At 49.7% G+C, this 131,139-nt stretch overlaps 3 protein-coding genes across 3 annotated transcripts; all 3 read left to right on the forward strand.

The window, feature by feature from the left end:
- Nucleotides 1–3,861: 3,861 nt before the first annotated feature.
- Nucleotides 3,862–36,072, forward strand: LOC134042035 (serine/threonine-protein kinase pim-1-like; the record flags this gene model as incomplete). Its single annotated transcript, XM_062489109.1, has 7 exons — nt 3,862–3,963; nt 4,022–4,072; nt 34,503–34,598; nt 34,685–34,735; nt 34,964–35,333; nt 35,551–35,727; nt 36,002–36,072. Coding segments are annotated over exons 1-7 (918 nt in total), but the record flags the coding sequence as incomplete, so codon positions are not given.
- A 5,731-nt stretch (nt 36,073–41,803) lies between these two features.
- LOC134042036 (serine/threonine-protein kinase pim-1-like) lies at nt 41,804–85,939 on the forward strand. Its single transcript, XM_062489110.1, has 11 exons — nt 41,804–41,908; nt 41,967–42,017; nt 72,414–72,548; nt 72,635–72,685; nt 72,914–73,283; nt 73,472–73,648; nt 73,923–73,993; nt 78,602–78,728; nt 82,805–82,851; nt 85,307–85,453; nt 85,856–85,939. Exons 1-11 carry the CDS (start codon nt 41,804–41,806, stop codon nt 85,937–85,939), a joined length of 1,365 nt encoding a protein of 454 aa, XP_062345094.1.
- A 5,005-nt stretch (nt 85,940–90,944) lies between these two features.
- Nucleotides 90,945–118,360, forward strand: LOC134042037 (serine/threonine-protein kinase pim-1-like). Its single transcript, XM_062489111.1, is given in 8 exon segments — nt 90,945–91,023; nt 112,044–112,210; nt 112,304–112,354; nt 112,583–112,952; nt 113,166–113,342; nt 113,617–113,700; nt 113,703–113,752; nt 118,319–118,360. Coding segments are annotated over 8 exon segments (1,020 nt in total).
- Nucleotides 118,361–131,139: the final 12,779 nt, after the last annotated feature.

Raw genomic sequence — 131,139 nt, forward strand, 5'->3', positions numbered from 1 at the left:
CAAGGTTCAAGTCCTTCATGGTCCCTTGGCATTAAAGGGATCAAGTAAAACTCTTCTGTGCAGTAATTGGAGTACAGCTACTGTAGGGATAAAGGAAATGTTGGGAGCTGGGACATCCTTCTTGTCTCCTTTGTCTCCCCAGGTGTTGTAGCCTGGATAGCTGTTAAGATGGTTGCAGGTAAAGGAGCAGCAAGGGCCTTTGTATGGGATCCACGGAGATGTTTATTTCAGCCACTGCGTGGATAGTCCAGGGTCAGAGGCAAAGACAAAGGGGAACGTCGGGGTGAGGGTCCAGGTTGAAGCAGATGGGTGTCCTGGGCAGGGGGAGCATCAGGGAGCACTTACCAGGGGACATGGGGGTGGCACAAAGGTGGGGTTAGGGCATGGGAGCCAACAGGGAAACGGGGTGGGAGTGACCGAAAGCCTGAGAGACAGGGAGAGGGCAGGGGGCTGGCCCAGGGAACAGAACAGGGCTACATTGGCATGACAGAACAGGGCTTGCTATGAGAGAAGCCTCTCGTGTCTCCCTAACTAGGGAATGCCTTTTAGGGTCTCCACAGTGGGGTGTTTTGGGTTCAGTTTGAGTTTGGGTGGAGATACTGCTTTAGTGTAGTGGTTTTGGATTGTTAATTTGAATGTTTTTAGTTGTGAGATAGGATTAGGAGGAAGATAAAACAGGCTTAGCATTAAATGGTACAAAGACAAACTTTATTACCAGAAACTATAGGGGAAAAAAGAAGAAGAAAAATTAGAATAAAACTTCAGACTACTCTTCTTCTTTCCACACATTTGTTTTTTTGCATTGACAGCATACAAAGAACAACTCAGTTAGTTTACCATTTCTAAAATAGTCATTTACTTGTTTCTTTCAGAGAGGAGATTCTTCAGCCTATAGAGATTTTTTCATAAGAAACCATTTGTAAGTGGTCTTGCTGTTCTAGTGTTTAGCCGTCAGGGAGGATAGAGATCTGGTGATTATGTAATATTTTTTTTCTCAACTAACATTTTAATTCATAACTAATACTGAGGACCATATCAACTTATGAGGCACACTTAAAGGATTATAATAGTTGAAACAAAAGCTTACTCCACTTTTAAAAATAGAGGGTGTTTTTCTTCTTCTTCCCTAGGGAGAAGCAGGGGTTTTTTCACTATTTCAACCTAGGGCACTTACAGCAATTTTAACATTGATTTAATTTAACACCAACGCTTCTTCTTACATCTAGAGTTAGAATCTTTAATCCACCCCATATTTTTTTATGTGTTATAGGGAAACAACGGATGCTTTTCTATAGCATAAAAAAAAGGGAAGAATTTCAGTCTATGTCTTCCTTCCCTCAGCTGAGACTTGACTCTTCTTGTACTTTGAATTTGGTGCTTTTTGTGCTGTTTTTGTACATATTATCATTTTGGTTCTCTTTTTTTTTTTTCCACTGGACAGAGAATAAAGTATTTGTAAACTCATATTTTGGGCAGTGAAAAAGTTAATATTTTGCCGGGGCAGCAGAGGGTTCTGTGATTGTTTTTAGGTGGGGCGGCCGGAGCTCTTTACCATAAGGAGCCTTCTAAGGCCGCACTGGGGCCGGGCTGGGATTGTAGGGCCCGGCCAGAAAGCGGAGATGAGTTTTTTGGTTGTAAGGTTGTTTTTTGGCGTTTGCTGTATGTAGTGTTAGTGGTGGGCTGGTGGTTTTCCTTTTCCTTTTGCCAGCAGCCGAGGTTGGGGCCCTTGCCAGATCGGGGCCCAGCTGTCTCTCCCCCAGGCCGTGTGGGCGGTGAGGCAGGCCTTTTTTCCACCTTTATCTCTTACTGTTCACTTCCTCTTGCTGGAAACGGGATTGTTGGAACACTTTAGAGGAGACGGCTTATCCATAGTGTTCTGTTTTAAATTGTCTAAAACCGTGTGAGACAGATGGCTTCACATAGGAACATCCCCAGGGCTGCTGAGGGGAAGGCACCACTTTATTTGTTGTGAAGAGAAGTAATCAAAATCCGCAACCAACAAGCTGCAAGGCAGAACGGAGTGGGAATTACAGAAATAAAGGCCTTGAAAAGCAGCTTTGGAAAGCGGCTACTTCCTAGACAGTGCCAAACCCTCTGACCTGGCCTGGCCGGGCCCAGGGCTGGCTGCCCTTGGGAAGGGAAGGGAAGGGAAGGGAAGGGAAGGGAAGGGAAGGGAAGGGAAGGGAAGGGAAGGGAAGGGAAGGGAAGGGAAGGGAAGGGAAGGGGATGGAGCTGGGGTGGGGGCTCTGTGGCCATGGAAACGAGAGAACCACGGGCCAGCGCGTCACAAAGGGGCAGCCCCGCAAGGGGCTGTGAAGGTTGTGGTTGACACGGACACAGTGGCAGGAGACACGTCTGGCTCTGCCTGTCTGTGCCGACTGCTGGCGATTGGAGTCACCCCACCTTGTTCTAGGGCTGGGGACCGAGCTCCTATCGCCGTCTGCTCCGAGACAGTTCCCAAATTCAACCCCAGGTACTTCTGCGAGACAGAAGCACGGGTTCAAAGATGGATTTTACTGGAAAAGGAAAGACCACGGAAGGAAAAGGTGAGGATAGAAAGGAGCTGAAAGGCCCGAGTCAAATGGAGACAAATTCCACCAGATTTCCGGGAAAATTGGTCCATGGTGGTCAGTTCTGGCTCTGTGTCAGAGTTGGTGGCTGTGAGCTACAGGTGATCTTGCAAGGACATCCCTGGCATCATAACATTCTACCTTTAGTTTACTCTGCTTCCTGCTTTTTGACAGTAGCCAAATCACTCATACTGTCAGCCAGGACAGGGACTGTGGCCATGACAAATACAACGTGGTCATGTGATGCAAATTCTGCTTCTTTCTTTGCCATCAACGTTGGGTCTCACTACTGATAAATTTCCTGTTCTTCCTCTGCTTGGTGATTGGGTCCAACACTGAGGATGACAGGATAATATAAAAACCCCAGCAAGGCCTGCCTGCATGCTGAGAGGTCTCTGTAGCTTGCAGAAATAGCATTCGTCGCTGTGAGGGTCTTTCCTGGGTTTTGACAAAGCCAATCTCTAGAAGGGATCCTTATTCCCCTGTTATTATTGGATCCTTGCACCTTTCACTTCAGACTTGCTAACTCAATAGTGTTTGGCGGAATTAAACACAGGCTAGTCTAAGGAAAACTAAAACCAAACAATTGTTTTTAAAAATATCAAATATCCCTTAAGTGCCACACCCGTTAGACATGTTGATGCTGGGATAGAGGTGGGCATTGACCAACGTCACTTCTTCCCTTGTGAGAGTGTCTCAGCCTCCCACAGAGGTAAGGTGGGAGCTGGGCCACTCTCTGGTGGGAGGAAGGGTCTTGTGCCAGCCTGGAGAGCCTGTGCACATTGCCAGGGAGCAGTTGTGCCCTGCAGGTGTCCCCTGCCATGAGCTGTGCTGCTGCCAGTGCCCCGTGGAGCTGTGGGGCTGCTGAGCTGTGGGGCAGGGAGAGGAGCAGGAGGCTGCATGTGCAGCTGAGCCATTGCTGGGAAGCACAGGGCTCTGGGCTCCCTGCTGTCCCAGGGCAGCCCAGAGGCCAGGGAGTTCCCCTGGGAGCTCTGTGGAAGTGGCTCAGGGTGTGCCCTTGGCCTGCCTCAGGGGGCTGATGGCAGGAGCAGGTTTCCTTTTGAAGCTATTTTCCAGGAAAGTTTCCAGGAAATGTGTCCCATGAAACATGGAGCTTCAGATGCTTTTGTTTTGCTTTGCAGCCTCTTGTTACATTTTGTGTCTCCACTTTGCAGGCCTGACTGGCTACCCTCTTGCCAAGAGGTTTTCCCTGGCAAATCCTTCTATGCTCCTTCCCTCCAAGCCATTGCCTCCCATCCAGAAGGGCTCTCCTTCAACCAAGTCAAATACGATGTCCAGAGGAGAGCGGGACAATGGGAAAAATGGCACTGGCTACAAGGAGGACAATATTAGAAACAACCGGGACCAGGATTCAGAGGGAAAAGCACATAAGGTAAGGCAACCAAGATAAGTCCTGTGTGGCAGATTTTCAGTTTATGTCCTGTAAGCAGAGATCGGAGACCATTAACTGTGGTGTGAGCCTAAGGAAGAAGGTGAGCAAAGTAGGATCTCAGCTGGACTCTGCACTTCAGGCTGTCTTTGCAATGGGTGTGTAGTGCAGATTTCAAGTCCTCACTGTGTATCTATAGCAGGAGAGGGCTTTGAAAGGTTTCTGGGCTCTGTCATGGTTGCTCCTCTGTCTTGTAGCTGAGAAAACACCAACAAGAAGGCAGCGCTGCTAAAGTTGTCTGCTCCAGCTAAGCAATCCTCCTGCATTCAGTAACCCACGGGTATCTGTGAACCATATCTATGTCTTGGTGGTGGTTTCCATCAGCTCTGTCTGGTGGGGATGGAAAAAGGAGTTTGCTGGAACAGGCAGTCCTGCAAAGTCAGTTCCAGGTTGACACAGCGTTTGAGCTGTACAGCCATGGCCTCCTACACAGTTGTCTCTGATGCTATTTCTAGATTTCTTCAGCTTCTGGGCAGCTGTGTGCTGTGGCATGGCTTTGTCCAGAGAGAAGGGATGGGAGGTGGCCATGGGGAGAGCAGCCCCAAGCCCAGGCACACGATTGCCTTTGCAGCAGGGCCAGCACCTGCAGTTGTTCTGGGTTTGCCATGGGGTGCAGGAGGAGGCAAATGAGCAACAGCTCTGGCAAACAGAATGTCCAATCAAAGGCTGATGTACTTGATTCCAGCCTTGCTGAGGAAGGGCCCAGTGTATCCCTGACAGGATGTGGTCCTTTAACTGTAGTTTGAAGAGGACTTGATTTGGGGCTTTAGTTGTGCCAGAAAGGAAGGGACACTTAAAGAATGGTGTGCACCTGCCCCTCCTACCTCCACCCTCCTTCCTGGTCATGGCATGGGGGCCCTGGAGCAACTTGGGCAAGCAGAGACCTTGCAGAGAGCAGCAGGGCAGGGAGCTCTGCTGAACTTCCTAAATGCCAGTGAGCCTGAGATGATGGAGGTGTGGGAGCTGGAGAGCACGGAGCATCACGAGAGCTCAGCAGCTTCTGGGCTGAAAGGCTGCTGGGCAACTGTAAGAGGGAAGGGCAGCAGCAGAAGAAATGAGGGGCTTGAGAAAAGCAGGTTCTGACATCCTGCAGAATGGCTTTGTGGGGACTTGGTTGGTGATCAGCACTGGCTGTGAGGTGCCTAAGAGGCAGGGAGAGAACAGTGATCTGAACCCGTTCCCATACCATCCAAAAGGCCAGTGGAGGCAGTGGCACTGCAGAACATGCTGATGCCAACCATGTGGATTCCAGCTGGGAGTGTAGCTGCAATTGCAGACAAATGAGCAGGAAGAGAGAGGTGGGAAATTTGGGAGATGGTCTCTCCCTCACCAATTCCCTTTCCTATGCCACCCTTCCCCTTCCTAGGACAATCTGCTATATATGATATTGACTTTTCCTGTCAGGGCATGTGTAACTGTCTTGAGTCATGAATGAGGGCAAGGCTGGATGCTATATTTGAGCACTGTGTACCACTCTTTCCAGGCATTCTTGCTGTATCCCAGAGGTGGGGATATGAAGAAGGGGTCATTGGGGCTGCCTTTGGTCCCCCCTATACCCAAGGCAGTCAGTCCCCGTGTTGGCAGTGCTGCAGGGTCTCTGATCAGCTCTGTGCAGCTGGATGTCCAAGAGTCCCAGGAGATGAGGTAAGCCAAGGTGTCTGCTGCTCCACTCTGCTGTTCAGCTCCCTCTTGCCATCTTGTGAGGTTCCTTTGCACAGTCAGCTCTCTCCCATGTACTTAGGGAAACCTCTGTGTATTCACCATTTGGCCCATCTGTGATGATCCAGCTCCATGTCAAACCCCACACCTCATGTCACAAGGGCAGAGGTGGTGGTGGTGGGGAAGAGGAGGCAGGGCTTAAAAGCATCTGAAGATGGGTCCTCTGCTGGGCTTGGTACTGATTCCCTCTGTAATGTTTGTGGTGTCATTTGGGAACTGTATTGCATGGGTCTGTCTCCTAAAGATGATAGAATACTGTGATCCTTGAGTCTCAAGTTCAGCACGCAAAAATTACGTTTTGCCAAATATTAGCTGCTGGAGAGGCGTCTGGACAGTCAGGTGCTGCCTCTGTAAACATGCTGTGGAACTTGTCTGTTTCTTGGCCTCCGGTCTGAAATGAGCTCCCAGAGAAGTTTGGGTTATAGATGTGTAAGCCAATCAATGTTTAATGCTTAGATCTTGCCTTAAAATCAAAGAGGGAAAGGTTCTAAAGAAGTTTTATAGGATGGTACCTGATGGAAAGATATTGGCTTGGATATGTTTGAGGAAATGTAGCTGTCAAGCTTATCCGAGTGATTACAATAATGAATGAGTCACAGAAATATCATTCCTATTGAAAAGCTTAGGTAGGGCTTTAAAAGTGCAATCTGAATATCCTTGGCTATCAGCTGAGTTGGAAAAGGCCTTTTCCTTCTTGGAAGATCAAGAAGGTGGAATATCCTTCTCAGAACACTCCAGTGCTCTGACCACACGTAGCACGAGACTGGCACCAGCGCAAGGCATGAGCAGGCAAAGCCAAGCTTTGTCAGCAGAACCAAAGTAGCTGCCCTCCATACAGACTCGTGTCTCAGCTTAGCAACCTTTGCTGCTTCAGAGAGGCTGTAGGAGCCCGCCAAGTTTCAAAAGGAGAGACACCACAATTGGGGAGTTATGATGCAAGTTGGAGAATGACTGCTGTGTTTCAGCTGGAGCTTGGCCAGCTCTGTCTGACTGCAGCAACTGAAAGCTTAAGGACAATTAATCAGCTTTGCGTCTTGTTGGCTTGATGTCTCTTGCATTTCCTCCTTCATCAGAGTGAACAAGCTAGGAAAGATTGCCTCCTCTCATGCTACACCTCTTCCCTCCCTTCTCTTTCTCCCTCCTCATATGTGCTTTTGTTCTCCCTTTCTCAAGGCCAAGACCGAGCGGCAGCATCAAAGAGAAGTCTGAACATGCAGGTAGGTACAGGGCATGTCTGTCCTAAAATGACCATTGGCATATTGAATCAGAGGTGACATCTTGAAAACTTGGTTATGAACCATGGTTTTAAGAATTTCTTTAAATTTGTTTCAATTCCTTGATGGCCTCAGTGGACTGTCCCAGAGCCCAGTCACTGGGATTATGCTCCGGGGATGCTCTGAAAACTCCTCTAATGTGAAGTCTTAGGTGGCATAAGCTGGAGTGGTATCTTGAGGCCCTGGAAATGCATTGCAGGAAACAAAACATTCCTCTCCATTCTTTGCCTGCCTTTTATCTCCCTGAAGCCTTTCTAGTGTTGCAATTAGAACCAAAAAAAGAAAGCATTTAGCAGGAAATGAGAAATATTCCCACTCCTTCCTCCTGCCCTTGAAGGAGAAGACTTTAACTTGGGGTATATTCTGAGCTGAACCCTTTGAGATCGGAAGGAAAGTCATGGAAATTGCCTGGTTTTTCACTGGGAGAAATAGGGAACCCTCCTGTGAGAGAAAGTCCTTTTGAATTTTCCAGTTTTGGAGAAGGACAATTCCAAATGGATGCAGCATATGCAGGGTCTGAGTTTGTCATCCTCTGACAGCACAAGCCCAAAGCCACCTATGGCAGGTTCACCATGGCAAATCTCTTGCCCCACTGCCTCTGCCTGTGTCAGTGTTGCAGGCTGAGGCTGGGGGAGGAGATGCCTTCTGCCTTGTCCCCCTGTCCCTGCCTTGCCTGATCCCTGACAAGTAGAATTGTGCCAGACAAACTGCGGTCTCTGTTGTGTCTGTGCCAGCCAATGCCTTTGAGTTGAAAGCCTCCATCAAAGCCTGTTGTTGTTCCTTTGCCATTTTGGGGCATGTCATGATAGGAGAGTTGAGATTTGAAGAAATAGTTGTGCTGATGCAGAAAAAGGGATCAGATGCCCAGGCCCCTTTGCTCTGGGTTAGTTCTGCCAAATCCTGGGCAGAGGCCCTTTGGAATGACTCCTTAATTGGTGATATGCAGTTGGAATGCTTAATGCAGCTAGGGAGAAGTATTGCTCAATAAGTAAGGAGACATTTTTGCTGGATTAGTTCTGGACTGGAAATGAGCTGTATCATTACTCCTTATCTGGTGTGCTTTTACAAATGACCTGTTCCATCTACAGGGATAAAGAAATACAGATTTATGCAAGGTCTTCTTTTGATGATCTGCCCTATGGCATTTCCACCAAGCGAATTTGGAATTGTTTTTAACTGCAATGATCAGAAATGTTTGGATGTAGGTCTTATGTTGGGTTTTGGGTTCTCTGCAGGAAAGAATGCAGGGAAAAAACCCATGAAGCAAAACCCATGAAGCAATAAAGCTTCGCAAAAACAGAATGTTTGCAAGCCAGTGTGTCCCCTACAGATATGGGCTCCTTGAATACTGGGGACAAGCAATGGGGAGGGCAAAGCATCTTTTACCTCTAATGTGGGTTGCCATCATTCATGAGCCTGCCCTTCCTTTGTTGCAAAAGGAAATAAAAGCAACCAACAAATGCCAACCCAGAACTGAGTGGGTGTTACAGAAACAAGTGCCATGAAATCTAGCGTTGGAAAGGAATGATTTCCTAGGTGTAATTGTCAAATTCTGGAGACCACTGTGGGTTGCCAGCTGTTTGGAAGGAAAGAGATCCCTAAGTAGTGGGGTGGCAATGAGAAACACATAAGCAATGCAGTAGAAGCTCTCTTTCCTGGCTTGCTAGCACCATACTGTTCAGAGTAATTAAAGTGATACTAATTTCCTGAAAAATAAAAGCAAAGCAATTTTCTGAATAACTAAAAAGACCCCTTGGTTGCCTCATGCATTAGATGTATTGGTTCTACAGGTGGGAGTTCATCTAACTCACTTGTTCCCTTGTGAGCATGGCTCAGCCTCCCACCGAGGTAAGGTGGGAGCTGGGCCGCTCTGTGGTGGGAGGAAGGGTCTTGTGCCAGCCTGGAGAGCCTGTGCACATTGCCAGGGAGCAGTTGTGCCCTGCAGGTGCCCCCTGCCATGAGCTGTGCTGCTGCCAGTGCCCCGTGGAGCTGTAGGGCTGCTGAGCTGTGGGGCAGGGAGAGGAGCAGGAGGCTGCATGTGCAGCTGAGCCATTGCTGGGAAGCACAGGGCTCCCTGCTGTCCCAGAGCAGCCCAGAGGCCATGGAGTTCCCCTGGTTACTCTGCGAAGTGGCTCAGGGTGTGCCCCTGGCCTGCCTCACGTGGCTGCTGTTACGTGCATGTTTCCCTGTGCAGCTGTTTAGAAGTTTTGAGGAAATGTGTTCCATGGTATATGGAGCTTTAGATGCTTTAGCTTTGCATCTCAGCCTCTGTTCTATTTTATGTCTCCACATTGCAGGCCTGACTAGGTTCATGTTTTCCAAGTTGTTCCAGCCATCTCCCTCCATGCTCCTTCCCTCTAAACCGTTGCCTCCCATCCAGAAGAGCTCTCCTTCTTCTAAACCAATTAAAATCTGCAGTGTGGAGCAGGAGGGTGGGAAAAATGGCAGCAGCACCAGTGACAGTAAGAACAAGCAGGAGCTGGATTCAGAGGGAAAAATGCATAAGGTAAGAAGACCAAGATAAGTCCATGTGATAGATTTTCAGATTATGTGCTGCAGGCAGAGTTTTGAGACTTTTTCCTATGGTGTGAGGCAAGGGAAACCCCTGAGTAAAGGAAGGTCTCAGCTGGACTCTGCACTTCAGGCTGTCTTTGCAAATGGGTGTGTAGTGCAGATTTGAAGTCCTCACTGTGTATCTATAGCAGGAGAGTGCTTTGAATGGTTTCTGGGTTCTGTCATGGTTGCTCCTCTGTCTTGTAGCTGAGAAAACACCAACAAGAAGGCAGCGCTGCTAAAGTTGTCTGCTCCAGCTAAGCAATCCTCTTGCATTCAGTAACCCACGGGTATCTGTGAACCATGTCTATGTCTTGGTGGTGGTTTCCATCAGCTCTGTCTGGTGGGGATGGAAAAAGGAGTTTGCTGGAACAGGCAGTCCTGCAAAGTCAGTTCCAGGTTGTCACAGCGTTTGAGTTGTACAGCCATGGCCTCCTACACAGTTGTCTCTGATGCTATTTCTAGATTTCTTCAGCTTCTGGGCAGCTGTGTGCTGTGGCATGGCTTTGTCCAGAGGGAAGGGATGGGAGGTGGTCATGGGGAGAGCAGCACCAAGCCCAGGCACACGATTGCCTTTGCAGCAGGGCCAGCACCTGCAGTTGTTCTGGGTTTGCCATGGGGTGCAGGAGGAGGCAAATGAGCAACAGCTCTGGCAAACAGAATGTCCAATCAAAGGCTGATGTACTTGATTCCAGCCTTGCTGAGGAAGGGCCCAGTGTATCCCTGACAGGATGTGGTCCTTTAACTGTAGTTTGAAGAGGACTTGATTTGGGGCTTTAGTTGTGCCAGAAAGGAAGGGACACTTAAAGAATGGTGTGCACCTGCCCCTCCTACCTCCACCCTCCTTCCTGGTCATGGCATGGGGGCCCTGGAGCAACTTGGGCAAGCAGAGACCTTGCAGAGAGCAGCAGGGCAGGGAGCTCTGCTGAACTTCCTAAATGCCAGTGAGCCTGAGATGATGGAGGTGTGGGAGCTGGAGAGCACGGAGCATTGCGAGAGCTCAGCAGCTTCTGGGCTGAAAGGCTGCTGGGCAACTGTAAGAGGGAAGGGCAGCAGCAGAAGAAATGAGGGGCTTGAGAAAAGCAGGTTCTGACATCCTGCAGAATGGCTTTGTGGGGACTTGGTTGGTGATCAGCACTGGCTGTGAGGTGCCTAAGGGGCAGGGAGAGAACAGTGATCTGAACCCATTCCCATACCATCCAAAAGGCCAGTGGAGGCAGTGGCACTGCAGAACATGCTGATGCCAACCATGTGGATTCCTGCTGGGATGGTCTCTCCCTCACCAATTCCCTTTCCTATGCCACCCTTCCCCTTCCTAGGACAATCTGCTATATATGATATTGTCTTTTCCTGTCAGGGCATGTGTAACTGTCTTGAGTCATGAATGAGGGCAAGGCTGGATGTTATATTTGAGCACTGTGTACCACTCTTTCCAGGCATCCTTGCTGTATCCCAGAGGTGGGGATATGAAGAAGGGGTCATTGGGACTGCCTTTGATCCCCCCTATACCCAAGGCAGTCAGTCCCCGTGTTGGCAGTGCTGCAGGGTCTCTGCTCAGCTCTGTGCAGCTGGATGTCCAAGAGTCCCAGGAGATGAGGTAAGCCAAGGTGTCTGCTGCTCCACTCTGCTGTTCAGCTCCCTCTTGCCATCTTGTGAGGTTCCTTTGCACAGTCAGCTCTCTCCCATGTACTTAGGGAAACCTCTGTGTATTCACCATTTGGCCCATCTGTGATGATCCAGCTCCATGTCAAACCCCACACCTCATGTCACAAGGGCAGAGGTGGTGGTGGTGGGGAAGAGGAGGCAGGGCTTAAAAGCATCTGAAGATGGGTCCTCTGCTGGGCTTGGTATTGATTCCCTCTGTAATGTTTGTGGTGTCATTTGGGAACTGTATTGCATGGGTCTGTCTCCTGAAGATGATAGAATACTATAATCCGTGACTGCCACCTTCAGCACCCACAAGCATATGCTTGTAGAAATATTGGCTGCTGGAGAGGGGTCTGCGAATTCTAGTATTGCTTTTTTTACTTTTAACACGGGGTGCTGTTGTTCATGTTACAACATTCCTTTGTTGTAAAGAGAAATATAAACAGCACATAAAACCCAATCCAGAACTCAGTGGGAGTTGCAAATAGAAAGGCCATGAAATCTAGCTTAGGAAAGCAATTACCTCCTGGGAGTTATTGTCAGATTCTGGACATCTCTGTGGGTTGGCATCTGTTTGGAAGGGAAGGGATCCCAAAGACAATGTCAGGCATAACTTCTGTCTTCCTTGGCCTCCACTGTGAACTGAGATTCCAGGGAAGTTTTGGGTTATAGATGTACGATTTAATCAGTGTTTAATATTGAGGCCTGGATTCAAAATCCAAGAGGTCATGGTGCTAGAGAAGAGTTCTAGCACTGTACCTGATGGAAAGATTGGTTTGGAAATGTGTGATAAAATGTAGCTGTCATGCTTATCTGAGTTAGAAAGGAGGATAAATAACAAGAAAGAAGGACTCAGGAGTATCATTCCTATTGAAGAGCTTAGGTAGGGCTTTGAAAGTACAATCTGAATATCCTTGGCTATCAGCTGAGTTGGAAAAGGCCTTTTCCTTCTTGGAAGATCAAGGTGGTGGAATATCCTTCTCAGAACACTCCAGTGCTCTGACCACATGTAGCACGAGACTGGCACCAGCGCAAGGCATGAGCAGGCAAAGCCAAGCTTTGTCAGCAGAACCAAAGTAGCTGCCCTCCATACAGACTCGTGTCTCAGCTTAGCAACCTTTGCTGCTTCAGAGAGGCTGTAGGAGCCCGCCAAGTTTCAAAAGGAGAGACACCACAATTGGGGAGTTATGATGCAAGTTGGAGAATGACTGCTGTGTTTCAGCTGGAGCTTGGCCAGCTCTGTCTGACTGCAGCAACTGAAAGCTTAAGGACAATTAATCAGCTTTGCATCTTGTTGGCTTGATGTCTCTTGCATTTCCTCCTTCATCAGAGTGAACAAGCTAGGAAAGATTGCCTCCTCTCATGCTACACCTCTTCCCTCCCTTCTCTTTCTCCCTCCTCATATGTGCTTTTGTTCTCCCTTTCTCAAGGCCAAGACCGAGCGGCAGCATCAAAGAGAAGTCTGAACATGCAGGTAGGTACAGGGCATGTCGGTCCTAAAATGACCATTGGCATATTGAATCAGAGGTGACATCTTGAAAACTTGGTTATAAACCATGGTTTTAAGAATTTCTTTAAATTTGTTTCAATTCCTTGATGGCCTCAGTGGACTGTCCCAGAGCCCAGTCACTGGGAGTGCGCTCCGGTGGTACAATGAAAATTCCTGCATTGTGAAGTGTTGAGTGGCAGGAGCTAGAGTGGTACTTTGGGGCACTGGAATTGTAGTGTGGGAAAAGAAAACATTCTTCTCCATCCTGCATTTGCATTTTATCTCCATGCAGTCTTTGTAGTGTTGCAATTAGGAGAGAAAAAGAAGGAAATCCTCATTTAGCAGGAAATGATAAATGTTCCCTTTCCTTCCTCCTGCCCTTCAAGGAGAAAACCTTTCCTTTGGGCAATTTCTCAGCTGGACTCTTTGAGATCTAAGGCAGATTCATGGACACTGCCTGGTTTTGTACAGGGGGAAATCAGGAAACCTCCTATGACAGAAAATCCTGTTGAATTTTGCATTTCAGGAGAAGGAATCTTCCAAATGGATGCAGCCTATGCAGGGTCTGAGTTTGTCATCCTCTGACAGCACAAGCCCAAAGCCACCTATGGCAGGTTCACCATGGCAAATCTCTTGCCCCACTGCCTCTGCCTGTGTCAGTGTTGCAGGCTGAGGCTGGGGGAGGAGATGCCTTCTGCCTTGTCCCCCTGTCCCTGCCTTGCCTGATCCCTGACAAGTAGAATTGTGCCAGACAAAATGCGGTCTCTGGTGCGTCTGTGCCAGCCAATGCCTTTGAGTTGAAAGCCTCCAGCAAAGCCTGTTGTTGTTGTTCCTTTGCCATTTTGGGGCATGTCATGATAGGAGAGATGAGATTTGAAGAAACAGTTGTGCTGATGCAGAAAAAGGGATCAGATGCCCAGGCCCCTTTGCTCAGGATTAGTTCTGCCAAATCCTGGGCAGAGGCCCTTTGGAATGACTCCTTAATTGGTGATATGCAGCTGGAATGCTTAATGCAGCTAGGGAGAAGTATTGCTCAATAAGTAAGGTGGCATTTTTGCTGGATTTATTCTGGACTAGAAATTAGCTATAGCATTAACCCTTACCGGTTGTAGTTTTGTAATTGTCCTGACATCCTACAAGGGAAATAAAATCTTGGTATGAGGCACTTATTCTTCCCCTACTGCTTGGCTGCTACATGATTTTATCCCCTGTGAAGCCATGTAAAGAAATAGTTCTAAGAGCTGTGTTGGAGAGTATTTGAGAATGACCCGCCATTAGACAAAATCTAATTTGTCAGTATCTGCCGTGATCAGAAATTTTTTGAGACAGGTCATATCTATGTTGGGCTTGGGTGTTTCTGCAGGAAAGAAGGTAGGGAATAAAGTCCTCCAAGAGTGAAGTAGAACAAAAGTGAAACTTCTGGATGATCTCTTTATTCCCTTCAGTGAGGGGCTTGCATATTCCTGAGGACATCTAATTGGGAAAGCAAAGCTTCTTTTGCATCTAACATGTGGTGCCAAAGTTTGTGTACCAGCAATTCCTTTGTTTGAAAGAGAAATAAAGAAAACACAGAAGTGTAAAACCTAAAATAGAATTGAGTGGGAGTTACAGAAACAATGGCCCTGATAACAGGATTGGAAAACAATCACTTCCTAGACAGTGTCAAATTCCAGAGGCCAGTGTGAGTTTCCAACTCTTTGGAAGGAAATGATTCCTGGAGTAGTGGGGAGGCAACAGGCATAGAACCCATCTCTCCTGGCTTGCCAGCTCCACATTGTTCAGAGAAATTCAAATTATGCTAGATTCATGAAAAATAAAGAAACAACAAATGTTTACAGTCAAAAAAATAAAGTTTGAATTCGCTACCCATTAGATGAGTTGATTGTAAAGGAGTGAGTTCAATTAACTCACTTCTTTGCCTGTACTTGATCTACAGATCCTTCTGAGTCTACGACACAAAACCAGAGGATGAAGGGAAAGAGCTCTTGGTGTGTGACAGGAGCTGGGATGCCTCTGCTCCCAAGGAAAAACGATGAATTGCTCAGATTGGAGACCTGCATGCGGAAGCCCAGCGTTGGGAATGGAGGTGTGGGCTCCCGGCCGGCTCAGGGGGCCTTGGCCCAGGAGCCCCGGCAGAGGCAGCTGAGCAGCGCTGTCCCCAGGGTCACTGCCAGGGAGGAGGACAAGGGGAAGGACCAGCATGGCTCAGCCTCCCACAGAGGTAAGGTGGGAGCTGGGCCACTCTCTGGTGGGAGGAAGGGTCTTGTGCCAGCCTGGAGAGCCTGTGCACATTGCCAGGGAGCAGTTGTGCCCTGCAGGTGCCCCCTGCCATGAGCTGTGCTGCTGCCAGTGCCCCGTGGAGCTGTAGGGCTGCTGAGCTGTGGGGCAGGGAGAGGAGCAGGAGGCTGCATGTGCAGCTGAGCCATTGCTGGGAAGCACAGGGCTCTGGGCTCCCTGCTGTCCCAAAATGTTGATTTAAAAGCATACAGGTTTAGAACCTGGGACTACTTTTAGGAACCAGAAAGAAGATGTTTACTAAAATCAGCATAAGGGCAGATAAGAATCTCTGTCAAGAGCAATCTCCATCTCTGCCCTTCTCTATCAAACACAGAGGCTCTCCAGCAACCAGGGGCTGAGGCAGCAGGTTTCAGTCTGCTGGCCCACAGAGTAATGTCATGTCTCCTTCCAGGAGCCCATCCACTGGGAGAGGGTCTAGGCATATGTAGCTTGCTGCTTTCCTGCACCATCTCTGTGCCCTGTTAGAGCTCTGTAATCTGGAACCTGTCTTGCCTGTTGCCAAGCATGACATTTTTGGGCAATTGAAGTGTGCCAGAGATTTACAGGAACCTTTGCTTCCAGTACCAGGCCTCCCACTGAGCCAGCTCAAGGAGATGGATCATCCCAGCAGTCCTGGTCTAACAAGTGACAGAGACCTGAGAGAGGGCTTTGGAAAGGTAAGGGATAAGAACAGGGATGAGCAGACTTCCATTCCAGTGGCTGTTTAGTGCTTGGCCCAAAATGCCTCTGAAAACCATGATCCTCCACTCTTGGGGGTTGGGGATTGTCTTGGGAATATATTTGACGGCTACTGAGCAATTGCTTGGCTACTTCCAGTGGTGCCAAAGTCACTGCATGGAGATGGTGCCAAGGTCATGCCCGAAGCATTCTTTATATGCAAAGGCCATTTTAGAGAAGTTCTGATTGGCAGAGCAAACTGTAAACCAGTGAATGTGGGCAAAGGGCACCCTCAGAAGCAGAGAAGCAAAGATGCTACGGTTGAGTATAAGCAAGGCTTCAAAATAAAAACGGGACAGTTTGATGTCTCCTGGTTACCTTTCTGGCTGTATCTCACAGCCCTCTCATTCTCACATTTTCTGCTTCTTAATATCCATGTTCCTCCAAATTGTTTTCACATGACTCCCTCCTCCTTTTGGTCTCCTGGTCTCAGAGACCAAGTCGTTGAGAGTCTTCCAGAGCTGAGTCCTTCAGAAGCCAGGAAGTGACAAACAGCTGCAGTTCCTGGCCATGAGTGTTAAGCATCAGCTAATTACACCTCCTTGCTGCATATTGCACATGGCTTTTATTCTCCTGCCATGGCCTCTAGGAGCTGAACTGCCTGCTCATTGCTCATGGGAGCTCTTCCTTTGTCTTGGAGCATTCCTATGACTTCCATGTTTCAAGTAGGGTTTCCTGTCACAGTTGGAGCAGAGTAAGGCTGTGGCACTAAAGTGTTCCACCTCACTGTGTATAATTGCCAAGGTGAGGATGGGAGACATTCTCCTGAAACTATTGGAATGGATATGGAGCTGGATTAATGTCTGTGGCACTCTGTGGACTCTATGCTCCCAATGAGATGATGTGCCTGGTTTGTGTGTGTCTCTGCTTACAGTCTGTGATGTATTTCCATTGCAACTAGGTTCGTTCTTCATTGTGCAAGTTGGCTGAAAAGAAGTTAGAGCAGAAGAAAACTGAGATTTTAGAGAATGAGATGAAGAAGAGGAATGAAATTTTATCATCCTTAAAGCTGCCTCCACTGAGAGTTGAGCCCAGGGATGCAGCTGAAGCAAGTAAGTGGTGTCTACACTGCTGGTCCTTTTTGAGCTCTTCCTTACCCTCTGCACAGTGTTGCAATCAGACTGGGGGGCTGTTGCACTTGCATCTGAGTGGAAGCTTGCATAGGAATGATTTCCATTTTGCAGAGAAAAACACAGAGGCATTAATTGTCTTGCCCATGGCCTCACTTAGTAACAGAGTATCAGCTTCCCACCTTCACCTCTAAAATCTTTCAGAGTAGAAAATTCAGTCTTGGAAAGTCGCCTGCCCTTCAGACTCTGTTCTGAAGAGCAGCTTCCAGGCAATGTGAATGCAGAAGAATGCTTTTCCACCAAGGTGCAACCTGGAAGAAACCAAATTCAGCACCTTCTGATGAAAAGACCAGAGATCCTTCTCGAGCCACTCCCCTCCAAGGAGCTGGCACTGTAGAGCTGTGCTGAAGCCCTGAGGCAGTGCTTCTGTTGTAGCCCCAGGAGCAAGCAGCATTCCCCAGTGAATCCCGGCTGAGGGGCTCTGGCTGCAGCGCTGTGTGCACTGCCCCGAGGGCGGCAGCAGGGACCTTCGGGGGCAGCACTCAGCCCCAGGGCACCACCCAAGCTTATCTGCACTTTCTTTTGGGAACTTGCCCAGCCTGCCTCTGAAACAGGAAAACGAAAGCATAGCAACACTGGCTTCTCCTTGTTTCTTAGGGGAAGCATCACTGCAGTTTGATTTTTAAACTGGAAGAAGGTAGATTTAGATTAGATATTAGGTAGAATTTATTTTATAATGAAGGCAATGAAATGCTGCAAGGGTTTTTCCAGAGAAGCTGTTGTTGATTTATCTATGAAGGTGTTCAAGGCCAGTTTACATGGGGCTCTGAGGAACCTGATCCAGATGAAGATGTTCCATTTCCCAGGGGTTGGACTAGATGGTGGTTAAAGGGGACTTCCCACCAAAATTGTTGTAGGTTTTCCTGGGTGATTGTATGATCCTTGTCCCATACTAGCGTGCCAGTGTTCTACTTGAAGTTCTTTGGGATAACACAGAGATGTTACCCAGCTCCAGCAAATTTTCTGGCCCTTTCCATAGTGACCCTGTCCAGCACCCTCCACTTACAAGCTCCTCTTTGGTCCCTGCAGGCCTCAGCCAAGCAGCTGTCAATGGCACAGCTTCCAGTGTGCAGAGAAAACACCCTGGTAATGCCTTGAAGAAGAAGGTCTTGAGGAAGCAGGACAAGATGCCCTTACTGCCCACTATGCCCATCATCCAAGAGGAAGACAGTGTCCCATGCAACTCCTCAGGTAAGTCTGCTCCATGGCAGCTTTTTCCCATATAGTTATTTCCTTGCAAAAGGAGCCCAAAGTGCCTCCTGCCTCAGCCAGCACAACTGGGCTCTTTGGTCCATAGCCTGTCCTGAGAATGAGCACCAAATCCACATTTGAGTTCCTCCAGCTTGGTTGTCTTGCAGTAGTAGGTTCTTAGAGATGCATTGGAAAGTTGAGCTGAATAAAGTAGAGGTAAAGGCCTAAGCTCGGGCTTTTGTCCATCCTGATAATCCAAACTACAGCGCTGGTGCCAGGAGGCAGCTGTAAGTGCAGAGATGAGTGGGGGCAGTGTGCCAGGGTGTGCTCACTGTGCACCTACGAGTACCACCACCATCAGTTGACCACTACCCATCGGGGCCCTCTGCCTGTGCTGCTGTCTGGGTCTGCAGCCAGCTTTTCTGCTATCCCAGTAAGGGTTGTCTCTGCATGGCAGTCAGTGCCTTGGTGCAGTCGTGCTGCTGCTCCCTGAAGCGATCAATGGCTCCTGGCTGCCACCATCCCATGGCCTGCAATTCCAAGAGGGAACAAGCAGTGCCTGCTGTGTCACTGCAGCCAAACACAGTGGCTGCTGGTAGGAGGTGACAGTCAGGAGGGGCTGCCTGGTGCTCCAAGGTTGCCTGTGCTATCATCCCAACTAGGGTGAGATAAAAAGAAGGGAGCAAGGAATAATAATTGGAATGCTCTTTTCAAGTGATGCTACTTCCACGTTGAGAACTGACCAGAATTGAGCCTGGGTTGTTCCGGCTTGGCTTGGTGCTGTGGCAAGGCAGCTGCAGGAGTTTCCTCAGAGAGTTGCAGAGTGCCTCAGTCCTCAGGGCTGGGGGAAATGAGGGCGCTGGGACAAGAGAGGCCCCTGGGGGGTTCCCTCTAGGTGTAGCCATTCCCACTGGTCGTCCCTGTCTGGCAGGGAGTGGGAGCTCTGCGGCCTCAGGAACCTGCCACTGGCTGTGCTACCTGTGGCACTTGGGAGCTGGCACTGTGTGGGCAATGGTCAGGTTTAGCCTGGAGCTGTGCCCAGCTGGGGGGGGCTGGGAGAAAGCAAGGAGCCCAAGGAGGCAGACAGCAGGGAGGTGTGTGAGGCAGTGCCAGTTTGCAGCACATGGAAGCCTGGCTGGGAGCTGGGGCTGCAGGCCGCTCCATGGCGGGGTGCCTTGCCCGGGGCTGCAGCGCTCAGGGCTGACCCTCTCCTCACAGTGACCTCGCAGACGGCCACTGGTGCCGAGCGCCGACAGGAGCTGCTCCGTGAGCGTGGGCACAAGGACACAGCCTCTGCTGACCCACAGCAGTCCTTGCTCCAGGCACTCTCCTGGCTGGGCAGCGATGACTGGTAAGAAAGGCCCCGGTCACTCTGTCTCCCTCTTAGCGTTAAGGAAGCTTACAAGTGGATCTTGCCAGTGCCTCTGAGCCCCGACAGCCCAGAGGGCAAAGGACTCTGCTGAAACCACTCCAGAGCAGTGAGAGGATCAAGATTTGAGAGCAGCCTTTGCTTGGCCTCGGTCTGCAGCTGTGCTCCAGCTGCTGCCGCTCTGTGCTGCTCCCTCGCTTTGCCTGCTGCTCCATGGAGCTGCAAAGGAAGTCTTGAGGGAAGAGAGGAAGCTGTGAGATGAGATGATTTGCTGGCTGAAGGCAGCAGCAGGATGGCAGCAGTTTTGAGTGTAGAGATTTGGGTGCCTTGGGGCACTGGCCCAGTGGGACTGAGTAAGATTTCTCTCTGCTCCCAGTGCTGACAGCAATGGCAGGTGACAGGGTCTCCCTGTGACCTCCTGCATGTGAGTCCCAGAAGCAGCTCCAGGGAGTCGCTCTTTCTGAGAAATGGACTGATTTGTGCTTTCAAATCCCCAGCCTGTCTTTACTCCTGAAAGGCTCATGGCAGAAGGGAAGGAGAAAGCAATGAAACCCTCTAGGAATCTTGGACTTTTTGAATTCAACTTTTTTCTTCTCACTGCTTCATATGGGCTGGAGGTGTTTTGCCAATACTCAACATGTGTCCCACAATTAGACACAGAGAGAAGGAGGCCCAGAGGTGATAACCCTACGAATGTTAGGTGATGCTGGTTAAATTTTTGGTGATATTGGTTGTGATGTTGGGGTTAGCATAAACTCACTGTTGGATGCTTCATTCACACAGGGGTACGGACTCCATTCACAATGGGATAAGCATGAAAAATCTGCCACATGCATCTCTTTGTGCAGTCACATTTGCTTTGCAATTCTCTTCTGCTTCCTCTTCCCCCTTTTTGTTTGGTGCCCTCTGAGGTACAAGAGAGCTTCTGCAGGTGTGGGGGGTCCTGGTGACTCTCAGGGGTGCCCATGGGATCGGTCACCAGCCCTGTGCTGCAGCCCTGATGCCTCACACACCTTCCTGTAGCTCAGGGCTGCCTAGAGCAAGTGCTGAGAGACAGAGTTGTATACACCTCTTAAATAACATGTTGCTGTAGTGGGCATTGTTTTTGGTAGGGGATTCTGGGAAAAGGCAGAGTTTCAACTGTTCTTTCCCAGGCGTGGAATCTTATGGGACATCCTGCTGCTGCTTTTCTGGGGAATGTGGAGGTGGAGTGGAGTGAGTGAGAAACAAGCCTGGATTGTAGCATGGAAACTGAGCTCCAGAGTGCCAGTGCAGACTTTTATTGCTGAACTGCCTGCTGGGGATGAAAAAGAAGGAAAATGCCCCAATAACTGCCCAAGGGGATTGTGTCTTAGGGACAGGTATAGGGAGGTGACAAGAAACAGGAGCATGACCCAGTCTCACAGCTTCTAGGAAACTGTGTCATAGGGACTCCATGGGCCAGACATTTCAGAAATGCTGTCTTGTAAAAGAGCCACAAATGAAGACACTGAAACCCCTCTATTTGTCTCTTGGATTTGTGTATTCTTTTGACAGCCACAGCATCCTGCGGGAAGGAGCTCCACAATTTCATTAAGTACTCCTTGAAAAGCACCTCCCATTGTTTGACTGAGCTGCCAGCCTGGTAATTTCAGAGGGTGCTGCCTAGTTCTTGGGTGGAGAGAAAAATCCATCTTTTTGGTACTTGCCTTTCAGGGAGATGAAGGAGAAGGGACTGGTCAGCATCAAACTCCTGGCTGGGTCCCATTCAGAAGTCCTGCTTTCAAGGCTTCGTGACATTTGCTTGGCAGTTACCAGTGAGGTGAGAACACTCTTGTGAATTGTGCCCTGTACTTCATACACGGTGTGTAGAGTAGCTATGTGCTTGTTCATCTCCATGTGTGCTCAGAGACTGCCTTCATTTCTCTTTTTAGACCTTCTATTTCTAATGTCTGTCAGGTTTCTATGGGATCTGTATGTAGATGTAGTTGTATTCACTGGTAGGTCGGGTATCTGACACTCATCTTTGAGTGAGCTGCCATTATCATGAAATGTGCAAATGCAGAAAAAGATACTCTAATTATGTTATTTTCAGAGTCCTAGTCTCTGCCCGAGCTGTCATTCAACACTGCAAATTAGTCTGTAGGCCTGAGCATGTGTTTTCTGTTTCCTGGCTGAGTGCTTCAACTGCTGGTGTTGCTTTTTTAAACAGGAGCACGTGACTCTTTTATCTTTATGACTGATGCCTTTATGGTTTGAAAGCAGCCCTTACTTTAATTTGGTTCTTTGTGTTTCAAAGAAAAGAGCCTAAAGGGAAAGCAGTTGACATTAAAGAAGGCTTAAGTAGATACTTTATGAAATTTCTTATTTTTAGGCCTGTTACATGTAAGTTTGAGGCCAGATATTGGTGCCAGTGGAAGTGTCATGCTGTGCATGTGCTCTTCTGCTCTTATTGTGCTTTTATGTTCCTCTGGACACAGTGGGATGTGTTGTCATTTCCTGAGTCGTCTGTCTAAGGCAACTGGTTTTCTTTCCAAGGTCATTCTTATGTTTCCCCTTATGACTTCCCCAGGTGACCAACCTCCGCTCAAAGGTGTCCTACTCGGCCATTGTCACTCTGGGAGAGCTCTTTGTGACCTTGAAGAAGGACATGGACTCTGAGGTGGATGAGGTGGCTCGGGTCCTTCTGCACATGGTGTGGAACTCGCCAGAGTTTGTTGAGAAAGCAGCCAGTCACACCCTGGGGATCATGGTGGAGAATGTGACTCCTGCACGAGCAATGACTGCTCTCCTGGACAGTGGAGTCAAGTAGGTTCTTCTTTCAGTGATATTCTTCACCTTCTAGAGTACTTCTAGGTGGGGGAAGGGATGAGAGAAAGAATGGGAATGGTGGGAGGGAAGGGTCCTGTATCCTGCATCTTCTGTCAACTCAATGATTGGATTCTCCAATCCACCTCATTTCTTTCCTCTTGTCCCCTATTTCTGCCCTCCCTCAGCCTATGAGTTCTCAGAAAGAAAGAGCTGTAGAATATGGGAAGTTGGACGAGGCCATGAGGATGATTAAATCCAGTTCCTGGCCTTGCACAGAGCACCCCAAGAGTCACACCATGTGCCTGAGATTGTTGTCCAAATGCTTCTTGAACTCTGTCAGGCTTGGTGCTGTTGACCACTGCCCTGGGGAGCCTGTTCCAGTGTCCCAGGCACCCTGTGGGTGAAAAAGCTTTTTCTGATATGCAACCTAAACCTCTTCTGACTCATCTTCCCTCTGCTTCCTGGAGTCCTCCCAGTCTGTCAGAGTTGCCTAGATGTGGTGAATGGTGGGGAAGTGCAAGTGCCTGCAAAGGCTAAGGATAGAGCCTTGTGCTTCTGTGGGAAGAGGGGCAATTGCAGCTATGAGTGCTCTTTGATATTTCACTGCACTAAGCACAGAGGCCCTGGGAAAAAACATGCATCCTCATGATGCCATTAACTGGAGAAATAAGGAGGGTACTTGCTGGGGTATGGAGCACCTAGGGGAGAATGTGCTGGCTGTGACACAGCCTGCACAGCAGGTGCAGCTCCTGCCAAAAGGAGTCCTGAATGACTGTCCTGGCCATAGAGCTCTACTTTCTAATCAAACTGGTGTTTCATGTTAGCCTTGAGATGATGAATCACTGCACATACACCTTCACAGGCCCACTACTATGGGATAGCTGATGCAAATGCTGCCTTAAGTGTTTGTGCTGAGCCTGATAATTATCAAAAGACACTCTCTAGAACTGGACAATCTGGGTAAATTGATTGCCACACTTTCCCCATCTTTGCAATAGGATAAAACATTCAGATGTACCCCTTGCCCATCCTCACAAAAGAAACAGGCTGCATTGCTGCATATTCTGCAACTTCACGGCCCACAGAGTGTTTTCTCTGCATCTGTATTTTTCCAAAGCTCTGCAGATTTGGGGATAAATGGCTGGAATGAGCCTCAGTCCTGCTGCAACTCTGTGTAATGGGTGCCCTCTGATGGGTCAGCATGAATGGTCTTTCATTTCTAAAGAATTCATATGTAATCTATTTTTTTATCTTTCTCAGTGGAAATTGTGGCAAAGACACTGAGTATCAGGTAGTGCAGGGAGACTGAATTCCTCCGTCTTCCTTGCAGACAGTCCTTGTGTCCAATGCTAATTTGAGTTTCTCTGAGGACAGAAGCTTCTACAGGTGTCTGAAGCTGCAGGGAGAAGCCAGGCCTCCTTCCCGCACCAGTGGCAGGGAGCACGCTCTGGCCAAGGCCTGTGCTGCTGTTGCTCCTTCTCCCTGTGCCCCAGTGTTTGCTCTCCTCTTGCCAGGAGCCGCCACGCCCAGGTGCGGAAGTGTGCGGCGCAACTGCTGCTGTCCTTGATGGAGAAAATTGGAGTCACGAAGCTCGCAGGCACACCCAGGGCTGAGAGGCTGGCGCACGCGGCAGGGACGCTTGCTCAGGACTGCCACAAGGACACAAGGTAACCATCTTCATTTCACCTCCTCACACAGGAAAACTGTCTTGTGTCTGTCTAGAAAGGTAAAACCACAAAAGAGTGGTAATGAAAGGAAATATTAAGTTACCTCACGGTGTGGATAAAGGCCATAGAGGCATGGAATACCCGGAGTTGTATGGGGTCCATTGGGGCCATGGAGTCCAGCTGCCAGCCATGTGCAGGACATGCCAAGAGTCACTCCATGTGCCCAAGAGCATTGTCCAAACGCTTCTCGAGCTCTGTCAGCTTTGGTGCTGTGACCACTGCTCTGGATTACCTGGGGAAATGACTGTAGTGGGTAAGCTGAGGTTGTCCAGCAAGAAGGAGCATTGCCAACTTCCTGTGACTTGAAGGATTCTTTCCTGAGATCAAAAGAGCTCAGATTTGGCAGTCAAACAGTTTTGTTTGATCTTAGGTGCACAACACAGAGCCAAAATGTTGCCTCATGTTCATCACTGAAAGATCCAAAGCAGATCTTTCTCGTTAACTTAAAACTTTTCTAGAAGTATTTCAGGGCTAATGTATTCAGTCTGTCGAAACCTCTTCTGCAGCTTTCTAGAATGCTGTTGTCTGTGGCTCAATGACCTCTAAATTTCTTCTTGAGGAAAACTGGTTTCCTAGTGGCAAAATCAACCCAAGCCACCCAAATCCCCTTACTTTGATGATTCAATTAATAGCTGCCAAAAATACAGGAGTAACTAGCTGCTGCTCTGCACACATATAGAATAGTCAAGAGGAGGCCTGAGGTGTTTTGTGCTGGATTCTCTGCCAGTTAATGGAAGGCAAATTATTGAGCAATGGCAGCAAGGTACTTCTAATGGGATCTGACAACAAAACAGCTGTGTTTCACTTGTTCCCTGGGATCCTTTGATCCCACAGAAGCACACCCACAGTTTCAGAGTGAAATGATATTTTTCTCTCACTTTGCTGAGTAGGTAATGCCATCTCATGCAAGGATTGCAAAGGATGACATTAAGGTATCAGCCTCTTCTGTTAACAGGTTTCCTTTGTTTGTTCGATTTCCTTCCTTCCTTCCTTCCTTCCTGGAATCCTTCCTTCCTGGAATCCTTCCTTCCTTCCTGGAATCCTTCCTGGATTCCTTCCTTCCTTCCTTCCTGGAATCCTTCCATCCTGGAATCCTTCCTCCCTTCCTCCCTTTCTCCCTTCCTCCCTTCCTCCTTCCTTCCTTCCCTCCTTCCTTCCATAGGCATTATGGACAGGAGATGGTGAAGATGTTGATAAATCATCCAAAATGTAAAATGCTTTTGGAGCGATCCATTCCTGCCTGTGACCTGGAAGATATTCTGAGAAGAATTAAGAAGAAAGTAAGTGCTTGGCAGGAGAAATGTCTCCTTTGTGCAAGTATAGCCACAGCTAATAGGACATCAAACATACCTAATCTGTCTTTATCTCATTCCCCTTCTGCTCAATCATTTTGCTCCTGGGAATGAGCTGTTAATCCCCAGCCTGTTCATCTGCAGACCACAAAGGAGCTGATATTCTTAGGGGAAAAGTGGGGCTTTGAATATTTTGACTATTGGTCACAAAGAGGAAAGGGGAAGAGAAGAAAGTGGGTTTACATTTAAGCATAACTCCCCACCCTGCTGTCCCTGCTCTGCTCCCAGTAAAGCAATGAAGTGAGAAAAGTGCTTCTGAGGAGAACAGAGTCTTTGCAAAAGACACTGGAAGCAGTAGTGCCAAGAGAATTTCCAAAACTGCAGCAGATGTCCCAGTCAATCCTAATTGCTACAATTACCGTCTGTCTTTTGGGAATACTGCCCTGCTGTCAAGCCCTGTGGAGCTGGAAGAAGCTTGGTGAATCCAGCAGCATCCAGAGGAAAATCATTTGTCTTGGGGGGACTTTCATTGTTTTTATCTACATTATAGAAGGGAGCGTGTCCTTTGTGCACAAACAGGGAGAGCGAGTGTTGAACCAAATCACCTTCCAACAAAATTGGCCCACCCCAAAGAGTCCTAATTTTTCTGCTTTTTCCTATAAGATCTCTTGGTGCCTACCAGTTTCCATTATTGCCATTTATGCTCGAGACTCATGAGTTGGGGAGTTTAAACTGCTGCTCACTATGGCAGCACCCATAACCTGCCTTGGGCTATTGCAAACAAAGAGTTGGCATCACTGAATCTCTGGTCTGTTTCCTTCTGTCGGTTTGCAAATATTTCCCTAAGCCTTGGTAGCAGTGATCCTGGTTCTAACTTGTGTTTTTAAGCAGACAGTTTCCTATTCTATATTCTAAATGTTGGTGGGGTTTCTCTGTGTCCTTGTAGGGGATGGAAGAGCAGAAGGGTGAACGCCCATGTGTCAAGAGCCCTGTGAAGATGAGGAGCCATGTCTCAAAGAAGCCCCAGGCCACATTTCCTTCTAGTCAACGGTACTGAGCACTTTTGTTAGATGTGACAAAGCACACAACAAGCTTGACATTTCTCTTCCTCAGGAAAATCATTCTGGAGAGATGGCCTGTGCCACTGATTTTTTCCTTAACCTACAAATTTTCTTTGATAAAAATGCCTATATCTGCATTAATAATATTTGTAGATTGTCTCCCGTAATGATTGTCTTGCAGTCCATGCTGTTTTCAGAGCCTCATGATTCTCTAGCTTGAAATCACATCATGAGTAAAGCACCTCTGGATGTTTTGCTCACAATTATCTGCAGGTATTATCACCAACAAGCCATCATTTGGTTTTATTTTCCAGGGTGAAGTCGACCTCGGATGGACGCCTCCTACACCATCCAAAAGTCCAGGTCACGTTGCCTCCAGCTGTGGATGAAATGGAGATGCTCCAGAAGCTTGATGATCTCCTGGAAGCCAAGGGGTTTGAGACACGGATGGAAGGAGTGGCACTCCTCCTAGACCTGTGCAAAAACAGCCCCAAGCTCATCACCACAAACATTGTCCAAGTATGTAGGGTATCTTCACTGTTCCTTCCCTTCAGCTCCTCTCCCAAGCCTGTAGCAATGAAGTTAATTCAGTCTGTCTTGGCACTACATCCTGCCTTGTTGGGACAGGCTGGTCCCTCTTACCCAGACAAATTTAATTCAGGTCCAGCATGCAGGACAAGTTCTTTCAGTCCAGCTGTATTTGTCTGGCAGGTGCCTATTGATGCTGTTCATCACATGATGACAGAATTTTCCACTGCCCTAACCTTTGCTGTCTCCTACTCCCAGCTGGGTTCAATGAAAGGAATCCAGCCACTGAAAGCATGGCAATTCTTGTCTTGATGAAAAATGGCTTTGGATGGGGAAGAGAAGTATCAGGCTGGGTTGGTATAACCCAAATGTTTTTACAGAGATACTTCTCCAAACTCCATCCTGTCTTGCACAAACACAACTGTGGCTACTCGTTTCCATCCTTGTCTCTATTGCACTTGGTAAAGATGGTGTGTACCTCTCTTGGGCATTGAATGCTCATTGCTACATCCCCTCTTCAAACAAGGACATTTTAATCCAGCTTTCTTGCTGCTTGTTCTCTTCACAGATTTTTGATTATTTTGTCCTGAGAATATCTGACACGCACAAGAGAGTGAAGCAGATGGCGCTGGACGTGCTGGCAGAAATGATAGCCATCCTGGAAGATGCCTTGAACCCCGTGATTGTCCGTTTAGTGGAAGGAATACTAAAGAGCCTGAACTCAAAGGATACCGGGGTTCATGCTGCAGCTGTGAAAGCGCTGGAAAAATCCGTTTCTCATTTTGGTAAGGCTGACATGGACTCTCCTCAACTGTGTCTCTGCCTCTCTGACACAAGAGAACACTGAGTGCCATGAGAGCTCTTGTTGCCCGTGGAACACTCCAGCTGACATCCACCAGAAGCTGTGGGGGTGCAGTCCTTAGGCACCAGTCCCCCAAGAGGCTTGAATGTGCATCAGCATTTCCCACAAGTGCCAGGAGCCCTTGGCTCTGTGCTGCTTGTCTGGAGAGGAGGTCCTGGACTACAGCTTTGCTACAATTCAGAGGCAAAGGGGATTTTGGAGTTTGCTTGGACCCCATTAGAGTTCCCAAATGAATAGCTTTGCTGTTGCCATGAAGGGACACTGGCCCATCATGGCTCCTGCAGAGCAGCCCCCTGGAAGGCTCCACATTATAGGCATTAGCTGCCTCTGTTCCACCTTTCCCATTTGTCTTCTTTTTTCAAATAGGACGCTTATGATTCACCAAGTGCATTTCCTTAAAACAAGCAGATAGAAATCCAGCTGTCAGTGATGTCTTGTTCCACATGTTGTTTTCATGGGGCAGGATGGCTGTGGCAAATACCTACACAGGCAAGGACTGCTCTAAATTCCTTTGTCACAGAGATTTATGTCAGCACTGAAAATGCTGCTCGGGAGAAATATGCCTGACAAATGGAGTGTTGAAGAGGCAGATCTTCAAGGGGAGTTTCCACTTTCTCCACCTCAGCTGCTCTGTGAACTCCTGAACTGCCTGACTCTGTGCCTTTCTGTATCCCAAGTCAGGACTTCTTCCTGTTTGCTCTGGAGTTCAAAACCTTTTCACTGCTTACGTGTGATTGAACTCTTGAGGTCCTTGATCTGAAATGTTTAACACAGCTCCCGGTCTAGCAGACAACTTTGCATTGACAAATGTGAACGGAGAGGTTTTCTTTGGGAATTTGAACCCCCCTCAAGTAGGCTGGAAGGAAAGAAGTACATCAGCAGAAAATTACTTGATTTTATAAATTGGGGCTGCCCCTGCCCTTCCCCTCCCCACTCTCCTTTCTCCTAGGACCTCAGAAGAGTGAGCAGAAACGTGTGTTTCTCTTGTAGATAAAGTAGCACTGATGAAAGAGTTCAGCCACCAATGGAGTCAGCTGAGTGGCCAAGCTCTGCTGGATGTGACAGAGCGTATCACAGGTATGGCCTCTGCTAAGCCAAGAGGTCTCCCCAGGGAGCATTTCCAGGGCATTCCTGGCAATAGACAGTAGAGTAGCTGCTCCAAATCAGGAGGTGCTGAGCTTGTCCCTCCTGCCCAATGCCCATGGCAGCTGTGTTTGGCAGGTTTTCCCTGGCTGCTGCAGAGGTGTGCAGTACCTGGCACGGGGGTGGCGCTCGGCCTTGGGGCCGAGCTCTCACTGGGGCATCTCAGAGCCCACCTCCAGGAAAGGGAGGGGTTAAAAATACCCGAGCTGGCTCTTCTCTTGGGAGCTCAGGGTCATCTCTGGTCCTTTAGGGAAAATGTAGCAAGTGCTGTTTCAGGCAATCCGTTTCTTTTGTCCTCACAGAATTCTCATCTTGCTCTTGAAAAGTTTTGAGACTGAACCCTGCAGTGCCTGGGGGTCACAGCTTAGGTCAAAACTCAGCACCCAGATTAGGGGCACGGATTTGGTGCAAGGCAGCCTTTGGGGCCAGAGGGGCAGAAGCAGAGTGCTGAGGCTCCCTGCCTGTGCTGTCAAAGTGGCATTGGACTGAGCATTTCAGGGTGTGCAAACAGTGTCTTCCTGTGTCAGTGCTGTCCAAAATGCTACAAATGCAGCTGATAATTGATTCCTCAGAGGAGCTTGCTATGTCAGCAACAGCCCAGGAATGGAAAAGTGATAATCTCTCTATATAGTGGACAAGATGATTTACAGCCTTGCTTTAACGGGGTCTAAATGCACTGCTAAGTGTGCCAGCATCTTTAAATGCAAGGTTTCATAGACTTGGTGTCTTCTTCAGCAGTCTCAAATGCGCAGTGTTCGGTGATTGAGAATGTCAAAAGCGCTTGAAAGGGCATTGGAATAAAGTAGATGTCTAGGAAGAGGGAATTTAGTTTTGGAGATAATTTGATCTCTTCTTCAAATAAAGGAAATAAACATAAATTAGGACTCTTTTAGGAAGAGCAGATGTTCTCTCTGAGATTTAGTGGGAACAAACAATGTTTTCTCAAGTTCCATTGTGACCAATGTCTTGAATTGGATTTTAACTGAACTTAACACCCATTTTGAAATGGATGCCATAACCCTTTTCCTGCTTGGCAGAATTGGTTTTGGGCACTTCCAGGAAGTGTTTAAATACTGATGATTGCTGGTGGATTACGAGCATAAAGAAAATGAAGTCTCTTCCACCACAGAATTAGAAGTAGCTACTGCATAACATTTTGCCTGATCAGAAAATATGAATGGTGTCCAGAGCATTTCAGGTTTTGATGTCTCAGCCACATCTGCCATGCAAGGAGCCTGTTGGTTGTCAATTTTTTGCCTGTGTTTGACAAAGTTCAGTTCAGAAATTGAGCAGGGAGAAGGCTTCAGAGAGAAAGGGAGTAGACACTCGTGTTGTGGTTAAATTTCATTCATCTGTGTTGCATTTTTCTCTCTACATTCTACTATTCCAGTGCACATTGCAAGAAAAATGCCATTAACATTGGGATGGGGAATGACATTAAAATGTAGAGATGCACAAATGCCACAGCAATGAGGTCTGAGTAATTACCTAAGACACCCTGAGGTTTGAAGCAGCTGTTTGTTGGAAGGCACAAAAGCATTGTGCCAAAGACAGCAGCTAGTCACTGATGTTTCTAATCCAGCTGTCAAGCAGCACCCATGTCTGGTGGGCTGGAGTTTGGAAGTGTGGTCTAATAGTGCCCTTTGCTGTGTGCCACTGAGCAAAGGGAAGAGCCAGATTGGATTCTGGCACTTTGACATCAAGGGTCACAAAGATGGAATTGTCCTTTTTCTTAGAAACCTTTCAATTGAATCTCCATGGTGCATTTCCAAATCTTGTGTGGGTTTAGACAACTTCCTAATGGAAATGAAAGGGAAGTTGACATTTTAGTCATTCTTGATGTTGAAACAGGTTGTGAAATGATCCAGTAAAGGTACAAGTTCTGCCACAGGTGCAAGTATTTGTTTCGAGACAGTACTCCTGAGGTGTTGGTGGTTCTGTTTTGGGGAGGATCAGCTGCTTTGGCCATTTCTGGATCGTTGGGCTCTGTGTGCTATTTCGCTGCTCTTAGCCAGAGAGGCTTCCAAGAAGCAAATCTCGAGGTGGATCCTTGTTTGCATTAAGGTTGTTGTTTCAGAAGTTTGTGTTTCTGTCCCGGCAGTGCTTGTGGAAGGGGTTTATGCCAGGAGCCCTGAAGTGGTCCAGCGCTACGCCCTGCCCGTGCTCTGGTCCTTCCTGGAGAACAAGGCGCTGCCTGTCCGCAGCGCCAATGTGCGCACGGTGGTCACCAGGCTCGCCTCTGCCCTCTACGAGGTGATGGGCACCAAGCTGAAGAAGCGTGCTGCCAGCCAGCCCCCACATGTCCAGGAAAACCTCTCCAGCATCCTGGGCTGGTGAAGGCTTGATGTTCTCCAGCAAGTTGACCAAGTGCTGAGATGGACACCTGCGGTTCTGACCTTTTAGCTGTGCCAGAAATGACAAAATACTCAGGAAGGGTGTGCATCTGCCCCTGCTCTCTCCACTGCCCTTCCTAGTCATGGCATGCTCAGGGGCCTGAAGACAGTCTGGATTGAGGACAAAGTGAAGGACTAGCATGGCTCAGCCTCCCACCGAGGTAAGGTGGGAGCTGGGCCGCTCTCTGGTGGGAGGAAGGGTCTTGTGCCAGCCTGGAGAGCCTGTGCACATTGCCAGGGAGCAGTTGTGCCCTGCAGGTGCCCCCTGCCATGAGCTGTGCTGCTGCCAGTGCCCCGTGGAGCTGTAGGGCTGCTGAGCTGTGGGGCAGGGAGAGGAGCAGGAGGCTGCATGTGCAGCTGAGCCATTGCTGGGAAGCACAGGGCTCTGGGCTCCCTGCTGTCCCAGGGCAGCCCAGAGGCCAGGGAGTTCCCCTGGGAGCTCTGTGGAAGTGGCTCAGGGTGTGCCCCTGGCCTGCCTCCAGAGGGTGATGGTAGGAGAATGTTTCCCTGTGCAGCTATTTATGAATTTCCAAGAAATGTGTTCTATGAAATATGGAGCTTCAGATGCTTTAGGTTTGCATTGCAGCCTCTGTTACATTTTGTGTCTCCATTTTGCAGACCTGCCTGGCTCCTGTGTTTCCACCAAGTTTTCTCTGGACATTCTTTTGTGCATTTACCCACAAAGTCCTTTCCTGCTGTCCAGAAGAGCTCTTTCCTCCAAGCCCAGGAAGAAGCTGCTGCCTATCCAAAGAGCGTTTGAAGACAAGGATTTATGCATTAGCCTGTATAGTTCCAGATGTACATATGTTCTGATAGTTATCTGTAGGTTTCAATAAATATATTTTGATTGTATCTTAATAATTTTGTTGTTATATTTTTTATTGTGTATATTTTTGGTGGTATGTTTTGTTTTTTTATATTTTATAGTTTTATATTTTTTCCCATTGACATGCTAAGGGTGGCCAGGTCCTTGAGAGCTTGAGATGGGGAAGGGAGAGCCTCCCTGATTTTGTGAGTTTCTCTGGGAGGGTGGGGCCAGTGTGGGGAAGGGGGCCAAGGCCACGAGATTCGAAGCAGGTAAAGGAGGGTGGGGGGGCAGTTACTGGTACTCACCCCTTTTTGGCTCTGGAAGGAGGAAGGCAGCTGGGAAACCTCACCGCGCCATCCCAGTGCCAGGAGCTGCCTCTTCTGGTGTTGGACCTCACACCCCTGCCAGGATGCTGTCCTGCTTCAGTTTGCTATCTCCAAGCATCCTGTTGGAGCACCGGGACCGACACTGCTCCAAGGATTCGTGAGCAGAGTCTCTCCTCCACCCTTCCCATCTGAGACACAGCTGCCATCACCCCCAGCTCTCCTGCAGCTGTGCAGGGATCCACACACCTGCCCTGTCCACTGGGAACCTGCCAGAGCTCACTGCCAATGGCGATGGTAACTGCACCAGGGGGGAAAAGAGCACACAACCAAAGGAACTGTGACTGGGTTCCTGTTAATTTCATAGTTATTGTTGTTTAGATTGGCCTTGTTGTAGATTTAGTAGAGAACTGTTCTTCCTGTCCCCCTATCTTTCCCTGAGAACCTCTTGATTTCAAAATTATACTGACTCAGTGGGAAGGATTTTACTTTCTCCATTTCAAGGGAAGGTCCTGCTTTTTCCCTAGCACACACCTGTCCATTCAAACTAGGATACGGAGCATGAGGTGCAGGGCTGATGTGTGAAAGCAGGAGGATCTCCTCCAAAGTAACTTGTTTAATTGTCCATTTTATTACTTCTCTATTTACTCCACACTACTAAGGCAAGGCAAGCTTTGCTTGCAGGCAAAACAGGCATGGGATACACTAGGGTCCCTTGCAGGATCAGCAGGGCTGGCAGTGACAAAGCAGGCAATCTGCTCCATGGTGAGCCACTACACAGCCGCATCCCAATGTGGGTTTAAGTAGCATGGTATTATGGAGAACTCCTTTTCTGCATCAGATACCAAAAGAACGTCCACAGCTTCTGGTGGCAGTCAGCTGGAGCATTCCACAGGCAACACGAGCTCTCAAGGCACTCAGTGTTCTCTAGTGTCAGAGGCAGAGACACAGTTGAGGAGAGTCCATGTCAGGGGTCAGCCTTCCCAAACTGAGCAATGGATGCTTCTGCCACTAACACTGACAGGAAATAAAAAAACAAAATTTCTGTGCACACCAGGGCTACGTATGGATTAAATTATTTCTGTTTCACATCCCGGCCAGAACAACATCGTGGTCAGAATATCATTGTTCCTAGATTCTCTAACACTAAAAATATTGCTGGAGAGTTTTTGTCATTCCCATAGATTTGGTGACATCCAGACACTCTTAACAATCCATTTGGGTCCAAGTTCCATATTGCAGACGATGTCTTTGGGCAGCCTGCAAGTGTCTCAGCAGAGAATGAAAAGGGATGACAATACTGACACGATTTCTCTTTGCTACTTGAAATTTAAAAGCTCCGCTCCAGCCCACACTGGCAAAATTGTCAGAAGAGGCAATTCTTCCCAACAAAATGCTTCATCTCACTCAAACAAGAAAGCCACAAGCCAACAGTCTTCTTTACGCCTCCACTGCTTTATTTGGCTATTTCTCTAATAGGAATTAGCTTCATTTATTCTTACTTGGTTTCCTGTGTTCCACGGGGCGCGTGGCGGCTCCTCCGTTGGGTTCGCGGAGGCAACGGCAGAACGGCCGCGCGCTCCGGCGGCTCCGCAGCAGCAGCAGCAGCAGCGCCTGTCTCGATCGGTTTTCCGCTCGAGTTCCCGCTCGCCCTCCGTGCCCTTCTCCCTCTCAGACTCCCTGTGATCCCGTTCAGTCCCGTCCTTGTTGCGCCTCTCCCAGCCCGGCTCATGCCGCGCCCCGCAAGGCGGCCGTGGGCGAGCCGGCCCCCTGCCCGCCCCTGTCGGGCACGCCGCGGTGCCGCCTCCGCGGGGCTCAGTCCGTACCGCCTGTGGCACCTTTTGAAGAGCCTGTGGACGAGCTCCTCGCTGCGTTGGTGGCGGTGGTGGAGCAGCAGCGTCTCTTGGCTCCGCCTGGCGCGGGCCCTGGCGCTGGCCTGGCCCCGACCGAGGCCCCTCCCGCGGTTCCGCCCACAGCTGGCCCGCAGCCGCCCGGCTCCCGCCCCGCCGCCGGCGCATTCCCCCGAGCGAGCCTCGCCGCCCGGCAGTTCGGCCGCCGGCCCCGAGGCGCCGGAGCCCGGGGCGGCTCGGGAAGCAGCGGCGGCCGGGGCGGGCGGGTGCCCCGGGCAGAATGCCGAGAGCGCGGTGCCGTCCGCACGGGCGGAGAAGCCTCCCCTGGAGCAGCTGTACCGGGAGGGCCCGCTGCTGGGGAGCGGCGGCTTCGGCAGCGTTTACGCCGGGACCCGGCTCGCCGACGGCGTCCCGGTAAGAGACGGGGCCGGCTCGGAGCGGGGAGGGGGGCGGCGAGCGGCGGGCGGCGAGCTGAGCCCTCCGCTCGCCTTGGCTTGCAGGTGGCCATCAAGCGAGTGTCCCGGGACCGCGTCTTGGAGTGGGCGCGGCTGGTGAGTGAGCGGGGCCAGCGGGAGCAGGCGGCGGGGCGTGGCGGGCGGGGTAAGGCCAGGCCCGGCCGGGTGGGAGCCGGGACGCTGCGATGGGAGCGAGCGTGGAGCGAGCGGGGGCCGCGCAGCGTCCCGGGCCATGGGCAATGGGAGCTGCGGTGGCGCCGGGCAGGGGGTGGCGAAGGCGAGCGCAGCATCGGCGCCGCTGACGGCATGGCGGCTCCCCCGCAGCACGACGGCGCCCTTGTGCCCCTGGAGCTGGTGCTGCTCTGGATGGCGTCGTGGCCCGGCTTCCGCGGCATCGTGCGGCTCCTGGACTGGTTCGAGCTGCCCGACGGCTTCGCGCTGGTCATGGAGCGTCCGGAGCGCTGTCAGGACCTCTGGCACCTGCTGCACGCGGGGGGGTTCCTGCCAGAGCCCGTGGCGCGGGCGCTGTTCCGGCAGGTGCTGGGGGCCGTGCGGCACTGCACCAGCCGCGGCGTCCTGCACCGCGACATCAAGGCCGAGAACGTGCTCGTTGACCTGGCCACCGGCGAGGCGAAGCTCATCGACTTCGGCTGCGGCACCATCCTGCAGGACACGTTCTACACCCAGATGGCCAGTGAGCCCAAAGCCGGGGCCCACCCGGGCAGTGGAGCTTCTCCCCTGTGCTTCCACAGGTGGAACACACAGGGAGGGATGGAGGGAGGGGGAATGCTGCTTCAGCCGGCTGCAGCCAAGTTTCATTTTGGCAGGAGCTGGGGCTGGCTTTTGAGGAGCTGGCTGGGAGGGAGGGAGCAATCAGCATTGGCCTGATGAGCTGTGCCCGTGTGCCATAGGAACGCGGGAGTACTACCCACCGGAGTGGATCCTCTTTGGCCGCTACCATGGCCAGCCAGCCACCATCTGGTCCCTGGGCATCCTGCTCTATCTGCTGGTGTGCAGGCACCTTCCTTTCAAAAGCAGCGAGGACATCGTCCGGGGACAGCTCTTCTTCCCGCCCCGGGTGTCTCAAGGTGGGGATGGGCCTTCAAGGCACGGGAGCAAGAACGGCTTTGGGAGAGGGCAGGTGGCACATAAGTGTCCTGCTGTTGCAGCTGGGGAGGAGGTTCATCTCCTGGGCTGAGCTGGAGGAGGCGGCACGTGTGCTTCTGCTGCTCTCTTCCAGAAGAGAGGATGGATGGGAAGCTGTGCGAACAGCTCTGAGCACTCTTAGTGTGCTGTGGGCACTGTGAAATCTGGGAGAGCATGGACAGGAGCTGACCAGCAGTTTCTGGTTTCTCTCTGCAGAGTGCCAGCACCTGATCAGGTGGTGCTTATCCATGGACCCTGCAGACAGGCCATCCTTGGATGACCTTTTAGAACATTCTTGGGTGCAGAAGCCCCACCTGGCCCAGGAGACAGCAGAGATCCATCCCTCTGCACAGTAGGATCCAGGATGCCCGCAAGCAGCAGCTGCTCGTGTCTTGTGGCTCTCAAAGAATTCCCCAGAGCATTTCCCAGTGGCCCTGGCATGGAGCAGAGAGCACAGCCAAGGAGGTGCTTCCTCAGGTCCCCAGCGATTTGTGGAGGGAGCGGCTCAGGGCTCCCCATCCTATTGGAGAAATTGTGGCACAGTGCAGTGAAGTTGCCACAGAGTGGAAAAGGGGAAACATCCCCCTGCAGCTCAATGGCCTCGTGATGTCCCCGCGAGCCAAGGCACATCTGGCGTGTTCTTCTGGAGATCAGCGCAGAGCTGGAGAACGCCGTTCTTGAGCTGGCCACTGGCAGGGCAAAGCTGATGGGCTTTGGTTGCAGCCCCTTCCTAGAGGACACGCTCTGCACCCCGACGAAATCAAGATGAGTCCCCAGGCGGTGCAGGGGTGGGGGGATGCTTGTGCCTCCAGGCATGGCAGGGCTCAGCCTGGCCACGTGCCGGAGGTTCCCCATGGGGTGGCAGTGGACAATATTAATCTTTCTGCCAACTGCTCAGCTGCTTTTTGGTGGGGCAGGGGATGGATGTTGTGGAAGGGGAGCCGGCTCCTGGCCTCGCTGACAGCTTCTTCCTGCCAGCATGGCACAGGCTGGGGTGGGGGCATCCGGCCTGACAAAAGCATGCATCCGTGGGGATAGGGAGCAGCAGAGGGGGACGGGTTCTTTAGCCATGGCCCAGCTGCTCTGCTTTGCAGGCCCTTGAGGAAGGGGTGGGCATACAGGTGGGAAAGGTAGGGTTTTTCCCCACCACTGGAGAGATTTTAGTATCATAAAGAGCGGTCAGACCTTCCCCAGGCCCGTGAAACGGTGACAACCTTTGGTGCTTTTTCTTGTTTCCAGGTCTTGTTTTGAAATGACTTTCATGCAATTGTTCTTGTGTTTTTTCCAGAAAGATTGCAGCTTGTGTCCAGACCAGATGGAGAAGCACCGGCACCGTCCGTGGAGTGCATCCCGTGCCGGTGCTACCCGGGGAGGGTCCACGGTGTGGATGTCCCCTGCAAAAGGATGAGGACCTTGTGTGGGATCGGCTCCTCTCCTGGCAGCAGGTCTCCAGAGGTGGGTACCCGTTTCCACAGCTCGGGTGGCAGAAGGGCTTAGGGCAAATGGCAGCAGGCACACGAGAATGTCGCTCTTGCAGCTGCTGAGGAGGTTGTTGTGCCATGCTTGAGTAGAAGAGGTGGAGCGTGTCCTGCCACGCTGCTCTCCTCTAACAAGGAGGGAATGGGCTGGGAGGTTTGGGCTCTGAGCACAGCCAGCAGCCTGGCCTGAGCATAGGCCATGGTGGGACAGGGGGGACAGGAGCCTGCTGCCACTGACCGTGGCTTTCTGGTTTCTGTCCCCAGGCTACCAGCAGCTCATGCCATGGAAACGGCACCGCTCGACCTGCCAGTCTGGGAGGGCTGGACGGCAGCAGGTGTTCATTTGCTGTGAAAAGTAAATCTTTTTCTTGTTATTAACATCATCATCATCATTGGAGCATTTCTTTCATCCTTTTTTCAAGCTTTTGGCCTCCCTTCTTCCACCGAAATCTCTTTGCCTCTTTCCTCATCCACTTGGTGGAATTGGTGGGGGGGTTTAAGTAACACAAAAAGTTCAGCAACAATTCCTGTTGCCAACCGCAGCAGTCTCTTCAAGAACCTGGAGCTGGTAGCCAGGCCCACATTTCACTTGGAAAGGGGAGTGGTTTGCAGGGACAAAGATGTCCCTCTGCTGCAAAAGCAGGGAGGAAATCAGAAGCAGCAAAATGCAATTTCAGCTCTACCCCCGCCCAAAGTTGTCTGCATCTTTGCCCTCCACTCCAAAATAGGCAGGCAAGGCTGGACTTGAACAAGGTTCAAGTCCTTCATGGTCCCTTGGCATTAAAGGGATCAAGTAAAACTCTCGTATGCAGTAATTGGAGTACAGCTACTGTAGGGATAAAGGAAATGTTGGGAGCTGGGACATCCTTCTTGTCTCCTTTGTCTCCCCAGGTGCTGTAGCCTGGATAGCTGTTAAGATGGTTGCAGGTAAAGAAGCAGCATGGGCCTTTGTATGGGATTCACGGAGATGTTTATTTCAGCCGCTGCGTGGATAGTCCAGGGTCAGAGGCAAAGACAAAGGGGAACGTCGGGGTGAGGGTCCAGGTTGAAGCAGATGGGTGTCCTGGGCAGGGGGAGCATCAGGGAGCACTTACCAGGAGACATGGGGGTGGCACAAAGGTGGGGTTAGGGCATGGGAGCCAACAGGGAAACAGGGTGGGAATGACCGAAAAACTGAGAGACAGGGAGAGGGCAGGGGGCTGGCCCAGGGAACAGAACAGGGCTACATTGGCATGACAGAACAGGGCTTGCTATGAGAGAAGCCTCTCGTGTCTTCCTAACTAGGGAATGCCTTTTAGGGTCTCCACAGTGGGGTGTTTTGGGTTCAGTTTGAGTTTGGGTGGAGACACTGCTTTAGTGTAGTGGTTTTGGATTGTTAATTTGAACGTTTTTAGTTGTGAGATAGGATTAGGAGGAAGATAAAACAGGCTTAGCTTTAAATGGTACAAAGACAAACTTTATTACCAGAAACTATAGGGGAAAAAAGAAGAAGAAATATTAGAATAAAACTTCAGACTACTCTTCTTCTTTCCACACATTTGTTTTTTTACATTGACAACATACAAAGAACAACTCAGTTCGTTTACCATTTCTCAAATAGTCATTTACTTGTTTCTTTCAGAGAGGAGATTCTTCAGCCTATAGAGATTTTTTTCATAAGAAACCATTTTTAGGTGGTCTTGCTGTTCTAGTGTTTAGCCGTCAGGGAGGATAGAGATCTGGTTATTATGTAATATTTTTTTTCTCAACTAACATTTTAATTCATAACTAATACTGAGGACCATATCAACTTATGAGGCACACTTAAAGGATTATAATAGTTGAAACAAAAGCTTACTCCACTTTTAAAAATAGAGGGTGTTTTTCTTCTTCCCTAGGGAGAAGCAGGGGTTTTTTCACTATTTAAACCTAGGGCACTTACAGCAATTTTAACATTGGTTTATTTTAACACCAACGCTTCTTCTTACATCTAGAGTTAGAATCTTTAATCCACCCCATATTTTTTTATGTGTTATAGGGAAACAACGGATGCTTTTCTATAGCATAAAAAAAAGGGAAGAATTTCAGTCTATGTCTTCCTTCCCTCAGCTGAGACTTGACTCTTCTCATACTTTGAATTTGGTGTTTTTTGTGCTGTTTTTGTACATATTATCATTTTGGTTCTCTGTTTTTTTTTTCCACAGGACAGAGAATAAAGTATTTGTAAAGTCATATTTTGGGCAGTGAAAAAGTTAATATTTTGCCGGGGCAGGAGAGGGTTCTGTGATTGTTTTTAGGTGGGGCGGCCGGAGCTCTTTACCATAAGGAGCCTTCTAAGGCCGCGCCGGGGCCGGGCTGGGATTGTAGGGCCCGGCCAGAAAGCGGAGATGAGTTTTTTGGTTGTAAGGTTGTTTTTTGGCGTTTGCTGTACGTAATGTTAGTGGTGGGCTGGTGGTTTTCCTTTTCCTTTTGCCAGCAGCCGAGGTTGGGGCCCTTGCCAGATCGGGGCCCAGCTGTCTCTCCCCCAGGCCGTGTGGGCGGTGAGGCAGGCCTTTTTTCCACCTTTATCTCTTACTGTTCACTTCCTCTTGCTGGAAACGGGATTGTTGGAACACTTTAGAGGAGACGGCTTATCCATAGTGTTCTGTTTTAAATTGTCTAAAACCGTGTGAGACAGATGGCTTCACATAGGAACATCCCCAGGGCTGCTGAGGGGAAGGCACCACTTTATTTGTTGTGAAGAGAAGTAATCAAAATCCGCAACCAACAAGCTGCAAGGCAGAACGGAGTGGGAATTACAGAAATAAAGGCCTTGAAAAGCAGCTTAGGAAAGCGGCTACTTCCTAGACAGTGCCAAACCCTCCGACCTGGCCTGGCCGGGCCCAGGGCTGGCTGCCCTTGGGAAGGGAAGGGAAGGGAAGGGAAGGGGATGGAGCTGGGGTGGGGGCTCTGTGGCCATGGAAACGAGAGAACCACGGGCCAGCGCGTCACAAAGGGGCAGCCCCGCAAGGGGCTGTGAAGGTTGTGGTTGACACGGACACAGTGGCAGGAGACACGTCTGGCTCTGCCTGTCTGTGCCGACTGCTGGCGATTGGAGTCACCCCACCTTGTTCTAGGGCTGGGGACCGAGCTCCTATCGCCGTCTGCTCCGAGACAGTTCCCAAATTCAACCCCAGGTACTTCTGCGAGACAGAAGCACGGGTTCAAAGATGGATTTTACTGGAAAAGGAAAGACCACGGAAGGAAAAGGTGAGGATAGAAAGGAGCTGAAAGGCCCGAGTCAAATGGAGACAAATTCCACCAGATTTCAGGGAAAATTGGTCCATGGTGGTCAGTTCTGGCTCTGTGTCAGAGTTGGTGGCTGTGAGCTACAGGTGATCTTGCAAGGACAGCCCTGGCATCATAACATTCTACCTTTAGTTTACTCTGCTTCCTGCTTTTTGACAGTAGCCAAATCACTCATACTGTCAGCCAGGACAGGGACTGTGGCCATGACAATTACAACGTGGTCATGTGATGCAAATTCTGCTTCTTTCTTTGCCATCAACGTTGGGTCTCACTACTGATAAATTTCCTGTTCTTCCTCTGCTTGGTGATTGGGTCCAACACTGAGGATGACAGGATAATATAAAAACCCCAGCAAGGCCTGCCTGCATGCTGAGAGGTCTCTGTAGCTTGCAGAAATAGCATTCGTCGCTGTGTGGGTCTTTCCTGGGTTTTGACAAAGCCAATCTCTAGAAGGGATCCTTATTCCCCTGTTATTATTGGATCCTTGCACCTTTCACTTCAGACTTGCTAACTCAATAGTGTTTGGAGGAATTAAACACAGGCTAGTCTAAGGAAAACTAAAACCAAACAATTGTTTTTAAAAATATCAAATATCCCTTAAGTGCCACACCCGTTAGACATGTTGATGCTGGGATAGAGGTGGGCATTGACCAACGTCACTTCTTCCCTTGTGAGAGTGTCTCAGCCTCCCACAGAGGTAAGGTGGGAGCTGGGCCACTCTCTGGTGGGAGGAAGGGTCTTGTGCCAGCCTGGAGAGCCTGTGCACATTGCCAGGGAGCAGTTGTGCCCTGCAGGTGCCCCCTGCCATGAGCTGTGCTGCTGCCAGTGCCCCGTGGAGCTGTAGGGCTGCTGAGCTGTGGGGCAGGGAGAGGAGCAGGAGGCTGCATGTGCAGCTGAGCCATTGCTGGGAAGCTCAGGGCTCTGGGCTCCCTGCTGTCCCAGGGCAGCCCAGAGGCCAGGGAGTTCCCCTGGGAGCTCTGTGGAAGTGGCTCAGGGTGTGCCCCTGGCCTGCCTCAAGGGGCTGATGGCAGGAGCAGGTTTCCTTTTGAAGCTATTTTCCAGGAAAGTTTCCAGGAAATGTGTCCCATGAAACATGGAGCTTCAGATGCTTTTGTTTTGCTTTGCAGCCTCTTGTTACATTTTGTGTCTCCACTTTGCAGGCCTGACTGGCTACCCTCTTGCCAAGAGGTTTTCCCTGGCAAATCCTTCTATGCTCCTTCCCTCCAAGCCATTGCCTCCCATCCAGAAGGGCTCTCCTTCAACCAAGTCAAATATGATGTCCAGAGGAGAGCGGGACAATGGGAAAAATGGCACTGGCTACAAGGAGGACAATATTAGAAACGACCGGGACCAGGATTCAGAGGGAAAAGCACATAAGGTAAGGCAAGCAAGATAAGTCCTGTGTGGCAGATTTTCAGTTTATGTCCTGTAAGCAGAGATCGGAGACCATTAACTGTGGTGTGAGCCTAAGGAAGAAGGTGAGCAAAGTAGGATCTCAGCTGGACTCTGCACTTCAGGCTGTCTTTGCAATGGGTGTGTAGTGCAGATTTGAAGTCCTCACTGTGTATCTATAGCAGGAGAGGGCTTTGAAAGGTTTCTGGGCTCTGTCATGGTTGCTCCTCTGTCTTGTAGCTGAGAAAACACCAACAAGAAGGCAGCGCTGCTAAAGTTGTCTGCTCCAGCTAAGCAATCCTCCTGCATTCAGTAACCCACGGGTATCTGTGAACCATATCTATGTCTTGGTGGTGGTTTCCATCAGCTCTGTCTGGTGGGGATGGAAAAAGGAGTTTGCTGGAACAGGCAGTCCTGCAAAGTCAGTTCCAGGTTGACACAGCGTTTGAGCTGTACAGCCATGGCCTCCTACACAGTTGTCTCTGATGCTATTTCTAGATTTCTTCAGCTTCTGGGCAGCTGTGTGCTGTGGCATGGCTTTGTCCAGAGAGAAGGGATGGGAGGTGGCCATGGGGAGAGCAGCCCCAAGCCCAGGCACACGATTGCCTTTGCAGCAGGGCCAGCACCTGCAGTTGTTCTGGGTTTGCCATGGGGTGCAGGAGGAGGCAAATGAGCAACAGCTCTGGCAAACAGAATGTCCAATCAAAGGCTGATGTACTTGATTCCAGCCTTGCTGAGGAAGGGCCCAGTGTATCCCTGACAGGATGTGGTCCTTTAACTGTAGTTTGAAGAGGACTTGATTTGGGGCTTTAGTTGTGCCAGAAAGGAAGGGACACTTAAAGAATGGTGTGCACCTGCCCCTCCTACCTCCACCCTCCTTCCTGGTCATGGCATGGGGGCCCTGGAGCAACTTGGGCAAGCAGAGACCTTGCAGAGAGCAGCAGGGCAGGGAGCTCTGCTGAACTTCCTAAATTCCAGTGAGCCTGAGATGATGGAGGTGTGGGAGCTGGAGAGCACGGAGCATCGCGAGAGCTCAGCAGCTTCTGGGCTGAAAGGCTGCTGGGCAACTGTAAGAGGGAAGGGCAGCAGCAGAAGAAATGAGGGGCTTGAGAAAAGCAGGTTCTGACATCCTGCAGAATGGCTTTGTGGGGATTTGGTTGGTGATCAGCACTGGCTGTGAGGTGCCTAAGAGACAGGGAGAGAACAGTGATCTGAACCCGTTCCCATACCATCCAAAAGGCCAGTGGAGGCAGTGGCACTGCAGAACATGCTGATGCCAACCATGTGGATTCCTGCTGGGAGTGTAGCTGCAATTGCAGACAAATGAGCAGGAAGAGAGAGGTGGCAAATTTGGGAGATGGTCTCTCCCTCACCAATTCCCTTTCCTATGCCACCCTTCCCCTTCCTAGGACAATCTGCTATATATGATATTGACTTTTCCTGTCAGGGCATGTGTAACTGTCTTGAGTCATGAATGAGGGCAAGGCTGGATGCTATATTTGAGCACTGTGTACCACTCTTTCCAGGCATCCTTGCTGTATCCCAGAGGTGGGGATATGAAGAAGGGGTCATTGGGACTGCCTTTGATCCCCCCTATACCCAAGGCAGTCAGTCCCAGTGTTGGCAGTGCTGCAGGGTCTCTGCGCAGCTCTCTGCAGCTGGATGTCCAAGAGTCCCAGGAGATGAGGTAAGCCAAGGTGTCTGCTGCTCCACTCTGCAATTCAGCTCCCTTTTGCTATCTTGTGAGGTTCCTTTGCACAGTCAGCTCTCTCCCATGTACTTAGGGAAACCTCTGTGTATTCACCATTTGGCCCATCTGTGATTATCCAGCTCCATGTCAAACCCCACACCTCATGTCACAAGGGCAGAGAGGTGGTGGTGGTGGGGAAGAGGAGGCAGGGCTTAAAAGCATCTGAAGATGGGTCCTCTGCTGGGCTTGGTACTGATTCCCTCTGTAATGTTTGTGGTGTCATTTGGGAACTGTATTGCATGGGTCTGTCTCCTGAAGATGATAGAATACTGTGATCCTTGAGTCTCAAGTTCAGCACGCAAAAATTACGTTTTGCCAAATATTAGCTGCTGGAGAGGCGTCTGGACAGTCAGGTGCTGCCTCTGTAAACATGCTGTGGAACTTGTCTGTTTCTTGGCCTCCGGTCTGAAATGAGCTCCCAGAGAAGTTTGGGTTATAGATGTGTAAGCCAATCAATGTTTAATGCTTAGATCTTGCCTTAAAATCAAAGAGGGAAAGGTTCTAAAGAAGTTTTATAGGATGGTACCTGATGGAAAGATATTGGCTTGGATATGTTTGAGGAAATGTAGCTGTCAAGCTTATCCGAGTGATTACAATAATGAATGAGTCACAGAAATATCATTCCTATTGAAAAGCTTAGGTAGGGCTTTGAAAGTGCAATCTGAATATCCTTGGCTATCAGCTGAGTTGGAAAAGGCCTTTTCCTTCTTGGAAGATCAAGGAGGTGGAATATCCTTCTCAGAACACTCCAGTGCTCTGACCACATGTAGCACGAGACTGGCACCAGCGCAAGGCATGAGCAGGCAAAGCCAAGCTTTGTCAGCAGAACCAAAGTAGCTGCCCTCCATACAGACTCGTGTCTCAGCTTAGCAACCTTTGCTGCTTCAGAGAGGCTGTAGGAGCCCCCCAAGTTTCAAAAGGAGAGACACCACAATTGGGGAGTTATGATGCAAGTTGGAGAATGACTGCTGTGTTTCAGCTGGAGCTTGGCCAGCTCTGTCTGACTGCAGCAACTGAAAGCTTAAGGACAATTAATCAGCTTTGCATCTTGTTGGCTTGATGTCTCTTGCATTTCCTCCTTCATCAGAGTGAACAAGCTAGGAAAGATTGCCTCCTCTCATGCTACACCTCTTCCCTCCCTTCTCTTTCTCCCTCCTCATATGTGCTTTTGTTCTCCCTTTCTCAAGGCCAAGACCGAGCGGCAGCATCAAAGAGAAGTCTGAACATGCAGGTAGGTACAGGGCATGTTGGTCCTAAAATGACCATTGGCATATTGAATCAGAGGTGACATCTTGAAAACTTGGTTATGAACCATGGTTTTAAGAATTTCTTTAAATTTGTTTCAATTCCTTGATGGCCTCAGTGGACTGTCCCAGAGCCCAGTCACTGGGATTATGCTCCGGGGATGCTCTGAAAACTCCTCTAATGTGAAGTCTTAGGTGGCATAAGCTGGAGTGGTATCTTGAGGCCCTGGAAATGCATTGCAGGAAACAAAACATTCCTCTCCATTCTTTGCCTGCCTTTTATCTCCCTGAAGCCTTTCTAGTGTTGCAATTAGAACCAAAAAAAGAAAGCATTTAGCAGGAAATGAGAAATATTCCCACTCCTTCCTCCTGCCCTTGAAGGAGAAGACTTTAACTTGGGGTATATTCTGAGCTGAACCCTTTGAGATCGGAAGGAAAGTCATGGAAATTGCCTGGTTTTTCACTGGGAGAAATAGGGAACCCTCCTGTGAGAGAAAGTCCTTTTGAATTTTCCAGTTTTGGAGAAGGACAATTCCAAATGGATGCAGCATATGCAGGGTCTGAGTTTGTCATCCTCTGACAGCACAAGCCCAAAGCCACCTATGGCAGGTTCACCATGGCAAATCTCTTGCCCCACTGCCTCTGCCTGTGTCAGTGTTGCAGGCTGAGGCTGGGGGAGGAGATGCCTTCTGCCTTGTCCCCCTGTCCCTGCCTTGCCTGATCCCTGACAAGTAGAATTGTGCCAGACAAACTGCGGTCTCTGGTGCGTCTGTGCCAGCCAATGCCTTTGAGTTGAAAGCCTCCATCAAAGCCTGTTGTTGTTCCTTTGCCATTTTGGGGCATGTCATGATAGGAGAGTTGAGATTTGAAGAAATAGTTGTGCTGATGCAGAAAAAGGGATCAGATGCCCAGGCCCCTTTGCTCTGGGTTAGTTCTGCCAAATCCTGGGCAGAGGCCCTTTGGAATGACTCCTTAATTGGTGATATGCAGTTGGAATGCTTAATGCAGCTAGGGAGAAGTATTGCTCAATAAGTAAGGAGACATTTTTGCTGGATTAGTTCTGGAGTGGAAATGAGCTGTATCATTACTCCTTATCTGGTGTGCTTTTACAAATGACCTGTTCCATCTACAGGCATAAAGAAATACAGATTTATGCAAGGTCTTCTTTTGATGATCTGCCCTATGGCATTTCCACCAAGAGAATTTGGAATTGTTTTTAACTGCAATGATCAGAAATGTTTGGATGTAGGTCTTATGTTGGGTTTTGGGTTCTCTGCAGGAAAGAAAGCAGGGAAAAAACCCATGAAGCAAAACCCATGAAGCAATAAAGCTTCGCAAAAACAGAATGTTTGCAAGCCAGTGTGTCCCCTACAGATATGGGCTCCTTGAATACTGGGGACAAGCAATGGGGAGGGCAAAGCATCTTTTACCTCTAATGTGGGTTGCCATCATTCATGAGCCTGCCCTTCCTTTGTTGCAAAAGGAAATAAAAGCAACCAACAAATGCCAACCCAGAACTGAGTGGGTGTTACAGAAACAAGTGCCATGAAATCTAGCGTTGGAAAGGAATGATTTCCTAGGTGTAATTGTCAAATTCTGGAGACCACTGTGGGTTGCCAGCTGTTTGGAAGGAAAGAGATCCCTAAGTAGTGGGGTGGCAATGAGAAACACATAAGCAATGCAGTAGAAGCTCTCTTTCCTGGCTTGCCAGCACCATACTGTTCAGAGTAATTAAAGTGATACTAATTTCCTGGAAAATAAAAGCAAAGCAATTTTCTGAATAACTAAAAAGACCCCTTGGTTGCCTCATGCATTAGATGTATTGGTTCTACAGGTGGGAGTTCACCTAACTCACTTGTTCCCTTGTGAGCATGGCTCAGCCTCCCACCGAGGTAAGGTGGGAGCTGGGCCGCTCTCTGGTGGGAGGAAGGGTCTTGTGCCAGCCTGGAGAGCCTGTGCACATTGCCAGGGAGCAGTTGTGCCCTGCAGGTGCCCCCTGCCATGAGCTGTGCTGCTGCCAGTGCCCCGTGGAGCTGTAGGGCTGCTGAGCTGTGGGGCAGGGAGAGGAGCAGGAGGCTGCATGTGCAGCTGAGCCATTGCTGGGAAGCACAGGGCTCCCTGCTGTCCCAGAGCAGCCCAGAGGCCATGGAGTTCCCCTGGTTACTCTGCGAAGTGGCTCAGGGTGTGCCCCTGGCCTGCCTCACGTGGCTGCTGTTACGTGCATGTTTCCCTGTGCAGATGTTTAGAAGTTTTGAGGAAATGTGTTCCATGGTATATGGAGCTTTAGATGCTTTAGCTTTGCATCTCAGCCTCTGTTCTATTTTATGTCTCCACATTGCAGGCCTGACTAGGTTCATGTTTTCCAAGTTGTTCCGGCCATCTCCCTCCATGCTCCTTCCCTCTAAACCGTTGCCTCCCATCCAGAAGAGCTCTCCTTCTTCTAAACCAATTAAAATCTGCAGTGTGGAGCAGGAGGGTGGGAAAAATGGCAGCAGCACCAGTGACAGTAAGAACAAGCAGGAGCTGGATTCAGAGGGAAAAATGCATAAGGTAAGAAGACCAAGATAAGTCCATGTGATAGATTTTCAGATTATGTGCTGCAGGCAGAGTTTTGAGACTTTTTCCTATGGTGTGAGGCAAGGGAAACCCCTGAGTAAAGGAAGGTCTCAGCTGGACTCTGCACTTCAGGCTGTCATTGCAATGGGTGGGTAGTGCAGATTTCAAGTCCTCACTGTGTATCTATAGCAGGAGAGGGCTTTGAATGGTTTCTGGGTTCTGTCATGGTTGCTCCTCTGTCTTGTAGCTGAGAAAACACCAACAAGAAGGCAGCGCTGCTAAAGTTGTCTGCTCCAGCTAAGCAATCCTCCTGCATTCAGTAACCCACGGGTATCTGTGAACCATGTCTATGTCTTGGTGGTAGTTTCCATCAGCTCTGTCTGGTGGGGATGGAAAAAGGAGTTTGCTGGAACAGGCAGTCCTGCAAAGTCAGTTCCAGGTTGATGCAGCATTTGAGTTGTACAGCCATGGCCTCCTACACAGTTGTCTCTGATGCTATTTCTAGATTTCTTCAGCTTCTGGGCAGCTGTGTGCTGTGGCATGGCTTTGTCCAGAGAGAAGGGATGGGAGGTGGTCATGGGGAGAGCAGCCCCAAGCCCAGGCACACGATTGCCTTTGCAGCAGGGCCAGCACCTGCAGTTGTTCTGGGTTTGCCATGGGGTGCAGGAGGAGGCAAATGAGCAACAGGTCTGGCAAACAGAATGTTCAATCAAAGGCTGATGTACTTGATTCCAGCCTTGCTGAGGAAGGGCCCAGTGTATCCCTGACAGGATGTGGTCCTTTAACTGTAGTTTGAAGAGGACTTGATTTGGGGCTTTAGTTGTGCCAGAAAGGAAGGGACACTTAAAGAATGGTGTGCACCTGCCCCTCCTACCTCCACCCTCCTTCCTGGTCATGGCATGGGGGCCCTGGAGCAACTTGGGCAAGCAGAGACCTTGCAGAGAGCAGCAGGGCAGGGAGCTCTGCTGAACTTCCTAAATGCCAGTGAGCCTGAGATGATGGAGGTGTGGGAGCTGGAGAGCACGGAGCATCGCGAGAGCTCAGCAGCTTCTGGGCTGAAAGGCTGCTGGGCAACTGTAAGAGGGAAGGGCAGCAGCAGAAGAATTGAGGGGCTTGAGAAAAGCAGGTTCTGACATCCTGCAGAATGGCTTTGTGGGGACTTGGTTGGTGATCAGCACTGGCTGTGAGGTGCCTAAGAGACAGGGTGAGAACAGTGCTCTAAACCCGTTCCCATACCATCCAAAAGGCCAGTGGAGGCAGTGGCACTGCAGAACATGCTGATGCCAACCATGTGGATTCCTGCTGGGATGGTCTCTCCCTCACCAATTCCCTTTCCTATGCCACCCTTCCCCTTCCTAGGACAATCTGCTATATATGATATTGACTTTTCCTGTCAGGGCATGTGTAACTGTCTTGAGTCATGAATGAGGGCAAGGCTGGATGCTATATTTGAGCACTGTGTACCACTCTTTCCAGGCATCCTTGCTGTATCCCAGAGGTGGGGATATGAAGAAGGGGTCATTGGGGCTGCCTTTGATCCCCCCTATACCCAAGGCAGTCAGTCCCCGTGTTGGCAGTGCTGCAGGGTCTCTGCTCAGCTCTGTGCAGCTGGATGTCCAAGAGTCCCAGGAGATGAGGTAAGCCAAGGTGTCTGCTGCTCCACTCTGCTGTTCAGCTCCCTCTTGCCATCTTGTGAGGTTCCTTTGCACAGTCAGCTCTCTCCCATGTACTTAGGGAAACCTCTGTGTATTCACCATGTGGCCCATCCGTGATGATCCAGCTCCATGTCAAACCCCACACCGCATGTCACAAGGGCAGAGGTGGTGGTGGTGGGGAAGAGGAGGCAGGGCTTAAAAGCATCTGAAGATGGGTCCTCTGCTGGGCTTGGTATTGATTCCCTCTGTAATGTTTGTGGTGTCATTTGGGAACTGTATTGCATGGGTCTGTCTCCTGAAGATGATAGAATACTATAATCCGTGACTGCCACCTTCAGCACCCACAAGCATATGCTTGTAGAAATATTGGCTGCTTGAGAGGGGTCTGCGAATTCTAGTATTGCTTTTTTTACTTTTAACACGGGGTGCTGTTGTTCATGTTACAACATTCCTTTGTTGTAAAGAGAAATATAAACAGCACATAAAACCCAATCCAGAACTCAGTGGGAGTTGCAAATAGAAAGGCCATGAAATCTAGCTTAGGAAAGCAATTACCTCCTGGGAGTTATTGTCAGATTCTGGACATCTCTGTGGGTTGGCATCTGTTTGGAAGGGAAGGGATCCCAAAGACAATGTCAGGCATAACTTCTATCTTCCTTGGCCTCCACTGTGAACTGAGATTCCAGGGAAGTTTTGGGTTATAGATGTACGATTTAATCAGTGTTTAATATAGAGGCCTGGATTTAAAATCCAAGAGGTCATGGTGCTAGAGAAGAGTTCTAGCACTGTACCTGATGGAAAGATTGGTTTGGAAATGTGTGATAAAATGTAGCTGTCATGCTTATCTGAGTTAGAAAGAAGGATAAATAAGAAGAAAGAAGGACTCAGGAGTATCATTCCTATTGAAGAGCTTAGGTAGGGCTTTGAAAGTGCAATCTGAATATCCTTGGCTATCAGCTGAGTTGGATAAAGTAGTTTTCTTATTCAAAAAGCAAGGAGGTGGAATATCCTTCTCAGAACACTCCAGTGCTCTGACCACACGTAGCACGAGACTGGCACCAGCGCAAGGCATGAGCAGGCAAAGCCAAGCTTTGTCAGCAGAAGCAAAGTAGCTGCCCTCCATACAGACTCGTGTCTCAGCTTAGCAACCTTTGCTGCTTCAGAGAGGCTGTAGGAGCCCCCCAAGTTTCAAAAGGAGAGACACCACAATTGGGGAGTTATGATGCAAGTTGGAGAATGACTGCTGTGTTTCAGCTGGAGCTTGGCCAGCTCTGTCTGACTGCAGCAACTGAAAGCTTAAGGACAATTAATCAGCTTTGCATCTTGTTGGCTTGATGTCTCTTGCATTTCCTCCTTCATCAGAGTGAACAAGCTAGGAAAGATTGCCTCCTCTCATGCTACACCTCTTCCCTCCCTTCTCTTTCTCCCTCCTCATATGTGCTTTTGTTCTCCCTTTCTCAAGGCCAAGACCGAGCGGCAGCATCAAAGAGAAGTCTGAACATGCAGGTAGGTACAGGGCATGTCGGTCCTAAAATGACCATTGGCATATTGAATCAGAGGTGACATCTTGAAAACTTGGTTATGAACCATGGTTTTAAGAATTTCTTTAAATTTGTTTCAATTCCTTGATGGCCTCAGTGGACTGTCCCAGAGCCCAGTTACTGGGAGTGCGCTCCGGTGGTACAATGAAAATTCCTTCATTGTGAAGTGTTGAGTGGCAGGAGCTAGAGTGGTACTTTGGGGCACTGGAATTGTAGTGTGGGAAAAGAAAACATTCTTCTCCATCCTGCATTTGCATTTTATCTCCATGCAGTCTTTGTAGTGTTGCAATTAGGAGAGAAAAAGAAGGAAATCCTCATTTAGCAGGAAATGAGAAATGTTCCCTTTCCTTCCTCCTGCCCTTCAAGGAGAAAACCTTTCCTTTGGGCAATTTCTCAGCTGGACTCTTTGAGATCTAAGGCAGATTCATGGACACCGCCTGGTTTTGCACAGAGGGAAATCAGGAAACCTCCTATGACAGAAAATCCTGTTGAATTTTGCATTTCAGGAGAAGGAATCTTCCAAATGGATGCAGCATATGCAGGGTCTGAGTTTGTCATCCTCTGACAGCACAAGCCCAAAGCCACCTATGGCAGGTTCACCATGGCAAATCTCTTGCCCCACTGCCTCTGCCTGTGTCAGTGTTGCAGGCTGAGGCTGGGGGAGGAGATGCCTTCTGCCTTGTCCCCCTGTCCCTGCCTTGCCTGATCCCTGACAAGTAGAATTGTGCCAGACAAAATGCGGTCTCTGTTGTGTCTGTGCCAGCCAATGCCTTTGAGTTGAAAGCCTCCATCAAAGTTTGTTGTTATTCTTTTGCCATTTTGGGGCATGTCATGATAGGAGAGTTGAGATTTGAAGAAATAGTTGTGCTGATGCAGAAAAAGGGATCAGATGCCCAGGCCCCTTTGCGTAGGGTTAGTTCTGCCAAATCCTGGGCAGAGGCCCTTTGGAATGACTCCTTAATTGGTGATATGCAGCTGGAATGCTTAATGCAGCTAGGGAGAAGTATTGCTCAATAAGTAAGGTGACATTTTTGCTGGATTTATTCTGGACTAGAAATTAGCTATAGCATTAACCCTTACCGGTTGTAGTTTTGTAATTGTCCTGACATCCTACAAGGGAAATAAAATCTTGGTATGAGGCACTTATTCTGCCCCTACTGCTTGGCTGCTACATGATTTTATCCCCTGTGAAGCCATGTAAAGAAATAGTTCTAAGAGCTGTGTTGGAGAGTATTTGAGAATGACCCGCCATTAGACAAAATCTAATTTGTCAGTATCGGCCGTGATCAGAAATGTTTTGAGACAGGTCATATCTATGTTGGGCTTGGGTGTTTCTGCAGGAAAGAAGGTAGGGAATAAAGTCCTCCAAGAGTGAAGTAGAACAAAAGTGAAACTTCTGGATGATCTCTTTATTCCCTTCAGTGAGGGGCTTGCATATTCCTGAGGACATCTAACTGGGAAAGCAAAGCTTCTTTTGCATCTAACATGTGGTGCCAAAGTTTGTGTACCAGCAATTCCTTTGTTTGAAAGAGAAATAAAGAAAACACAGAAGTGTAAAACCTAAAATAGAATTGAGTGGGAGTTACAGAAACAATGGCCCTGATAACAGGATTGGCAAACAATCACTTCCTAGACAGTGTCAAATTCCAGAGGCCAGTGTGAGTTTCCAACTCTTTGGAAGGAAATGATTCCTGGAGTAGTGGGGAGGCAACAGGCATAGAACCCATCTCTCCTGGCTTGCCAGCTCCACATTGTTCAGAGAAATTCAAATTATGCTAGATTCATGAAAAATAAAGAAACAACAAATGTTTGCAGTCAAAAAAATAAAGTTTGAATTCGCTACCCATTAGATGAGTTGATTGTAAAGGAGTGAGTTCAATTAACTCACTTCTTTTCCTGTACTTGATCTACAGATCCTTCTGAGTCTACGACACAAAACCAGAGGATGAAGGGAAAGAGCTCTTGGTGTGTGACAGGAGCTGGGATGCCTCTGCTCCCAAGGAAAAACGATGAATTGCTCAGATTGGAGACCTGCATGTGGAAGCCCAGCGTTGGGAATGGAGGTGTGGGCTCCCGGCCGGCTCAGGGGGCCTTGGCCCAGGAGCCCCGGCAGAGGCAGCTGAGCAGCGCTGTCCCCAGGGTCACTGCCAGGGAGGAGGACAAGGGGAAGGACCAGCATGGCTCAGCCTCCCACAGAGGTAAGGTGGGAGCTGGGCCGCTCTCTGGTGGGAGGAAGGGTCTTGTGCCAGCCTGGAGAGCCTGTGCACATTGCCAGGGAGCAGTTGTGCCCTGCAGGTGCCCCCTGCCATGAGCTGTGCTGCTGCCAGTGCCCCGTGGAGCTGTAGGGCTGCTGAGCTGTGGGGCAGGGAGAGGAGCAGGAGGCTGCATGTGCAGCTGAGCCATTGCTGGGAAGCACAGGGCTCTGGGCTCCCTGCTGTCCCAAAATGTTGATCTAAAAGCATACAGGTTTAGAACCTGGGACTACTTTTAGGAACCAGAAAGAAGATGTTTACTAAAATCAGCATAAGGGCAGATAAGAATCTCTGTCAAGAGCAATCTCCATCTCTGCCCTTCTCTATCAAACACAGAGGCTCTCCAGCAACCAGGGGCTGAGGCAGCAGGTTTCAGTCTGCTGGCCCACAGAATAATGTCATGTCTCCTTCCAGGAGCCCATCCACTGGGAGAGGGTCTAGGCATATGTAGCTTGCTGCTTTCCTGCACCATCTCTGTGCCCTGTTAGAGCTCTGTAATCTGGAACCTGTCTTGCCTGTTGCCAAGCATGACATTTTTGGGCAATTGAAGTGTGCCAGAGATTTACAGGAACCTTTGCTTCCAGTACCAGGCCTCCCACTGAGCCAGCTCAAGGAGATGGATCATCCCAGCAGTCCTGGTCTAACAAGTGACAGAGACCTGAGAGAGGGCTTTGGAAAGGTAAGGGATAAGAACAGGGATGAGCAGACTTCCATTCCAGTGGCTGTTTAGTGCTTGGCCCAAAATGCCTCTGAAAACCATGATCCTCCACTCTTGGGGGTTGGGGATTGTCTTGGGAATATATTTGACGGCTACTGAGCAATTGCTTGGCTACTTCCAGTGGTGCCAAAGTCACTGCCTGGAGATGGTGCCAAGGTCATGCCCGAAGCATTCTTTATATGCAAAGGCCATTTTAGAGAAGTTCTGATTGGCAGAGCAAACTGTAAACCAGTGAATGTGGGCAAAGGGCACCCTCAGAAGCAGAGAAGCAAAGATGCTACGGTTGAGTATAAGCAAGGCTGCAAAATAAAAACGGGACAGTTTGATGTCTCCTGGTTACCTTTCTGGCTGTATCTCACAGCCCTCTCATTCTCACATTTTCTGCTCCTTAATATCCATGTTCCTCCAAATTGTTTTCACATGACTCCCTCCTCCTTTTGGTCTCCTGGTCTCAGAGACCAAGTCGTTGAGAGTCCTTCAGAGCTGAGTCCTTCAGAAGCCAGGAAGTGACAAACAGCTGCACTTCCTGGCCATGAGTGTTAAGCATCAGCCAATTACACCTCCTTGCTGCATATTGCACATGGCTTTTATTCTCCTGCCATGGCCTGTAGGAGCTGAACTGCCTGCTCATTGCTCATGGGAGCTCTTCCTTTGTCTTGGAGCATTCCTATGACTTCCATGTTTCAAGTAGGGTTTCCTGTCACAGTTGGAGCAGAGTAAGGCTGTGGCACTAAAGTGTTCCACCTGACTGTGTATAATTGCCAAGGTGAGGATGGGAGACATTCTCCTGAAACTATTGGAATGCATATGGAGCTGGATTAATGTCTGTGGCACTCTGTGGACTCTATGCTCCCAATGAGATGATGTGCCTGGTTTGTGTGTCTCTGCTTACAGTCTGTGATGTATTTCCATTGCAACTAGGTTCGTTCTTCATTGTGCAAGTTGGCTGAAAAGAAGTTAGAGCAGAAGAAAACTGAGATTTTTGAGAATGAGATGAAGAAGAGGAATGAAATTTTATCATCCTTAAAGCTGCCTCCACTGAGAGTTGAGCCCAGGGATGCAGCTGAAGCAAGTAAGTGGTGTCTACACTGCTGGTCCTTTTTGAGCTCTTCCTTACCCTCTGCACAGTGTTGCAATCAGACTGGGGGGCTGTTGCACTTGCATCTGAGTGGAAACCTGCATAGGAATGATTTCCATTTTGCAGAGAAAAACACAGAGGCATTAATTGTCTTGCCCATGGCCTCACTTAGTAACAGAGTATCAGCTTCCCACCTTCACCTCTAAAATCTTTCAGAGTAGAAAATTCAGTCTTGGAAAGTCGCCTGCCCTTCAGACTCTGTTCTGAAGAGCAGCTTCCAGGCAATGTGAATGCAGAAGAATGCTTTTCCACCAAGGTGCAACCTGGAAGAAACCAAATTCAGCACCTTCTGATGAAAAGACCAGAGATCCTTCTCGAGCCACTCCCCTCCAAGGAGCTGGCACTGTAGAGCTGTGCTGAAGCCCTGAGGCAGTGCTTCTGTTGTAGCCCCAGGAGCAAGCAGCATTCCCCAGTGAATCCCGGCTGAGGGGCTCTGGCTGCAGCGCTGTGTGCGCTGCCCCGAGGGCGGCAGCAGGGACCTTCGGGGGCAGCACTCAGCCCCAGGGCACCACCCAAGCTTATCTGCACTTTCTTTTGGGAACTTGCCCAGCCTGCCTCTGAAACAGGAAAACGAAAGCATAGCAACACTGGCTTCTCCTTGTTTCTTAGGGGAAGCATCACTGCAGTTTGATTTTTAAACTGGAAGAAGGTAGATTTAGATTAGATATTAGGTAGAATTTATTTTATAATGAAGGCAATGAAATGCTGCAAGGGTTTTTCCAGAGAAGCTGTTGTTGATTTATCTATGAAGGTGTTCAAGGCCAGTTTACATGGGGCTCTGAGGAACCTGATCCAGATGAAGATGTTCCGTTTCCCAGGGGTTGGACTAGATGGTGGTTAAAGGGGCCTTCCCACCAAAATTGTTGTAGGTTTTCCTGGGTGATTGTATGATCCTTGTCCCATACTAGCGTGCCAGTGTTCTACTTGAAGTTCTTTGGGATAACACAGAGATGTTACCCAGCTCCAGCAAATTTTCTGGCCCTTTCCATAGTGACCCTGTCCAGCACCCTCCACTTACAAGCTCCTCTTTGGTCCCTGCAGGCCTCAGCCAAGCAGCTGTCAATGGCACAGCTTCCAGTGTGCAGAGAAAACACCCTGGTAATGCCTTGAAGAAGAAGGTCTTGAGGAAGCAGGACAAGATGCCCTTACTGCTCACTATGCCCATCATCCAAGAGGAAGGCAGTGTCCCATGCAACTCCTCAGGTAAGTCTGCTCTGTGGCAGCTTTTTCCCATATAGTTATTTCCTTGCAAAAGGAGCACAAAGTGCCTCCTGCCTCAGCCAGCACAACTGGGCTCTTTGGTCAATAGCCTGTCCGGGAATGAGCACCAAATCCACTTTTGAGTTCCTCCAGCTTGGTTGTCTTGCCGTAGTCGGTTCTTAGAGATGCATTGGAAAGTTGAGCTGAATAAAGTAGAGGTAAAGGCCTAAGCTCGGGCTTTTGTCCATCCTGATAATCCAAACTACAGCGCTGGTGCCAGGAGACAGCTGTAAGTGCAGAGAGGAGCTGGGGGCAGTGTGCCAGGGTGTGCTCACTGTGCACCTACGAGTACCACCACCATCAGTTGACCACTCCCCATCGGGGCCCTCTGCCTGTGCTGTTGTCCGGCTCTGCAGCCAGCTTTTCTGCTATCCCAGTAAGGGTTGTCTCTGCATGGCAGTCAGTGCCTTGGTACAGTCGTGCTGCTGCTCCCTGAAGCGATCAATGGCTCCTGGCTGCCACCATCCCATGGCCTGCAATTCCAAGAGGGAACAAGCAGTGCCTCCTGTGTCACTGCAGCCAAACACAGTGGCTGCTGGTAGGAGGTGACAGTCAGGAGGGGCTGCCTGGTGCTCCAAGGTTGCCTGTGCTATCATCCCGACTAGGGTGAGATAAAAAGAAGGGAGCAAGGAATAATAATTGGAATGCTCTTTTCTACTGATGCTACTTCCACGTTGAGAACTGACCAGAATTGAGCCTGGGTTGTTCCGGCTTGGCTTGGTGCTGTGGCAGGGCAGCTGCAGGAGTTTCCTCAGAGAGTTGCAGAGTGCCTCAGTCCTCAGGGCTGGGGGAAATGAGGGCGCTGGGACAAGAGAGGCCCCTGGGGGGTTCCCTCTAGGTGTAGCCATTCCCACTGGTCGTCCCTGTCTGGCAGGGAGTGGGAGCTCTGCGGCCTCAGGAACCTGCCGCTGGCTGTGCTACCTGTGGCACTTGGGAGCTGGCACTGTGTGGGCAATGGTCAGGTTTAGCCTGGAGCTGTGCCCAGCTGGGGGGGCTGGGAGAAAGCAAGGAGCCCAAGGAGGCAGACAGCAGGGAGGTGTGTGAGGCAGTGCCAGTTTGCAGCACATGGAAGCCTGGCTGGGAGCTGGGGCTGCAGGCCGCTCCATGGCGGGGTGCCTTGCCCGGGGCTGCAGCGCTCAGGGCTGACCCTCTCCTCACAGTGACCTCGCAGACGGCCACTGGTGCCGAGCGCCGACAGGAGCTGCTCTGTGAGCGTGGGCACAAGGACACAGCCTCTGCTGACCCACAGCAGTCCTTGCTCCAGGCACTCTCCTGGCTGGGCAGCGATGACTGGTAAGAAAGGCCCCGGTCACTCTGTCTCCCTCTTAGCGTTAAGGAAGCTTACAAGTGGATCTTGCCAGTGCCTCTGAGCCCCGACAGCCCAGAGGGCAAAGGACTCTGCTGAAACCACTCCAGAGCAGTGAGAGGATCAAGATTTGAGAGCAGCCTTTGCTTGGCCTCGGTCTGCAGCTGTGCTCCAGCTGCTGCCGCTCTGTGCTGCTCCCTCGCTTTGCCTGCTGCTCCATGGAGCTGCAAAGGAAGTCTTGAGGGAAGAGAGGAAGCTGTGGGATGAGATGATTTGCTGGCTGAAGGCAGCAGCAGGATGGCAGCAGTTTTGAGTGTAGAGATTTGGGTGCCTTGGGGCACTGGCCCAGTGGGACTGAGTAAGATTTCTCTCTGCTCCCAGTGCTGACAGCAATGGCAGGTGACAGGGTCTCCCTGTGACCTCCTGCATGTGAGTCCCAGAAGCAGCTCCAGGGAGTCACTCTTTCTGAGAAATGGACTGATTTGTGCTTTCAAATCCCCAGCCTCTCTTTACTCCTGAAAGGCTCATGGCAGAAGGGAAGGAGAAAGCAATGAAACCCTCTAGGAATCTTGGACTTTTTGAATTCAACTTTTTTCTTCTCACTGCTTCATATGGGCTGGAGGTGTTTTGCCAATACTCAACATGTGTCCCACAATTAGACACAGAGAGAAGGAGGCCCAGAGGTGATAACCCTACGAATGTTAGGTGATGCTGGTTAAATTTTTGGTGATATTGGTTGTGATGTTGGGGTTAGCATAAACTCACTGTTGGATGCTTCATTCACACAGGGGTACAGACTCCATTCACACTGGGATAAGCATGAAAAATCTGCCACATGCATCTCTTTGTGCAGTCACATTTGCTTTGCAATTCTCTTCTGCTTCCTCTTCCCCCTTTTTGTTTAGTGCCCTTTGAGGTACAAGAGAGCTTCTGCAGGTGTGGGGAGTCCTGGTGACTCTCAGGGGTGCCCGTGGGATTGGTCACCAGCCCTGTGCTGCAGCCCTGATGCCTCACACACCTTCCTGTAGCTCAGGGCTGCCTAGAGCAGGTGCTGAGAGACAGAGTTGTATACACCTTTTAAATAACATGTTGCTGTAGTGGGCATTGTTTTTGGTAGGGGATTCTGGGAAAAGGCAGAGTTTCAACTGTTCTTTCCCAGGCGTGGAATCTTATGGGACACCCTGCTGCTCCTTTTCTGGGCAATGTGGAGGTGGAGTGGAGTGAGTGAGAAACAAGCCTGGATTGTAGCATGGAAACTGAGCTCCAGAGTGCCAGTGCAGACTTTTATTGCTGAACTGCCTGCTGGGGATGAAAAAGAAGGAAAATGCCCCAATAACTGCCCAAGGGGATTGTGTCTTAGGGACAGGTATAGGGAGGTGACAAGAAACAGGAGCATGACCCAGTCTCACAGCTTCTAGGAAACTGTGTCATAGGGACTCCATGGGCCAGACATTTCAGAAAGGCTGTCTTGTAAAAGAGCCACAAATGAAGACACTGAAACCCCTCTATTTGTCTCTTGGATTTGTGTATGCTTTTGACAGCAACAACATCCTGCGGGAAGGAGCTCCACAATTTCATTTAAGTACTCCTTGAAAAGCACCTCCCATTGTTTGACTGAGCTGCCAGCCTGGTAATTTCAGAGGGTGCTGCCTAGTTCTTGGGTGGAGAGAAAAATCCATCTTTTTGGTACTTGCCTTTCAGGGAGATGAAGGAGAAGGGACTGGTCAGCATCAAACTCCTGGCTGGGTCCCATTCAGAAGTCCTGCTTTCAAGGCTTCGTGACATTTGCTTGGCAGTTACCAGTGAGGTGAGAACACTCTTGTGAATTGTGCCCTGTACTTCATACACGGTGTGTAGAGTAGCTATGTGCTTGTTCATCTCCATGTGTGCTCAGAGACTGCCTTCATTTCTCTTTTTAGACCTTCTATTTCTAATGTCTGTCAGGTTTCTATGGGATCTGTGTGTAGATGTAGTTGTATTCACTGGTAGGTCGGGTATCTGACACTCATCTTTGAGTGAGCTGCCATTATCATGAAATGTGCAAATGCAGAAAAAGATACTCTAATTATGTTATTTTCAGAGTCCTAGTCTCTGCCCGAGCTGTCATTCAACACTGCAAATTAGTCTGTAGGCCTGAGCATGTGTTTTCTGTTTCCTGGCTGAGTGCTTCAACTGCTGGTGTTGCTTTTTTAAACAGGAGCACGTGACTCTTTTATCTTTATGACTGACGCCTTTATGGTTTGAAAGCAGCCCTTACTTTAATTTGGTTCTTTGTGTTTCAAAGTAAAGAGCCTAAAGGGAAAGCAGTTGACATTAAAGAAGGCTTAAGTAGATACTTTATGAAATTTCTTATTTTTAGGCCTGTAATATGCAAGTCTGAGGCCAGATATTGGTGCCAGTGGAAGTGCCTTGCTGTGCATGTGCTCTTCTGCTCTTATTGTGCTTTTATGTTCCTCTGGACACAGTGGGATGTGTTGTCATTTCCTGAGTCATCTGTCTAAGGCAACTGGTTTTCTTTCCGAGGTCATTCTTATGTTTCCCCTCATGACTTCCCCAGGTGACCAACCTCCGCTCAAAGGTGTCCTACTTGGCCATTGTCACTCTGGGAGAGCTCTTTGTGACCTTGAAGAAGGACATGGACTCTGAGGTGGATGAGGTGGCTCGGGTCCTTCTGCACATGATGTGTAATTCACCAGAGTTTGTTGAGAAAGCAGCCAGTCACACCCTGGGGATCATGGTGGAGAATGTGACTCCTGCACGAGCAATGACTTCTCTCCTGGACAGTGGAGTCAAGTAGGTTCTTCTTTCAGTGATATTCTTCACCTTCTAGAGTACTTCTAGGTGGGGGAAGGGATGAGAGAAAGAATGGGAATGGTGGGAGGGAAGGGTCCTGTATCCTGCATCTTCTGTCAACTCAGTGACTGGATTCTCCAATCCACCTCATTTCTTTCCTCTTGTCCCCTCTTTCTGCCCTCCCTCAGCCTATGAGTTCTCAGAATGAAAGTGCTGTAGAATATGGGAAGTTGGACGAGGCCAGGAGGATGATCAAATCCAGTTCCTGGCCTTGCACAGAGCACCCCAAGAGTCACACCATGTGCCTGAGATTGTTGTCCAAATGCTGCTTGAACTCTGTCAGGCTTGGTGCTGTTGACCACTGCCCTGGGGAGCCTGTTCCAGTGTCCCAGGCACCCTGTGGGTGAAAAAGCTTTTCCTGATATGCAACCTAAACCTCTTCTGACTCATCTTCCCGCTGCTTTCTGGAGTCCTCCCAGTCTGTCAGAGTTGCCTAGATGTGGTGAATGGTGGGGAAGTGCAAGTGCCTGCAAAGGCTAAGGATAGAGCCTTGTGCTTCTGTGGGAAGAGGGACAATTGCAATTGCAGCTATGAGTGCTCTTTGATATTTCACTGCACTAAGCACAGAGGCCCTGGGAAAAAACATGCATCCTCATGATGCCATTAACTGGAGAAATAAGGAGGGTACTTGCTGGGGTATGGAGCACCTAGGGGAGAATGTGCTGGCTGTGACACAGCCTGCACAGCAGGTGCAGCTCCTGCCAAAGGAGTCCTGTATGACTATCCTGGCCATAGAGCTCTACTTTCTAATCAAACTGGTGTTTCATGTTAGCCTTGAGATGATGAATCACTGCACATACACCTTCACAGGCCCACTACTATGGAATAGCTGATGCAAATGCTGCCTTAAGTGTTTGTGCTGAGCCTGATAATTATCAAAAGACACTCTCTAGAACTGGACAATCTGGGTAAATTGATTGCCACACTTTCCCCATCTTTGCAATAGGATAAAACATTCAGATGTACCCCTTGCCAATCCTCACAAAAGAAACAGGCTGCATTGCTGCATATTCTGCAACTTCACGGCCCACAGTGTGTTTTCTCTGCATCTGTATTTTTCCAAAGCTCTGCAGATTTGGGGATAAATGGCTGGAATGAGCCTCAGTCCTGCTGCAGCTCTGTGTAATGGGTGCCCTCTGATAGGTTAGCATGAATGGTCTTTCATTTCTAAAGAATTCATATGTAATCTATTATTTTATCTTTCTCAGTGGAAATTGTGGCAAAGACACTGAGTATCAGGTAGTGCAGGGAGACTGAATTCCTCCGTCTTCCTTGCAGACAGTCCTTGTGTCCAATGCTAATTTGAGTTTCTCTGAGGACAGAAGCTTCTACAGGTGTCTGAAGCTGCAGGGAGAAGCCAGGCCTCCTTCCCGCAGCAGTGGCAGGGAGCACGCTCTGGCCAAGGCCTGTGCTGCTGTTGCTCCTTCTCCCTGTGCCCCAGTGTTTGCTCTCCTCTTGCCAGGAGCCGCCACGCCCAGGTGCGGAAGTGTGCGGCGCAACTGCTGCTGTCCTTGATGGAGAAAATTGGAGTCACGAAGCTCGCAGGCACACCCAGGGCTGAGAGGCTGGCGTACGCGGCAGGGACGCTTGCTCAGGACTGCCACAAGGACACAAGGTAACCATCTTCATTTCACCTCCTCACACAGGAAAACTGTCTTGTGTCTGTCTAGAAAGGTAAAACCACAAAAGAGTGGTAACGAAAGGCAATATTAAGTTACCTCACGGTGTGGATAAGGGCCATAGAGGCATGGAATACCCGGAGTTGTATGGGATCCATTGGGGCCATGGAGTCCAGCTGCCAGCCATGTGCAGGACATGCCAAGAGTCACTCCATGTGCCCAAGAGCATGGTCCAAACACTTCTCGAGCTCTGTCAGCCTTGGTGCTGTGACCACTGCTCTGGATTACCTGGGGAAATGACTGTAGTGGGTAAGCTGAGGTTGTCCAGCAAGAAGGAGCATTGCCAACTTCCTGTGACTTGAAGGATTCTTTCCTGAGATCAAAAGAGCTCAGATTTGGCAGTCAAACAGTTTTGTTTGATCTTAGGTGCACAACACAGAGCCAAAATGTTGCCTCATGTTCATCACTGAAAGACCCAAAGCAGATCTTTCTTGTTAACTTAAAACTTTTCTAGAAGTATTTCAGGGCTAATGTATTCAGTCTGTCTAAACCTCTTCTGCAGCTTTCTAGAATGCTGTTGTCTGTGGCTCAATGACCTCTAAATTTCTTCTGGAGGAAAACTGGTTTCCTAGTGGCAAAATCAACCCAAGCCACCCAAATCCCGTTACTTTGATGATTCAATTAATAGCTGCCAAAAATACAGGAGCAACTAGCTGCTGCTCTGCACACATATGGAATAGTCAAGAGGAGGCCTGAGGTGTTTTGTGCTGGATTCTCTGCCAGTTAATGGAAGGCAAATTATTGAGCAATGGCAGCAAGGTACTTCTAATGGGATCTGACAACAAAGCAGATGTGTTTCACTTGTTCCCTGGGATCCTTTGATCCCACAGAAGCACACCCACAGTTTCAGAGTGAAATGATATTTTTATCTCACTTTGCTGAGTAGGTAATGCCATCTCATGCAAGGATTGCAAAGGATGACATTAAGGTATCAGCCTCTTCTGTTAACAGGTTTCCTTTGTTTGTTCGATTTCCTTCCTTCCTTCCTTCCTTCCTGGAATCCTTCCTTCCTGGAATCCTTCCTTCCTTCCTGGAATCCTTCCTGGATTCCTTCCTTCCTTCCTTCCTGGAATCCTTCCATCCTGGAATCCTTCCTCCCTTCCTCCCTTCCTCCCTTCCTCCCTTCCTCCTTCCTTCCTTCCCTCCTTCCTTCCATAGGCATTATGGACAGGAGATGGTGAAGATGTTGATAAATCATCCAAAATGTAAAATGCTTTTGGAGCGATCCATTCCTGCCTGTGACCTGGAAGATATTCTGAGAAGAATTAAGAAGAAAGTAAGTGCTTGGCAGGAGAAATGTCTCCTTTGTGCAAGTATAGCCACAGCTAATAGGACATCAAACATACCTAATCTGTCTTTATCTCATTCCCCTTCTGCTCAATCATTTTGCTCCTGGGAATGAGCTGTTAATCCCCAGCCTGTTCATCTGCAGACCACAAAGGAGCTGATATTCTTAGGGGAAAAGTGGGGCTTTGAATATTTTGACTATTGGTCACAAAGAGGAAAGGGGAAGAGAAGAAAGTGGGTTTACATTTAAGCATAACTCCCCACCCTGCTGTCCCTGCTCTGCTCCCAGTAAAGCAATGAAGTGAGAAAAGTGCTTCTGAGGAGAACAGAGTCTTTGCAAAAGACACTGGAAGCAGTAGTGCCAAGAGAATTTCCAAAACTGCAGCAGATGTCCCAGTCAATCCTAATTGCTACAATTACCGTCTGTCTTTTGGGAATAATGCCCTGCTGTCAAGCCCTGTGGAGCTGGAAGAAGCTTGGTGAATCCAGCAGCATCCAGAGGAAAATCATTTGTCTGGGGGGGGACTTTCATTGTTTTTATCTACGTTATAGGAGCGTGTCCTTTGTGCACAAACAGGGAGAGCGAGTGTTGAACCAAATCACCTTCCAACAAAATTGGCCCACCCCAAAGAGTCCTAATTTTTCTGCTTTTTCCTATAAGATCTCTTGGTGCCTACCAGTTTCCATTATTGCCATTTATGCTCGAGACTCATGAGTTGGGGAGTTTAAACTCCTGCTCACTATGGCAGCACCCATAACCTGCCTTGGGCTATTGCAAACAAAGAGTTGGCATCACTGAATCTCTGGTCTGTTTCCTTCTGTCGGTTTGCAAATATTTCCCTAAGACTTGGTAGCAGTGATCCTGGTTCTAACTTGTGTTTTTAAGCAGACAGTTTCCTATTCTATATTCGAAATGTTGGTGGGGTTTCTCTGTGTCCTTGTAGGGGATGGAAGAGCAGAAGGGTGAACGCCCATGTGTCAAGAGCCCTGTGAAGATGAGGAGCCATGTGTCAAAGAAGCCCCAGGCCACATTTCCTTCTAGTCAACGGTACTGAGCACTTTTGTTAGATGTGACAAAGCACACAACAAGCTTGACATTTCTCTTCCTCAGGAAAATCATTCTGGAGAGATGGCCTGTGCCACTGATTTTTTCCTTAACCTACAAATTTTCTTTGATAAAAATGCCTATATCTGCATTAATAATATTTGTAGATTGTCTCCCGTAATGATTGTCTTGCAGTCCATGCTGTTTTCAGAGCCTCATGATTCTCTAGATTGAAATCACATCATGAGTAAAGCACCTCTGGATGTTTTGCTCACAATTATCTGCAGGTATTATCACCAACAAGCCATCATTTGGTTTTATTTTCCAGGGTGAAGTCGACCTCGGATGGACGCCTCCTACACCATCCAAAAGTCCAGGTCACATTGCCTCCAGCTGTGGATGAAATGGAGATGCTCCAGAAGCTTGATGATCTCCTGGAAGCCAAGGGGTTTGAGACACGGATGGAAGGAGTGGCACTCCTCCTAGACCTGTGCAAAAACAGCCCCAAGCTCATCACCACAAACATTGTCCAAGTATGTAGGGTATCTTCACTGTTCCTTCCCTTCAGCTCCTCTCCCAAGCCTGTAGCAATGAAGTTAATTCAGTCTGTCTTGGCACTACATCCTGCCTTGTTGGGACAGGCTGGTCCCTCTTACCCAGACAAATTTAACTCAGGTCCAGCATGCAGGACAAGTTCTTTCAGTCCAGCTGTATTTGTCTGGCAGGTGCCTATTGATGCTGTTCATCACATGATGACAGAATTTTCCACTGCCCTAACCTTTGCTGTCTCCTACTCCCAGCTGGGTTCAATGAAAGGAATCCAGCCACTGAAAGCATGGCAATTCTTGTCTTGACAAAAAATGGCTTTGGATGGGGAAGAGAAGTATCAGGCTGGGTTGGTATAACCCAAATGTTTTTACAGAGATACTTCTCCAAACTCCATCCTGTCTTGCACAAACACAACTGTGGCTACTCGTTTCCATCCTTGTCTCTATTGCACTTGGTAAAGATGGTGTGTAACCTTCTCGGGTATTGAATGCTCATTTCTACATCCCCTCTCCAAACAAGGACATTTTAATCCAGCTTTCCTGCTGCTTGTTCTCTTCACAGATTTTTGATCATTTTGTCCTGAGAATATCTGACACGCACAAGAGAGTGAAGCAGATGGCGCTGGACGTGCTGGCAGAAATGATAGCCATCCTGGAAGATGCCTTGAACCCCGTGATTGTCCGTTTAGTGGAAGGAATACTAAAGAGCCTGAACTCAAAGGATACCGGGGTTCATGCTGCAGCTGTGAAAGCGCTGGAAAAATCCGTTTCTCATTTTGGTAAGGCTGACATGGACTCTCCTCAACTGTGTCTCTGCCTCTCTGACACAAGAGAACACTGAGTGCCATGAGAGCTCTTGTTGCCCGTGGAACACTCCAGCTGACATCCACCAGAAGCTGTGGGGGTGCAGTCCTTAGGCACCAGTCCCCCAAGAGGCTTGAATGTGCATCAGCATTTCCCACAAGTGCCAGGAGCCCTTGGCTCTGTGCTGCTTGTCTGGAGAGGAGGTCCTGGACTACAGCTTTGCTACAATTCAGAGGCAAAGGGGATTTTGGAGATTGCTTGGACCCCATTAGATTTCCCAAATGAACAGCTTTGCTGTTGCCATGAAGGGACACTGGCCCATCATGGCTCCTGCAGAGCAGCCCCCTGGAAAGCTCCACATTATAGGCATTAGCTGCCTCCGTTCCACCTTTCCCATTTGTCTTCTTTTTTCAAATGGGACACTTATGATTCACCAAGTGCATTTCCTTAAAACAAGCAGATAGAAATCCAGCTGTCAGTGATGTCTTGTTCCACATGTTGTTTTCATGGAGCAGGATGGCTGTGGCAATTACCTACACAGGCAAGGACTGCTCTAAATTCCTTTGTCACAGAGATTTATGTCAGCTCTGAAAATGCTGGTCGGGAGAAATATGCCTGACAAATGGAGTGTTGAAGAGGCAGATCTTCAAGGGGAGTTTCCACTTTCTCCACCTCAGCTGCTCTGTGAACTCCTGAACTGCCTGACTCTGTGCCTTTGTGTATCCCAAGTCTGGGCTTCTTCCTGTTTGCTCTGGAGTTCAAAACCTTTTCACTGCTTACGTGTGATTGAACTCTTGAGGTCCTTGATCTGAAATGTTTAACACAGCTCCCGGTCCAGCAGACAACTTTGCATTGACAAATGTGAACGGAGAGGTTTTCTTTGGGAATTTAACCCCCCCCTCAAGTAGGCTGGAGGGAAAGAAGTACATCAGCAGAAAATTACTTGATTTTATAAATTGGGGCTGCCCCTGCCCTTCCCCTCCCCACTCTCCTTTCTCCTAGGACCTCAGAAGAGTGAGCAGAAACGTGTGTTTCTCTTGTAGATAAAGTAGCACTGATGAAAGAGTTCAGCCACCAATGGAGTCAGCTGAGTGGCCAAGCTCTGCTGGATGTGACAGAGCGTATCACAGGTATGGCCTCTGCTAAGCCAAGAGGTCTCCCCAGGGAGCATTTCCAGGGCATTCCTGGCAATAGACAGTAGAGTAGCTGCTCCAAATCAGGAGGTGCTGAGCTTGTCCCTCCTGCCCAATGCCCATGGCAGCTGTGTTTGGCAGGTTTTCCCTGGCTGCTGCAGAGGTGTGCAGTACCTGGCACGGGGGTGGCGCTCGGCCTTGGGGCCGAGCTCTCACTGGGGCATCTCAGAGCCCACCTCCAGGAAAGGGAGGGGTTAAAAATACCCGAGCTGGCTCTTCTCTTGGGAGCTCAGGGTCATCTCTGGTCCTTCAGGGAAAATGTAGCAAGTGCTGTTTCAGGCAATCCGTTTCTTTTGTCCTCACAGAATTCTCGTTTTGCTCTTGAAAAGTTTTGAGACTGAACCCTGCAGTGCCTGGGGGTCACAGCTTAGGTCAAAACTCAGCACCCAGATTAGGGGCATGGATTTGGTGCAAGGCAGCCTTTGGGGCCAGAGGGGCAGAAGCAGAGTGCTGAGGCTCCCTGCCTGTGCTGTCAAAGTGGCATTGGACTGAGCATTTCAGGGTGTGCAAACAGTGTCTTCCTGTGTCAGTGCTGTCCAAAATGCTACAAATGCAGCTGATAATTGATTCCTCAGAGGAGCTTGCTATGTCAGCAACAGCCCAGGAATGGAAAAGTGATAATCTCTCTATATAGTGGACAAGATGATTTACAGCCTTGCTTTAACGGGGTCTAAATGCACTGCTAAGTGTGCCAGCATCTTTAAATGCAAGGTTTCATAGATGTTGTGTCTTCTTCAGCAATCTCAAATGCTCAGTGTTCGGTGATTGAGAATGTCAAAAGCGCTTGAAAGGGCATTGGAATAAAGTAGATGTCTAGGAAGAGGGAATTTAGTTTTGGAGATATTTTGATCTCTTCTTCAAATAAAGGAAATATACATAAATTAGGACTCTTTTAGGAAGAGCAGATGTTCTCTCTGAGATTTAGTGGGAACAAACAATGTTTTCTCAAGTTCCATTGTGACAAATGTCTTGAATTGGATTTTAACTGAAATTAACACCCATTTTGAAATGGATGCCATAACCCTTTTCCTGCTTGGCAGAATTGGTTTTGGGCTCTTTCAGGAAGTGTTTAAATATTGATGATTGCTGGTGGATTACGAGCATAAAGAAAATGAAGTCTCTTCCACCACAGAATAAGAAGTGGTTACTGCATAACATTTTGCCTGATCAGAAAATATGAATGGTGTCCAGAGCATTTCAGGTTTTGATGTCTCAGCCACATCTGCCATGCAAGGAGCCTGTTGGTTGTCAATGTTTTGTCTGTGTTTGACAAAGTTCAGTCCAGAAATTGAGCAGGGAGAAGGCTTCAGAGAGAAAGGGAGAAGACACTCGTGTTGTGGTTAAATTTCATTCATCTGTGTTGCATTTTTCTCTCTACATTCTACTATTGCAGTGCACATTGCAAGAAAAATGCCATTAACATTGGGAGGGGGAATGACATTAAAATGTGCAGATGCACAAATACCACAGCAATGAGGTCTGGGTAATTACCTAAGACACCCTGAGGTTTGAAGCAGCTGTTTGTTGGAAGGCACAAAAGCATTGTGCCAAAGACAGCAGCTAGTCACTGATGTTTCTAATCCAGCTGTCAAGCAGCACCCATGTCTGGTGGGCTGGAGTTTGGAAGTGTGGTCTAATAGTGCCCTTTGCTGTGTGCCACTGAGCAAAGGGAAGAGCCAGATTGGATTCTGGCACTTTGACATCAAGGGTCACAAAGATGGAATTGTCCTTTTTCTTAGAAACCTTTCAATTGAATCTCCATGGTGCATTTCCAAATCTTCAGTGTGGGTTTAGACAACTTCCTAATGGAAATGAAAGGGAAGTTGACATTTTAGTCATTCTTGATGTTGAAACAGGTTGTGAAATGATCCAGTAAAGGTACAAGTTCTGCCACAGGTGCAAGTATTTGTTTGGAGACAGTACTCCTGAGGTGTTGGTGGTTCTGTTTTGGGGAGGATCAGCTGCTTTGGCCATTTCTGGATCGTTGGGCTCTGTGTGCTATTTCACTGCTCTTAGCCAGAGAGGCTTCCAAGAAGCAAATCTCGAGGTGGATCCTTGTTTGCATTAAGGTTGTTGTTTCAGAAGTTTGTGTCTCTGTCCCGGCAGTGCTTGTGGAAGGGGTTTATGCCAGGAGCCCTGAAGTCGTCCAGCGCTACGCCCTGCCCGTGCTCTGGTCCTTCCTGGAGAACAAGGCGCTGCCTGTCCGCAGCGCCAATGTGCGCACGGTGGTCACCAGGCTCGCCTCTGCCCTCTACGAGGTGATGGGCACCAAGCTGAAGAAGCGTGCTGCCAGCCAGCCCCCACATGTCCAGGAAAACCTCTCCAGCATCCTGGGCTGGTGAAGGCTTGATGTTCTCCAGCAAGTTGACCAAGTGCTGAGATGGACACCTGCGGTTCTGACCTTTTAGCTGTGCCAGAAATGACAAAATACTCAGGAAGGGTGTGCATCTGCCCCTGCTCTCTCCACTGCCCTTCCTAGTCATGGCATGCTCAGGGGCCTGAAGACACTCTGGATTGAGGACAAAGTGAAGGACTAGCATGGCTCAGCCTCCCACAGAGGTAAGGTGGGAGCTGGGCCGCTCTCTGGCGGGAGGAAGGGTCTTGTGCCAGCCTGGAGAGCCTGTGCACATTGCCAGGGAGCAGTTGTGCCCTGCAGGTGCCCCCTGCCATGAGCTGTGCTGCTGCCAGTGCCCCGTGGAGCTGTAGGGCTGCTGAGCTGTGGGGCAGGGAGAGGAGCAGGAGGCTGCATGTGCAGCTGAGCCATTGCTGGGAAGCACAGGGCTCTGGGCTCCCTGCTGTCCCAGGGCAGCCCAGAGGCCAGGGAGTTCCCCTGGGAGCTCTGTGGAAGTGGCTCAGGGTGTGCCCCTGGCCTGCCTCCAGAGGGTGATGGTAGGAGAATGTTTCCCTGTGCAGCTATTTATGAATTTCCAAGAAATGTGTTCTATGAAATATGGAGCTTCAGATGCTTTAGGTTTGCATTGCAGCCTCTGTTACATTTTGTGTCTCCATTTTGCAGACCTGCCTGGCTCCTGTGTTTCCACCAAGTTTTCTCTGGACATTCATTTGTGCATTTACCCACAAAGTCCTTTCCTGCTGTCCAGAAGAGCTCTTTCCTCCAAGCCCAGGAAGAAGCTGCTGCCTATCCAAAGAGCGTTTGAAGACAAGGATTTATGCATTAGCCTGTATAGTTCCAGATGTACATATGTTCTGATAGTTATCTGTACGTTTCAATAAATATATTTTGATTCTATCTTAATAATTTTGTTGTTATATTTTTTATTGTGTATATTTTTGGTGGTATGTTTTGTTTTTTTATATTTTATAGTTTTATATTTTTTCCCATTGACATGCTAAGGATGGCCAGGTCCTTGAGACCTTGAGATGGGGAAGGGAGAGCCTCCCTTTTTTTTGGGAGTTTCTCTGGGAGGGCGGGGCCAGTGTGGGGAAGGAGGCCAAGGCCACGAGATTCGAAGCAGGTAAAGGAGCGTGGGGGGGCAGTTACTGGTACTCACCCCTTTTTGGCTCTGGAAGGAGGAAGGCAGCTGGAAAACCTCACCGCGCCATCCCAGTGCCAGGAGCTGCCTCTTCTGGTGTTGGACCTCACACCCCTGCCAGGATGCTGTCCTGCTTCAGTTTGCTATCTCCAAGCATCCTGTTGGAGCACCGGGACCGACACTGCTCCAAGGATTCGTGAGCAGAGTCTCTCCTCCACCCTTCCCATCTGGGACACAGCTGCCATCACCCCCAGCTCTCCTGCAGCTGTGCAGGGATCCACACACCTGCCCTGTCCACTGGGAACCTGCCAGAGCTCACTGCCAATGGCGATGGTAACTGCACCAGGGGGGAAAAGAGCACACAACCAAAGGAACTGTGACTGGGTTCCTGTTAATTTCATAGTTATTGTTGTTTAGATTGGCCTTGTTGTATATTTAGTAGAGAACTGTTCTTCCTGTCCCCCTATCTTTCCCTGAGAACCTCTTGATTTCAAAATTATACTGACTCAGTGGGAAGGATTTTACTTTCTCCATTTCAAGGGAAGGTCCTGCTTTTTCCCTAGCACACACCTGTCCATTCAAACTAGGATACGGAGCATGAGGTGCAGGGCTGATGTGTGAAAGCAGGAGGATCTCCTCCAAAGTAACTTGTTTAATTGTCCATTTTATTACTTCTCTATTTACTCCACACTACTAAGGCAAGGCAAGCTTTGCTTGCAGGCAAAACAGGCATGGGATACACTAGGGTCCCTTGCAGGATCAGCAGGGCTGGCAGTGACAAAGCAGGCAATCTGCTCCATGGTGAGCCACTACACAGCCGCATCCCAATGTGGGTTTAAGTAGCATGGTATTATGGAGAACTCCTTTTCTGCATCAGATACCAAAAGAACGTCCACAGCTTCTGGTGGCAGTCAGCTGGAGCATTCCACAGGCAACACGAGCTCTCAAGGCACTCAGTGTTCTCTAGTGTCAGAGGCAGAGACACAGTTGAGGAGAGTCCATGTCAGGGGTCAGCCTTCCCAAACTGAGCAATGGATGCTTCTGCCACTAACACTGACAGGAAATAAACAAACAAAATTTCTGTGCACACCAGGGCTACCTGTGGATTAAATTATTTCTGTTTCACATCCCGGCCAGAACAACATCGTGGTCAGAATATCATTGTTCCTAGATTCTCTAACACTAAAAATATTGCTGGAGAGTTTTTGTCATTCCCATAGATTTGGTGACATCCAGACACACTTAACAATCCATTTGGGTCCAAGTTCCATATTGCAGACGATGTCTTTGGGCAGCCTGCAAGTGTCTCAGCAGAGAAGGAAAAGGGATGACAATACTGACACGATTTCTCTTTGCTACTTGAAATTTAAAAGCTCCGCTCCAGCCCACACTGGCAAAATTGTCAGAAGAGGCAATTCTTCCCCACAAAATGCTTCATCTCACTCAAACAAGAAAGCCACCAGCCAACAGTCTTCTTTACTCCTCCACTGCTTTATTTGGCTATTTCTCTAATAGGAATTAGCTTCATTTATTCTTACTTTGTTTCCTGTGTTCCACGGGGCGCGCGGCGGCTCCTCCGTTGGGTTCGCGGAGGCAACGGCAGAACGGCCGCACGCTCCGGCGGCTCCGCAGCAGCAGCAGCAGCAGCAGCGCCTGTCTCGATCGGTTTTCCGCTCGAGTTCCCGCTCGCCCTCCGTGCCCTTCTCCCTCTCAGACTCCCTGTGATCCCGTTCAGTCCCCTCCTTGTTGCGCCTCTCCCAGCCCGGCTCATGCCGCGCCCCGCAAGGCGGCCGTGGGCGAGCCGGCCCCCTGCCCGCCCCTGTCGGGCACGCCGCGGTGCCGCCTCCGCGGGGCTCAGTCCGTACCGCCTGTGGCACCTTTTGAAGAGCCTGTGGACGAGCTCCTCGCTGCGCTGGTGGCGGTGGTGGAGCAGCAGCGTCTCTTGGCTCCGCCTGGCGCGGGCCCTGGCGCTGGCCCGGCCCCGACCGAGGCCTCTCCCGCGGTTCCGCCCACAGCTGGCCCGCAGCCGCCCGGCTCCCTCCCCGCCGCCGGCGCATTCCCCCGAGCGAGCCTCGCCGCCCGGCAGTTCGGCCGCCGGCCCCGAGGCGCCGGAGCCCGGGGCGGCTCGGGAAGCAGTGGCGGCCGGGGCGGGCGGGTCCCCCGGGCAGAATGCCGAGAGCGCGGTGCCGTCCGCACGGGCGGAGAAGCCTCCCCTGGAGCAGCTGTACCGGGAGGGCCCGCTGCTGGGGAGCGGCGGCTTCGGCAGCGTTTACGCCGGGACCCGGCTCGCCGACGGCGTTCCGGTAAGAGACGGGGCCGGCTCGGAGCGGGGAGGGGGGCGGCGAGCGGCGGGCGGCGAGCTGAGCCCTCCGCTCGCCTTGGCTTGCAGGTGGCCATCAAGCGAGTGTCCCGGGACCGCGTCTTGGAGTGGGCGCGGCTGGTGAGTGAGCGGGGCCAGCGGGAGCAGGCGGCGGGGCGTGGCGGGCGGGGTAAGGCCAGGCCCGGCCGGGTGGGAGCCGGGACGCTGCGATGGGAGCGAGCGTGGAGCGAGCGGGGGCCGCGCAGCGTCCCGGGCCATGGGCAATGGGAGCTGCGGTGGCGCCGGGCAGGGGGTGGCGAAGGCGAGCGCAGCATCGGCGCCGCTGACGGCATGGCGGCTCCCCCGCAGCACGACGGCGCCCTTGTGCCCCTGGAGCTGGTGCTGCTCTGGATGGCGTCGTGGCCCGGCTTCCGCGGCATCGTGCGGCTCCTGGACTGGTTCGAGCTGCCCGACGGCTTCGCGCTGGTCATGGAGCGTCCGGAGCGCTGTCAGGACCTCTGGCACCTGCTGCACGCGGGGGGGTTCCTGCCAGAGCCCGTGGCGCGGGCGCTGTTCCGGCAGGTGCTGGGGGCCGTGCGGCACTGCACCAGCCGCGGCGTCCTGCACCGCGACATCAAGGCCGAGAACGTGCTCGTTGACCTGGCCACCGGCGAGGCGAAGCTCATCGACTTCGGCTGCGGCACGATCCTGCAGGACACGTTCTACACCCAGATGGCCGGTGAGCCCAAAGCCGGGGCCCAGCCGGGCAGTGGAGCTTCTCCCCTGTGCTTCCACAGGTGGAACACACAGGGAGGGAGGGAGGGGGAATGCTGCTTCAGCCGGCTGCAGCCAAGTTGCATTTTGGCAGGAGGTGGCTGGGAGGGAGCAATCAGCATTGGCCTGATGAGCTGTGCCCGTGTGCCATAGGAACGCGGGAGTACTACCCACCGGAGTGGATCCTCTTTGGCCGCTACCATGGCCAGCCAGCCACCATCTGGTCCCTGGGCATCCTGCTCTATCAGCTGGTGTGCAGGCACCTTCCTTTCAAAAGCAGAGAGGACATCGTCCGGGGACAGCTCTTCTTCCCGCCCCGGGTGTCTCAAGGTGGGGATGGGCCTTCAAGGCACGGGAGCAAGAACGGCTTTGGGAGAGGGCAGGTGGCACATAAGTGTCCTGCTGTTGCAGCTGGGGAGGAGGTTCATCTCCTGGGCTGAGCTGGACGAGGTGGCAGGTGTACCTCTGCTGCTCTCTTCCAGAAGAGAGGATGGATGGGAAGCTGTGCGAACAGCTCTGAGCACTCTTAGTGTGCTGTGGGCACTGTGAAATCTGGGAGAGCATGGACAGGAGCTGACCAGCAGTTTCTGGTTTCTCTCTGCAGAGTGCCAGCACCTGATCAGGTGGTGCTTATCCATGGACCCTGCAGACAGGCCATCCTTGGATGACCTTTTAGAACATTCTTGGGTGCAGAAGCCCCACCTGGCCCAGGAGACAGCAGAGATCCATCCCTCTGCACAGTAGAATCCAGGATGCCCGCAAGCAGCAGCTGCTCGTGTCTCGTGGCTCTCAAAGAATTCCCCAGAGCATTTCCCAGTGGCCCTGGCATGGAGCAGAGAGCACAGCCAAGGAGGTGCTTCCTCAGGTCCCCGGCGATTTGTGGAGGGAGCGGCTCAGGGCTCCCCATCCTATTGGAGAAATTGTGGCACAGTGCAGTGAAGTTGCCACAGAGTGGAAAAGGGGAAACATCCCCCTGCAGCTCAATGGCCTCGTGATGTCCCCGCGAGCCAAGGCACATCTGGCGTGTTCTTCTGGAGATCAGCGCAGAGCTGGAGAACGCCGTCCTCGAGCTGGCCACTGGCAGGGCAAAGCTGATGGGCTTTGGTTGCAGCCCCTTCCTAGAGGACACGCTCTGCACCCCGACGAAATCAAGATGAGTCCCCAGGCGGTGCAGGGGTGGGGGGATGCTCGTGCCTCCAGGCATGGCAGGGCTCAGCCTGGCCACGTGCCGGTGGTTCCCCGTGGGGTGGCAGTGGACAATATTAATCTTTCTGCCAACTGCTCAGCTGCTTTTTGGTGGGGCAGGGGATGGATGTTGTGGAAGGGGAGCCGGCTCCTGGCCTCACTGACAGCTTCTTCCTGCCAGCATGGCACAGGCTGGGGTGGGGGCATCCGGCCTGACATAAGCGTCCATCCGTGTGGATGGGGAGCAGCAGAGGGGGACGGGTTCTTTAGCCATGGCCCAGCTGCTCTGCTTTGCAGGCCCTTGAGGAAGGGGTGGGCATACAGGTGGGAAAGGTAGGGTTTTTCCCCACCACTGGAGAGATTTTAGTATCATAAAGAGCGGTCAGACCTTCCCCAGTCCTGTGAAACGGTGACAACCTTTGGTGCTTTTTCTTGTTTCCAGGTATTGTTTTGAAATGACTTTCATGCAATTGTTCTTTGTTTTTTCCAGAAAGATTGCAGCTTGTGTCCAGACCAGATGGAGAAGCACCGGTACCGTCCCTGGAGTGCATCCCATGCAGGTGCTACCCGGGGAGGGTCCACGGTGTGGATGTCCCCTGCAAAAGGATGAGGACCTTGTGTGGGATCGGCTCCTCTCCTGGCAGCAGGTCTCCAGAGGTGGGTACCCAGTTCCACAGCTCGGGTGGCAGAAGGGCTTAGGGCAAATGGCAGCAGGCACACGAGAATGTCGCTCTTGCAGCTGCTGAGGAGGTTGTTGTGCCATGCTTGAGCAGAAGAGGTGGAGCGTGTCCTGCCACGCTGCTCTCCTCTAACAAGGAGGGAATGGGCTGGGAGGTTTGGGCTCTGAGCACAGCCAGCAGCCTGGCCTGAGTATAGGCTATGGTGGGACAGGGGGGACAGGAGCCTGCTGCCACTGACCGTGGCTTTCTGGTTTCTGTCCCCAGGCTACCAGCAGCTCATGCCATGGAAACGGCACCGCTCGACCTGCCAGTCTGGGAGGGCTGGACGGCAGTGGGTGTTCATTTGCTGCCAAAAATAAATCATTCATGTTACTAACATCATCATCATCATCGGAGCATTTCTTTCATCCTTTTTTCAAGCTTTTGGCCTCCCTTCTTCCACCGAAATCTCTTTGCCTCTTTCCTCATCCACTTGGTGGAATTGGTGGGGGGGGTTTAAGTAACACAAAAAGTTCAGCAACAATTCCTGTTGCCAACCGCAGCAGTCTCTTCAAGAACCTGGATTTGGTAGCCAGGCCCACATTTCACTTGGAAAGGGGAGTGGTTTGCAGGGACAAAGATGTCCCTCTGCTGCAAAAGCAGGGAGGAAATCAGAAGCAGCAAAATGCAATTTCAGCTCTACCCCCGCCCAAAGTTGTCTGCATCTTTGCCCTCCACTCCAAAATAGGCAGGCAAGGCTGGACTTGAACAAGGTTCAAGTCCTTCATGGTCCCTTGGCATTAAAGGGATCAAGTAAAACTCTCGTATGCAGTAATTGGAGTACAGCTACTGTAGGGATAAAGGAAATGTTGGGAGCTGGGACATCCTTCTTGTCTCCTTTGTCTCCCCAGGTGTTGTAGCCTGGATAGCTGTTAAGATGGTTGCAGGTAAAGGAGCAGCAAGGGCCTTTGTATGGGATCCACGGAGATGTTTATTTCAGCCACTGCGTGGATAGTCCAGGGTCAGAGGCAAAGACAAAGGGGAACGTCGGGGTGAGGGTCCAGGTTGAAGCAGATGGGTGTCCTGGGCAGGGGGAGCATCAGGGAGCACTTACCAGGGGACATGGGGGTGGCACAAAGGTGGGGTTAGGGCATGGGAGCCAACAGGGAAACAGGGTGGGAGTGACCGAAAGCCTGAGAGACAGGGAGAGGGCAGGGGGCTGGCCCAGGGAACAGAACAGGGCTACATTGGCATGACAGAACAGGGCTTGCTATGAGAGAAGCCTCTCGTGTCTTCCTAACTAGGGAATGCCTTTTAGGGTCTCCACAGTGGGGTGTTTTGGGTTCAGTTTGAGTTTGGGTGGAGATACTGCTTTAGTGTAGTGGTTTTGGATTGTTAATTTGAATGTTTTTAGTTGTGAGATAGGATTAGGAGGAAGATAAAACAGGCTTAGCTTTAAATAATACAAAGACAAACTTTATTACCAGAAACTATAGGGGAAAAAAGAAGAAGAAAAATTAGAATAAAACTTCAGACTACTCTTCTTCTTTCCACACATTTGTTTTTTTTGCATTGACAGCATACAAAGAACAACTCAGTTAGTTTACCATTTCTAAAATAGTCATTTACTTGTTTCTTTCAGAGAGGAGATTCTTCAGCCTATAGAGATTTTTCATAAGAAACCATTTGTAAGTGGTCTTGCTGTTCTAGTGTTTAGCCGTCAGGGAGGATAGAGATCTGGTTATTATGTAATATTTTTTTTCTCAACTAACATTTTAATTCATAACTAATACTGAGGACCATATCAACTTATGAGGCACACTTAAAGGATTATAATAGTTGAAACAAAAGCTTACTCCACTTTTAAAAATAGAGGGTGTTTTTCTTCTTCTTCCCTAGGGAGAAGCAGGGGTTTTTTCACTATTTAAACCTAGGGCACTTACAGCAATTTTAACATTGGTTTATTTTAACACCAACGCTTCTTCTTACATCTAGAGTTAGAATCTTTAATCCACCCCATATTTTTTATGTGTTATAGGGAAACAACGGATTCTTTTCTATAGCATAAAAAAAAGGGAAGAATTTCAGTCTATGTCTTCCTTCCCTCAGCTGAGACTTGACTCTTCTCATACTTTGATTTTGGTGTTTTTTGTGCTGTTTTTGTACATATTATCATTTTGGTTCTCTGTTTTTTTTTCCACAGGACAGAGAATAAAGTATTTGTAAAGTCATATTTTGGGCAGTGAAAAAGTTAATATTTTGCCAGGGCAGGAGAGGGTTCTGTGATTGTTTTTAGGTGGGGCGGCCGGAGCTCTTTACCATAAGGAGCCTTCTAAGGCCGCGCCGGGGCCGGGCTGGGATTGTAGGGCCCGGCCAGAAAGCGGAGATGAGTTTTTTGGTTGTAAGGTTGTTTTTTGGCGTTTGCTGTACGTAATGTTAGTGGTGGGCTGGTGGTTTTCCTTTTCCTTTTGCCAGCAGCCGAGGTTGGGGCCCTTGCCAGATCGGGGCCCAGCTGTCTCTCCCCCAGGCCGTGTGGGCGGTGAGGCAGGCCTTTTTTCCACCTTTATCTCTTACTGTTCACTTCCTCTTGCTGGAAACGGGATTGTTGGAACACTTTAGAGGAGACGGCTTATCCATAGTGTTCTGTTTTAAATTGTCTAAAACCGTGTGAGACAGATGGCTTCACATAGGAACATCCCCAGGGCTGCTGAGGGGAAGGCACCACTTTATTTGTTGTAAAGAGAAGTAATCAAAATCCGCAACCAACAAGCTGCAAGGCAGAACGGAGTGGGAATTACAGAAATAAAGGCCTTGAAAAGCAGCTTAGGAAAGCAGCTACTTCCTAGACAGTGCCAAACCCTCCGACCTGGCCTGGCCGGGCCCAGGGCTGGCTGCCCTTGGGAAGGGAAGGGAAGGGAAGGGGATGGAGCTGGGGTGGGGGCTCTGTGGCCATGGAAACGAGAGAACCACGGGCCAGCGCGTCACAAAGGGGCAGCCCCGCAAGGGGCTGTGAAGGTTGTGGTTGACACGGACACAGTGGCAGGAGACACGTCTGGCTCTGCCTGTCTGTGCCGACTGCTGGCGATTGGAGTCACCCCACCTTGTTCTAGGGCTGGGGACCGAGCTCCTATCGCCGTCTGCTCCGAGACAGTTCCCAAATTCAACCCCAGGTACTTCTGCGAGACAGAAGCACGGGTTCAAAGATGGATTTTACTGGAAAAGGAAAGACCACGGAAGGAAAAGGTGAGGATAGAAAGGAGCTGAAAGGCCCGAGTCAAATGGAGACAAAATCCACCAGATTTCCGGGAAAATTGGTCCATCGTGGTCAGTTCTGGCTCTGTGTCAGAGTTGGTGGCTGTGAGCTACAGGTGATCTTGCAAGGACAGCCCTGGCATCACAACATTTTCTCATTAGCTTACTCATTATGTTTTGTCATTAGCGTCCTCTTCTTTTCACAGTAGCCAAATCACTCAAACTTTCAGTCAGGACAGGGACTGTGGCCACAGCTGACCACAAACTGGACACGGTCATGAGACGCAAGTTCTGTTCCTTTGTTTGCCGCCAATGTCAGGTCTCACAACAGATAAATTTCCTGTTCTTCCTCTGCTTGCTAATTGGGTGTAACACTGAGAATGATATTAAGGTGCTATGAAAACGCCAGCAAGTCCTGCCTGCTTGCTGAGAGCTCTTTGTAGTTTGCAGAAACAGCAGTCACAGCTGTGTGGGTCTTTATTGGGTGTTCACAGAAGCCACACTAGAGAAGGAGTTTTTTTCCCCTCTTCCCATTGGAGCCATCCAACTTTCTGTTCAGCCATGGTAACTCAATAGTGTTCAGAGGAATAGTTCACAGGCTAGGTCCTTGAGAAATGAAACCTAAGAAATTTTCTCCAAAGTTCAAGAATCCTGCAAATGCCCCACCCATTAGACGTGTTTATGATAAAGATGGGACTTCACCTAAATGAGTTCATCCCTTGTGAGGCTGGCTCAGCCTCCCACAGAGGTAAGGTGGGAGCTGGGCCGCTCTCTGGTGGGAGGAAGGGTCTTGTGCCAGCCTGGAGAGCCTGTGCACATTGCCAGGGAGCAGTTGTGCCCTGCAGGTGCCCCCTGCCATGAGCTGTGCTGCTGCCAGTGCCCCATGGAGCTGTAGGGCTGCTGAGCTGTGGGGCAGGGAGAGGAGCAGGAGGCTGCATGTGCAGCTGAGCCATTGCTGGGAAGCACAGGGCTCTGGGCTCCCTGCTGTCCCAGAGCAGCCTAGAGGCCAGGGAGTTCCCCTGGGAGCTCTGTGGAAGTGGCTCAGGGTGTGATCCTGTGGCCTGCCTCAGGTGGCTGCTGTCAGGTGCATGTTTCCCTGTGCAGCTAGTTTCCAGGAAAGTTTCCAGGAAATGTGTTCTATGAAATATGGAGCTTCAGATGCTTTAGGTTTGCATTGCAGCCTCTGTTACAGTTTTATATCTCTACTTTCCAGGCCTGACTGGCTACCCTCTTGCCAAGAAGTTTTCCCTGGCAAATCCTTCTATGCTCCTTCCCTCCAAGCCATTGCCTCCCATCCAGAAGGACTCTCCTTCCACCAAGCCAAGCACGGTGTCCAGAGGAGAGCATGAGACTGGGAAAAACGGCACCGGCTGCGAGGATAAAATTAGAAATAACAGGGAGCTGAGTTCAGAAGGAAAAGAACAGATGGTAAGGAGACCGAGCTAAGTCCTGTGTGATAGATTTTCACTTTCTGCACTGTAAGCAGAGCTCAGAGAGCTTTTCCTGTGGTGTGAGCACATGGAACCAGCTGGGCCAAGGAAGAGCTCAGCTGGACACTGCACTTCTGGGAAGTGTCTGAGAACACGCTGCCTTTGCAATGGGTGTGTAGTGCAAACTTCACATCCTCAGCATGCATCAATGGCAGGAGAAGTCTTTGAATGGTTTCTGGGCTCTGTCATAATTCCTTGTCTGACTTATGACTGAGAAAAGCCCAAGAATCAGGCCAAGCTGCTTATGCTGTCCAATCTGGCCAAGCAAGCATGTTAGATTTTATAACCTACATGTATTTTTGAACCATGGCTGTGTCAGGGATATGTATTCCATCAGCTGTGTCTGCTTGCTAAGGAAAAAAGGAGTTTGCTGGAACAGGCAGTGCTACAAAGTCAGTTCCAGGTGGTCTCAGCTTTTGAGTTGTACAGCCATGGCCTTGTACACAGTTGTCTCTGATGCTATTTCTAGATTTCGTCAGCTTCTGGGCAGCTGTGTGCTCTGGCATGGCTTTGTCCAGAGGGAAGGGATGGGAGGTGGCCATGGGGAGAGCAGCTCAAAGCCCAGGCACACAATTTCCTTTGCAGCAGGGCCAGCACCTGCAGTTGTTTTGGGTTTACCATGGGGTGCAGGAGGAGGCAAATGAGCAACAGCATTGGCAAACAGAATGTCCAATCAAAGGCTGATGTACTTGATTCCAGCCTTGCTGAGGAAGGGCCCAATGTATTCCTGACAGGATCTAATCCTTCCACTGCAGTTCAAACAGGTCCTGATTTGGCCCTTTAGTTGTGCCAGAAATGATGGGATACTGAGGAAGGGCGTTCATCTGTCTCCACTGCCTCCACCTCCCTTCCTGGCCATGGCATGGGGGCCCTGGAGAAATTTGGGCAGGCAGAGACCTTCCAGAGAGCAGCAGGGCAGGGAGCTCTGCTGAACTTCCTAAATGCCAGTGAGCCTGAGATGATGGAGGTGTGGGAGCTGGAGAGCACGGAGCATCGCGAGAGCTCAGCAGCTTCTGGGCTGAAAGGCTGCTGGGCAACTGTAAGAGGGAAGGGCAGCAGCAGAAGAAATGAGGGGCTTGAGAAAAGCAGGTTTTGACATCCTGCAGAATGGCTTTGTGGGGACTTGGCTGGAGATCAGCACTGGCTGTGAGGTGCCTAAGAGGCAGGGAGAGAACAGTGATCTGAACCTGTTCCCATACCATCCCAAAGGCCAGTGGAGGCCGTGGCACCGCAGAACATCTTGATACCAAACATGTGGATTCCAGCTGGGATCATAGCCACACTTGCAGTGAACTGAGCCCAAGGAGAGAGTTGGCAAGTCTAGGGCATGAGCACGCCCTCACCACTTGCCTTTTCATTCCCCATGCTAGGCCAAGCTACTCCAGCAGTTTGACTGGTCTTTTCCTGCCAGGTCCCAGTTAAAAGCATGGCTAAATGTCTTCAGCCATCAGTGAGGAAGGGCTGAATGCTTCATCTGAGCACTCTGTACCACTCTTTCCAGGCATCCTTGCTGTATCCCAGAGGTGGGGATATGAAGAAGGGGTCATTGGGGCTGCCTTTGGTCCCCCCTATACCCAAGGCAGTCAGTCCCAGTGTTGGCAGTGCTGCAGGGTCTCTGCACAGCTCTGTGCAGCTGGATGTCCAAGAGTCCCAGGAGATGAGGTAAGCCAAGGTGTCTGCTGCTCCACTCTGCTGTTCAGCTCCCTCTTGCCATCTTGTGAGGTTCCTTTGCACAGTCAGCTGTCTCCCATGTATTTAGGCAAACCTCTGTGTATTCACCATTTGGCCCATCCGTGATGATCCAGCTCCATGTCAAACCCCACACCATGTGTCCCAAGAGCAGAGGTGGTGGTGGTGGGGAAGAGGAGGCAGGGCTTAAAAGCACCTGAAGATGGGTCCTCTGCTGGGCTTGGTATTGATTCCCTCTGTAATGTTTGTGGTGTCATTTGGGAGCTGTATTGCACGGCTCTGGATCCTGCAGATCTTTGAATACTGTGATCCTTGACTGGCAACTTCAGCACCGGAAAACTCTGTTTGGCCAAATATTGGATGCTGGAGGGGTGTCTCCGTCTTTAGGTGCTGCTTCTGTAAATGTCAGGCATAATTTCTCTGTGCCTGGGACGACGCTGTGAAATGAGAACCCCGCTATATTTTCCGGGTATAGATGTAAAATCCTATCAATGTTTAATATTTAGGTCTGGGATTAAAACAGAGAGGGCAAGGAGGTACAGAAGAGCTATAGTACTGTACCTGATGGGAAGATATTGGCTTGTATATATATGAGAAAATGTAGCTGTCAATGTAGCTTATCTGAAGGACAGCAATAATGAAGGAGTCACAAAAATGTCATTCCAACTGGAAAGCTTTGGTAGTGCATTGAAAGTGCAATGTGAATACACTTGCCTAGCAGTTGAGTTGGAAAAAGGCTTTTCCTTCTTGAGACAGCCATGAGGTGGAATATCCTTCTCAGGATACTGCCGTGTTCGGACCACATGTAGCACGAGACTGGTACTAGTGAGAGCCACAAGCAGGCAAAGTCAAGCTTTGTCAGCAGAACCAAAGTAGCTGCCCTCCCTGCAGACTCGTGTCTCAGCTTAGCAGCTCCTGCTGCTTGAGGGAGGCTGTAGGAGCCCCTTGGCTCCAAAAGGAAAGTCAGCAGAATTGGGGAGTTATGGTGCAAGTTGAGGAATGACTGCTGAGTTTCAGCTGGAGCTTGGCCAGCTCTGCCTGGCTGCAGCAACTGAATGCTTAAGGACAATTAATGAGCTTTGCATCTTGTTGGCTTGATGTGTTGCATTTTCTCCTTCATCAGAGGGACCAAGCAAGGAAGGATTGCTACACCTGTTCCTTCCCTTCTCTTTCTCCCTCCTCATATGTTCTTGTGTTTTCCATTTTTTAAGGCCACGATCAATCAGCAGCATCAGAGAGAAGAAGTCTGAACATGCAGGTAGGTACAGGTCATGTCTGTCTTAAAATTACTACTAGAACCTTGAATTAGAGGTGATATTTTGAAAGCTTTGTTAAAAATCATTCTTTTAAAAATTTCTTTAAACTCATTTGAATTCCTTGATGGGCTCAGTGGACTATCCCAGAGCCCAGTCACTGGGAGTGTGCTGCAGTGGTGTGAAGTGAAAATTCCTGCATTGTGAATCTTGAGTGGCAAGAGCTGGATTGGGACCTTGGGGCCCTGGAAGTGCAGTGCAGGAAAAGGAAACATTCCTGTCCATCCAGCACACACCTTTTATCTCCATGCAGTCTTTCTCATGTCAGAATTAGCAGAGAAGAAGAAGGCATTTATCAGGAAATTAGAAATCCTCTCACTCCTTCCTCCTGCCCTTGAAGGAGATAACATTTCCTTGAGGCAGATTCTGAACTGAAACCTTTGACATCTGAAAGAGAGTCATGGACTATCAAAGCCATTGCCTGGTTTTGCTCTGGGAGAAAGAGGGGAAACCTTCTGTGAGAGAAAGTCCTTTTGAATTTTCCAGTTATGGAGATGGAAACTTCCAAAGGGATGCAGCCTATGCAGGGTCTGAGTTTGTCGTCCTATAACAGCACAAGCCCAGAGCCACCTGTGGATTGTTCACAATGACAAATCTCTTGCCTGACTCTCTCTGCCTGTGTCAGTGTTGCAGGCTGAAGCTGGGGGAGGAGATGCCTTCTGCCTTGTCCCTCTGTCCCTGCCTTGCCTGATCCCTGACAAGTAGAATTGTGCCAGACAAACTGCGGTCTCTGGTGCGTCTGTGCCAGCCAATGCCTTTGAGTTGAAAGCCTCCATCAAAGCCTGTTGTTGTTGTTCCTTTGCCATTTTGGGGCACGTCACGATAGGGGAAATGAAATTTGAAGAAATAATTAGCTGATGAAGAAAGCAGATGAGATTTCCAGGTCCCTTTGCTCTGGGTTATTTCTGAGAAATCCTGGGATTTGCCCCTTTGGAATGAGTCCTTTGTGGGTGATATGCAGCTGGAATGCTTAATGCAGCTAGGGAGAAGTATTGCTCAGTAAGTAAGGTGACATTTTTGCTGGATTCATTTTGGACTAGAAATGTGCAATTTCGTTAAATATTACCTGTTGTGCTTTCATAAATTGACCTGTACATTCTCTATGGATAAATAAAAGATTGGTTTAAGGATGTTCTTCTTTTTATGATCTGCCGTCTTCCATTTCCATTAAGGAAAGTTTGAATTGCTTTTAACTGCCATGATGAGAAATGTTTTGATGCAGGTCTTGTTTATACTGGATTTGGGTGTGTCTGCAGGAAAGAAAGCAGGGAATAAAACCCACGGGACAAGTATTTGAGCAGAAGTGGAACATTTGAAAGCTAATTTGTTCCCTAAAGATTTGGGCTCCTTGAATACTGAGGATATGTAATGGGGAGCGCAAAGCTTCCTTTACTTGTAACATGGGGTGCCATTGTTCTTGTACCATCACTTCCTTTGTTGTAAAGCGAAATAAAAGCAACCAAGGAAACCCAACCCAGAACCGAGTGGGACTTAGAGAAACAAAGGCCCTGAAAACTAGCATCTGAAAACAACTACTTCCTAGGTGTAATTGTCAAATACTTGTGATCACTGTGGTTTGCCAACTGTTTGGAAGGAAAGGGATCCCAAAGTACTTGATGGGCAATGAGTAATACATAAGGAAAGGAGTAGAAGCTCTCTCTCCTGGCTTGCCAGCTCCATACCGTTCAGAGGAATTACAGTGATGCTAGTTTCATGGAAAAAACATCAACAACAACAAAAAACCACAAAGTGATTTTCTGATTAATTCAAAACTCCCTTGTATTCCTCATCAATTAGATGATTGTTTGTAAAGGTGGGAGTTCACCTAACTCACTTTTTCCCTCGTGAGCCTGGCTCAGCCTCCCACAGAGGTAAGGTGGGAGCTGGGCCGCTCTCTGGTGGGAGGAAGGGTCTTGTGCCAGCCTGGAGAGCCTGTGCACATTGCCAGGGAGCAGTTGTGCCCTGCAGGTGCCCCCTGCCATGAGCTGTGCTGCTGCCAGTGCCCCGTGGAGCTGTAGGGCTGCTGAGCTGTGGGGCAGGGAGAGGAGCAGGAGGCTGCATGTGCAGCTGAGCCATTGCTGGGAAGCACAGGGCTCTGGGCTCCCTGCTGTCCCAGAGCAGCCCAGAGGCCAGGGAGTTCCCCTGGGAGCTTTGTGGAAGTGGCTCAGGGTATCCTGTGGCCTGCCTCAGGTGGCTGCTGTCAGGTGCATGTTTCCCTGTGCAGCAAGTTTCCAGGAAAGTTTCCAGGAAATGTGTCCCATGAAACATGGAGCTTCTGATGTTTTAGGTTTACATTGCAGCCTCTGTTACATTTTGTTTTCCCACTTTGCAGGCCTGAGTGGTGACTTTATTGCCGAGAATCTTTCTGGGTCACCTCCCTCTATGCTCCTTCCCTCCAAGCCGTTGCCTCCCATCCGGAAGGGCTCTCCTTCCTGCAAGCCAATCATAATGTGCAATGGAGAGGAAGAGAAAGGGAAAGATGGCACTGGCTACAAAGATATCAGTAGAAACAGTGCGGAGCTGAGTTCAGAGGGAAAAGGGAGTGAGGTAAGGATACCAAGCTAAGTCCTGTGTGATAGATTTTCAGTTTCTGCACTGTAGTGATTCCTAGAGAGGCTGATCTGGAAGAGAGACCACGCATAGTTAAAGGAATACAGTAGGTGATAATTAAGAGGCCTTAAAAGGATACACCTTGGGCAGTACAAGAGCCTGGCCCGGGCTACACCCAGGAGGGATCCAAGATGGATCCCGCTCATGAGTTTTTACACTTTTATAACCTTTGGTCAACTTATATAGTAGGGGTTAATTGTCCAGTTACAGCTTCAGGTCACCAAGTCCCATCCTTCTGGTCCACTCCCGGCGCTTTCCCATTGTTTATGATTTTTAGGTAATGGTTGTCCTTGATTCTTAAGCTGGAAAAAGATTGCTGTGTCTAACTGCCCTGAGAAGAGAACCTACCAACACTTAATACGAAGTTCAGAGTCCCACACCAAGTCAGCACAGAATCTGAGGAAAGTGAAAGCTAAAACTTAAAGCATCAAGAGGAGGGAGTCTGAGAGCTTTTCCTGTGGACTAAGCCCATGGAGGCAGCTCAGCCAAGGAAGAGCTCAGCTGGACACTGCACTTCAGGCTGTCTTTGCAATGAGTGTGTAGTGCAGACTTCACAATCCTCAGCATGTACCAATAGCAGGAGAGGTCTTTGAATGGTTTCTGAGTTCTGTCATGGCTTTTCCTCTGTCATATGGCTGAGAAAACACCAAAAGCAAGTCAGGGCAGCAAAAGTTGCCCAAAAGGGAAACCATCCTTCTGCATTTAGTAACGTAAGGGTAACTTTGAACCATGTCTAAGTCTTGGTTTTTTTTTTCTGTCAAATCTGTCTGGCTGGGAAGGAAGAAGTTGTTTGCTGGAACAGGCAGTGCTACAAAGTCAGTTCCAGGTGGTCTCAGCTTTTGAGTTGTACAGCCATGGCCTTCTACACAGTTGTCTCTGATGCTATTTCTAGATTTCATCAGCTTCTGGGCAGCTGTGTGCTCTGGCATGGCTTTGTCCAGAGGGAAGGGATGGGAGGTGGCCATGGGGAGAGCAGCCCCAAGCCCAGGTACACGATTGCCTTTGCAGCAGGGCCAGCACCTGCAGTTGTTCTGGGTTTGCCATGGGGTGCAGGAGGAGGCAGATGAGCAACAGCATTGGCAAACAGAATGTCCAATCAAAGGCTGATGTACTTGATTCCAGCCTTGCTGAGGAAGGGCCCAATGTATTCCTGACAGGATCTAATCCTTCCACTGCAGTGCAAACAGGTCCTGATTTGGCCCTTTAGTTGTGCCAGAAATGATGGGATACTGAGGAAGGGCGTGCATCTGTATCCAATACCTCCACCTCCCTTCCTGGCCATGGCATGGGGGCCCTGGAGAAATTTGGGCAGGCAGAGACCTTCCAGAGAGCAGCAGGGCAGGGAGCTCTGCTGAACTTCCTAAATGCCAGTGAGCCTGAGATGATGGAGGTGTGGGAGCTGGAGAGCACGGAGCATCGCGAGAGCTCAGCAGCTTCTGGGCTAAAAGGCTGCTGGGCAACTGTAAGAGGGAAGGGCAGCAGCAGAAGAATTGAGGGGCTTGAGAAAAGCAGGTTTTGACATCCTGCAGAATGGCTTTGTGGGGACTTGGCTGGAGATCAGCACTGGCTGTGAGGTGCCTAAGAGGCAGGGAGAGAACAGTGATCTGAACCTGTTCCTATACCATCCCAAAGGCCAGTGGAGGCCGTGGCACCGCAGAACATCTTGATACCAAACATGTGGATTCCAGCTGGGATCATAGCCACACTTGCAGTGAACTGAGCCCAAGGAGAGAGTTGGCAAGTCTAGGGCATGAGCACCCCCTCACCACTTGCCTTTTCATTCTCCATGCTAGGCCAAGCTACTCCAGCAGTTTGACTGGTCTTTCCCTGCCAGGTCCCAGTTTAAAGCATGGCTAAATGTCTTCAGCCATCAGTGAGGAAGGGCTGAATGCTTCATCTCAGCACTTTTTACCACTCTTTCCAGGCATCCTTGCTGTATCCCAGAGGTGGGGATATGAAGAAGGGGTCATTGGGACTGCCTTTGGTCCCCCCTATACCCAAGGCAGTCAGTCCCAGTGTTGGCAGTGCTGCAGGGTCTCTGCGCAGCTCTGTGCAGCTGGATGTCCAAGAGTCCCAGGAGATGAGGTAAGCCAAGGTGTCTGCTGCTCCACTCTGCTGTTCAGCTCCCTCTTGCTATCTTGTGAGGTTCCTTTGCACAGTCAGCTCTCTCCCATGTATTTAGGCAAACCTCTGTGTATTCACCATTTGGCCCATCCGTGATGATCCAGCTCCATGTCAAACCCCACACCATGTGTCCCAAGAGCAGAGGTGGTGGTGGTGGGGAAGAGGAGGCAGGGCTTAAAAGCACCTGAAGATGGGTCCTCTGCTGGGCTTGGTATTGATTCCCTCTGTAATGTTTGTGGTGTCATTTGGGAGCTGTATTGCATGGCTCTGGATCCTGCAGATCTTTGAATACTGTGATCCTTGACTGGCAACTTCAGCACCGGAAAACTCTGTTTGGCCAAATATTGGATGCTGGAGGGGTGTCTCTGTCTTTATGTGCTGCTTCTGTAAATGTCAGGCATAATTTCTCTGTGCCTGGGACGGCACTGTGAAATGAGAACCCAGCTATATTTTCCGGGTATAGATGTAAAATCCTATCAATGTTTAATATTTAGGTCTGGGATTAAAACAGAGAGGGAAAGGAGGTACAGAAGAGCTGTAGTACTGTACCTGATGGGAAGATATTGGCTTGTATATATATGAGAAAATGTAGCTGTCAATGTAGCTTATCTGAAGGACAGCAATAATGAAGGAGTCACAAAAATGTCATTCCAACTGGAAAGCTTTGGTAGTGCATTGAAAGTGCAATGTGAATACACTTGCCTAGCAGTTGAGTTGGAAAAAGGCTTTTCCTTCTTGAGACAGCCATGAGGTGGAATATCCTTCTCAGGATACTGCCATGTTCGGACCACATGTAGCACGAGACTGGTACCAGTGAAAGCCACAAGCAGGCAAAGTCAAGCTTTGTCAGCAGAACCAAAGTAGCTGCCCTCCATGCAGACTCGTGTCTCAGCTTGGCAGCTCCTGCTGCTTGAGAGAGGCTGTAGGAGCCCCTTGGCTCCAAAAGGAAAGTCAGCAGAACTGGGGAGTTATGATGTAAGTTGAGGAATGACTGCTGAGTTTCAGCTGGAGCTTGGCCAGCTCTGCCTGGCTGCAGCAACTGAATGCTTAAGGGCAATTAATGAGCTTTGCATCTTGTTGGCTTGATGTGTTGCATTTTCTCCTTCATCAGAGGGACCAAGCAAGGAAGGATTGCTACACCTGTTCCTTCCCTTCTCTTTCTCCCTCCTCATATGTTCTTGTGTTTTCCATTTTCTCAAGGCCACAATCAAGCAGCAGCATCAAAGAGACGATGTCTGAACATGCAGGTAGGTACAGGGCATGTCTGTCTTAAAATGACTATTGGAATCTAGACTCGGAGGTGACCTTTTGAAAGGTTTATTAAACACCATTCTTTTCAGAATTTCTTTAAATTTGTTTCACTCCTTGATGGGCTCAGTGGACTCTCCTGGAGTGCAGTCACTGGGAGTGTGCTGTAGTGGTGCAGTGAGAATTCCTTCATTGTGAATTCTTGAGTGGGAGGAGCTGCAGTGGGACCTTGCGACCCTGGAAGTGCAGTGCAGGAAACGGAAGCATTCGTCTCCATCCTTCACATGCCTTTTATCTCCATGCAGTGTTTCTCATGTCACAATTTGCAGAAAAAAATTATGCATTTTTCTGGAAATTAGAAATATTCCCACTCATTTCTCTTGCCCAGTAAAGTGAAAAAACCTGTCCTTGGGGCAGATATTCAGCTGAAACCTTTCAGATCCATAGGAGATTGATGGTCATGACCTGATTTTGCTTTGGGGGAAATATGGAAACGTCCTGCTATAGAAAGTCCTTTTGAAATTGCAGTCATGGTCATGGAAACTTCCAAATGGATGCAGCCTATGCAGGGTCTGAGTTTGTCATCCTATGACAGCACAAGCCCAAAGCCACCTGTGGAATGTTCACCATGACAAATCTCTTGCCCCACTGCCTCTGCCTGTGTCAGTGTTGCAGGCTGAGGCTGGGGGAGGAGATGCCTTCTGCCTTGTCCCCCTGTCCCTGCCTTGCCTGATCCCTGACAAGTAGAATTGTGCCAGACAAACTGCGGTCTCTGGTGCGTCTGTGCCAGCCAATGCCTTTGAGTTGAAAGCCTCCATCAAAGCCTGTTGTTGTTGTTCCTTTGCCATCACTGGGCAGGTAATGATAGGAGAGATGAAATTTGAAGAAAGACTTTTGCTGATACAGAAAAAGGGATCAGATGCCAGGTCCCTTTGCGTAGGGTTAGTTCTGCCAAATCCTGGGTAGTGCCCCTTTGGAATGACTCCTTTGTTGGTGGTATGCAGCTGGAATGCTTAATGCAGCTAGGGAGAAGTATTGCTCAGTAAGTAAGGTGACAGTTTTGTTGGATTTACTCTGGACTAGAAACGAGCTATGTCATTAAACCTTACCTGCCTTTCTTTTATAACTCAGTAGAACATTCTACAGGAGAAATCAACCCAGTTTAAAGAATGTTATTCCACTCTTATTGCTTGGCTGCTACATGATTTTACCCCATGTTTAGCCACGTAAAAATGATTAGTTGCCTTATATCTAACAGCTCTGTTGAAGAGTATTTCAGAATGTCCTGCCCTCTGCTATTTCCATTTTGAAAACCTTCAGTTGTCAGTGTCAGCCATGATCAGAAATGTTTTGAGGCAGGTCATGTTTATGTTGGGCTTAGGTATCTGTGCAGGAAAGAAAGCAAGGAATAAACCGATCAAAGAGTGAAGTAGAGCAAAAGAGAAACTTCTGGATGACCACTTTATTCCCTATAACTATGGGCTTGCAGAATACTGGGGACGTGTAATTGGGAAAGCAAAGCCCTTTTTGCATGTAACATGTAGTGATCTTGATTGTGTACCACCACTTCCTTTGTTACAAAGAGGAATTAAAAAGATCCCCAGAATAAAAAACCCAGCCTAGAACTGATTGGGAGTTACAGAAACAATAACCTGAAATCTACTTTTGAAAACAATCGCTTCCTAGATAGTGTCAAATTCTAGAGACTACTGTGAGTTTCCAACTCTTTGGAAGGAAAGGAATCCTGTAGTAGTGTGGAGACAACGAGCAGCACATCAAGTCATAGAACCCATCTCTCCTGGCTTGCCAGATCCACATTGTTCAGAGAAATTCAAGTTAGTTAGACATTAGTTTCATGAAAAATAAAAAAAACAACTAATCATTTCAGTAGCTGAAGTGCTCTTTGAATTCCCCACTCTTTAGATGGGTTGATTGTAAAGGAGTGAGTTCAATTAACTCGCTTCTTCTCTTGTACCTGTCTACAGCTTCTTCTGAGTCTACAACAGAAACGCAGAGAATGAAGGCAAAGAGCTCTTGGTGTGTGATAGGACCTGGGATGCCTCTGTTCCCAAGGAAACTCGCTGACGTGTTTGGCATGCAGACCTATGTGCGGAACCCCGGCGTTGGGAATGGAGGTGTGGGCTCCCGGCCGGCTCAGGGGGCCTTGGCCCAGGAGCCCCGGCAGAGGCAGCTGAGCAGCGCTGTCCCCAGGGTCACTGCCAGGGAGGAGGACAAGGGGACGGACCAGCATGGCTCAGCTTCCCACAGAGGTAAGGTGGGAGCTGGGCCGCTCTCTGGTGGGAGGAAGGGTCTTGTGCCAGCCTGGAGAGCCTGTGCACATTGCCAGGGAGCAGTTGTGCCCTGCAGGTGCCCCCTGCCATGAGCTGTGCTGCTGCCAGTGCCCCGTGGAGCTGTAGGGCTGCTGAGCTGTGGGGCAGGGAGAGGAGCAGGAGGCTGCATGTGTAGCTGAGCCATTGCTGGGAAGCACAGGGCTCTGGGCTCCCTGCTGTCAAAGACTGAAAAAGTGTCTGAATTTTATCAGCTGTGTTGGAGAGTGTTGCAGAATGAGTTACATTGTTCTTACTTGCATTCAGAAAATCAGCGTTCTGTCAGGCTGGCCTGAAAGTGCCAGAGCCCATACAGTTTAGACAGAAAATTCTTTGGGGAAAATGAATAATCTAGTGTCAAGGGCACAATTTTCATTAGGGTACCCCTCCTGTAATCCTAAGTTTTTCTTTATTGTCCACTGAAATATTCCAACAAAGTGAAGAAAAAGTTGATCTGAATGTATACAGGTATTAGAACCCAGGACTACTTTTAGGAACCAGAAAGAAGATGTTTACTAAAATCAGCATAAGGGCAGATAAGAATCTCTGTCAAGAGCAATCTCCATCTCTGCCCTTCTCTATCAAACACAGAGGCTCTCCAGCATCCAGGGGCTGAGGCAGCAGGTTTCAGTCTGCTGGCCCACAGAGTAATGTCATGTCTCCTTCCAGGAGCCCATCCACTGGGAGAGGGTCTAGGCATATGTAGCTTGCTGCTCTCATGCACCATCTCTGTGCCCTGTTAGAGCTCTGTAATCTGGAACCTGTCTTGCCTGTTGCCAAGCATGACATTTTTGGGCAATTGAAGTGTGCCAGAGATTTACAGGAACCTTTGCTTCCAGTACCAGGCCTCCCACTGAGCCAGCTCAAGGAGATGGATCATCCCAGCAGTCCTGGTCTAACAAGTGACAGAGACCTGAGAGAGGGCTTTGGAAAGGTAAGGGATAAGAACAGGGATGAGCAGACTTCCATTCCAGTGGCTGTTTAGTGCTTGGCCCAAAATGCCTCTGAAAACCATGATCCTCCACTCTTGGGGGTTGGGGATTGTCTTGGGAATATATTTGACGGCTACTGAGCAATTGCTTGGCTGTTTCCAGAGGTGCCAAAGTCAGTGCTTTGGGGATGGTGCCAAGGACATGCCTGAGGCATTCTTTATGTGCAAAGAGCACTTTAGAGAAGTTCTGATTGGCAGAGCAAACTGCAAACCAGTGAATGTGGGCAAAGGGCACCCTCAGAAGCAGAGAAGCAAAGATGCTAACGTTGAGTATAAGCAAGGCTGCAAAATAAAACGGGACAGTTTGATGTCTCCTGGTTACCTTTCTGGCTGTATCTCACAGCCCTCTCATTCTCACATTTTCTGCTCCTTAATATCCATGTTCCTCCAAATTGTTTTCACATGACTCCCTCCTCCTTTTGGTCTCCCGGTCTCAGAGACCAAGTCGTTGAGAGTCTTCCAGAGCTGAGTCCTTCAGAAGCCAGGAAGTGACAAACAGCTGCACTTCCTGGCCATGAGTGTTAAGCATCAGCTAATTACCCGTCCTTGCTGCATATTGCACATGGCTTTTATTCTCCTGCCCTGGCCTGTAGGAACTGAACTGCATGCTCATTGCTCATGTGAGCTCTTCCTTTGTCTTGGAGCATTCCTATGACTTTCATGCTTCAAGCAGGGCTTCCTGTCACAGGTTGCAGTTGGAGCAGAGTAAAGCTGTGGAACTAAAGTGTTCCACCTCACTGTGTGTAATTACCAAGGTGAGGATGGGAGACATTCTCCTGAAACTATTGGAATGGATATGGAGCTGGATTAATGTCTGTAGCACTGTGTGGACTCCGCTCCCAGTGAGAGGTTGTGCCTGGTCTGTGTGTGTCTCTGCTTACAGTCTGTGATGTATTTCCATTGCAACCAGATCCGTGCTGCATTGTGCATGTTGGCTGAGAAGAACTTAGAACCAAAGGATGTGGAGCTTTTTGAGAATGAGATGAAGAAGAGGAATGAAATTTTATCATCCTTAAAGCTGCCTCCACTGAGAGTTGAGCCCAGGGATGCAGCTGAAGCAAGTAAGTGGTGTCTACACTGCTGGTCCTTTTTGAGCTCTTCCTTACCCTCTGCACAGTGTTGCAATCAGACTGGGGGGCTGTTGCACTTGCATCTGAGTGGAAACCTGCATAGGAATGATTTCCATTTTGCAGAGAAAAACACAGAGGCATTAATTGTCTTGCCCATGGCCTCACTTAGTAACAGAGTATCAGCTTCCCACCTTCACCTCTAAAATCTTTCAGAGTAGAAAATTCAGTCTTGGAAAGTCGCCTGCCCTTCAGACTCTGTTCTGAAGAGCAGCTTCCAGGCAATGTGAATGCAGAAGAATGCTTTTCCACCAAGGTGCAACCTGGAAGAAACCAAATTCAGCACCTTCTGATGAAAAGACCAGAGATCCTTCTCGAGCCACTCCCCTCCAAGGAGCTGGCACTGTAGAGCTGTGCTGAAGCCCTGAGGCAGTGCTTCTGTTGTAGCCCCAGGAGCAAGCAGCATTCCCCAGTGAATCCCGGCTGAGGGGCTCTGGCTGCAGCGCTGTGTGCGCTGCCCCGAGGGCGGCAGCAGGGACCTTCGGGGGCAGCACTCAGCCCCAGGGCACCACCCAAGCTTATCTGCACTTTCTTTTGGGAACTTGCCCAGCCTGCCTCTGAAACAGGAAAACGAAAGCATAGCAACACTGGCTTCTCCTTGTTTCTTAGGGGAAGCATCACTGCAGTTTGATTTTTAAACTGGAAGAAGGTAGATTTAGATTAGATATTAGGTAGAATTTATTTTATAATGAAGGTAATGAAATGCTGCAAGGATTTTTCCAGAGAAGCTGTTGTTGATTTATCTATGAAGGTGTTCAAGGCCAGTTTACATGGGGCTCTGAGGAACCTGATCCAGATGAAGATGTTCCGTTTCCCAGGGGTTGGACTAGATGGTGGTTAAAGGGGCCTTCCCACCAAAATTGTTGTAGGTTTTCCTGGGTGATTGTATGATCCTTGTCCCATACTAGCGTGCCAGTGTTCTACTTGAAGTTCTTTGGGATAACACAGAGATGTTACCCAGCTCCAGCAAATTTTCTGGCCCTTTCCATAGTGACCCTGTCCAGCACCCTCCACTTACAAGCTCCTCTTTGGTCCCTGCAGGCCTCAGCCAAGCAGCTGTCAATGGCACAGCTTCCAGTGTGCAGAGAAAACACCCTGGTAATGCCTTGAAGAAGAAGGTCTTGAGGAAGCAGGACAAGATGCCCTTACTGCCCACTATGCCCATCATCCAAGAGGAAGGCAGTGTCCCATGCAACTCCTCAGGTAAGTCTGCTCTGTGGCAGCTTTTTCCCATATAGTTATTTCCTTGCAAAAGAAGCACAAAGTGTGCCTCCTGCCTCAGCCAGCACAACTGGGCTCTTTGGTCAATAGCCTGTCCGGGAATGAGCACCAAATCCACTTTTGAGTTCCTCCAGCTTGGTTGTCTTGCCGTAGTCGGTTTTTAGAGATGCATTGGAAAGTTGAGCTGAATAAAGTAGAGGTAAAGGCCTAAGCTCGGGCTTTTGTCCATCCTGATAATCCAAACTACAGCGCTGGTGCCAGGAGACAGCTGTAAGTGCAGAGATGAGCTGGGGGCAGTGTGCCAGGGTGTGCTCACTGTGCACCTACGAGTACCACCACCATCAGTTGACCACTCCCCATCGGGGCCCTCTGCCTGTGCTGTTGTCCGGCTCTGCAGCCAGCTTTTCTGCTATCCCAGTAAGGGTTGTCTCTGCATGGCAGTCAGTGCCTTGGTGCAGTCGTGCTGCTGCTCCCTGAAGCGATCAATGGCTCCTGGCTGCCACCATCCCATGGCCTGCAATTCCAAGAGGAAACAAGCAGTGCCTCCTGTGTCACTGCAGCCAAACACAGTGGCTGCTGGTAGGAGGTGACAGTCAGGAGGGGCTGCCTGGTGCTCCAAGGTTGCCTGTGCTATCATCCAAACTAGGGTGAGATAAAAAGAAGGGAGCAAGGAATAATAATTGGAATGCTCTTTTCTACTGATGCTATTTCCACGTTGAGAACTGACCAGAATTGAGCCTGGGTTGTTCCGGCTTGGCTTGGTGCTGTGGCAGGGCAGCTGCAGGAATTTCCTCAGGGAGTTGCAGAGTGCCTCAGTCCTCAGGGCTGGGGGAAATGAGGGCGCTGGGACAAGAGAGGCCCCTGGGGGGTTCCCTCTAGGTGTAGCCATTCCCACTGGTCGTCCCTGTCTGGCAGGGAGTGGGAGCTCTGCGGCCTCAGGAACCTGCCGCTGGCTGTGCTACCTGTGGCACTTGGGAGCTGGCACTGTGTGGGCAATGGTCAGGTTTAGCCTGGAGCTGTGCCCAGCTGGGGGGGCTGGGAGAAAGCAAGGAGCCCAAGGAGGCAGACAGCAGGGAGGTGTGTGAGGCAGTGCCAGTTTGCAGCACATGGAAGCCTGGCTGGGAGCTGGGGCTGCAGGCCGCTCCATGGCGGGGTGCCTTGCCCGGGGCTGCAGCGCTCAGGGCTGACCCTCTCCTCACAGTGACCTCGCAGACGGCCACTGGTGCCGAGCGCCGACAGGAGCTGCTCCGTGAGCGTGGGCACAAGGACACAGCCTCTGCTGACCCACAGCAGTCCTTGCTCCAGGCACTCTCCTGGCTGGGCAGCGATGACTGGTAAGAAAGGCCCCGGTCACTCTGTCTCCCTCTTAGCGTTAAGGAAGCTTACAAGTGGATCTTGCCAGTGCCTCTGAGCCCCAACAGCCCAGAGGGCAAAGGACTCTGCTGAAACCACTCCAGAGCAGTGAGAGGATCAAGATTTGAGAGCAGCCTTTGCTTGGCCTCGGTCTGCAGCTGTGCTCCAGCTGCTGCCGCTCTGTGCTGCTCCCTCGCTTTGCCTGCTGCTCCATGGAGCTGCAAAGGAAGTCTTGAGGGAAGAGAGGAAGCTGTGGGATGAGATGATTTGCTGGCTGAAGGCAGCAGCAGGATGGCAGCAGTTTTGAGTGTAGAGATTTGGGTGCCTTGGGGCACTGGCCCAGTGGGACTGAGTAAGATTTCTCTCTGCTCCCAGTGCTGACAGCAATGGCAGGTGACAGGGTCTCCCTGTGACCTCCTGCATGTGAGTCCCAGAAGCAGCTCCAGGGAGTCACTCTTTCTGAGAAATGGAATGATTTGTGCTTTCAAATCCCCAGCCTGTCTTTACTCCTGAAGGCTCATGGCAGAAGGGAAGGAGAAAGCAATGAAACCCTCTGGGAATCTTGGATTTTTGAATTCAACTTTTTCCTTTTCACTGCTTCGTATGGGCCGGAGGTGTTTAGCCAATACTCAACATGTGTCCCACAATTAGACACAGAGAGAAGGAGGCCCAGAGGTGATAACCCTATGAATGTTAGGTGATGCTGGTTAAATTTTTGGTGATATTGGTTGTGATGTCGGGGTTAGCATAAACGCACTGTTGGATGCTTCATTCACACATGGGTACGGACTCCATTCACACTGGGATAAGCATGAAAAATCTGCCACCATGCATCTCTTTGTGCAGTCACATTTGCTTTGCAATTCTCTTCTGCTTTCTCTTCCCCCTTTTTGTTTGGTGCCCTCTGAGGTACAAGAGAGCTTCTGCAGGTGTGGGGGGTCCCGGTGACTCTCAGGGGTGCCCATGGGATCGGTCAGCAGCCCTGTGCTGCAGCCCTGATGCCTCACACACCTTTCTGTAGCTCAGGGCTGCCTAGAGCAAGTGCTGAGAGACAGAGTTGTTTACACCTTTTAAATAACATGTTGCTGTAGTGGGCATTGTTTTTGGTAGGGGATTCTGGGAAAAGGCAGAGTTTCAACTGTTCTTTCCCAGGCATGGAATCTTATGGGACACCCTGCTGCTCCTTTTCTGGGGAATGTGGAGGTGGAGTGGAGTGAGTGAGAAACAAGCCTGGATTGTAGCATGGAAACTGAGCTCCAGAGTGCCAGTGCAGAGTCTCACTGCTGATCTGCCTGCTGGCACTGCCAAAGAAGGAACATGCCCCAATAACATCCCAATGGGATTGTGTCTTAGGGACATGCACAGGGAGGTGACAAGGAACAGCAGCATGACCCAGTCTCACAGCTTCTAGGAGACCGTGACATAGGGACTCCATAGGCCAGACATTTCAGAAATGCTATCTTGTAAAATTAGTCAGAAATTAAAACACTGAAACCCCTCTATTTGTCTCTTGGATTTGTGTATGCTTTTGACAGCCACAACATCCTGCAGGAAGGAGCTCCACAATTTCATTAAGTACTCCTTGAAAAGCACCTCCCATTGTTTGACTGAGCTGCCAGCCTGGTAATTTCAGAGGGTGCTGCCTAGTTCTTGGGTGGAGAGAAAAATCCATCTTTTTGGTACTTGCCTTTCAGGGAGATGAAGGAGAAGGGACTGGTCAGCATCAAACTCCTGGCTGGGTCCCATTCAGAAGTCCTGCTTTCAAGGCTTCGTGACATTTGCTTGGCAGTTACCAGTGAGGTGAGAACACTCTTGTGAATTGTGCCCTGTACTTCATACACGGTGTGTAGAGTAGCTATGTGCTTGTTCATCTCCATGTGTGCTCAGAGACTGCCTTCATTTCTCTTTTTAGATCTTGTATTTCTAATGTCTGTCAGGTTTCTATGGGATCTGTGTGTAGATGTAGTTGTATTCACTGGTAGGTCGGGTATCTGACACTCATCTTTGAGTGAGCTGCCATTATCATGAAATGTGCAAATGCAGAAAAAGATACTCTAATTATGTTATTTTCAGAGTCCTAGTCTCTGCCCGAGCTGTCATTCAACACTGCAAATTAGTCTGTAGACCTGAGCGTGTGTTTTCTGTTTCCTGGCTGAGTGCTTCAACTGCTGGTGTTGCTTTTTTAAACAGGAGCACGTGACTCTTTTATCTTTATGACTGACGCCTTTATGGTTTGAAAGCAGCCCTTACTTTAATTTGGTTCTTTGTGTTTCAAAGAAAAGAGCCTAAAGGGAAAGCAGTTGACATTAAAGAAGGCTTAAGTAGATACTTTATGAAATTTCTTATTTTTAGGCCTGTTACATGCAAGTCTGAGGCCAGATATTGGTGCCAGTGGAAGTGTCATGCTGTGCATGTGCTCTTCTGCTCTTATTGTGCTTTTATGTTCCTCTGGACACAGTGGGACGTGTTGTCATTTCCTGAGTCGTCTGTCTAAGGCAACTGGTTTTCTTTCCGAGGTCATTCTTATGTTTCCCCTCATGACTTCCCCAGGTGACCAACCTCCGCTCAAAGGTGTCCTACTCGGCCATTGTCACTCTGGGAGAGCTCTTTGTGACCTTGAAGAAGGACATGGACTCTGAGGTGGATGAGGTGGCTCGGGTCCTTCTGCACATGATGTGTAATTCGCCAGAGTTTGTTGAGAAAGCAGCCAGTCACACCCTGGGGATCATGGTGGAGAATGTGACTCCTGCACGAGCAATGACTTCTCTCCTGGACAGTGGAGTCAAGTAGGTTCTTCTTTCAGTGATATTCTTCACCTTCTAGAGTACTTCTAGGTGGGGGAAGGGATGAGAGAAAGAATGGGAATGGTGGGAGGGAAGGGTCCTGTATCCTGCATCTTCTGTCAACTCAGTGACTGGATTCTCCAATCCACCTCATTTCTTTCCTCTTCTCCCCTCTTTCTGCCCTCCCTCAGCCTATGAGTTCTCAGAATCACAGAACTGTAGAACATGGGAAGTTGGACGAGGCCAGGAGGATGATCAAATCCAGTTCCTGGCCTTGCACAGAGCCCCCCAAGAGTCACACCATGTGCCTGAGATTGTTGTCCAAATGCTGCTTGAACTCTGTCAGGCTTGGTGCTGTTGACCACTGCCCTGGGGAGCCTGTTCCAGTGTCCCAGGCACCCTGTGGGTGAAAAAGCTTTTCCTGATATGCAACCTAAACCTCTTCTGACTCATCTTCCCGCTGCTTCCTGGAGTCCTCCCAGTCTGTCAGAGTTGCCTAGATGTGGTGAATGGTGGGGAAGTGCAAGTGCCTGCAAAGGCTAAGGATAGAGCCTTGTGCTTCTGTGGGAAGAGGGACAATTGCAATTGCAGCTATGAGTGCTCTTTGATATTTCACTGCACTAAGCACAGAGGCCCTGGGAAAAAACATGCATCCTCATGATGCCATTAACTGGAGAAATAAGGAGGGTACTTGCTGGGGTATGGAGCACCTAGGGGAGAATGTGCTGGCTGTGACACAGCCTGCACAGCAGGTGCAGCTCCTGCCAAAGGAGTCCTGTATGACTATCCTGGCCATAGAGCTCTACTTTCTAATCAAACTGGTGTTTCATGTTAGCCTTGAGATGATGAATCACTGCACATACACCTTCACAGGCCCACTACTATGGGATAGCTGATGCAAATGCTGCCTTAAGTGTTTGTGCTGAGCCTGATAATTATCAAAAGACACTCTCTAGAACTGGACAATCTGGGTAAATTGATTGCCACACTTTCCCCATCTTTGCAATAGGATAAAACATTCAGATGTACCCCTTGCCAATCCTCACAAAAGAAACAGGCTGCATTGCTGCATATTCTGCAACTTCACGGCCCACAGTGTGTTTTCTCTGCATCTGTATTTTTCCAAAGCTCTGCAGATTTGGGGATAAATGGCTGGAATGAGCCTCAGTCCTGCTGCAGCTCTGTGTGATGGGTGCCCTCTGATAGGTTAGCATGAATGGTCTTTCATTTCTAAAGAATTCATATATAATCTAATTTTTTATCTTTCTCAGTGGAAATTGTGGCAAAGACACTGAGTATCAGGTAGTGCAGGGAGACTGAATTCCTCCGTCTTCCTTGCAGACAGTCCTTGTGTCCAATGCTAATTTGAGTTTCTCTGAGGACAGAAGCTTCTACAGGTGTCTGAAGCTGCAGGGAGAAGCCAGGCCTCCTTCCCGCAGCAGTGGCAGGGAGCACGCTCTGGCCAAGGCCTGTGCTGCTGTTGCTCCTTCTCCCTGTGCCCCAGTGTTTGCTCTCCTCTTGCCAGGAGCCGCCACGCCCAGGTGCGGAAGTGTGCGGCGCAACTGCTGCTGTCCTTGATGGAGAAAATTGGAGTCACGAAGCTCGCAGGCACACCCAGGGCTGAGAGGCTGGCGCACGCGGCAGGGACGCTTGCTCAGGACTGCCACAAGGACACAAGGTAACCATCTTCATTTCACCTCCTCACGCAGGAAAACTGCCTTGTGTCTGTCTAGAAAGGTAAAACCACAAAAGAGTGGTAATGAAAGGAAATATTAAGTTACATCACGGTGTGGATAAGGGCCATAGAGGCATGGAATACCCGGAGTTGTATGGGATCCATTGGGGCCATGGAGTCCAGCTGCCAGCCATGTGCAGGACATGCCAAGAGTCACTCCATGTGCCCAAGGGCATCATCCAAACGCTTCTTGAGCTCTGTCAGCCTTGGTGCTGTGACCACTGCTCTGGATTACCTGGGGAAATGACTGTAGTGGGTAAGCTGAGGTTGTCCAGCAAGAAAGAGCATTGTCAACTTCCTGTGACTTGAAGGATTCTTTCCTGAGATCAAAAGAGCTCAGATTTGGCAGTCAAATAGTTTTGTTTGGTCTGAAGTGCACAACACAAATCCAAAGTGTTCATCACCAAAGGATCCCAAACATCTCTTTCTTATGAATTTAAGGCTTTCCTGGAAATATGCCAGGGCACTTTAGCTAATGTATTCTGTCTATATTGTTTAGAATGTATTCTGTAGTCTGTCTAAATCTCTTCTGCAGATTTCTAGAATGCTGTTGTCTGTGACTCAATGACCTCCAAATTTCTTCTTGAAGAAAACTGTGGTTTCCTAGTGGCAAAATCCACCCAAAACACCAAACTCCCCTTACTCAAATTCACATCTGTAGACGCCTCGAATACAAGCACAACTCGTTGCCCCTGTGCATACATATCCTATAGAATCTCACATAGAAAGCATGAGGTGTTTTTCCCTGTTTTCCCTACCAGCTAAAGAAAGGCAAATTATTGTATTGTATTGCACTGCCATTGCAAATGTCAGAAAGTACTGCTAATGGCTCCGACAACAAAGCAGATGTCTTTTGCTTGTTCCCTTGGATCCTTTGATCCCACAGAATCACACCCCGAGTTTCAGAGTGAAATGGTATTTTTCTGTAGCCCCACATTCTCCTCTTGCCTCTTGTGTTCAGCTGACAGAACTGTGCAGTGACAAGTAGGGGTAAATCTCTCTCTTTGATGAGTAGGTAATGCCTTCTCATGCAAGGATTGCAGCTGATGTGTTTAAGGTTAATGTATCAGCCTTTTCTTTTAATAGTCTTGCTTTGTTTGTTCACCTTTCTGTCTTTTCTCTCCTTCCTTCCTTCCTGCCTGCCTGCCTCCCTTTCTTCCCGTCTTCCCTCAATCCTTCCATAGGCATTATGGACAGGAGATGGTGAAGATATTGCTGGATGACCAAAAATGTAAAATGCTTTTGGAGCGATCCGTTCCTGCCTGTGACCTGGAAGATATTCTGAGAAGAATTAAGAAGAAAGTAAGTGCTTGGCAGGAGAAATGTCTCCTTTGTGCAAGTATAGCCACAGCTAATAGGACATCAAACATACCTAATCTGTTTTTATCTCATTCCCCTTCTGCTCAATCATTTTGCTCCTGGGAATGAGCTGTTAATCCCCAGCCTGTTCATCTGCAGACCACAAAGGAGCTGATATTCTTAGGGGAAAAGTGGGGCTTTGAATATTTTGACTATTGGTCACAAAGAGGAAAGGGGAAGAGGAGAAAGTGGGTTTACATTTAAGCATAACTCCCCACCCTGCTGTCCCTGCTCTGCTCCCAGTAAAGCAATGAAGTGAGAAAAGTGCTTCTGAGGAGAACAGTCTTTGCAAAAGACACTGGAAGCAGTAGTGCCAAGAGAATTTCCAAAACTGCAGCAGATGTCCAAGTCAATCCTAATTGCTACAATTACCGTCTGTCTTTTGGGAATACTGCCCTGCTGTCAAGCCCTGTGGAGCTGGAAGAAGCTTGGTGAATCCAGCAGCATCCAGAGGAAAATCATTTGTCTTGGGGGGACTTTCATTGTTTTTATCTACATTATAGAAGGGAGCGTGTCCTTTGTGCACAAACAGGGAGAGCGAGTGTTGAACCAAATCACCTTCCAACAAAATTGGCCCACCCCAAAGAGTCCTAATTTTTCTGCTTTTTCCTATAAGAACTCTTGGTGCCTACCAGTTTCCATTATTGCCATTTATGCTCGAGACTCATGAATTGGGGAGTTTAAACTGCTGCTCACTATGGCAGCACCCATAACCTGCCTTGGGCTATTGCAAACAAAGAGTTGGCATCACTGAATCTCTGGTCTGTTTCCTTCTGTAGGTTTGGAAATATTTCCCTAAGCCTTGGTAGCAGTGATCCTGGTTCTAACTTGTGTTTTTAAGCAGACAGTTTCCTATTCTATATTCGAAATGTTGGTGGGGTTTCTCTGTGTCCTTGTAGGGGATGGAAGAGCAGAAGGGTGAACGCCCATGTGTCAAGAGCCCTGTGAAGATGAGGAGCCATGTCTCAAAGAAGCCCCAGCCCACATTGCCTTCTAGTCAACGGTACTGAGCACTTTTGTTAGATGTGACAAAGCACACAACAAGTTTGACATTTCTCTTCTTCAGGAAAATCTTTCTGGCAGAGATGGCCTGTGCCAGAGATTGTTTCCTTTCCCTACAAATGCTCTTTAATAAAAATGTCTACTTCTGTGTTACACTGAACAAACATCTCTGCAGGGGTTTCCACAGAAATGAGGCAACAGAAAGACACTTATTGGTTGCAGCACAGACAAGTCAGGGCAGTGGCAAGGGCTGTGTTGTGGAGGATTGGAGAGGGCCATGTCTCTGCTGCCCGACTTGGGACAAGTAAATTCAACCAGGGCTTTTTACATCTGAGTGGAGTCTTTTTCAGATGGGTGTTTTGAGGAGAAATCCCAGTCTAGCGGCAAGATGCCATTCCCCAAACAAGCAGTTCCCAATCAAGTGGATTGGCTTGGCTGAGTCATGGTTTTCTTACCCTCACACAGAACCAAGTTTGAGTAGTAAGTAGCAAGGCAACTCCTGAGCAACTTTGGTCAAAAGGTGTCTCAATAGGGACTTTTTGTCTTGATATTCTTGTCCTTCATATAGTTTGCTGGATGGACAGCATGTTTGGTTGATTTCCTCCTGTGCTGCAATCTGCACTTAAGACAGGGATTTGGTCCTTGCTGTGTCTTCATGCCAGTGGCAGAGCTACTTGTACCTGTTCTCTGATAACAGAACAGATTTATTTAGCTCTGTGATGCTCAGCAGTGGCAGGAAAGTGACCACATGCCTCAGTAGCATAGCTAGGATCTTCCCATGCTCATGGGAGAGACAAGTTGATCCAAGAGAATTGTTCCCAGTGGGTTTGTTAAGTTATAGATCTAGACTCTAGGAACGCAAACTTAATGTGAGCATAGTGCTGGGATGTCTGGCATCTGTTTTTATCTCTGTTACTGATTTTCTGGATCCTTCAGATATGCCCCTGGTCATCTGCTCAGATGCATCTGAGCTCCTCTTTCAGACTGTCATGCCTGGTGTAGAGACATTTCTGCAGAGTGATGAGTTTCCTTCTTACAAGACACACACCTCCCATATGAGCAGGCATTTAAACATGGAATTAGTGTCTCTCGTTCTCCACAGAGCAATGCAACCTGTGTGCCTGGGAAGCCACCTGAAGATAGATCAGATGCATCTCATACTTGGTTTTCCTGAGTGAGAACTGGCGAAAATGTTACTTTGCAGATTTTCTCCCATAATGATTGTCATGAAGTCCATGCTCTTTTCAGAGCCTCATGATTCTCTAGCTTGAAATCACGAGTAAATCACCTCTGGATGTTTTGCTCACAATTATCTGCAGGTATTATCACCAACAAGCCATCATTTGCTTTTATTTTCCAGGGTGAAGTCGACCTCGGATGGACGCCTCCTACACCATCCAAAAGTCCAGGTCACGTTGCCTCCAGCTGTGGATGAAATGGAGATGCTCCAGAAGCTTGATGATCTCCTGGAAGCCAAGGGGTTTGAGACACGGATGGAAGGAGTGGCACTCCTCCTAGACCTGTGCAAAAACAGCCCCAAGCTCATCACCACGAACATTGTCCAAGTATGTAGGGTATCTTCACTGTTCCTTCCCTTCAGCTCCTCTCCCAAGCCTGTAGCAGTACACTTAATTCACTGTATCTTGGCACTACATCCTGCCCGTTTGGGATAGGATGGCCCCTCTTACTCAGACAAATTTAACTCAGGTCCAGCATGCAGGACAAGTTCTTTCAGTCCAGCTGTATTTGTCTGGCAGGTGCCTATTGATGCTGTTCATCACATGATGACAGAATTTTCCACTGCTCTAACCTTTGCTGTCTCCTACTCCCAGCTGGGTTCAATGAAAGGAATCCAGCCACTGAAAGCATGGCAATTCTTCTCTTGATGAAAAATGGGTTTGGATGGGGAAGAGAAGTATCAGGCTGGGTTGGTATAACCCAAATGTTTTTACAGAGATACTTCTCCAAACTCCATCCTGTCTTGCACAAACACAACTGTGGCTACTCGTTTCCATCCTTGTCTCTATTGCACTTGGTAAAGATGGTGTGTACCTCTCTTGGGCACTAAATGATCATTGCTACATCCCCTCTTCAAACAAGGACATTTTAATCCAGCTTTCTTGCTGCTTGTTCTCTTCACAGATTTTTGATCATTTTGTCCTGAGAATATCTGACACGCACAAGAGAGTGAAGCAGATGGCGCTGGACGTGCTGGCAGAAATGATAGCCATCCTGGAAGATGCCTTGAACCCCGTGATTGTCCGTTTAGTGGAAGGAATACTAAAGAGCCTGAACTCAAAGGATACCGGGGTTCATGCTGCAGCTGTGAAAGCGCTGGAAAAATCCGTTTCTCATTTTGGTAAGGCTGACATGGACTCTCCTCAACTGTGTCTCTGCCTCTCTGACACAAGAGAACACTGAGTGCCGTGAGAGCTCTTGTTGCCCGTGGAACACTCCAGCTGACATCCACCAGAAGCTGTGGGGGTGCAGTCCTTAGGCACCAGTCCCCCAAGAGGCTTGAATGTGCATCAGCATTTCCCACAAGTGCCAGGAGCCCTTGGCTCTGTGCTGCTTGTCTGGAGAGGAGGTCCTGGACTACAGCTTTGCTACAATTCAGAGGCAAAGGGGATTTTGGAGTTTGCTTGGACCCCATTAGAGTTCCCAAATGAATAGCTTTGCTGTTGCCATGAAGGGACACTGGCCCATCATGGCTCCTGCAGAGCAGCCCCCTGGAAGGCTCCACATTATAGGCAGTAGCTGCCTCTGTTCCACCTTTCCCATTTGTCTTCTTTTTTCAAATGGGACACTTATGATTCACCAAGTGCATTTCCTTAAAACAAGCAGATAGAAATCCAGCTGTCAGTGATGTCTTGTTCCACATGTTGTTTTCATGGGGCAGGATGGCTGTGGCAAATACCTACACAGGCAAGGACTGCTCTAAATTCCTTTGTCACAGAGATTTATGTCAGCTCTGAAAATGCTGCTCAGGAGAAATATGCCTGACAAATGGAGTGTTGAAGAGGCAGATCTTCAGGGGGAGTTTCCACTTTTCTCCACCTCAGCTGCTCTGCGAACTCCTGAACTGCCTGACTCTGTGCCTTTGTGTATCCCAAGTCTGGACTTCTTCCTGTTTGCTCTGGAGTTCAAAACCTTTTCACTGCTTACATGTGATTGAACTCTTGAGGTCCTTGATCTGAAAGTTTAACATAGCTCCAGGTCCAGCAGACAACTTTGCATTGACAAATGTGAACGGAGAGGTTTTCTTTGGGAATTTGAACCCCCCTCAAATAGGCTGGAAGGAAAGAAGTACATCAGCAGAAAATTACTTGATTTTATAAATTGGGGCTGCCCCTGCCCTTCCCCTCCCCACTCTCCTTTCTCCTAGGACCTCAGAAGAGTGAGCAGAAACGTGTGTTTCTCTTGTAGATAAAGTAGCACTGATGAAAGAGTTCAGCCACCAATGGAGTCAGCTGAGTGGCCAAGCTCTGCTGGATGTGACAGAGCGTATCACAGGTATGGCCTCTGCTAAGCCAAGAGGTCTCCCCAGGGAGCATTTCCTGGGCATTCCTGGCAATAGACAGTAGAGTAGCTGCTCCAAATCGGGAGGTGCTGAGCTTGTCCCTCCTGCCCAATGCCCATGGCAGCTGTGTTTGGCAGGTTTTCCCTGGCTGCTGCAGAGGTGTGCAGTACCTGGCACGGGGGTGGCGCTCGGCCTTGGGGCCGAGCTCTCACTGGGGCATCTCAGAGCCCACCTCCAGGAAAGGGAGGGGTTAAAAATACCCGAGCTGGCTCTTCTCTTGGGAGCTCAGGGTCATCTCTGGTCCTTTAGGGAAAATGTAGCAAGTGCTGTTTCAGGCAATCCGTTTGTTTTGTCCTCACAGAATTCTCATCTTGCTCTTGAAAAGTTTTGAGACTGAACCCTGCAGTGCCTGGGGGTCACAGCTTAGGTCAAAACTCAGCACCCAGATTGGGGGCACGGATTTGGTGCAAGGCAGCCTTTGGGGCCAGAGGGGCAGAAGCAGAGTGCTGAGGCTCCCTGCCTGTGCTGTCAAAGTGACATTGGACTGAGCATTTCAGGGTGTGCAAACAGTGTCTTCCTGTGTCAGTGCTGTCCAAAATGCTACAAATGCAGCTGATAATTGATTCCTCAGAGGAGCTTGCTATGTCAGCAACAGCCCAGGAATGGAAAAGTGATAATCTCTCTATATAGTGGACAAGATGATTTACAGCCTTGCTTTAACGGGGTCTAAATGCACTGCTAAGTGTGCCAGCATCTTTAAATGCAAGGTTTCATAGATGTTGTGTCTTCTTCAGCAATCTCAAATGCTCAGTGTTCGGTGATTGAGAATGTCAAAAGCCCTTGAAAGGGCATTGGGATAAAGTAGATGTCTAGGAAGAGGGAATTTAGTTTTGGAGATATTTTGATCTCTTCTTGAAATAAAGGAAATAAACATAAATTAGGACTCTTTTAGGAAGAGCAGATGTTCTCTCTGAGATTTAGTGGGAACAAACAATGTTTTCTCAAGTTCCATTGTGACCAATGTCTTGAATTGGATTTTAACTGAAATTAACACCCATTTTGAAATGGATGCCATAACCCTTTTCCTGCTTGACAGAATTGGTTTTGGGCACTTTCAGGAAGTGTTTAAATGTTGATGATTGCTGGTGGATTACGAGCATAGAGAAAATGAAGTCTCTTCCACCACAGAATAAGAAGTGGTTACTGCATAACATTTTGCCTGATCAGAAAATATGAATGGTGTCCAGAGCATTTCAGGTTTTGATGTCTCAGCCACATCTGCCATGCAAGGAGCCTGTTGGTTGTCAATTTTTTGTCTGTGTTTGACAAAGTTCAGTTCAGAAATTGAGCAGGGAGTAGGCTTCAGAGAGAAAGGGAGAAGACACTCGTGTTGTGGTTAAATTTCATTCATCTGTGTTGCATTTTTCTCTCTACATTCTACTATTGCAGTGCACATTGCAAGAAAAATGCCATTAACATTGGGAGGGGGAATGACATTAAAATGTGGAGATGCACAAATGCCACAGCAATGAGGTCTGGGTAATTACCTAAGACACCCTGAGGTTTGAAGCAGCTGTTTGTTGGAAGGCACAAAAGCATTGTGCCAAAGACAGCAGCTAGTCACTGATGTTTCTAATCCAGCTGTCAAGCAGCACCCATGTCTGGTGGGCTGGAGTTTGGAAGTCTGGTCTAATAGTGCCCTTTGCTGTGTGCCACTGAGCAAAGGGAAGAGCCAGATTGGATTCTGGCACTTTGACATCAAGGGTCACAAAGATGGAATTGTCCTTTTTCTTAGAAACCTTTCAATTGAATCTCCATGGTGCATTTCCAAATCTTCAGTGTGGGTTTAGACAACTTCCTAATGGAAATGAAAGGGAAGTTGACATTTTAGTCATTCTTGATGTTGAAACAGGTTGTGAAATGATCCAGTAAAGGTACAAGTTCTGCCACAGGTGCAAGTATTTGTTTGGAGACAGTACTCCTGAGGTGTTGGTGGTTCTATTTTGGGGAGGATCAGCTGCTATGGCCATTTCTGGATTGTTGGGCTCTGTGTGCTATTTCGCTGCTCTTAGGCAGAGAGGCTTCCAAGAAGCAAATCTCGAGGTGGATCCTTGTTTGCATTAAGGTTGTTGTTTCAGAAGCTTGTGTCTCTGTCCCGGCAGTGCTTGTGGAAGGGGTTTATGCCAGGAGCCCTGAAGTGGCCCAGCGCTACGCCCTGCCCGTGCTCTGGTCCTTCCTGGAGAACAAGGCGCTGCCTGTCCACAGCGCCAATGTGCGCACGGTGGTCACCAGGCTCGCCTCTGCCCTCTACGAGGTGATGGGCACCAAGCTGAAGAAGCGTGCTGCCAGCCAGTCCCCACATGTCCAGGAAAACCTCTCCAACATCCTGGGCTGGTGAAGGCTTGATGTTCTCCAGCAAGTTGACCAAGTGCTGAGATGGACACCTGCGCTTCTGACCTTTTAGCTGGGCCAAAATTGACAAAATACTCAGGAAGGGTGTGCATCTGCCCCTGCTCTCTCCACTGCCCTTCCTAGTCATGGCATGCTCAGGGGCCTGAAGACACTCTGGATTGAGGACAAAGTGAAGGACTAGCATGGCTCAAGCCTCCCACCGAGGTAAGGTGGGAGCTGGGCCGCTCTCTGGTGGGAGGAAGGGTCTTGTGCCAGCCTGGAGAGCCTGTGCACATTGCCAGGGAGCAGTTGTGCCCTGCAGGTGCCCCCTGCCATGAGCTGTGCTGCTGCCAGTGCCCCGTGGAGCTGTAGGGCTGCTGAGCTGTGGGGCAGGGAGAGGAGCAGGAGGCTGCATGTGCAGCTGAGCCATTGCTGGGAAGCACAGGGCTCTGGGCTCCCTGCTGTCCCAGGGCAGCCCAGAGGCCAGGGAGTTCCCCTGGGAGCTCTGTGGAAGTGGCTCAGGGTGTGCCCCTGGCCTGCCTCCAGAGGGTGATGGTAGGAGAATGTTTCCCTGTGCAGCTATTTATGAATTTCCAAGAAATGTCTTCTATGAAATATGGAGCTTCAGATGCTTTAGGTTTGCATTGCAGCCTCTGTTACATTTTGTGTCTCCATTTTGCAGACCTGCCTGGCTCCTGTGTTTCCACCAAGTTTTCTCTGGACATTCTTTTGTGCATTTACCCACAAAGTCCTTTCCTGCTGTCCAGAAGAGCTCTTTCCTCCAAGCCCAGGAAGAAGCTGCTGCCTATCCAAAGAGCGTTTGAAGACAAGGATTTATGCATTAGCCTGTATAGTTCCAGATGTACATATGTTCTGATAGTTATCTGTAGGTTTCAATAAATATATTTTGATTGTATCTTAATAATTTTGTTGTTATATTTTTTTTGTGTATATTTTTGGTGGTATGTTTTGTTTTTTTATATTTTATAGTTTTATATTTTTTCCCATTGACATGCTAAGGATGGCCAGGTCTTTGAGACCTTGAGATGGGGAAGGGAGAGCCTCCCTTTTTTTTGGGTGTTTCTCTGGGAGGGTGGGGCCGGTGGGGGGAAGGAGGCCAAGGCCACGAGATTCGAAGCAGGTAAAGGAGCGTGGGGGGGCAGTTACTGGTACTCACCCCTTTTTGGCTCTGGAAGGAGGAAGGCAGCTGGAAAACCTCACCGCGCCATCCCAGTGCCAGGAGCTGCCTCTTCTGGTGTTGGACCTCACACCCCTGCCAGGATGCTGTCCTGCTTCAGTTTGCTATCTCCAAGCATCCTGTTGGAGCACCGGGACCGACACTGCTCCAAGGATTCGTGAGCAGAGTCTCTCCTCCACCCTTCCCATCTGAGACACAGCTGCCATCACCCCCAGCTCTCCTGCAGCTGTGCAGGGATCCACACACCTGCCCTGTCCACTGGGAACCTGCCAGAGCTCACTGCCAATGGCGATGGTAACTGCACCAGGGGGGAAAAGAGCACACAACCAAAGGAACTGTGACTGGGTTCCTGTTAATTTCATAGTTATTGTTGTTTAGATTGGCCTTGTTGTATATTTAGTAGAGAACTGTTCTTCCTGTCCCCCTATCTTTCCCTGAGAACCTCTTGATTTCAAAATTATACTGACTCAGTGGGAAGGATTTTACTTTCTCCATTTCAAGGGAAGGTCCTGCTTTTTCCCTAGCACACACCTGTCCATTCAAACTAGGATACGGAGCATGAGATGCAGGGCTGATGTGTGAAAGCAGGAGGATCTCCTCCAAAGTAACTTGTTTAATTGTCCATTTTATTACTTCTCTATTTACTCCACACTACTAAGGCAAGGCAAGCTTTGCTTGCAGGCAAAACAGGCATGGGATACACTAGGGTCCCTTGCAGGATCAGCAGGGCTGGCAGTGACAAAGCAGGCAATCTGCTCCATGGTGAGCCACTACACAGCCGCATCCCAATGTGGGTTTAAGTAGCATGGTATTATGGAGAACTCCTTTTCTGCATCAGATACCAAAAGAACGTCCACAGCTTCTGGTGGCTGTCAGCTGGAGCATTCCACAGGCAACACGAGCTCTCAAGGCACTCAGTGTTCTCTAGTGTCAGAGGCAGAGACACACTTGAGGAGAGTCCATGTCAGGGGTCAGCCTTCCCAAACTGAGCAATGGATGCTTCTGCCACTAACACTGACAGGAAATAAACAAACAAAATTTCTGTGCACACCAGGGCTACGTATGGATTACATTATTTCTGTTTCACATCCCGGCCAGAACAACATCGTGGTCAGAATATCATTGTTCCTAGATTCTCTAACACTAAAAATATTGCTGGAGAGTTTTTGTCATTCCCATAGATTTGGTGACATCCAGACACACTTAACAATCCATTTGGGTCCAAGTTCCATATTGCAGACGATGTCTTTGGGCAGCCTGCAAGTGTCTCAGCAGAGAATGAAAAGGGATGACAATACTGACACGATTTCTCTTTGCTACTTGAAATTTAAAAGCTCCGCTCCAGCCCACACTGGCAAAATTGTCAGAAGAGGCAATTCTTCCCCACAAAATGCTTCATCTCACTCAAACAAGAAAGCCACAAGCCAACAGTCTTCTTTACGCCTCCACTGCTTTATTTGGCTATTTCTCTAATAGGAATTAGCTTCATTTATTCTTACTTTGCTTCCTGTGTTCCACGGGGCGCGCGGCGGCTCCTCCGTTGGGTTCGCGGAGGCAACGGCAGAACGGCCGCGCGCTCCGGCGGCTCCGCAGCAGCAGCAGCAGCAGCAGCAGCAGCAGCAGCAGCAGCAGCAGCAGCAGCAGCAGCAGCGCCTCTCTCGATCGGTTTTTCGATCGGTTTTCCGCTCGAGTTCCCGCTCGCCCTCCGTGCCCTTCTCCCTCTCAGACTCCCTGTGATCCCGTTCGGTCCCGTCCTTGTTGCGCCTCTCCCAGCCCGGCTCATGCCGTGCCCAGCAAGGCGGCCGTGGGCGAGCCGGCCCCCTGCCCGCCCCTGTCGGGCACGCCGCGGTGCCGCCTCCGCGGGGCTCAGTCCGTACCGCCTGTGGCACCTTTTGAAGAGCCTGTGGGCGAGCTCCTCGCTGCACTGGTGGCGGTGGTGGAGCAGCAGCGTCTCTTGGCTCCGCCTGGCGCGGGGCCTGGCGCTGGCCCGGCCCCGACCGAGGCCCCTCCCGCGGTTCCGCCCACAGCTGGCCCGCAGCCGCCCGGCTCCCGCCCCGCCGCCGGCGCATTCCCCCGAGCGAGCCTCGCCGCCCGGCAGTTCGGCCGCCGGCCCCGAGGCGCCGGAGCCCGGGGCGGCTCGGGAAGCAGCGGCGGCCGGGGCGGGCGGGTGCCCCGGGCAGAATGACGAGAGCGCGGTGCCGTCCGCACGGGCGGAGAAGCCTCCCCTGGAGCAGCTGTACCGGGAGGGCCCGCTGCTGGGGAGCGGCGGCTTCGGCAGCGTTTACGCCGGGACCCGGCTCGCCGACGGCGTCCCGGTAAGAGACGGGGCCGGCTCGGAGCGGGGAGGGGGGCGGCGACCGGCGAGCGGCGGGCGGCGAGCTGAGCCCTCCGCTCGCCTTGGCTTGCAGGTGGCCATCAAGCGAGTGTCCCGGGACCGCGTCTTGGAGTGGGCGCGGCTGGTGAGTGAGCGGGGCCAGCGGGAGCAGGCGGCGGGGCGTGGCGGGCGGGGTAAGGCCAGGCCCGGCCGGGTGGGAGCCGGGACGCTGCGATGGGAGCGAGCGTGGAGCGAGCGGGGGCCGCGCAGCGTCCCGGGCCATGGGCAATGGGAGCTGCGGTGGCGCCGGGCAGGGGGTGGCGAAGGCGAGCGCAGCATCGGCGCCGCTGACGGCATGGCGGCTCCCCCGCAGCACGACGGCGCCCTTGTGCCCCTGGAGCTGGTGCTGCTCTGGATGGCGTCGTGGCCCGGCTTCCGCGGCATCGTGCGGCTCCTGGACTGGTTCGAGCTGCCCGACGGCTTCGCGCTGGTCATGGAGCGTCCGGAGCGCTGTCAGGACCTCTGGCACCTGCTGCACGCGGGGGGGTTCCTGCCAGAGCCCGTGGCGCGGGCGCTGTTCCGGCAGGTGCTGGGGGCCGTGCGGCACTGCACCAGCCGCGGCGTCCTGCACCGCGACATCAAGGCCGAGAACGTGCTCGTTGACCTGGCCACCGGCGAGGCGAAGCTCATCGACTTCGGCTGCGGCACCATCCTGCAGGACACGTTCTACACCCAGATGGCCGGTGAGCCCAAAGCCGGGGCCCAGCCGGGCAGTGGAGCTTCTCCCCTGTGCTTCCACGGGTGAAACACACAGGGAGAGAGGGAGGGGGAATGCTGCTTCAGCCGGCTGCAGCCAAGTTGCATTTTGGCAGGAGCTGGGGCTGGCTTTTGAGGAGCTGGCTGGGAGGGAGGGAGCAATCAGCATTGGCCTGATGAGCTGTGCCCGTGTGCCATAGGAACGCGGGAGTACTACCCACCGGAGTGGATCCTCTTTGGCCGCTACCATGGCCAGCCAGCCACCATCTGGTCCCTGGGCATCCTGCTCTATCAGCTGGTGTGCAGGCACCTTCCTTTCAAAAGCAGAGAGGACATCGTCCAGGGACAGCTCTTCTTCCCGCCCCGGGTGTCTCAAGGTGGGGATGGGCCTTCAAGGCACGGGAGCAAGAACGGCTTTGGGAGAGGGCAGGTGGCACATAAGTGTCGTGCTGTTGCAGCTGGGGAGGAGGTTCATCTCCTGGGCTGAGTTGGAGGAGGCAGCACGTGTACCTCTGCTGCTCTCTTCCAGAAGAGAGGATGGATGGGAAGCTGTACGAACAGCTCTGAGCACTCTTAGTGTGCTGTGGGCACTGTGAAATCTGGGAGAGCATGGACAGGAGCTGACCAGCAGTTTCTGGTTTCTCTCTGCAGAGTGCCAGCACCTGATCAGGTGGTGCTTATCCATGGACCCTGCAGACAGGCCATCCTTGGATGACCTTTTAGAACATTCTTGGGTGCAGAAGCCCCACCTGGCCCAGGAGACAGCAGAGATCTATCCCTCTGCACAGTAGAATCCAGGATGCCCGCAAGCAGCAGCTGCTCGTGTCTTGTGGCTCTCAAAGAATTCCCCAGAGCATTTCCCAGTGGCCCTGGCATGGAGCAGAGAGCACAGCCAAGGAGGTGCTTCCTCAGGTCCCCGGCGATTTGTGGAGGGAGCGGCTCAGGGCTCCCCATCCTATTGGAGAAATTGTGGCACAGTGCAGTGAAGTTGCCACAGAGTGGAAAAGGGGAAACATCCCCCTGCAGCTCAATGGCCTCGTGATGTCCCCACGAGCCAAGGCACATATGGTGTGTTCTTCTGGAGATCAGCGCAGAGCTGGAGAACGCCGTTCTCGAGCTGGCCACTGGCAGGGCAAAGCTGATGGGCTTTGGTTGCAGCCCCTTCCTAGAGGACACGCTCTGCACCCCGACGAAATCAAGATGAGTCCCCAGGCGGTGCAGGGGTGGGGGGATGCTCGTGCCTCCAGGCATGGCAGGGCTCAGCCTGGCCACATGCTGGAGGTTCCCCATGGGGTGGCAGTGGACAATATTAATCTTTCTGCCAACTGCTCAGCTGCTTTTTGGTGGGGCAGGGGATGGATGTTGTGGAAGGGGAGCCGGCTCCTGGCCTCGCTGACAGCTTCTTCCTGCCAGCATGGCACAGGCTGGGGTGGGGGCATCCGGCCTGACAAAAGCATGCATCCATGTGGATAGGGAGCAGCAGAGGGGGACGGGTTCTTTAGCCATGGCCCAGCTGCTCTGCTTTGCAGGCCCTTGAGGAAGGGGTGGGCATACAGGTGGGAAAGGTAGGGTTTTTCCCCACCACTGGAGAGATTTTAGTATCATAAAGAGCGGTCAGACCTTCCCCAGGCCCGTGAAACGGTGACAACCTTTGGTGCTTTTTCTTGTTTCCAGGTCTTGTTTTGAAATGACTTTCATGCAATTGTTCTTTGTTTTTTCCAGAAAGATTGCCACTTGTGTCCAGACCAGATGGAGAAGCACCGGCACCGTCCGTGGAGTGCATCCCGTGCCGGTGCTAGCCGGGGAGGGTCCACAGTGTGGATGTCCCCTGCAAAAGGATGAGGACCTTGTGTGGGATCGGCTCCTCTCCTGGCAGCAGGTCTCCAGAGGTGGGTACCCGGTTCCACAGCTCGGGTGGCAGAAGGGCTTAGGGCAAACGGCAGCAGGCACACGAGAATGTCGCTCTTGCAGCTGCTGAGGAGGTTGTTGTGCCATGCTTGAGCAGAAGAGGTGGAGCGTGTCCTGCCACGCTGCTCTCCTCTAACAAGGAGGGAATGGGCTGGGAGGTTTGGGCTCTGAGCACAGCCAGCAGCCTGGCCTGAGTATAGGCTATGGTGGGACAGGGGGGACAGGAGCCTGCTGCCACTGACCGTGGCTTTCTGGTTTCTGTCCCCAGGCTACCAGCAGCTCATGCCATGGAAACGGCACCGCTCGACCTGCCAGTCTGGGAGGGCTGGACGGCAGCGGGTGTTCATTTGCTGCCAAAAATAAATCATTCATGTTACTAACATCATCATCATCATCGGAGCATTTCTTTCATCCTTTTTTCAAGCTTTTGGCACCCTTCTTCCACCGAAATCTCTTTGCCTCTTTCCTCATCCACTTGGTGGAATTGGTGGGGGGGTTTAAGTAACACAAAAAGTTCAGCAACAATTCCTGTTGCCAACCGCAGCAGTCTCTTCAAGAACCTGGAGCTGGTAGCCAGGCCCACATTTCACTTGGAAAGGGGAGTGGTTTGCAGGGACAAAGATGTCCCTCTGCTGCAAAAGCAGGGAGGAAATCAGAAGCAGCAAAATGCAATTTCAGCTCTACCCCCGCCCAAAGTTGTCTGCGTCTTTGCCCTCCACTCCAAAATAGGCAGGCAAGGCTGGACTTGAACAAGGTTCAAGTCCTTCATGGTCCCTTGGCATTAAAGGGATCAAGTAAAACTCTCGTATGCAGTAATTGGAGTACAGCTACTGTAGGGATAAAGGAAATGTTGGGAGCTGGGACATCCTTCTTGTCTCCTTTGTCTCCCCAGGTGTTGTAGCCTGGATAGCTGTTAAGATGGTTGCAGGTAAAGGAGCAGCAAGGGCCTTTGTATGGGATCCACGGAGATGTTTATTTCAGCCACTGAGTGGATAGTCCAGGGTCAGAGGCAAAGACAAAGGGGAACGTCGGGGTGAGGGTCCAGGTTGAAGCAGATGGGTGTCCTGGGCAGGGGGAGCATCAGGGAGCACTTACTAGGAGACATGGGGGTGGCACAAAGGTGGGGTTAGGGCATGGGAGCCAACAGGGAAACAGGGTGGGAGTGACCAAAAGCCTGAGAGACAGGGAGAGGGCAGGGGGCTGGCCCAGGGAACAGAACAGGGCTACATTGGCATAACAGAACAGGGCTTGCTATGAGAGAAGCCTCTCGTGTCTTCCTAACTAGGGAATGCCTTCTAGGGTCTCCACAGTGGGGTGTTTTGGGTTCAGTTTGAGTTTGGGTGGAGATACTGCTTTAGTGTAGTGGTTTTGGATTGTTAATTTGAACGTTTTTAGTTGTGAGATAGGATTAGGAGGAAGATAAAACAGGCTTAGCATTAAATGGTACAAAGACAAACTTTATTACCAGAAACTATAGGGGAAAAAAGAAGAAGAAAAATTAGAATAAAACTTCAGACTACTCTTCTTCTTTCCACACATTTGTTTTTTTACATTGACAGCATACAAAGAACAACTCAGTTAGTTTACCTTTTCTAAAATAGTCATTTACTTGTTTCTTTCAGAGAGGAGATTCTTCAGCCTATAGAGATTTTTTCATAAGAAACCATTTGTAAGTGGTCTTGCTGTTCTAGTGTTTAGCCGTCAGGGAGGATAGAGATCTGGTTATTATGTAATATTTTTTTTCTCAACTAACATTTTAATTCATAACTAATACTGAGGACCATATCAACTTATGAGGCACACTTAAAGGATTATAATAGTTGAAACAAAAGCTTACTCCACTTTTAAAAATAGAGGGTGTTTTTCTTCTTCTTCCCTAGGGAGAAGCAGGGGTTTTTTCACTATTTAAACCTAGGGCACTTACAGCAATTTTAACATTGATTTAATTTAACACCAACGCTTCTTCTTACATCTAGAGTTAGAATCTTTAATCCACCCCATATTTTTTTATGTGTTATAGGGAAACAACGGATGCTTTTCTATAGCATAAAAAAAGGGAAGAATTTCAGTCTATGTCTTCCTTCCCTCAGCTGAGACTTGACTCTTCTCATACTTTGATTTTGGTGTTTTTTGTGCTGTTTTTGTACATATTATCATTTCGGTTCTCTTTTTTTTTTTCCACAGGACAGAGAATAAAGTATTTGTAAAGTCATATTTTGGGCAGTGAAAAAGTTAATATTTTGCCAGGGCAGGAGAGGGTTCTGTGATTGTTTTTAGGTGGGGCGGCCGGAGCTCTTTACCATAAGGAGCCTTCTAAGGCCGCACTGGGGCCGGGCTGGGATTGTAGGGCCCGGCCAGAAAGCGGAGATGAGTTTTTTGGTTGTAAGGTTGTTTTTTGGCGTTTGCTGTACGTAATGTTAGTGGTGGGCTGGTGGTTTTCCTTTTCCTTTGCCCAGCAGCCGAGGTTGGGGCCCTTGCCAGATCGGGGCCCAGCTGTCTCTCCCCCAGGCCGTGTGGGCGGTGAGGCAGGCCTTTTTTCCACCTTTATCTCTTACTGTTCACTTCCTCTTGCTGGAAACGGGATTGTTGGAACACTTCAGAGGAGACGGCTTATCCATAGTGTTCTGTTTTAAATTGTCTAAAACCGTGTGAGACAGATGGCTTCACATAGGAACATCCCCAGGGCTGCTGAGGGGAAGGCACCACTTTATTTGTTGTGAAGAGAAGTAATCAAAATCCGCAACCAACAAGCTGCAAGGCAGAACGGAGTGGGAATTACAGAAATAAAGGCCTTGAAAAGCAGCTTAGGAAAGCGGCTACTTCCTAGACAGTGCCAAACCCTCTGACCTGGCCTGGCCGGGCCCAGGGCTGGCTGCCCTTGGGAAGGGAAGGGAAAGGGATGGAGCTGGGGTGGGGGCTCTGTGGCCATGGAAACGAGAGAACCACGGGCCAGCGCGTCACAAAGGGGCAGCCCCGCAAGGGGCTGTGAAGGTTGTGGTTGACACGGACACAGTGGCAGGAGACACGTCTGGCTCTGCCTGTCTGTGCCGACTGCTGGCGATTGGAGTCACCCCACCTTGTTCTAGGGCTGGGGACCGAGCTCCTATCGCCGTCTGCTCCGAGACAGTTCCCAAATTCAACCCCAGGTACTTCTGCGAGACAGAAGCACGGGTTCAAAGATGGATTTTACTGCAAAAGGAAAGACCACGGAAGGAAAAGGTGAGGATAGAAAGGAGCTGAAAGGCCCGAGTCAAATGGAGACAAATTCCACCAGATTTCCGGGAAAATTGGTCCATGGTGGTCAGTTCTGGCTCTGTGTCAGAGCTGGTGGCTGTGAGCTACAGGTGATCTTGCAAGGACAGCCCTGGCATCACAACATTCTACCTTTAGTTTACTCTGCTTCCTGCTTTTTGACAGTAGCCAAATCACTCATACTGTCAGCCAGGACAGGGACTGTGGCCATGACAATTACAACGTGGTCATGTGATGCAAATTCTGCTTCTTTCTTTGCCATCAATGTTGGGTCTCACTACTGATAAATTTCCTGTTCTTCCTCTGCTTGGTGATTGGGTGGGTCCAACGCTGAGCATGACAGGATAATATAAAAACCCCAGCAAGGCCTGCCTGCATGCTGAGAGGTCTCTGTAGCTTGCAGAAATAGCATTCGTCGCTGTGAGGGTCTTTCCTGGGTTTTGACAAAGCCAATCTCTAGAAGGGATCCTTATTCCCCTGTTATTATTGGATCCTTGCACCTTTCACTTCAGACTTGCTAACTCAATAGAGTTTGGAGGAAATAAACACAGGCCAGTCTAAGGAAAACTAAAACCAAACAATTGTTTTTAAAAATATCAAATATCCCTTAAGTGCCACACCCATTAGACATGTTGATTCTGGGATAGAGGTGGGCATTGACCAACCTCACTTCTTCCCTTGTGAGCCTGGCTCAGCCTCCCACCGAGGTAAGGTGGGAGCTGGGCCACTCTCTGGTGGGAGGAAGGGTCTTGTGCCAGCCTGGAGAGCCTGTGCACATTGCCAGGGAGCAGTTGTGCCCTGCAGGTGCCCCCTGCCATGAGCTGTGCTGCTGCCAGTGCCCCGTGGAGCTGTAGGGCTGCTGAGCTGTGGGGCAGGGAGAGGAGCAGGAGGCTGCATGTGCAGCTGAGCCATTGCTGGGAAGCACAGGGCTCTGGGCTCCCTGCTGTCCCAGGGCAGCCCAGAGGCCAGGGAGTTCCCCTGGGAGCTCTGTGGAAGTGGCTCAGGGTGTGCCCCTGGCCTGCCTCAAGGGGCTGATGGCAGGAGCAGGTTTTCTTTTCAAGCTATTTTCCAGGAAAGTTTCCAGGAAATGTGTTCCATGAAACATGGAGCTTCAGATGCTTTTGTTTTGCTTTGCAGCCTCTTGTTACATTTTGTGTCTCCACTTTGCAGGCCTGACTGGCTACCCTCTTGCCAAGAGGTTTTCCCTGGCAAATCCTTCTATGCTCCTTCCCTCCAAGCCATTGCCTCCCATCCAGAAGGGCTCTCCTTCAACCAAGTCAAATATGATGTCCAGAGGAGAGCGGGACAATGGGAAAAATGGCACTGGCTACAAGGAGGACAATATTAGAAACAACCGGGACCAGGATTCAGAGGGAAAAGCACATAAGGTAAGGCAACCAAGATAAGTCCTGTGTGGCAGATTTTCAGTTTATGTCCTGTAAGCAGAGATCGGAGACCATTAACTGTGGTGTGAGCCTAAGGAAGAAGGTGAGCAAAGTAGGATCTCAGCTGGACTCTGCACTTCAGGCTGTCTTTGCAATGGGTGTGTAGTGCAGATTTCAAGTCCTCACTGTGTATCTATAGCAGGAGAGGGCTTTGAAAGGTTTCTGGGCTCTGTCATGGTTGCTCCTCTGTCTTGTAGCTGAGAAAACACCAACAAGAAGGCAGCGCTGCTAAAGTTGTCTGCTCCAGCTAAGCAATCCTCCTGCATTCAGTAACCCACGGGTATCTGTGAACCATATCTATGTCTTGGTGGTGGTTTCCATCAGCTCTGTCTGGTGGAGATGGAAAAAGGAGTTTGCTGGAACAGGCAGTCCTGCAAAGTCAGTTCCAGGTTGACGCAGCTTTTTGAGCTGTGCAGCCATGGCCTTCTACACAGTTGTCTCTGATGCTATTTCTAGATTTCTTCAGCTTCTGGGCAGCTGTGTGCTCTGGCATGGCTTTGTCCAGAGAGAAGGGATGGGAGGTGGCCATGGGGAGAGCAGCCCCAAGCCCAGGCACACGATTGCCTTTGCAGCAGGGCCAGCACCTGCAGTTGTTCTGGGTTTGCCATGGGGTGCAGGAGGAGGCAAATGAGCAACAGGTCTGGCAAACAGAATGTCCAATCAAAGGCTGATGTACTTGATTCCAGCCTTGCTGAGGAAGGGCCCAGTGTATCCCTGACAGGATGTGGTCCTTTAACTGTAGTTTGAAGAGGACTTGATTTGGGGCTTTAGTTGTGCCAGAAAGGAAGGGACACTTAAAGAATGGTGTGCACCTGCCCCTCCTACCTCCACCCTCCTTCCTGGTCATGGCATGGGGGCCCTGGAGCAACTTGGGCAAGCAGAGACCTTGCAGAGAGCAGCAGGGCAGGGAGCTCTGCTGAACTTCCTAAATGCCAGTGAGCCTGAGATGATGGAGGTGTGGGAGCTGGAGAGCACGGAGCATCGCGAGAGCTCAGCAGCTTCTGGGCTGAAAGGCTGCTGGGCAACTGTAAGAGGGAAGGGCAGCAGCAGAAGAATTGAGGGGCTTGAGAAAAGCAGGTTCTGACATCCTGCAGAATGGCTTTGTGGAGACTTGGTTGGTGATCAGCACTGGCTGTGAGGTGCCTAAGGGGCAGGGAGAGAACAGTGGTCTAAACCCATTCCCATACCATCCAAAAGGCCAGTGGAGGCAGTGGCACTGCAGAACATGCTGATGCCAACCATGTGGATTCCTGCTGGGAGTGTAGCTGCAATTGCAGACAAATGAGCAGGAAGAGAGAGGTGGCAAATTTGGGAGATGGTCTCTCCCTCACCAATTCCCTTTCCTATGCCGCCCTTCCCCTTCCTAGGACAATCTGCTATATATGATATTGACTTTTCCTGTCAGGGCATGTGCAACTGTCTTGAGTCATGAATGAGGGCAAGGCTGGATGCTACATTTGAGCACTCTGTACCACTCTTTCCAGGCATCCTTGCTGTATCCCAGAGGTGGGGATATGAAGAAGGGGTCATTGGGACTGCCTTTGATCCCCCCTATACCCAAGGCAGTCAGTCCCCGTGTTGGCAGTGCTGCAGGGTCTCTGCGCAGCTCTGTGCAGCTGGATGTCCAAGAGTCCCAGGAGATGAGGTAAGCCAAGGTGTCTGCTGCTCCCCTCTGCAATTCAGCTCCCTTTTGCTATCTTGTGAGGTTCCTTTGCACAGTCAGCTGTCTCCCATGTATTTAGGCAAACCTCTGTGTATTCACCATTTGGCCCATCTGTGATGATCCAGCTCCATGTCAAACCCCACACCTCATGTCACAAGGGCAGAGAGGTGGTGGTGGTGGGGAAGAGGAGGCAGGGCTTAAAAGCATCTGAAGATGGGTCCTCTGCTGGGCTTGGTACTGATTCCCTCTGTAATGTTTGTGGTGTCATTTGGGAACTGTATTGCATGGGTCTGTCTCCTGAAGATGATAGAATACTGTGATCCTTGAGTCTCAAGTTCAGCACGCAAAAATTACGTTTTGCCAAATATTAGCTGCTGGAGAGGCGTCTGGACAGTCAGGTGCTGCCTCTGTAAACATGCTGTGGAACTTGTCTGTTTCTTGGCCTCCGGTCTGAAATGAGCTCCCAGAGAAGTTTGGTTTATAGATGTGTAAGCCAATCAATGTTTAATGCTTAGATCTTGCCTTAAAATCAAAGAGGGAAAGGTTCTAAAGAAGTTTTATAGGATGGTACCTGATGGAAAGATATTGGCTTGGATATGTTTGAGGAAATGTAGCTGTCAAGCTTATCCGAGTGATTACAATAATGAATGAGTCACAGAAATATCATTCCTATTGAAAAGCTTAGGTAGGGCTTTAAAAGTGCAATCTGAATATCCTTGGCTATCAGCTGAGTTGGAAAAGGCCTTTTCCTTCTTGGAAGATCAAGGAGGTGGAATATCCTTCTCAGAACACTCCAGTGCTCTGACCACATGTAGCACGAGACTGGCACCAGCGCAAGGCATGAGCAGGCAAAGCCAAGCTTTGTCAGCAGAAGCAAAGTAGCTGCCCTCCATACAGACTCGTGTCTCAGCTTAGCAACCTTTGCTGCTTCAGAGAGGCTGTAGGAGCCCCCCAGGTTTCAAAAGGAGAGACACCACAATTGGGGAGTTATGATGCAAGTTGGAGAATGACTGCTGTGTTTCAGCTGGAGCTTGGCCAGCTCTGTCTGACTGCAGCAACTGAAAGCTTAAGGACAATTAATCAGCTTTGCATCTTGTTGGCTTGATGTCTCTTGCATTTCCTCCTTCATCAGAGTGAACAAGCTAGGAAAGATTGCCTCCTCTCATGCTACACCTCTTCCCTCCCTTCTCTTTCTCCCTCCTCATATGTGCTTTTGTTCTCCCTTTCTCAAGGCCAAGACCGAGCGGCAGCATCAAAGAGAAGTCTGAACATGCAGGTAGGTACAGGGCATGTCTGTCCTAAAATGACCATTGGCATATTGAATCAGAGGTGACATCTTGAAAACTTGGTTATAAACCATGGTTTTAAGAATTTCTTTAAATTTGTTTCAATTCCTTGATGGCCTCAGTGGACTGTCCCAGAGCCCAGTCACTGGGATTATGCTCCGGGGATGCTCTGAAAACTCCTCTAATGTGAAGTCTTAGGTGGCATAAGCTGGAGTGGTATCTTGAGGCCCTGGAAATGCATTGCAGGAAACAAAACATTCCTCTCCATTCTTTGCCTGCCTTTTATCTCCCTGAAGCCTTTCTAGTGTTGCAATTAGAACCAAAAAAAGAAAGCATTTAGCAGGAAATGAGAAATATTCCCACTCCTTCCTCCTGCCCTTGAAGGAGAAGACTTTAACTTGGGGTATATTCTGAGCTGAACCCTTTGAGATCGGAAGGAAAGTCATGGAAATTGCCTGGTTTTTCACTGGGAGAAATAGGGAAACCTCCTGTGAGGGAAAGTCCTTTTGAATTTTCCAGTTTTGGAGAAGGACAATTCCAAATGGATGCAGCATATGCAGGGTCTGAGTTTGTCATCCTCTGACAGCACAGGCCCAAAGCCACCTATGGCAGGTTCACCATGGCAAATCTCTTGCCCCACTGCCTCTGCCTGTGTCAGTGTTGCAGGCTGAGGCTGGGGGAGGAGATGCCTTCTGCCTTGTCCCCCTGTCCCTGCCTTGCCTGATCCCTGACAAGTAGAATTGTGCCAGACAAACTGCGGTCTCTGGTGCGTCTGTGCCAGCCAATGCCTTTGAGTTGAAAGCCTCCAGCAAAGCCTGTTGTTGTTCCTTTGCCATTTTGGAGCATGTCATGATAGGAGAGATGAGATTTGAAGAAATAGTTGTGCTGATGCAGAAAAAGGGATCAGATGCCCAGGCCCCTTTGCTCTGGGTTAGTTCTGCCAAATCCTGGGCAGAGGCCCTTTGGAATGACTCCTTAATTGGTGATATGCAGTTGGAATGCTTAATGCAGCTAGGGAGAAGTATTGCTCAATAAGTAAGGTGACATTTTTGCTGGATTAGTTCTGGACTGGAAATGAGCTGTATCATTACTCCTTATCTGGTGTGCTTTTACAAATGACCTGTTCCATCTACAGGCATAAAGAAATACAGATTTATGCAAGGTCTTCTTTTGATGATCTGCCCTATGGCATTTCCACCAAGCGAATTTGGAATTGTTTTTAACTGCAATGATCGGAAATGTTTGGATGTAGGTCTTATGTTGGGTTTTGGGTTCTCTGCAGGAAAGAAAGCAGGGAAAAAACCCATGAAGCAAAACCCATGAAGCAATAAAGCTTCGCAAAAACAGAATGTTTGCAAGCCAGTGTGTCCCCTACAGATATGGGCTCCTTGAATACTGGGGACAAGCAATGGGGAGGGCAAAGCATCTTTTACCTCTAATGTGCGTTGCCATCATTCATGAGCCTGCCCTTCCTTTGTTGCAAAAGGAAATAAAGGCAACCAACAAATGCCAACCCAGAACTGAGTGGGTGTTACAGAAACAAGTGCCATGAAATCTAGCGTTGGAAAGGAATGATTTCCTAGGTGTAATTGTCAAATTCTGGAGACCACTGTGGGTTGCCAGCTGTTTGGAAGGAAAGAGATCCCTAAGTAGTGGGGTGGCAATGAGAAACACATAAGCAATGCAGTAGAAGCTCTCTTTCCTGGCTTGCTAGCACCATACTGTTCAGAGTAATTAAAGTGATACTAATTTCCTGAAAAATAAAAGCAAAGCAATTTTCTGAATAACTAAAAAGACCCCTTGGTTGCCTCATCCATTAGATGTATTGGTTCTACAGGTGGGAGTTCACCTAACTCACTTGTTCCCTTGTGAGCATGGCTCAGCCTCCCACAGAGGTAAGGTGGGAGCTGGGCCGCTCTCTGGTGGGAGGAAGGGTCTTGTGCCAGCCTGGAGAGCCTGTGCACATTGGCAGGGAGCAGTTGTGCCCTGCAGGTGCCCCCTGCCATGAGCTGTGCTGCTGCCAGTGCCCCGTGGAGCTGTAGGGCTGCTGAGCTGTGGGGCAGGGAGAGGACCAGGAGGCTGCATGTGCAGCTGAGCCATTGCTGGGAAGCACAGGGCTCCCTGCTGTCCCAGAGCAGCCCAGAAGCCATCGAGTTCCCCTGGTTACTCTGCGAAGTGGCTCAGGGTGTGCCCCTGGCCTGCCTCACGTGGCTGCTGTTACGTGCATGTTTCCCTGTGCAGCTGTTTAGAAGTTTTGAGGAAATGTGTTCCATGGTATATGGAGCTTTAGATGCTTTAGCTTTGCATCTCAGCCTCTGTTCTATTTTATGTCTCCACATTGCAGGCCTGACTAGGTTCATGTTTTCCAAGTTGTTCCGGCCATCTCCCTCCATGCTCCCTCCCTCTAAACTGTTGCCTCCCATCCAGAAGAGCTCTCCTTCTTCTAAACCAATTAAAATCTGCAGTGTGGAGCAGGAGGGTGGGAAAAATGGCAGCAGCACCAGTGACAGTAAGAACAAGCAGGAGCTGGATTCAGAGGGAAAAATGCATAAGGTAAGAAGACCAAGATAAGTCCATGTGATAGATTTTCAGATTATGTGCTGCAGGCAGAGTTTTGAGACTTTTTCCTATGGTGTGAGGCAAGGGAAACCCCTGAGTAAAGGAAGGTCTCAGCTGGACTCTGCACTTCAGGCTGTCTTTGCAAATGGGTGTGTAGTGCAGATTTCAAGTCCTCACTGTGTATCTATAGCAGGAGAGTGCTTTGAATGATTTCTGGGTTCTGTCATGGTTGCTCCTTTGTCTTGTAGCTGAGAAAACACCAACAAGAAGGCAGCGCTGCTAAAGTTGTCTGCTCCAGCTAAGCAATCCTCCTGCATTCAGTAACCCACGGGTATCTGTGAACCATATCTATGTCTTGGTGGTGGTTTCCATCAGCTCTGTCTGGTGGAGATGGAAAAAGGAGTTTGCTGGAACAGGCAGTCCTGCAAAGTCAGTTCCAGGTTGACACAGCGTTTGAGTTGTACAGCCATGGCCTCCTACACAGTTGTCTCTGATGCTATTTCTAGATTTCTTCAGCTTCTGGGCAGCTGTGTGCTCTGGCATGGCTTTGTCCAGAGAGAAGGGATGGGAGGTGGCCATGGGGAGAGCAGCCCCAAGCCCAGGCACACGATTGCCTTTGCAGCAGGGCCAGCACCTGCAGTTGTTCTGGGTTTGCCATGGGGTGCAGGAGGAGGCAAATGAGCAACAGCTCTGGCAAACAGAATGTCCAATCAAAGGCTGATGTACTTGATTCCAGCCTTGCTGAGGAAGGGCCCAGTGTATCCCTGACAGGATGTGGTCCTTTAACTGTAGTTTGAAGAGGACTTGATTTGGGGCTTTAGTTGTGCCAGAAAGGAAGGGACACTTAAAGAATGGTGTGCACCTGCCCCTCCTACCTCCACCCTCCTTCCTGGTCATGGCATGGGGGCCCTGGAGCAACTTGGGCAAGCAGAGACCTTGCAGAGAGCAGCAGGGCAGGGAGCTCTGCTGAACTTCCTAAATGCCAGTGAGCCTGAGATGATGGAGGTGTGGGAGCTGGAGAGCACGGAGCATCGTGAGAGCTCAGCAGCTTCTGGGCTGAAAGGCTGCTGGGCAACTGTAAGAGGGAAGGGCAGCAGCAGAAGAATTGAGGGGCTTGAGAAAAGCAGGTTCTGACATCCTGCAGAATGGCTTTGTGGGGACTTGGTTGGTGATCAGCACTGGCTGTGAGGTGCCTAAGAGACAGGGAGAGAACAGTGATTTGAACCCGTTCCCATACCATCCAAAAGGCCAGTGGAGGCAGTGGCACTGCAGAACATGCTGATGCCAACCATGTGGATTCCAGCTGGGAGTGTAGCTGCAATTGCAGAAAAATGAGCAGGAAGAGAGAGGTGGCAAATTTGGGAGATGGTCTCTCCCTCACCAATTCCTTTTCCTATGCCGCTCTTCCCCTTCCTAGGACAATCTGCTATATATGATATTGACTTTTCCTGTCAGGGCATGTGTAACTGTCTTGAGTCATGAATGAGGGCAAGGCTGGATGCTATATTTGAGCACTGTGTACCACTCTTTCCAGGCATCCTTGCTGTATCCCAGAGGTGGTGATATGAAGAAGGGGTCATGGGGACTGCCTTTGATCCCCCCTATACCCAAGGCAGTCAGTCCCCGTGTTGGCAGTGCTGCAGGGTCTCTGCGCAGCTCTGTGCAGCTGGATGTCCAAGGGTCCCAGGAGATGAGGTAAGCCAAGGTGTCTGCTGCTCCACTCTGCTGTTCAGCTCCCTCTTGCCATCTTGTGAGGTTCCTTTGCACAGTCAGCTCTCTCCCATGTACTTAGGGAAACCTCTGTGTATTCACCATTTGGCCCATCCGTGATTATCCAGCTCCATGTCAAACCCCACACCTCATGTCACAAGGGCAGAGGTGGTGGTGGTGGGGAAGAGGAGGCAGGGCTTAAAAGCATCTGAAGATGGGTCCTCTGCTGGGCTTGGTACTGATTCCCTCTGTAATGTTTGTGGTGTCATTTGGGAACTGTATTGCATGGGTCTGTCTCCTGAAGATGATAGAATACTGTGATCCTTGAGTCTCAAGTTCAGCACGCAAAAATTGCGTTTTGCCAAATATTAGCTGCTGGAGAGGCGTCTGGACAGTCAGGTGCTGCCTCTGTAAACATGCTGTGGAACTTGTCTGTTTCTTGGCCTCCGGTCTGAAATGAGCTCCCAGAGAAGTTTGGGTTATAGATGTGTAAGCCAATCAATGTTTAATGCTTAGATCTTGCCTTAAAATCAAAGAGGGAAAGGTTCTAAAGAAGTTTTATAGGATGGTACCTGATGGAAAGATATTGGCTTGGATATGTTTGAGGAAATGTAGCTGTCAAGCTTATCCGAGTGATTACAATAATGAATGAGTCACAGAAATATCATTCCTATTGAAAAGCTTAGGTAGGGCTTTAAAAGTGCAATCTGAATATCCTTGGCTATCAGCTGAGTTGGAAAAGGCCTTTTCCTTCTTGGAAGATCAAGGAGGTGGAATATCCTTCTCAGAACACTCCAGTGCTCTGACCACACGTAGCACGAGACTGGCACCAGCGCAAGGCATGAGCAGGCAAAGCCAAGCTTTGTCAGCAGAAGCAAAGTAGCTGCCCTCCATACAGACTCGTGTCTCAGCTTAGCAACCTTTGCTGCTTCAGAGAGGCTGTAGGAGCCCCCCAAGTTTCAAAAGGAGAGACACCACAATTGGGGAGTTATGATGCAAGTTGGAGAATGACTGCTGTGTTTCAGCTGGAGCTTGGCCAGCTCTGTCTGACTGCAGCAACTGAAAGCTTAAGGACAATTAATCAGCTTTGCATCTTGTTGGCTTGATGTCTCTTGCATTTCCTCCTTCATCAGAGTGAACAAGCTAGGAAAGATTGCCTCCTCTCATGCTACACCTCTTCCCTCCCTTCTCTTTCTCCCTCCTCATATGTGCTTTTGTTCTCCCTTTCTCAAGGCCAAGACCGAGCGGCAGCATCAAAGAGAAGTCTGAACATGCAGGTAGGTACAGGGCATGTCGGTCCTAAAATGACCATTGGCATATTGAATCAGAGGTGACATCTTGAAAACTTGGTTATGAACCATGGTTTTAAGAATTTCTTTAAATTTGTTTCAATTCCTTGATGGCCTCAGTGGACTGTCCCAGAGCCCAGTCACTGGGATTATGCTCCGGGGATGCTCTGAAAACTCCTCTAATGTGAAGTCTTAGGTGGCATAAGCTGGAGTGGTATCTTGAGGCCCTGGAAATGCATTGCAGGAAACAAAACATTCCTCTCCATTCTTTGCCTGCCTTTTATCTCCCTGAAGCCTTTCTAGTGTTGCAATTAGAACCAAAAAAAGAAAGCATTTAGCAGGAAATGAGAAATATTCCCACTCCTTCCTCCTGCCCTTGAAGGAGAAGACTTTAACTTGGGGTATATTCTGAGCTGAACCCTTTGAGATCGGAAGGAAAGTCATGGAAATTGCCTGGTTTTTCACTGGGAGAAATAGGGAACCCTCCTGTGAGAGAAAGTCCTTTTGAATTTTCCAGTTTTGGAGAAGGACAATTCCAAATGGATGCAGCATATGCAGGGTCTGAGTTTGTCATCCTCTGACAGCACAAGCCCAAAGCCACCTATGGCAGGTTCACCATGGCAAATCTCTTGCCCCACTGCCTCTGCCTATGTCAGTGTTGCAAGATGAGGCTGGGGGAGGAGATGCCTTCTGCCTTGTCCCCCTGTCCCTGCCTTGCCTGATCCCTGACAAGTAGAATTGTGCCAGACAAACTGCGGTCTCTGGTGCGTCTGTGCCAGCCAATGCCTTTGAGTTGAAAGCCTCCAGCAAAGCCTGTTGTTGTTCCTTTGCCATTTTGGAGCATGTCATGATAGGAGAGATGAGATTTGAAGAAATAGTTGTGCTGATGCAGAAAAAGGGATCAGATGCCCAGGCCCCTTTGCTCTGGGTTAGTTCTGCCAAATCCTGGGCAGAGGCCCTTTGGAATGACTCCTTAATTGGTGATATGCAGTTGGAATGCTTAATGCAGCTAGGGAGAAGTATTGCTCAATAAGTAAGGTGACATTTTTGCTGGATTAGTTCTGGACTGGAAATGAGCTGTATCATTACTCCTTATCTGGTGTGCTTTTACAAATGACCTGTTCCATCTACAGGCATAAAGAAATACAGATTTATGCAAGGTCTTCTTTTGATGATCTGCCCTATGGCATTTCCACCAAGAGAATTTGGAATTGTTTTTAACTGCAATGATCAGAAATGTTTGGATGTAGGTCTTATGTTGGGTTTTGGGTTCTCTGCAGGAAAGAAAGCAGGGAAAAAACCCATGAAGCAAAACCCATGAAGCAATAAAGCTTCGCAAAAACAGAATGTTTGCAAGCCAGTGTGTCCCCTACAGATATGGGCTCCTTGAATACTGGGGACAAGCAATGGGGAGGGCAAAGCATCTTTTACCTCTAATGTGGGTTGCCATCATTCATGAGCCTGCCCTTCCTTTGTTGCAAAAGGAAATAAAGGCAACCAACAAATGCCAACCCAGAACTGAGTGGGTGTTACAGAAACAAGTGCCATGAAATCTAGCGTTGGAAAGGAATGATTTCCTAGGTGTAATTGTCAAATTCTGGAGACCACTGTGGGTTGCCAGCTGTTTGGAAGGAAAGAGATCCCTAAGTAGTGGGGTGGCAATGAGAAACACATAAGCAATGCAGTAGAAGCTCTCTTTCCTGGCTTGCCAGCACCATACTGTTCAGAGTAATTAAAGTGATACTAATTTCCTGAAAAATAAAAGCAAAGCAACTTTCTGAATAACTAAAAAGACCCCTTGGTTGCCTCATCCATTAGATGTATTGGTTCTACAGGTGGGAGTTCACCTAACTCACTTGTTCCCTTGTGAGCATGGCTCAGCCTCCCACAGAGGTAAGGTGGGAGCTGGGCCGCTCTCTGGTGGGAGGAAGGGTCTTGTGCCAGCCTGGAGAGCCTGTGCACATTGGCAGGGAGCAGTTGTGCCCTGCAGGTGCCCCCTGCCATGAGCTGTGCTGCTGCCAGTGCCCCGTGGAGCTGTAGGGCTGCTGAGCTGTGGGGCAGGGAGAGGAGCAGGAGGCTGCATGTGCAGCTGAGCCATTGCTGGGAAGCACAGGGCTCCCTGCTGTCCCAGAGCAGCCCAGAGGCCATGGAGTTCCCCTGGTTACTCTGCGAAGTGGCTCAGGGTGTGCCCCTGGCCTGCCTCACGTGGCTGCTGTTACGTGCATGTTTCCCTGTGCAGCTGTTTAGAAGTTTTGAGGAAATGTGTTCCATGGTATATGGAGCTTTAGATGCTTTAGCTTTGCATCTCAGCCTCTGTTCTATTTTATGTCTCCACATTGCAGGCCTGACTAGGTTCATGTTTTCCAAGTTGTTCCGGCCATCTCCCTCCATGCTCCTTCCCTCTAAACCGTTGCCTCCCATCCAGAAGAGCTCTCCTTCTTCTAAACCAATTAAAATCTGCAGTGTGGAGCAGGAGGGTGGGAAAAATGGCAGCAGCACCAGTGACAGTAAGAACAAGCAGGAGCTGGATTCAGAGGGAAAAATGCATAAGGTAAGAAGACCAAGATAAGTCCATGTGATAGATTTTCAGATTATGTGCTGCAGGCAGAGTTTTGAGACTTTTTCCTATGGTGTGAGGCAAGGGAAACCCCTGAGTAAAGGAAGGTCTCAGCTGGACTCTGCACTTCAGGCTGTCTTTGCAATGGGTGTGTAGTGCAGATTTCAAGTCCTCACTGTGTATCTATAGCAGGAGAGGGCTTTGAATGGTTTCTGGGTTCTGTCATGGTTGCTCCTCTGTCTTGTAGCTGAGGAAACACCAACAAGAAGGCAGCGCTGCTAAAGTTGTCTGTTCCAGCTAAGCAATCCTCCTGCATTCAGTAACCCACGGGTATCTGTGAACCATGTCTATGTCTTGGTGGTAGTTTCCATCAGCTCTGTCTGGTGGGGATGGAAAAAGGAGTTTGCTGGAACAGGCAGTCCTGCAAAGTCAGTTCCAGGTTGATGCAGCATTTGAGTTGTACAGCCATGGCCTCCTACACAGTTGTCTCTGATGCTATTTCTAG

This window comes from Cinclus cinclus, chromosome 3 (assembly GCF_963662255.1).
Source record: "Cinclus cinclus chromosome 3, bCinCin1.1, whole genome shotgun sequence".
In the NCBI taxonomy this organism is placed as follows: domain Eukaryota; kingdom Metazoa; phylum Chordata; class Aves; order Passeriformes; family Cinclidae; genus Cinclus; species Cinclus cinclus.

Excerpts from the sequence above, each read along its gene's own strand:
- LOC134042036 (XM_062489110.1), top strand. The coding sequence starts at position 41,804 with ATGATGTCCAGAGGAGAGCGGGACAATGGGAAAAATGGCACTGGCTAC. Across the intron at positions 72,549-72,634 it reads GGCTCGCCGACGGCGTTCCG|GTGGCCATCAAGCGAGTGTC; the intron begins GTAAGAGACGGG and ends CTTGGCTTGCAG. Across the intron at positions 73,649-73,922 it reads CCCGCCCCGGGTGTCTCAAG|AGTGCCAGCACCTGATCAGG; the intron begins GTGGGGATGGGC and ends TTCTCTCTGCAG.